The sequence below is a fragment of the Phoenix dactylifera genome, chromosome 16 (assembly GCF_051530095.1).
Source record: "Phoenix dactylifera cultivar Ajwa chromosome 16, Ajwa_hap1_PhDact_Kaust_v1.1, whole genome shotgun sequence".
NCBI lineage: Eukaryota > Viridiplantae > Streptophyta > Magnoliopsida > Arecales > Arecaceae > Phoenix > Phoenix dactylifera.
The window spans coordinates 21,694,409-21,810,544 of NC_143205.1; the positions used below are offsets into that span (position 1 = coordinate 21,694,409).

General features: G+C 38.5%; 8 protein-coding genes, 1 long non-coding RNA gene and 1 pseudogene across 22 annotated transcripts; 4 read left to right on the forward strand and 6 right to left on the reverse strand.

The window, feature by feature from the left end:
• Positions 1–3,613: 3,613 nt before the first annotated feature.
• Positions 3,614–10,258, reverse strand: LOC103705503 (protein SOSEKI 3-like). Of its 2 annotated transcripts, XM_008789235.5 has the most exons (6): positions 9,226–10,252; positions 9,047–9,116; positions 8,848–8,963; positions 7,827–8,754; positions 4,102–4,404; positions 3,614–3,992 (listed from the first exon to the last, which is right to left on the reverse strand). In XM_008789235.5, exons 1-6 carry the CDS (start codon positions 9,455–9,457, stop codon positions 3,914–3,916), a joined length of 1,728 nt encoding a protein of 575 aa, XP_008787457.2. In that variant the 5' UTR covers positions 9,458–10,252; the 3' UTR covers positions 3,614–3,913. The 2 variants fall into 2 exon arrangements, with proteins under 2 accessions (XP_008787457.2, XP_089783973.1); XM_089927847.1 differs by lacking the exon at positions 3,614–3,992 and having other exon boundaries at positions 4,294–4,433; positions 9,047–10,258.
• Positions 10,259–17,743: 7,485 nt separating this feature from the next.
• Positions 17,744–20,099, forward strand: LOC120104281 (uncharacterized; annotated as a pseudogene). The gene is made up of 2 exons (XR_015974127.2): positions 17,744–17,945; positions 18,431–20,099. The product of XR_015974127.2 is annotated as an uncharacterized LOC120104281 (transcript).
• Positions 20,100–23,052: 2,953 nt separating this feature from the next.
• LOC103705502 (ras-related protein RABE1c-like) lies at positions 23,053–38,655 on the reverse strand. Its single transcript, XM_008789233.6, has 8 exons — positions 38,494–38,655; positions 34,513–34,585; positions 34,317–34,417; positions 24,157–24,222; positions 23,948–24,045; positions 23,803–23,865; positions 23,620–23,712; positions 23,053–23,512 (listed from the first exon to the last, which is right to left on the reverse strand). The coding sequence occupies exons 1-8, from the start codon at positions 38,564–38,566 to the stop codon at positions 23,429–23,431; spliced, it is 651 nt and encodes a 216-aa protein (XP_008787455.2). The 5' UTR covers positions 38,567–38,655; the 3' UTR covers positions 23,053–23,428.
• On the reverse strand, positions 27,135–34,310 carry LOC149751172 (uncharacterized). The gene is made up of 2 exons (XR_016398616.1): positions 27,675–34,310; positions 27,135–27,419 (listed from the first exon to the last, which is right to left on the reverse strand). It is a non-coding gene; the product is annotated as an uncharacterized LOC149751172 (long non-coding RNA).
• A 5,825-nt stretch (positions 38,656–44,480) lies between the features above and the next one.
• Positions 44,481–45,985, reverse strand: LOC103705501 (zinc finger protein ZAT5). Its single transcript, XM_008789232.6, has one exon. The coding sequence runs from the start codon at positions 45,590–45,592 to the stop codon at positions 44,726–44,728; it is 867 nt and encodes a 288-aa protein (XP_008787454.2). The 5' UTR covers positions 45,593–45,985; the 3' UTR covers positions 44,481–44,725.
• Positions 45,986–49,096: 3,111 nt separating this feature from the next.
• Positions 49,097–62,403, reverse strand: LOC103705500 (uncharacterized). 10 transcript variants are annotated; one of them, XR_603793.6, is made up of 5 exons: positions 60,292–62,403; positions 57,891–57,926; positions 57,049–57,206; positions 55,132–55,300; positions 49,097–51,639 (listed from the first exon to the last, which is right to left on the reverse strand). XR_603793.6 is itself a non-coding variant. In XM_008789231.6 (2 exons), exon 1 carries the CDS (start codon positions 62,028–62,030, stop codon positions 60,312–60,314), a length of 1,719 nt encoding a protein of 572 aa, XP_008787453.3. In that variant the 5' UTR covers positions 62,031–62,403; the 3' UTR covers positions 54,928–55,300; positions 60,292–60,311. The 10 variants fall into 10 exon arrangements, 1 of the variants encoding a protein (XP_008787453.3); XR_015973926.2 differs by having other exon boundaries at positions 57,049–57,815; XR_003385350.4 differs by having other exon boundaries at positions 57,891–57,938.
• Positions 62,404–66,389: 3,986 nt separating this feature from the next.
• LOC103705499 (Galactose oxidase/kelch repeat superfamily protein) lies at positions 66,390–79,138 on the forward strand. 3 transcript variants are annotated; one of them, XM_008789226.6, is made up of 15 exons: positions 66,390–66,712; positions 67,912–68,036; positions 68,213–68,290; positions 68,362–68,481; positions 68,604–68,670; positions 68,871–68,932; positions 69,102–69,241; positions 69,320–69,446; positions 71,444–71,558; positions 71,682–71,770; positions 73,102–73,185; positions 73,630–73,944; positions 74,028–74,087; positions 74,212–74,391; positions 78,724–79,138. In XM_008789226.6, exons 1-14 carry the CDS (start codon positions 66,472–66,474, stop codon positions 74,386–74,388), a joined length of 1,800 nt encoding a protein of 599 aa, XP_008787448.2. In that variant the 5' UTR covers positions 66,390–66,471; the 3' UTR covers positions 74,389–74,391; positions 78,724–79,138. The 3 variants fall into 3 exon arrangements, with proteins under 3 accessions (XP_008787448.2, XP_008787449.2, XP_088568530.2); XM_008789227.6 differs by having other exon boundaries at positions 78,706–79,029; XM_088712404.2 differs by lacking the exon at positions 66,390–66,712 and adding an exon at positions 66,809–66,944.
• Positions 78,805–82,358, reverse strand: LOC103705573 (beta-phenylalanine coenzyme A ligase-like). The gene is made up of 4 exons (XM_008789336.6): positions 80,823–82,358; positions 79,780–79,847; positions 79,597–79,699; positions 78,805–78,930 (listed from the first exon to the last, which is right to left on the reverse strand). The coding sequence occupies exons 1-4, from the start codon at positions 82,242–82,244 to the stop codon at positions 78,805–78,807; spliced, it is 1,719 nt and encodes a 572-aa protein (XP_008787558.3). The 5' UTR covers positions 82,245–82,358.
• Positions 82,359–84,465: 2,107 nt separating this feature from the next.
• Positions 84,466–93,130, forward strand: LOC103705497 (lactate/malate dehydrogenase family protein). Its single transcript, XM_008789224.6, has 14 exons — positions 84,466–84,719; positions 84,814–84,910; positions 87,830–87,916; positions 90,277–90,361; positions 90,514–90,695; positions 90,805–90,875; positions 90,984–91,074; positions 91,185–91,259; positions 91,463–91,564; positions 91,693–91,815; positions 92,290–92,358; positions 92,442–92,510; positions 92,601–92,654; positions 92,741–93,130. The coding sequence occupies exons 1-14, from the start codon at positions 84,556–84,558 to the stop codon at positions 92,792–92,794; spliced, it is 1,323 nt and encodes a 440-aa protein (XP_008787446.2). The 5' UTR covers positions 84,466–84,555; the 3' UTR covers positions 92,795–93,130.
• Positions 93,131–101,064: 7,934 nt separating this feature from the next.
• Positions 101,065–115,722, forward strand: LOC103705496 (phosphatidylinositol 4-phosphate 5-kinase 9-like). The gene is made up of 9 exons (XM_008789223.6): positions 101,065–101,270; positions 102,688–103,984; positions 106,903–107,070; positions 108,631–108,796; positions 109,826–109,936; positions 110,119–110,306; positions 113,299–113,456; positions 114,884–115,049; positions 115,243–115,722. Exons 2-9 carry the CDS (start codon positions 102,744–102,746, stop codon positions 115,508–115,510), a joined length of 2,466 nt encoding a protein of 821 aa, XP_008787445.3. The 5' UTR covers positions 101,065–101,270; positions 102,688–102,743; the 3' UTR covers positions 115,511–115,722.
• Positions 115,723–116,136: the final 414 nt, after the last annotated feature.

Consider the following 116,136-nt stretch of genomic DNA (forward strand, 5'->3'; position numbering starts at 1 on the left):
TCGAGGAAGAGTTAGTACACTCAGATTCAGAGACCATGAGCAGCAGCGATGATAGTTATGATGGTCATGGATCTGCCGGCTAGGAAAAAAGTGGAGGACAGCAGACTACTGTTTATCAGACATAGCCACAGAGTGGTTTTCGATTCACCGGTGAGTCTCAATTTACGCATGCTACACAGGATAGGAACCACAATAAACGATCCAGTAGAGCCCACGAGAATACGATTGTATATAGGAGACGGGTTCCTCAAGATCATTTAGGAAGACATGATGCAGCTGCAGATGATTTCGCACGTGGAGTAGGATCCATAGAGTCGTATATTGGATCCTACTACTTGTAGCCACAAGTAGCCTATGACCCATACGGATATCGATATAGATATAGTACATCTGAGGCATCTTCCGATGGATACTACACTACGCAGCTCGAAGCATCTTACGTATTAGATTTTGCTGCCGGTATATTCTGATGGATCCCTCCACAACTGTATTATCAGCCAGAGGACATCTCTCAGAGTCAGAACTTCAACGAGAGATTCGAAAATACTTATAAGCTGACGCGTGTTCCTTATGCGATGAATATAGAATACTACAATATTGCTTGATTAGAGGGATGAGCTAATGTGCCTCCTGACTATGCTAATGATCTAAATATCTACGAGAGGCATCGCTACTCGATCCGATTTGAGATATCGATATATATGTTGGATTTTAAATGCATATAATTGATTGTATTATTTTTAAATTTTCACATCACTACTTGATTTAAAAATATTTTATGTTGTTTATTTTATGATTTGTATCATTTTAAAATAATAAGATACATCATCTAGGTTAAATCGAGATCATAGAAATATCAAACAAAATATTAAATTAAACTTAAAATCATTGAAAAAGTTCAAAACGAGTTATTACCAATTAAATATTCCTGAAAACTCCAAAAAAAATTAGGCATGCCGGTCCGTACTGGTTCAGTATGGTACCGAACCGTACTAGGCGTCAACCGGTACAGGTCTCGGTACCGGTTTCGTGGACCTTGGTAACATCTAACACATGGGATTAGAGAAGAAGATAATAATTTTTTGATAGTATAGCGAAGAGGATAATGACTTGATGACCTACCTAGAGCAATATGAGAAAGTTTCATGAGGCAACACCTGTAAAAAAAAATGACGGATCTGCATTATGTAAGAAAAAAAGTTCTAAGAGATTAATATGAATATGAATCTGTTGCAATATTCCTAAAAAAGAAAAGGGGACGTTTGTACACCCTCAAGAGGTCATATCATTATTCTGTTTTTTAGTTCTGGATAAGATGGTCGTACCACCAAACATTTTATTAATCAATGAAATGATACAAAAGAGATTACCCACATGGATGCTAGCAACAAAGAGATCTTATCATCCATCAAACTGGGGCAGCTATCAAGTTTTTTAATTTAAATTCAATCATGATTGAACCAATTAGCTTGGTCATATTCTGCACCAAATATACATTGTCTTGATGGAGTGCGAAGCAATCATCATTGGCCCCTGAAGTGGGTAAACATTTGGTTTGTACAGTCTATCCTCTTAGCAGGTTTGCCTATGAGACATCCTTTTTAAGACCATGTGTTTGAAAGAGACAAATATTATGAGGAAGACTGGTTTATGTAGTCCACACTAATTGCGGTTCATGGTGGTGCTGCCCTTATCCCAAGGGCAGACCCCTCATTTCATATGACAGCCACAGTGTCAGCAATAAAACATATTTTTCTACAAACTCCAGATGCAGGTGGCTTAACAATGAAAAATATCTGGTCTAATGTCTGAAAAGACAACTGTGACAGGAGCATAATGATAGAAGTATCACAAGATACGAACTCGACGAGGTCCGATGAGTGGTTGGTTATGTAATAGAGTCATATACCTCTAACCAGAATTTCTCGAGAATTGAAAAGAAAGAATTCATAAGAAACAGCTAAGAAAGAGCAACAAACATCCGGAAGTTAATGATGCTGTGAGACCATCTCAGATATCATGCCAGTCATAGAACCAATATTTGGATGCCACCGGTTGCTGAAATTTAACAGAATTCTAAATTTATGCAATCATCTGAATAGTAACTATACATTGAACTCTCAATTTTGAACCACCAATAAAGAGTTAGTTGTTTGTCTGTATTTACCCTAAACTAAAGGGAAGGGTCTTAAAAACCTGAACCCTGATGTGGACAGGATTTCGTTTCCAAGTCTCTGGTAGAACTACCAAAAGAGTTTTCCAACATGTCAAGTCCTTCATGCTAGGGCTTGTCGATGGTTGGATAATTTGGGTCAATTGTCAGGTTCAATGTTTGCCTGAATCTATGGGGGCATCTAGGTTCTTTAGCTTATTATAATGTGTTAACTAGGCTCATTTAAGACTGGAACCTAAGGAATTGTTGATCCTATCCAAATCCAACACAGAAACTGACTATAGAAATCAACTCAAAGGACCTTGACTTGGGCACACTCTGAAACCAAGGAACTTGTAATCTAATAACAAAGTTTGATTTGCATTTGTGGTGGGTAAAAGCTGAAATCAGAGCCAGTTAAAAATTCTTAAAAACTTTAACTCATACTAACTAATGAAATTAAAGTAAGGGGTTCTAGAAACTGGTGATTGTTCAAGTCGGTAATAAGTGAACACATGGACCAAATCAAGTGCTATAGGGATAAATTTGCCACTAAATTGTGGGGGAAGGGTTATCTCTAATAATTCTGCAGTCCATATGCTTTTAAAGTCCTTAATATATGCAATCTGTTTTGATGTTCCATAACACTTTTCTTTTTTCAGGGAGTTCCAACTCACGTTATTAGTAATCAGATCAATACAATGAAATGTCTAAATGCTCAAGCTGGCCTTCAATCAAACGCTTTTATGAGTTTAATCCTTAACATATTTCATTTTAAATCCCAATGTTTGGTAATTAATGAAATGCACATTTCTCAATAACTTGTAACAACCTGCAAATATATAAATCCCTGTATCCACAAGATTCCTACATAAAGCTCCTGTTACAGCAAAAATATGAGGAAAAGAAATACTACCATCCGAATGTCTACTTTGTTTGTCATTTCTAAGCAACAAGAAGAACCCAAAGAAACTTAACTTTCTCCAAGGATTAAAGGTAACATTTCATAATTAAATTAGAACCCAATTGGCATAACCCTAAATTTTCTCACAATTGGAAGCAGAGCAAAACATAATGTAGGGGGAAAAATAATGGACGCCAAGATGGCAAAAGAAATTGTTTACAGCTTATGATCATCCATCAAACACCAGAGCTAATAATCGTCAAGGTATATAAAAGCATACACTTATCATTTGTACCTCTCTTGGCAGCATGAGATCATTATCAAATGTTGTAGAACCAATTTGATAACCTTCCATGTTTTATAAGGTATTCCTTGGAAATGAAAACTTTGCTATCTCATGAAGTAGCATTTAGGTTTAATGTAATTTCCAATCAAATGCCTAAAGATGGCCTGACAAAGCACAAAATGTATCCTTTTCAAGAATGTTACCTATAGTTACAATGTGAACATACAGCTTGTGTAGGCCACTAAAACCAATAAAGAATCCAGCTTACCCATTAAACTGAACAGAAGTATATTGATTGCCAAATAAAGGACCTTTACACTTGGAAGGAATCTTAAAACCAATAAATGACTAATGAAACAATGCCATTGCCTTGTGGGCAGGTAATTGATGAGGTAGTAAAGGTTGTAGGAAGAAAACGACCCAAAACTACCAAAATAAGTCATAAATTGAATGAAACGACACTCACAGCTATTTCAGAAATTACAAACAAACCCCATTCCATGGTCAGTTGTGAAGATAGCAGCAGACAAAGAAATGAGAATTGTGATATATATATAAAAATACTGGCTCCTTATAGTGAACCAGAGCTATCTTCACTATCTTCACGTAGAGATCTAGATTGAATTATAACCCGAGCTCCAGAATTAAGCCTGCAGGAATAAAGAGAAAGAATTCTAAATCAAAACTAGAATATAAAAGGAAGAGCTAGCAACCATTGCATATATCTAGTGGTGAGCAAAGGAGGGCAATATAACTTAACTTTCTTCAATCTTGATCACCTTCTCCTTTTCATCTTTGAAAGATTCTAACCTCATAGACGATCCTTTAACTGGGGAAGTATCAGTGATCATTCTACTTCCAACTTTCGATGAGTTGAGAGGAGAGGGTTTGCTGCAGTCTGGCCCAGCTGAAGAATTGCTTGCATCTGAAATAGGCGATGCCATTGTTTCATTCCTGGACTGCTTGTAGGATGTGATTTTGATTGTCCGTGGGAGGCATTTTGAAAGTTTTGAATCCGCTATGTTTTCTTTGTCCCTCTCTGAATCAGGTGTCTTGCAGCTCCTGTATCTTTCAGATCTCCTTAGTTTACACTTTACATATACAATCGAAAATTTCCCAAAATGGAAAGAAGACACATCAACTCAGCAAAGTCTAAATGCTCAAATTAGGGGTAAGGGGAATAAAATATTCACATAAAAAAGGAGAAAAGAAAAGAACAGAAGAGGCTTAGGTGGTCCTACAATACAAACATAAAATAAAGCACGATAAACCTAACAATTGATGGGAAAAAGTTAAACTTATATATTCAGATTTTCAGGTGGCAAGCGAAACTACAGAAAACCCCTCAAAAGTATACATGCATAATCATGCACAGATATACCACAAACACACACAGACACATAAAAACACTCAGGCAGCTTTAAAGATTTGAAAGTAAGTAGGCGATTAATCGAGAACAAGACAGTACACTACTGTGCACTGCCAACCCCAAATCCTTCCTGAAAGGTGTGGATGATAATATGATTTAGCAAATTAAAGCTTGTCAACTATCAGAATATATGGTCTTCATGCCAAGTCATTCTGATTTCATGCAAACTACTCTGCTTATATCCACAACACCAACAAATTTCACCCCTAATATCCAATGGCTCTAGGCACCAAAAAGCACACAGGCAGTACACCTCTCTGAATTTACTTCCACAGCACCAAGCACAATCTCTATGATGAAATAAAAAGTATCGATTAGATTTGGCTTATTTCTATTAAGCATTGAGAATTTATCATTAAAGAAACAATGTTTTCAGCTGGGTGAGATTTTCTAACAATTCATCAATAACCATTCACGTGTGGAGTAGGGCGTTCTGCTAAGCTTTATAGATGGGTGTTTTAGAAGCTCATGCACATCCATCCATCTCCACTTCAAAATTGTGTGAATGGTGGAGGAGCTGTTTTCGTCCTTTGGGGAAAATATCCAATTTGAGACAAAACCTACAGATCCCTAATTGTTAATGTTGGCCATGAAATTGAATCTCAGTATAGAATTTGAAATAAAAGATCTGGAATGAGGAAAAGAAAATCTAGATATCAAATCCCAAGAGGAGACAAAAGGCAGATTGCATTTGTCCTAAGAGTACATCAACAATTCAAGTGTGATTTGAGAGGGCTACACAAAGCCGAAAGTATGATAGGTGAGAGTTTGTGTCCAACATATCCAATGCAAGCACATTTAAGCTTCTTGCTTGCAGGACAGAAATTAGAAAACATGCACAGCTTTGTCTTGAATACATATAAGGTAGATCTAGATATTTGGGAAGCATATCCAAAAAATGCTTTAAAGGATGCATTGGTATTTGACAAGATAGTCCAATTAAAATTTCTTTAGTTCGATTGTTGATGTGTATCACTGGCATTGAATATTGACAATAACAATCAACCATGGGTACAGATCTCGCCCTGGTTCAAGGACTCATAAACTAGAAGGCAGTGTTCCAGTAAACTATGATTTTGTTTGATATATAGATAGAGATCATAGCTGCAACAGGAGTTGTGAAGAATTTTCTAATATTAAGGTCTTATCAATTATTAGAAAACATGGCAATATTTGTAATCTATTATAACTAAGGTTTGCAATCTCGATACTGAACCTCGTATCGGTGCCCTATTGGTACACATGGTACAGGGGTCGATTCAGGGTACCGACATTCGGTATTCCCCCTATACCAACTATCAATTCAATATGCATAAAGTACATTACATCCATTACAAGACAATACACATCAAAACCGAGAACCTTGATTATAACCATAGCAGTGTTCAGATAACGATAAAGTTTGTCTACCATATACAAAGTAATCATGTTGGTTTTTGTTACAATACAGAGACCACAATCTATAAGTGAATACAGAGTTTAGTTAAAGAAGCTAACATGATAGACCTGCAAACATGTTAACAAAGTATCATTCCATTAGTAAGCTGGAGCCCTAGCTGGACTTGGTATAGCTTAAAGAACCTTTTCAAAGTCACAGTGGAGATTCTTTGTTGGATTTCAGAACCACCATCCAGGATGGAGAATGTAGACCAAATGTGGCTTGAATCTGTCATACTTGAATAGCATAACATCAAAGAACAAATATATTTTAAAACATGGTAGATGAGGATCTAAGGAACACAATGTATATTATTATTGTCCAAATCTTAATTGTTGTTCAGCTAGACCTGTTGGTTAGGATGTAAAGAATCCATGTTCATCACTTGATATCCACTTCGAAGTGGTATGATCAATAAATATTCTCACTTCTAGAGGGGTATGCACTGGAAAAAATGAAAAAGTTATCAGACAGAAAACCATTGAATACCTCTTTTTCCAAGCCAAACCCCATCAAGCCATTGTTTGTTTCTATCAGTCTCTACTTATCAAGGTTTCAAATACAAGTACCAAACCTGTGCCCCTTTTTTTTGCCAAAATGGTAGTACCTCGTACGGACACAGTTTGAGTTTGTGTCCCAAACTGACACACTGTGTACAGGTACCGGAAACCTGCCGGAACAGTACTGTTCGTACCACCCCGTTCCCATAGTATTTGAATTTTACTTGTTATCCTTCTTTGGGAGTGGTTTTCATTGACCTCTGCATAGATCTGAACCACTGGCATAACAAAAGGTAACAATACTAAGCTCCTTACCTGCTTCCATTGATATTTTATCTAATATAACAGGTAACTACATTCATCTAGAAATATTTAAAAGTGAAGAATGTAACTCCTGAACCCCATATAATAATAATCACCAATGTACAGCTTTTGCATTTTGAATTTGTGCATTTCGAATTTGTGGTTGCTTATGGGTTATTTGATCAACATTCTGTGACAGGTAACATGCAGAAGAACTATCAAAAGATTTTAATATGATTAGCATAAATAGATAAATCCGTTGAAGAAATGATGCAGGAATTGAAATGAACCGGTTCCTATGACAGAACTGTATTTACTCGACTGGCTAAGAAAGAAGGTCCAACTTTTGTTATATTTTACAGGAAAATCAGTCTTGGGGACCTCCAAAGGATCCAAAATATTCAAATGCCTTTAGCTTCATTACCAGCATCAAAGGCTTTTTTCCTCTTTTTTGACATGGACAAACAAACTAAACTATGAAGAAATATGCTTACATCACATAAGTAATCCCAAATTCAAGATCAATGCATTGATAACCGTACAACCAGAAAATTTCTTCAAGGAAAAAAAGGATCCAGATAATTATGTAACATTGTGTAACCAACCAATCTGTAAAGTGGCATTCAAGCAAATTCCAGAAGAAACCTATTTATTTGAGCAATTCTTAGGTTACCATGGATGCAGTTTATCGAGATAGCATTTCTGGACAGGACGACCTTTAAATTACAATCCATCACAGATTTAAAATGTCAGGTAACAAAGCATTCACAAACACAACATTGAGATAGAAAGGCCTGTTAGCATCAACAATTACCTGTCCTCATCAGAGGAAGAAGCTCCCATTTCCTCCTTGTGCTTCTTATCTTCAATCAAGGTCCTGCCAAAGTACTCCTTCTCTTCCAGCCGCAACCCCGGCGCCCTCGAATTGTCTGACCGGCAGTCGAGCTCTCCCAGCACCATTGGATTGGAAAACATCGGCAAGGTGAAGTTAGCTTGAGTGAACCTCGGCCGGTATGTCGGCACGAAACCGAAGCTGTGGTGGTGGCCCTTCACAGAGATCGACCCGCACGAGATCAGCTGCATCAACAAATTCGTCGCCTTGAGCTTCGCCCTCATGGGAGCAAGCACTTCCTCGTCTTCAATTATCCTAAAACTTTTCATCCTGGTAGCTGCTTCAGCCCTTATTAAATTCTCCAATGTATCCATCTTCCCGCCTAAAGAAGAAGCGACGGACGAGGTCAGCGGCGGTGAAATCTCATCTCTGCTGATCTCCAACCTCTCCTTAGACCGCGGGCTCCGGTTATGACGGTGGCCGCCAATCCCATCGAGTTCAGCACCAAATGAGACATCCTCAGTGGAGACGCCGGCGGTGCGGGTATTCGGTCGACGGGCCTTCCCTCCACCATTGTCATCGGTTTGGGTGGCAGCATCCTGAGCTCCAATTGGCTTGAAGATCCGGTACTCGGCGAGGCTCGGGGAGCCCATCTCCGACGAAGGGGTAATTCTGCCGCCGGGATCCGGGGAGAGGTTCCCGGAGGAGCCCGGCCTGGCAGGCGACAGCTCGCCTTCTTGTAGGGGCGGCGGCATCCGCGGGTACTGGGAAAGCTTCGCCTCCTTGACCACTGTGGGGGGAGAGGAGGAAGAGGAGGAGGCTTCGTGGGTTCTATAAGAGGTGGGGGATTCTTGCTGAGGGTGCTTCTGGTTCTGCACCTTCGGGTCGCCAATGCCGCGGTGGTGCCGATCTAAACAAACAATCGAACATGTAGTTATTCTTCCATTTTAACCACCTCATGCAATTCCAAAAGAAAAAAAAAATTGGGGAATTGTTTTGGTACCTGGAGGGGACTGATCCAGGAGCTCGGAGCCCTTGAGGACATACTCATTGTTCTGGCCCGGGAGTACCAGATCGTCCTCCGAGAGGTCGTGCCACACAAATCCATTCTTGTAACTCCTATTAGGTTATTCCACGCATCAATTTATAACCACAAGAACTCAAAGTTTCGGTTTTATATAATCCGGGTTTCACTGCGTTACCTCTTGCAAGACCATGAATACATGGAAGCCATTCGTTTTCCTCTTAGCACATTCAGCCTATTGATCACATCTACCCCCCAAAAAAAAAACAAACAATACAAAGAGAAACTCAGCATTATGAGAAACATAGATCCAAAACTGTCCGCAAATTTGGACTCTTTTGTGTCGAATACACTGACCTCTGAGGTAGAGACCTTCGAGAGAGGAGACAGGAACTTCAATGAAGTGGGGGTGCTCAAGGTGGCGGTTCCGGCAAAGATAATACACCACCGGGATCTTTCTACCCTGCTGCTGCTGCTGCTGCTGGTGTTGGTGTTGGTGCTGGTGGTGGTGTTTTGGTGGTGGCTCCACCCAAACTTTGGTTCTCTCTGGACTAGTTTGGTTTCCATATCTTCTAAGTCGTCCTTCCATTCTCTTTCTACCAAGTTCCTGCAAGAAGGGGATTGGAGTTCGAGGGAGAGGAGTCTCCTTCTTCTATTTGTCTACTATATTACTGAGGTTGATGGAGGTGGGAGGGAATTCTGCGCGGCTGTCGAGAGAGCAGAAGAGGAGGAAGACTGGTTCAAGGTTCAACGACCATAACGTGACAGCTAATAGAAGTACCACACTGTAAGCTCCTGTTGTTTCCCATCCGCGGGTTTGGACATATTAACCGATTCCAGATGATGATCAGATGGCAGAGCGAGATTTACGGAAAGCGTGCCATGTTAAACAATTAAACGAAAGGAAACCGGGAGGAGACAGCTGAAGTTGGGAGGGCGAGTGGGGAAAGAGAGGGGAAGATGGGCAAGTTGATGGAACCACACAGAGGGGGGTGGGGGTTTGAAGGAGCAGAAGAATCTAGCGAGTTAGCAATTGTATCTTTTGTAGTGGAGAAGATTCTGGACCTGGCATTCTGCTGCTTTGCCTCTGTCCTCCCCCTTTCTTTCGCAGACACATGCACACATTGATATGGATGGAAAGACTTCCACTATTGGGATCATTGGAAATAAATAGTTCATGGGACATGGCCCATGTAATTCCGCTATCTTTTTAACATTAATTCTCTCCTTGGCTTTCTCATTCTGTTTCTGCTTGTAGGGTGAATTTGATTCGTGACCGAATTTGGAAGGGATAAATATGAAAATCGGAATGGTCATATTTTTCGACGCATTTAGTTCGTAAGTAGATTCAGGATTGAAATGATATTGGAATATTAAGTGAGATTGGGATTAGATTTTAAGGAATTGAAGCATTCTCATTCATTTTTTGAATCGAAGTGGAACTCTCTCCAATCAAACAGCCGGAATGGAAGCCACTTATTCTCATTTCAAAACTCAACATCCTCCAACCGAACATGCCTTTTTTTTTTTTGTGGTACAGGTGCTCACCCTACTCTAGTATAGGATGCAGCCAAGTGAATCAAAAGTAAGAACCTAGCACAGCGGTGCAGGAGGAACCTCCTGGTGTGTCCAAAGGACCTATTTAGAGTGTTGTGTAGCATAGGAGGTGATGCCCTGCCATGCTTTCCTGAGCTCCACCCCTACAACTATCACCCCATCGGTACTTCGCCCTTTCGTAACAATCATCCGTAAGTCGTAACTCCTGATTACAAAACTCATACATGCTCTGTCTCCATCACCCATAACACTACCATCGAAGTTCACCTTGAAATGGCTAGAGGGTGGGAGCTCCCCCACATATGCCTTTAATGAAATTAGTTTGGAATTGAATTATGAAACATGTTTTTGCTTGTTAATAACTCTAAACTTGCGGTTGCTCCACGGACAGTCATAAGTTAGATTTGGTTGAGAAGCCCCACACCGAACATCATGATGCCCTGCATTGCATTCAAAAAAAATTTCAACCAACAAGTTGGATGGAGAATTGGACTGATGCTAACCCGGCTTGTGGTCCTAAATCTAGATCCCAAGCTGGCTCAGATGGGGAACCAGTTTTTCCTAATTACTGAAGATACATTCATCTGGGATTATGTTCCTGAAAGCTATAGTCCACCAAATATAATGGTTACAAATCCCGGCAATCTCGCTAAAAATCTTAAATTCAAGTTTTTGTCGGGCCACCCAATTAAGCTGTGGGTCCAATCCAATTTAACCGATTCATACTCGTAACGAATCAATCAATAATTTGGCCAATGTTTTCAAGTTGTCAGATTTTTAGATACTAGTGGGCCAATAAAACTGAATGGTTTCATCTCAAGGAAGACCCAAGTCTATTATGACCGTTCAGGAATACAGGTTGGTGATATCATACAATGGTTGTAGGGTACATCCTAAGTATAGAGTCTCACCTGCATGGTTCGAGGGTACAAATAAAGGTTGTTAACGGTCCCAATCTAACTTGATGGTCGTGTCATAAGTTGGTCGTTCTTTTAAAACAATACGTGATTCTCTTAACATCATTTTCACGTAGCATGGTGGATCCTATAAAATGTTACAAACCACTTGTTGAAAAGATCACAATGCGACAGGTCCCATTATCTTTTTAAATTAAAATTTGGCTCTTATTGTAGTAATTATCAATCATCTCGTTTTGTGTATGATGGCAATGCAACAGCGATAACCTTTCAAATATCAATGTATTTAAATATATTAAATGCTGAGAGCTGCAATTATGTCGCACAATGGCCATTAACAGGTCGTTATTATGCTCATAAACCATTTATAAAAGATATTGTTTAAATACAGCATCATACGTGTGGTGAGTAATTATAGCAGTAATTACCATTATAATCACTAGAACATCTTTAATATTAAAGTATGATACTTTCGAAGCACTACGAAGAGTTTCCATTCTATATTTCCTCCTTTTCCATGTTTAACTCGTAGGATAACTTGACCTCTTGTAACATAATGCAACCAATTCTTTTCACGTGATCTGATCTGATCCAATTAATAATTATGGGATCACAATGTGCTGGCGTGACACCATACCGCAATCTCTAATACAGTGAGTTTCAATATTTTCAAAAAAAAAAGCTTAAACTAAACTATTTAAATTTAAAATGACTGAAATACCTTTGTGAGGAGATATGGAAAAAAAACTTTATAAGGATATAAATATAAATAGCAACTTGCAAGAGTATTCATGCAATTTTATATATTTAAGAGGGTTACACTTAAAAATTTGAATAAAAATGATCAAAATCAAGCAAAGATACTTCAATTGATCGTAATTAAAGAAGGTGATAAAAAATAATTTATATTATTATGTCGCATGATCACATGTTAATATCAATTCATACACTATAAATCATGTTACTTTTATGAAATTCTCACCTTAATAAACAAACAACAACTCAATATTTATAAATCACTAAAAATATTTTACTGTTCTAAGCATCTAAAATTAATCTAAAATCACTATGCTTTAATCTTTTAAGAATAATAAAAAATATATAGATATCATAGACTCAATAATAATTATTATATCAAAATTAAATAAAAAAATATGATCAAAATGATCATCTAATATTTCAACTTGACCGTGTTAAGATATTAAAAAAAGAAAATTGACAGTATGACTTTTCCTTTTTTTCACTTGTCAATCCAACCGAATCATAAAGAACTTGACAAGTTCCAACCGATTTTTGATTATATTTTTAATAAATTTTTTGAATATATATTCTTATAAATATGAAAAAAAATTTGAATATGCTTGCAAAATTGTTATTTATATGTATATTCTTTTTTTTCTATATATCTATCTGTAAGGGTATTTCAGTCATCTTAATTTTAAATTATTTATTTTTTAAATACATTAGATGGTAGAGATGCGTATAAAAAAAAAAGAAAAAAAAAGGGTATACAGCACAACAAATATTCTATGAAGATATACATATAAATAGTAATTTTATAAAAAAAATAAATTTTAAAAAAATTGTATATTTTTGTAATTTTTATTTTATATATTTATATTTGCGGGTTATAGTACCATCAAAATTTCATTTGATCTGCTTCTTGTCGTCTCATGTTTAGCGTTTCGAAAATCCAAGCGTGTTCGCATCATTGTTGCTTTGCTGCCGGCGTGAATAAATCTCTGTTTCTATGGTGGCCCGGGGGAGAGCGCCCACTAGGCTGTAATTATTCGACCTGAATTATGAGAATAGATACCTCTCTTTCATGCAAGGACAGAGGCGGCCATTACCCTTTTGTTTTCTATCTGGATTCTGCTCAGCCTCGTTCTGAAACTGGTGAGCTGTGCCACAGTACTCGTCGTCCTCGTCTCATAATAATTTAGGGGGGGCCCAGGTGCAAGCTCTCGGGTCCTCCATGAGAACGTTGCCGCCAGGTATACTCACAGTGGGAAGATAAGATTTTTTATCGATAGTTTTGGTTGATTTGGTCCAAACCTTGTAAGATAACCCATCTATATCTACAAACTGCATCGATCCCTGAGTAACATATGGGATAGGAAATAGAACAGGAAGTTGGAGTAGGGATTGGCAGCCACAAAAAACGAGTAGTACATGATGTCACTTTTCTTTCCTCAAACATGAAATGCATGTTTCTTCGGTATTGTACTTTTTTTTTTTTTGTCATGGAAGAAGAGAGAATGTATTAAATGAAGTACCCAGCAATGGCATATGACTATGTAAATACGGTCAAAATAAAAAAATCAATTGATTTTCACTGCACGACCCCGTCAAAACATTGAAATATTTGGGTTAGGTTTCCAGATGCACGCACTCTCTGTCTCTCCCCTGCATCTATAAATCAGAGTTGGGGCACGCGCACTCTGTCTCTCCCCTGCATCTATAAATTAGAGTTGGGGCGTAAAAAGCATGCATGACTCGTTCGGTCCGTAGATCGGAAAAAAAGTTGATATCTAAACATGATTGGTTGAAAAATAACATATTTCACAATAGTTTATATTTGATTGAGTACCTATTTTTTTGAAAAAAATTTGTAAAATACATGCCATACTTTTAGGAGTGGCAATCGGGTCGGGTCGGATCATAAACGAGTCGGGTCACATGCAGGTCGGGTCAGAAAATCATAAACCTGAATCCGACCTGTTTATTAAACAGGTCAGAAATTACAACCTGAACCTGACCTGTTTATTAAACAGGTAACCCGACCCGACCCGTTTAACCTGTTTAATAAACAGGTAACCTGTTTATCCAACTTGACCCGACCTGTTTAACCTGTTTGCCCAACCTGACCCGTTTAACCTATTTATACCTGTTTAACCTGCCCAACCCGACCTGTTTAACCTGCCCAACCCGACCTGTTTAGACCCGTTTAACCTGTTTAGACCTGTTTAACCTATTTAACCCGTTTAACCTGTTTAAACTTGTTTAACCTGCCAACAGTTAAACGGGTTAAACGGTTTAAACGGGTCAGACATCTAAAACCCGTATCCAACCCAATTAATAAACAGGTTAAACGGGTCGACCTGTTTACGACCTGAACCTGTTTAGGCCAAACCCAAACCTGTTTATGGCGGGTCGAACACGGTCGGGTCATATTTTGCCACCCCTACATACTCTTACCATACTATCTAAAAGTTTAATGGCAATTTTGAAAAAAAAATATCCGAATTTTCAGCCGATGTACATGGATTTTTCTTTTCTATAAAAAATGAAAATTTTATTTTTTTTCTTTAAAACCTCCAACAAAAAATATGATGTATTCCTTTATTTTTCTGTTCACCCTACTTTCCTCCTCTTCCCACTGGTCGGAAATAAGCAAATAGTACCCATTAATTGATTGTAAAGAAAGGTCACACATTGTACACCTAGTTTGGATGTTAAATTCTCTAGCATCATTCTTTGGGATTCTTTGCTAGCCTTTAAATCAACGCAAAAAAATTTTATCCCTTGCAGCATCGTTCTTGGATGGAGTTTGTTCAATCCAAAATGAGTGATAAATTGCTGGACCAATTATTATTCATTTATTGGATCCAACTTTTCTCTCATGCTTTCAATGATGGAAGATAATTCAAGCACACATTGTATATGCTTACAACAAGTACATGAGCATTTGCTTGCCTCCTCTCATACAACTTCACAAGCTAATAGGTCAAGGCTCTTGAATGGAAATCTTGGATCATCTGGTTGATCTGATCAAGATATTGTTGACAACACAATCTTGTCTCGCGAGATTTACGGATCATTTTTAAATAACTAATAGAGATTGATGCGGGATTTGCACCCCGTCACCAGCAGAGTCCCCACTGATCCGAGCAGCGGAAGAAAAAGTGTCCCTCAGAAGGTATTGTCCGCTTTGGGTCCGATTCGGAGGTCGAGCGTACTCGGAGCCCTCCTCACGGCGCCTCACGGTTTTGCCCTACAAAAGGCATCTCCTAAGGGAAGGGTTATTGAGCCCCCCATTATATGGCACAGACCTTCCCGCTACACGGTCGATGTGGGACTAAATTCGGGGAACCCCCCGTAACACAGCCCCCCCAGCGGGGAGGTCCTGTGCCCGGGTCGGCTCCTTACTGGATAGGCGGAGGGCCGAGGCCCTCCTTCTAGCGCCATCTGATGCGAGATTTGTACCCCGTCACCAGCAGAGTCCCCACCGATCCGAGCAGCGGAAGAGAAAGTGTCCCTCAGAAGGTATTGTCCGCTTTGGGTCCGATTCGGGGGTCGAGCGTACCCGGAGCCCTCCTCACGGTGCCTCACGGTTTTGCCCCACAAAAGGCGTCTCCTAAGGGAAGGGTTATTGAGCCCCCCATTATATGGCACAGACCTTTCCGCTACACGGTCGATGTGGGACTAAATTCGGGGAACCCCCCGTAACACAGCCCCCCCAGCGGGGAGGTCCTGTGCCCGGGTCAGCTCCTTACTGGATAGGCGGAGGGCCGAGGCCCTCTTTCTAGCGCCATCTGATGCGGGATTTGCACCCCGTCACCAGCAGAGTCCCCACCGATCCGAGCAGCGGAAGAGAAAGTGTCCCTCAGAAGGTATTGTCCGCTTTGGGTCCGATTCGGAGGTCGAGCGTACCCGGAGCCCTCCTCACGGTGCCTCACGGTTTTGCCCCACAAAAGGCGTCTCCTAAGGGAAGGGTTATTGAGCCCCCCATTATATGGCACAGACCTTCCCGCTACACGGTCGATGTGGGACTAAATTCGGGGAACCCCCCGTAACACAGCCCCCCCAGCGGGGAGGTCCTGTGCCCGGGTCGGCTCCTTACTGGATAGGCGGAGGGCCGAGGCCCTCCTTCTAGCGTCATCTGATGCGGGATTTGCACCCCGTCACCAGTAGAGTCCCCACTGATCCGAGCAGCGGAAGAGAAAGTGTCCCTCAGAAGTTATTGTCCGCTTTGGGTCCGATTCGGGGGTCGAGCATACTCGGAGCCCTCCTCACGGCGCCTCACGGTTTTGCCCCACAAAAGGCGTCTCCTAAGGGAAGGGTTATTGAGCCCCCCATTATATGGCATAGACCTTCCCGCTACACGGTCGATGTGGGACTAAATTCGGGGAACCCCTCGTAACGCAGCTCCCCCAGCGGGGAGGTCCTGTGCCCGGGTCGGCTCCTTACTGGATAGGTGGAGGGCCGAGGCCCTCCTTCTAGCGCCATCTGATGCGGGATTTGCACCCCGTCACCAGCAGAGTCTCCACCGATCCGAGCAGCGGAAGAGAAAGTGTCCCTCAGAAGGTATTGTCCGCTTTGGGTCCGATTCGGGGGTCGAGCGTACCCGAAGCCCTCCTCACGGCGCCTCACGGTTTTGCCCCACAAAAGGCGCCTCCTAAGGGAAGGGTTATTGAGCCCCCCATTATATGGCACAGACCTTCCCGCTACACGGTCGATGTGAGACTAAATTCGGAAAACCCTCCGTAACAAAGATATTATTTGTTAGCTATTATGCTATATCTTATTCAAACAAAGATGACACTGCTCTGAACTGGAGCTTGTCCCAATGATTTTATACTCCTATGCCTAGCAACAAAAAATTTTGGAGGGATGAAAAGTTACAAATCTAACATAATAGTTTATCAGGCTCTAACTGCGGTCAAGTCATGCTGCTAGTTCTCTGGGCTCATGTCAAGCCTTGAGTTTGCTCTCCTTTTTAGCTCATACCATGGACTCACATGTACATGTGATTATCTATTTTTGGCCCCTACTTTGCCAAATTCTATCAAATAACCCATAGAACTCTAATTAGGGAACCATGAATAAGTTTTCTATCATGTTCTTTCCAGCAAACCTAGAATGGTTTCATAATCTTAGCATGGTTCTAGAAAATGAAAATAAGAAATCATAGCTAGATCCCTCACTAAATTATTGTTTCATTTACTTAACCTCAAATTGTGGGAAATGAAAAATATTCACGATATATGCATGAAATTGCAAAAAAAAAGTTTATCTTTCATGTCCTATACGCTAACCACAAGATGGTTCTCCAATTACTATATAAAATATTTTTTGAAAAAAAAAATTATACAAATTAACCTAGTTTGCAAAGCTTTGGATCGAAAAACTTTTAAGAAAATAATGCTTGCTGGTCGGTAAAAAATATTATAGGACTTTGATTTCTGCTTGATAATTAAACTGAGAAAACAGTTTTAGTATTAGAAAATAATAATAAAGGACATTACACAGTGCTATTGTATTATCAAAAATAAATATTATAAAATATTTTTAATTTATAAATTATTTATTTTGACATTTACTAGATAATATAATAAATAAAATTCTTTATATTTATTATAAAGCATAATAATATTTCTATAATATTATCAAATATAATATTACCGGTTCCGGCGTCGGAGGATCAGTTATTACCGGTAACCGGAAGCGGAGAAAGGGATGCCTTTTCTGCAGTTCTCTTCGTCTTTGTCGCCGCTATTGCTGCTGGCCTCGTCTCGAACAGATGGCGGGGGAGATGAGTCCGCGTCGGTTCTGGAGGAATGCGAAGCCGAGGATCTCCGTGGGATGCTCTTTATGTTCTCTGTGAGATGTTTCCTTTCGATCTTGTTGCTTTTCTGCTGCTGCGTTACGAGGTTCCTTGTGTTTGACTTGGTTTAGGTTCTGCCCTGTTTTCTTTGCTGAATTTGATTTGGTTCTTGATCAGATGAAGGTTTATAGTACAAAAGTTACGGATTTCGTCTCGTACTTCGTGCACTTTGCCTTCCATTCTTACAAGAAAAACTTCATGTTAGCAAACATCAATAACCAGTAAGACGTTTCCGATTTTGAAAACAATTTGAATTATGATATTGAAGCTAGTGATCGTGTCAGGTTTTGATTAGTTTCCTTTAGTAGATTCACTTAATTTTTGACTACATGAAGGACTTGCTATGAAACTTTTAGATCTTAGCCCCAATTCCTCAAAGAAAACCTTACGCTAACAAACATCAGGAACTGCAATAGACCTTTATTATTTTTGAAAACAATTTGGTTCCTCAGTCTGAAATTAGCAGCTGAATTTGAACCAGGTTATTCATGTCATTATATTTCTTCAGAGAATCTCTTCTGTTTCCCCACTAGACCGACGGGGTGGGACCACAAACTGCCATGGCCCGGCAGCTTTAATATCAGGCACGGGCTCTCGTCCGTTAGTGCTGCCAGGGCAGTGTATTCCTGTCATTCTCTTTGTTTTCAGTGATGAAATCTTAGATGGACCAAATCCAGCAAGCAACATGGAGGATTCTGCTGATGCTTCTTCCCTAAATCAGCCCTCCAGCGTGGGTGGATTGCCAAGGTTAAGCTTAAACTTCAAAGATATTGGTTCTGTGATCATGCTAGCTGGTTCTGCAAGTAATGCCAGTTTCAGGATGAAGCTGCATTCATCTTTAGAAACACAGGCCCGTTTTTTGATCAAGAAATGCCGCACGCTGGCCGGCATAGAGAGTCTACTCATCATAGTTCAAAAGGCATTGGTCGTGTGAGCTCCTTTCCCGTCTACCCTTGATGCATCAAGGGTTGTTGCACTGTTGGACAGGTCTGTGAACCCGAGGGGTGAATCTTTGGATTTTGTTGCTACAGATCTTTGGCAGAGGCTCTTAATTCGAAAACCATGTTGGATGAGTTTTCACTTGAAAACAATTGCCAGCCATTGAGTAATGAGGACATTCGACTTCATATTTTCACAGGCTGATACTCTAAGATGGAGAGGAGGCCTGCCAAGTGATGCTAACTGTGTCTCGGCTTCTGGCATTCATGGTAGCTGCAGCAGCAGCTGCAGCATCAGCATCGACTGCAGCAGGAAAACCAGTTAGTTCCCTTGAACTCCCAAGTTCGGAAAACTGGTTGTCTTTGAGTAATGTGATTGTTGATACTCTGCTATCTGTAAAAGATGGCTTTATGGAGGAAATTGGAAATGTGAGAACAATGCCTCATAAAAGAAGTGCAAATGAGATACAGGATGAGCAGATTTCTGCACGAGGTACCAGTGCTATTGAAGCTGCGATATCTTGTTTGGAAAGTATTAAGGGGCTTAACATGAAGTTTTGTATATCTGGATGCCAAAGAGCTCTTCCAGCTGCTAAAGAGTTTCACCTGAAAGAGTTGCCTGCTTGTTACCCTACTACTTTGCACAAGATACTGTTAGAGAAGGCTTTACAAGTGTTTCACTCAACGGTTAGGGGACCAGCTGTGCACTTATTATCAAAGAAGCTGGAAGATCAATGTACATCAATATGGGAATCTGGAAGGCAGCTATGTGATGCTGTTAGCCTGACAAGGAAACCATACAGACATCAGAGACATGATAATGACACCTAGTAATCACCGTCAGAAGCAGTTTAAAAGCAACACTTAAGTGGATATGTTTTTCCTCATGCCTGCGCTTGCAGTCACTCAAGGCGCCTTCAAGATCATTCTTTTGACTTTGATAGTGCTAATATCACATCCAGTTGTTTTCAGATTGCGAGAATCTCCTTCCAACTCTTGTACATCCTAGGGGAGGCAATGCAGGATATCTTCCACACAACTCCTGGTGTATGATGTGCCTTGGAGGTGCAATATATTATAAACCGTAAAAAGGCTTACTTCAGACTGGATTCTGCTCTACTGAAAAATTTTATTTAAGTGGGCAATGTCACTAGTTTTTTACCAAAAATACTTAAGATAGTATCAAAAATATCAACAAATATTTCATATTCAGTTTTTACCGTATAAAACAAGTTTTTTAGTTCATACTAATTTCTTAAGATAGTAATTAATCTCCAGGTTACTTAAGATGGATTTTGCTCTTCTTGAGAAGAGAAGTTATCTACCCATTACTTCCCCAAACTCAATAATGGGGCAACCAAATTGAAGATGGACACCATTGATCATGTTCTGTATCAGTGAAAATGCCCAGAAACAAAAAATATATTTTAAAAAACAATTGTAATGATATGAGATAATGTTTCTTAAGCAAAAAAAAGAACATGAGATAATGTTTTGCTATGCTCCAAGCATTAAAATCTATTAATTTTCGATCTATATATATGTTTTAACATATATAGATCATGATAATGTTAGCATGTTAACATAACGGAAGCCACCCCTTTTTGTGTCTATATGATGTCGAGGTTAGAGACTATTAAAATACATGATTTTTTATTTCTAGATATTTTTAGTGGTATAGATCATGAACAGTGATGTGGATCTTTGATTTGGATGCCCTATTATTGATTTAGAGTCAAGAGGAGAGAGGAACAAAGTCCATCTCAATTTACTTTATCTATTGAGATTTTGATATTAAGATTCCTGAAACATTAACTGAGATCGTGACATATCTTAACCTTGTCCTTTTTGCCACGGCGAGATAACCAAGATCTTGATCCATCTTGGAATCAAACACCCACAAATATGGCTAAGATCTGAGTCTCAAAGCCTTGATACCATGCTGATGTTGCGCGCCAATATGGCAATAGCACAATATACTCGATACCACACCGAGCATGCCGACTATCATGGAAGGTCTTTCAACTAAGCTGCTGGATTTATTCTCACAAGATTAGGCATCTGAATTTTATTATAAAGAAAGACTAATGGTTATGGTTGTTGCTTTAAAGTATAGATTTTCCATTTCTTGGATGAATATTTTGTTTAATGTTAACCCACTTTTCGTGGCATGTAGAGCTACCAGATGCATATGTAGAAGGATGAATTTGGGGAGCTGAATGAAGTTTTGGTGGTTTGTTGTGGTTCAGGAACTAACACAGTGTGATACCTGACTGAGCTGGAAATAAATTAGCCCAATGAACAGTCCTTCATAAGCTTATGAAGAGACATGATTTAAATTATCTCGATAAGATTGAAGTAAAAACTTCCATTCTCAGCTGGTAATATGCACATAAGAAATAAATGCATCCTGCAATGGCTATTTTGGGTTTCAATTTCTAATTTTATTTCTAATAATGTGCCTGGCACAATAAATGTCATTTTAATGCCAATAATTGTGAGATTGTAGGAAGTTTTGCATTGGCTCAAGCTGCTTCCAGATTTATTGTCTGCATTCAATATTTGTTGTTTTGGTTGACATTATAATCATTCAGACTTTATGTAGTTCATGTCAACCTTTCCTTTAATCACTCTACTGCACGCGCAGGTGTTGTCGGGTTGACCCCACTTCAGTGATGGATTCTTGTATTTCAGATGCATGATCAATCACCTGCATACACTGTTAGAGTTGAATGCAGAACTCTTGGGCTTGAGAAAATATCAAGATTTTGATACATTGTTTATGTCGTATGTTCATATGCCAGCTGATAACCTAGTCTTGTTCTTTGGTTCGAACAATAAACTTATTCTGTTGACGTTTCGAACAACCGAACACTGAACTTGTGCTGCAACTTTTCTGTTTACCTTGGGGCGGACCACATCTGCAGACTGCAGCCAATAGAGTATTTCTGGCTCCTTTGGGCTCAATGAGTTGGATTATGTGCGTGGTTGAAAAGAGCCTTGTGGTCTGTTGATTTCCGAAGAATTGTTAAGTTTTAACGTGAGCAATAAATGCCACATAGCTTCTCTGTCAAGCTTTCATCCTTTCCTGGTTTTAGAGGTCAAACAGGGGCTTAACTCGATCCTTTTCAGCATGATCTGAGAATATCACCTGGCATTCGGGGACATGCCTATTGGTAGATGTATTTCCAGGAAGCATGAAAGTAGAGCTCTCATATCCCTTTGAAATGTCTCATCTTTTTTTTAAGGTTAATGACAAAATATCAGATAATATTCATCTAAATTCGCTTCTACATCTGGATGCACAAATATTAACATCTGACTCATGTACATTTCTGTATTTATATTAAAAAAACAAAAAGCAAATGTAGTTTTGGGCATACAAATATCTGATTGTTGTTCATTTCCAAATTTCTTTCCAGGCCTTTTTAATTCCATATAACTCTTACAAATTCTGAAGAGTTGTGAATATCAAAGTGTTCAAATTTCTTTTCAAATGGCATCTTTAATTTGGTGATTTTACCCTTAATACTCAATCTTTTAACTGCATGTGTAACTAGAGTTGGTAGGATCAACTGAAAGTGTCATGTCAGATGCTGTAATTTCTTTATTATTCTTTGTGCAATTAATTAGTTGCAAAAAATAATAAAGATGGAAACATAAAATGGAAAAATTAATTACTTAACTCTATAATATCTGATCCATATCAGCAATTGATGTCGATTTCATATTCCTAGCCACATCATAACAACTACAGATGCAAATTTTAGCATCTAATACCTATATTCATATTCACTAAATAAAAAATGACACTTTATGGATGTATTGATATTCAGTCCACTCCACACTGATCTACTCTCAGATCAATTGAAGATTCAACAAAAACAATGTTCCATGCCTACTTAGTTGAAGTCTTCTAAAGAAATTTACTCCAAAAATTTGCTAGATTCTTTTGTAGTGGTTGCCTGATTTAGGAATTTTCTTTTGCCCCTGATGTAAAGAAACTTCATGGTCAACATAGAATTAATAAAGCTAAGGCAGCCAAAAGATTCGCACTTACACATTTTATCAAAAAAAAAAAAAAAAAAAACCAAACAGAGTTCCATCACTGCATCCAAGATATAGTATCTGACAAGAAAAGACATTAGACATGGGCGTCCAACCATTACAGTTAAACCAGCGGTATTTTATTTCTTCCTGGACATATATTTCACTTAGATAGAACCTTTTGCTCCTCAAAGTCAAAACCATACTTAAAGAGTGCTGCAAAAGAAGAGAGGGAAGAGGGAAAAAAATAGCAGTAATAAAAAGAGCACAGGGAAGGAACAGGTAGCAACACTAGATGCCAGCACGGTATGATCATTTGTGCAATCAAACTCAGTTAACTGATGTGAGCATACAACTCTCAGACTGGTTAAATGACAGTAGAAAAAGGTGCTGGCTATAATGCCTCCGTTGTACCGGACAGCTTGCCCCAACCACATGAGTAAGCACAGGTGCGCAAGAAACACCAAGCAATCTCACTTTGCTTGATAAATCATTCAGGAACCACAGCAACTTGATTTCTGCTCAGCAGCACTGGGGGCAGCGGTTGCATCTTGTTTACTGATTTTAATGGTTTGGGGCTGCAAAATGCAACAATATTTAAAATGGAAAAACAAATATAAAAATAGAAAGAGACAATGGTTCAAGATCTCAAATCTTCATTTTATATTGTAGAGGGCATGTATACCTCAGCTTTAGAGTCGCTCTCCACTAGTCTTTGCTTAATCTCCCTAGCAATTGAGAAGAAGACTTGCTCCACATTGAAGTTTGTTTTTGCACTCTGGATGTAATGGCATTGTTGAAACAAAAGGAATTAGTGCTACACTTCAAGATCTCTAAAGGAATTTATGTGAGACCTATATAAACTTACAGACTCAAAAAATTTGATGCCATACTCATCCGCTAGCATCTGGCCCTGTGATGTAGAGACAGCCTACAGGGGAAAACTAAATCACAACCATGAATGCATATATGAAGATGGAAGCAGGTCAATATTTGTCTTAAATTAATCATACCCGCTTGCTCTCATCCATGTCAGCCTTGTTGCCGACCAATATTTTGTTAACATTATCAGATGCATGCTGCTCAATTTGACGAATCCAGTTCCTAATGTCTAATGTCTGGATCAGGAGAAACAACCTAGAAAATATATTTTAATTATAAACCAGAAAATGTAGTTTAAAGAGATGAGGCCATGAACAGTGGTAAAACTTGATGTGGATACTGTTGAAGGAAGACTCATCAGTGACATCATAAACCAGTAAAATACCCATTGCTCCCCTGTAATAAGCTGCAGAAGAACCAAAAAATCAAATATAGCATGGGAAGGAGAAGATTAGGAGTTTAAGCAGATGCAATTTCAACATAAAAGCCATGTGAAATTTCAAAACAGATATACTCTATCAAAATAATTACATATTCGAGTTAGTCTATTATTTGATGCAAATTAGATATATAAATACTTTTGGAAAATTCAATATATTGGATAACTAAACAGGATGCTCATGTGTGTGCAAGAATGTTTCCATGTGCATGTGTACGAGATAAGCACACATTTTTGTTCAAAAATGTTTACATGCACGGACAGATTAGATACAACAGTTCAAAAAATTGTTCGCATGTTGCACATGCATGTTGCATTCGCACCAAAATTTTTGTTCTCTCTCTCTCTCTCTCCCTCCCTCCCTCCCTCCTTTCCCCCTCCTCTTCTCTCCTCAGACTATTCCCCTCCTCTTTCCGCTCACCACTAAAAACCTATACCTCTTTAACTTGTTCCATCAAATCTCCCATAATGAAAGTGAGGCGAAGATCAGAACAGCAAGTGGTGATAGTTGCAGAAGCAAGCCCAGTGGCTGAAAATGGTTGGAGAAAAGCAGCCAGAATGATGAAATACATGGGTGAAAGTGGTTGGAGATAAGCAAAAAGAATGATGCACAGGTGGAGAAAGTAAACAGCAAGGCTATGGGTTTTGGTTGAAGGCAATATTTTAAAAAGCAGTTGCAGTCTACGGAAAATCAAGGAATCGCACAATGCATATAGTGTATGATGGCCATATATTCTGGTGCATATACAATTATTGTTTTAAACTATTTAAAAAATATATATTAATTAAATATAATAAACATAGCAATAGTACTAGTAATTTTTTGGATAAATCATAGCAATAATAATAACAATAACAAGTAATGCTAATATCTAATATCAATAAATTATGAGATGGACTTTGCTCCTCTTAAGAGGTGAAGGTATGTACTACTCTCAAGTTCAAAATTAACAATGGGTAATCCAAATTAAAGATCCACACAACTGATTATGATTTACTAAAATGCTTAGAAACTAAAAGTCACGTCCTTTAGTAGTCTCAAACCTATACATCAAGCGGGTCCAAAAAATTAATGGTTAAATTGATGTGAGAACATGTTTTACCATGATCTAAGTATTAAAATCTATTGACTTTAAATCTATATATGTTTTAATATATGCGGATCATGATTAATTAAATGAATTCTCAATTTAAATACTTCACCAGTATTTTAGCTCACTAGCACGGTAAAAACTGTCCATTTTGTGTTTGTATGATGCATAGATTAGTGACCATCATAATATGCGATATTTGGTTTCTATGTATTTTTACTGATATAGATCATAATCAATGGTGTGGATCTTCGATTTGAATGCCTCATTATTGATTTTAGGCTTGAGAAAAGTAGATACTCTCCTATCAAGAGGGGCATAGTAGCATTATTAACAATAGTATTCATATATAATACAACCAACTATTAACATTTTAACATTATTAACATAAATTATAAAATAATCAACTATTAACATTATTAACAACGGTATCAAGCCCATCTAAAACCTAAATTAAATCTGAACATCAGCTTGTACTTACTTCATCCACCCTGGCCCACATAGAGGGGACTGCATGTGGCTCCAAAACACCTAGCAGATCGCATATGTAAGCCACACAATGATAAGCAAGCTGCATATATGGCTACAAAATGCTTAGTGTACCCTTCCATATACAGTATGACCGCATACTGTAGTTGTACATAGGCAAGTGGTGGGGACGAGGGATCACATCAGCATAGGCGGGTGCATGTGTGGTGCCATATTTTAAAACACTGGCTGGAGGGTGTCTGGAGGAGGTTGAAGGAGGAAAAGAATAGAAAGGTGGTAAGTTAAGCAACAATGGTTATGGCAACAGCAAGCAAATCTACCAGAAAAGTAGCAGAAGTTGTTCAAAAGAAGGTTGGAAATATTTTTTAATGCAAACTGTTTGTCGTGCCCGAACCCAAAACTCGAGCTGGGCACGTGACATGGTTGCATATTCTGCAGGCATAGCCTAGAGAATAAGCGAGGCCTTCAAAACAGTATGATATCTCAATAAGGTAGAATAATACATAAATCATGTTCATTACTTTAAAACAAAATAAATTATTTTCACTAATAACAAATAATAGAAATGTCCAACTACAAGTTCCAAATACTCGAGCGGTATCAGAAATGCTCTAATTGTTCCACCTCTCATCGTTATTCCAAACATAGCTAAGATCTAAGCATCCTGAGGCTTTAAAAAGAGAAATAAAAACATGTGATAAGTTAACAGCTCAATAAGAATTTCTCCCACATAGAGATATATATTAAATAATGGATAAAGAAATTGTCTGACAAGTATTAAATCAAGATAGAGATATCACCATTATGAAATACATATTCAAAACATCTAGTACTTAAATTTCTCTATTTTTCATTACAGAGGACTAAATAATAAAAATCAAGCAAGTAAATTAATAACACCATATATTAATAAACAGCTCATTCACATTTATAATTCTATGTCGGAGATCCAATTCTGCAAATATCAATCAACAAATGTAATTTAATTTAAATTCCGCTTCAGGCTAATCACGACCATGTTTCCAGCCAGTAATGGGGCAACAATAGTGCCACATTTCCAGTCTATGATGGGGCAGCGATAATATATTTTTTCTGACTTCTAACAAATCAATAATAATAGCATATATCTAGCCGGTGATGGGGCAATAATAATGCCACATTTCTAGACTGTGATGGGGCAATGATACTAGCATATTAGCCCATAGCCCTCAACCATCCATACACATCAGGAGTGCATATCAAGTTTTTAAGGTAGTTTTGGCTTTGGACTATCCGCAATCATATTTCCAGCCTGTGATGCAGCAAAAATAGTGCCACATTTCTAGCCTATGATGGGGCAATAATAGAAGTGGTTAGTTCATCACCACCAACAACCATCAAATTATGAAATTCTCATTTATATTAATTTCATATATCCATCATGCTTACAATAAAGCACACAAAAATATTATCAAGTTCATCTACCCTCTATAATAAATATAACTATTTTAAAATGTACACTCATGCAAGGAAGAATGTGAAAGGGAGATTACTACCTCTGAGAGGGACTCAAATCAAGGTGTGCCAATCAGCCCCAAAATATACCTAGCATATCCAATCAAGTTGATATTAATCTTCATCATAATTATATAAACTAATTTCCTCATAAAATAGGAGAACTAACTCATCAATAATCAGTCACTTCACAAACATAATCAAGTCAATTAAATTATCTACAAATTTTTAAATTACAATTTTTTATATTTCTATCTTTGAAATTGATTATAGTCCTATGTTTTTGTTAACCTAACCCTATTCAAAGCTAAGTATTGAAATTAATTATGAAAACTAGAGTTTTACCTCGAAGATGTGATTAGCGTAAAACCCTACATGCTAGGCTTCTTGCTTGGAAGGTTGCACCCCTACACAAAATTAAGCCACCCAAGGTTAGGGAAAGAATTGATGATGAAGATGATTATAAAGTAGGGGTGTTGTTAGGGATTAAGGGTTGAAGATTACTCTAACAAAAGAGGGTCTTAGAGAGAGAAAGTAGGGAGTTCGGAGAAGAGTAAGAAGCGATTGATGAGGATCCCCCAAAAGGGAAAGAGACAAGACCAGTAATTAAGTCATTTACGAGGAAAAAAAGCAATCAGTAATTAGATGAGGCACCGACATCACTGATACGACACACAATACGATGAAGATTAGGGTTGATGAGGTGTTGCAAGGCTCAACGAGATGGCAATGGGAAGCTTGGCAAAAAGAAAAGCTAACTGGATTCGGCGGCCACAAACAGTAAGGAGTGAAGATGATGGAGATGAATCAGAGGTTGCACATGGCGATGAGGACTTGAGGGTTGTCTCGATGTCCCATCTAACCTGCCTTGTATGCCCGAATAAAGAAAGCAGACAAGGATGAGCAGAGATCGGGAAAAGTGGCCAAAGGGCGGTGGTTGCTTGATGTCAGTTAGCTCGGTGATCCAGCAAGATCTGAGAGAGGCATAGAAGAGAGATGGCAGTGAGGCTGAGCGGTGACAAAGAAGTCAAGAGGTGGTGGTGGGCTATGAGATGGTATTAAGAAAACAAGGGAATAGGGTGAAGCTGGTACAACGATGAACCTATCATAGATATGGTGACTGGGAATGCCGAGAAACCGGAGGGAGGAGATCGGTTATAGTGGCGCTCATTGACCGAGAGATCCGGTAGTATAGTGACTCAAAACAAGGGAGGAAAAAAATGGAAAAATAAGTCAGGAAAAAGGTGTTTCAACGATCAATAGGCGGAGAATGGCGATGAGGCTGGTAGCAGGGAGATTATCAGGGCTAGAAATTGCAGCGGTGGTCGTGCATCGAGGGAGGAAGGAGAGAAATAGCTGAGCAGCAGTAGTGGTTGCGCCCACCCATTTTCATCGATAGAAACCTTATCTATGATGTGTATTGGTTGGTTCAAGCATGCCACCCTTATCTGGCCATTCCATGGTCATTCCGCGGTCTCGACGACGATTTTGTAGCTGTTGTTCCTTCTCGTTCGCGAGGGGCGCTCTATTTCGTGCAGCGCCATTGAGACCGGCCGACCATCAAGTTGGGTTGGTACAACCAGGCCGATACCAGTTCTCACGTTCTCCCCTCAAAAAAAAAATCATCCTTGTAATTTACAAACTTAGACCTTCAAAAGCTAACGGAATATACTTATTTCTCTTCTCGATCTCGAGTTCCAAGTCCATGGTAACCAATCCTCTATGAAGTTGCTAAGTGAACCAACAAATCCACCATCATTTTCACTATCACTGATGCTCAGGTATCATAACATACAAATGGGGTCTGCTAAGATTATACCTCCAATTGGAGTAGAGACATGGTTTGGCCTCCTAATGGTACAAGTACATTACACCACTTCTTTCAATAAAACAAGCAGATACAAGAAACAAGTAGCACTAGGATCAAATAAATATGACTAGCTTCAAAATGATTCAGCCCATCACACTTCAGCTGCGCAACCCTAATAACCTACCAAAATTCTCTAGGTTCACTAAATGATTGCTAACAAAAATATTAGTCATATGTCAAGAAGATAAGGACAAGATTTTTTTTTGAAAATTCAAAATGAACCAATAGTCCAAGGTGAAATGTAATGGGAATCACATTTAGTGTAAGGATCAAGTGATAGTGAGCATGCTCACACTCACAGTTGGCGGAACCGTCCCAAACCGCTCGGTTCGGGGCGTCCCGAGCCATACCGATAGCAGACAGGGACGGTTCCAACAATGAAACTGAGACCAGCGACGGAGGGAGAGAAGGAAAAAGAGAAAAAGAGAGAAAGAGGGGAGGGAGAGAAAGGAAAAGAGAGGCCAGCCGGAGTCGGCTAGCGGAAACTGAGGAGCCGCCGCACGGAGGAGGCGGAGGCCGGAGAGCCGCCGCGCAGAGGCAGAGGCCGAGGAGCCGCGGAGAGGGGCTCCGCCCGTGCAGCGACTCTCCATCCCTCTGCTAGCTCTCTGCCAGCCTCCCTCAACCTCCTCTCTCTCTTTTTCTCTCCTGTTCTCTCTCTCTCCCTCGCCTCTTCAACTATGTCGATACAGGGCCGGCATGGCACATGCGAGCCGCACTGACCCGTACCGCTGGGCAACTGGTCCGGGGGCTGATACCAGCACAGCATATGTTGCTCACACTTGTCCAAATGATCGAAATGATCGACTCAACTTTTAAAATCATAAAATGAACAGATAGTAAAATTTTAATAGTATTTGTTAAGGATCGAAATGAATGAAATTCAAGATGAAGTGGAATGACTCTAAAATCATATAATTGGTTGCAATTATATCTTACCAAACCATAATATGAGGACATTTTGGTCATGTCAAAAGAAAGATCATAGGTGCAATCAACAAGATCTTAACAACTTATGGGTATAAGATATCCACATGATATTAATGGTTAAATCAAGCAATCCTAAGAATATCCCATCGTACCCTAAATTCTATCCTACTGACACTACATAGTTTAAACCCTAAAAATCTAAAACTTATGCTCTGAAACTATTTTTGTCAAAACCTAAACCCAAAACTCGTGTTGGGCACATGACATGTCCGCATAATCCATAGGCATAGCACAGAGAATATGCAAGGCATTCCAAACAATATAATATATCAATAAGGTTGAGTAATACATAAATGTGAGAACTGGTACTCGGCCTGATTGGACTAGCCTAGCTGATCCCAACCCAACTTGATGGTTGGTCGGTCTTGATGGGCGCCGCTCAAAACAGGGGAGCATGTGCCTCCCAGCTAACGAGAAGGGGCAATGGTTGCAAGACTAGTGCCGAGACCTAGGAACGATTATGGAACGGCAAGATAAGGATGGCATGTGTGAACCACCCAGCATCCATTGTCGATTAAGTTTCCATCAACAAGGATGGGCATATACAACCACTGCTCCTGCTCAACTATTTCTCTCCTTCCTTGATTTGTGACCACCACTACCATCCCCAATCATCTTCCTACTGCTAGTCTCGTTGCCGTCTTTCGCCTATCGACCGCTAAAGCATTGTTTTCTTTCCTTATTTTTCTATTTTTTTCCTCCCCTGTTTTGAGTCACTATACTTTCGGATTTCTCGATCCTGAGCATCACCCTACTGGCCTCCTTCCTCTGGTTTCTCACCATCCTCGGTCACCATAGGTTTATCGTCATACCAAATCCTCCCTATTCTCCTATTTTCTCAACACTCCACTACCTCATAGCACACTGCCACCTCTCAACTTCATCACCTATCGGCCTCACCGTCATCTCTCTTCCCATCTCCCTCTCTTAGATCTTGCCGGATCACCCAACTAACTAGCATCAAGAAACCCCTCTGGCAACTTTTCCCATCTCTGCTCATCCTTGTTTGCTTTCTTTGGCTGACATACAAGCTAGGTTAGATGGGATGCTGAGATATCTCTCGGGCCCTCATTTTTCTTATCACCACGTGCGACCTCCGATGCACTGCCACCATCTTCACTTCTTGCTAGCCGTGGCCGCCCAATCCGATCAACTTTCCTTTTTGCCAGGCTTCGTCACTGCCACCTAGTCTAGCCTTGTAGCACCTTGCCAACCCTCATCTTGGAGATGCTGTGTGTTGCATCAGTGATGTTAGCACTCACCTGGTTGCTTGATGATTGCTTTCTTTCCTCCCTCTCAAATAACTTAGTTACCGGTCTTCTCTCCCCTCTTGGAAGATCCTCATCAGTTGCCTCTTTACTATATTATTCAAACTCCCTAAATTCTCTCTCTAAGATCCTCTTTTGCTAGAGTAATCTTCGACCCTTAATCCCTAAACAGCACCCCTACTTTATAATCATCATCGTTATGAATTTTTTCTCTAACCTTGGGTGGCCTAATTTTGTATAGGAATGTAACCTTCCGAGCAAGAAGACTAACATGTAGTGTTTTACGCTAATCACTTATTTGAGGTAAAACCCTAATCTTCTTATTTAATTTCAATAGTCAGCTTAGAGTAGGGTCATGCTAAGGAAAATATAGGATTATGATTAATTTTGAAGATAGAAATACTAAAAACTAGAATTTGAAAATTTGTAGGTAATTCAAATAACTTGATTATGCTTATGAAGCGATGGATTATTAATGAGTTAGTTCCCCTATGTTATGAAAAAATTAGTTTCTTTAATTATGATGAAAATTAATATTAAGTTGATTGGATATCCTAGGTGTATTTCGGGGCTGATCGGCACACCTGATTTGAGTTTTACTACCTATCAAAGGTAAGAATTTTCCTTTTACATGCTTCCTTATATGAATGTACATTTTGAAATATTTATGTTTATTATAGAGAGCAAATGAACTTGATAATATTTTTTATGCTTTATTGTAAGCATGATGGAAGCATGAAATTAAATAAATGAGACTTGCATAATTTGAAGGTTGGTGGTGGTGATGAACTAGCCATGTTTATGGTTGCCTCATCATAGGTTGGAAATTTGGCATTATCATTGCTCTGTCATCAATTGAAAATGTGGCACTATCATTGCCCCATCATAGGATGGAAACATGACTTTGGATAGTCGAAAGCCGAAACTTTAAGTACCTGATACACACTTGATATGTATGGAGGGTGTGAGCTACGGGCTAATCTCATTAATATTGTTTCCCCATTCCAGGATGGAAAAATGGCATTATCATTGCCCCATCATAGGCAAGAAATGTGGCATTATCGCTGCCTATCAGAGTGGAAATGTGGCATTGTCGTTGCCCCGTCTAGGTTGAAAATGTAGCACTATCCCTACCTCGTCATGAGCTAGAAACGTGGTCGTGATTAGCCCATAGCTAAATTGAAACTAAATTACATTTGTTAATTTATATCTGCTGAATTGGTTCACCGATGTAGGATTATAAATGTGAATTAACAATTTAATTAATGTATGGAGTTATTAATTGACTTGATTGTTATTATTCTATAATGAAAAATAGAAGAATTTGAGTACCACGTGTTTTGAATGTGTATTTCATAATGATGATATCACTATTTTGATTTAATACTTGTTAGATAATTTTTTTATCCATTATTTCATATATGTTTGTATGTGTGAGGAAATTTGCAACAACCCAGGACCTCATACAAAAAGGCTAGCCGGACGGTGTTATTTGGTAAGTACCTAAGATTTACTCAGTACATAGCCGATGTGTGACAAGATACATGTCTGCACGAGTCCTCACATACTCTTTCTATTTACACATTGGTGTCCTCGCCAGGCTAAGGGTCCAAATCCATTCACAAAAAACAAATCCAATCACAAACACCATAGTCAACCTGTGGTTAGCCCAAATGGGCTTGTGCTGCAATATTCCCTAGTCCACATGGGCCATGAACTAGGGTTGCTCAGATATCATTTGTAACAACTCGAAATTCCAGCCAAAAAGGCTAGCCATAAAGTATTGTTTGGATTCCTTGGCCCTTTATAGGACCCAAGATCTACCCAGTGCATAGCCATGTGGGACTAAACACATGCTCATATGAGTCCTCACACTACTTCTGATATATCCTTCTGATACTTGGATCATTGATTTGTGACCTCGGTGTGGATTTCTGTTAACATTTCTAATGGATGCAGCAACACTGATGAAGAAGGTTTGAATTTGGAGAGTTATTGGAATAGCTATGCATACCATGTTGGCTATTTTTTAACCAATCCATGGACCATTGATGTAGCAAGCTTTATGTGGTATCTTAAGATTCTTAACATTTCATAATGGGTGCAACAACACCCATGCAGAAAGAAGTATGGTTTCATGCGAGGTTGTCATATGCATCTGCCCAGGGATTTAAATGATCCAACAGCCTAGGCATTTGACACTTTGTAGGCCTTCAAACAGCATGGCCACATGCGTCTAGGTTGAATCCTACTGTGTGCCTGGTCATCTAGTGGTAGTTCGCCTTGGAAAGATGCTTTGTTTGTTCATTTATTGAGTGTTAAATTGTTTACCTTTAAGTAAAAAAAGAAATATCTACTAGAAAACACATTCCTTAAATAATTGATGCTTTAACATGATATATTTCTAAGAGGCTTTAAATATTTTAAATCATGCACTAGAAAATTATTTAAGATAAAGTGGCCAAATCATTTACTTTAATATTGAATAACATAAATATTTAACCTTACTGTTTATCAATATCATAGCATTTGATGATCTTTTTACAAATATATGATCCTATATATGATTCTATATACAAAGACATGCAGTTTTAAAAGATATACATCCACACATGCTGCCAGCAATTTGGTTACACGCAATGCAGTGCAGGCAAATTTATGTAAGGACTAAGGACAAACAGATATACATCAACACATGCTACTAGCACATTCCTACATTAAGATATTTGTCGTATTGGACATATAAGAAAATGAAAATAATTGGAAGACAGTGCTGAAATATAAGGGATAAATGTAACCAGACAAAAGAACCTATTCTTGTCTTCTCTTTTGGTGGAATGCTACATATTTTATATAATATACCTGTTGTAATTGTACGGAAACGTTCTTGACCAGCTGTATCCCATATCTGCAACTTAATACGTTTCCCATCAAGCTCAACTGTCCTGATCTTAAAGTCGATCCTAAGTAATATAGTACTCAATATAAGAATTACAGCATCAAATATAACCAGGCATAGCTGTGATGAAAAATAAAATAGGATTGCACAATTACACACCCTATTGTGGTAATAAAACTAGTGGTGAAAGAGTCATCAGTGAAGCGCAAAAGCAAACAACTCTTTCCAACCCCTGCAGAGAAGTTTCAGTAATTCATATAATCACAGGAACAAGATAACAACAAAGAATGTATGAGTCTTGCATACAGCATCTAACCCTATGTTGTTAGTTAAACATTTAGAGAGGTAAACAATACAAGGGACTAGATATTAAAAAATAAAGCCATATATGAGATATCATACATGACAAACCAATTTGTTAGAATCTCAAACTGTTACAGAAGTTTAGCCAAGAAATTTAGTTGATGAGCCAGAGAAATCAAATAAGTTTTAGATATAAAAGTTAGAAAAAAGTTCAAAGAATACAAGCATGCAGGTTAGGATCATATGCAAATGAAAACAAGCAAATAAGTTGTCTATAGATTGCTCCACTCAGACAAACAAAGAAGATAACAAGTCTATATTTTCTTTCCTGTTTTCTTTTAATGTAAGTGTTTATTTGATTATTAAATAAATTAATGGTCAAATAGTAAACACCCTCAAAAAAAGGAGCAAACCTAGTCTTAATAAAATAAATTCTGCTTTCTATGACAAAAAATAAAGGGAAATGCCTTTAAATTGATGCATTATCATTCCACACAATTCAATAAAAAAATATCCTGGGGACATGCTTCAAAAAGCTCTAAAACTAAATCGTACTGTTAGTACTGTACCAGCTTGGGATGCTGAAACCATCCATACTTGTCAGTATCGATAGTTCTTCATTCTTTTTCATATTGGTGGCACTGGTATGTGTCACCAGTACTAGTACTATACCAATACCATACCGTTTCGATGGAAAAACAGTACAGGGTTCGGTACCAGTTTTAAAGTCCTGTTAGGGGCTATAAACAATATGTCATATCCTAACAACTCAATCTGAATAACAAACATAATCAGGTCTCGATCCCCAGAAGTAGGACTGTGTGAACTTATTGGATTTGGATCCTACGAAGGATCTGATATTGCTGAATTGAAGTGGACTATTTTTGGATTAAAAAATAACTGATATTCACATAAGTTGTTGAGTTACTCAGCACTAGATAAAATAACACAAATATGATATGTTACAAATGATTCAAATTCCTAAAACTTGCTAAGCACATTAAACATTTTTTGTGGCAGGCCAATCATACTAATAACCAACAGCATAGCCAAACCTAGATATGAACCTTATAAGTAATTTAATTTTGATTTGGGTTTGGATCCTACACTATTAGATATTTAAATCTGGATTTGGATCTTAATTTCCTTCATCTATCTTGGACCATGACCTTACATGAATCCAACTCAAACCCAGCTGATTGACATATATCCAACCTGATACCAACCTAACTGAGCTCCAGGGTGTCCACAAAACCTTAACTTTGAAACCCATAATATTCTAAATACAATAATTGATATGTCCATCAACCATAATCTGCTAATTTAAGAATTATTAATTAAGATTGAGAACATTATCATCTAGACATTTAAAGAAACATTTAAAAAGATATATGAATGAGATATTTTGCCTCCAGCACGTTGAACATTGGACCTCATTGGGAGATATTTTTCGACGGGGCATCCCAAAGAGATCCTGGAGAGGGTAGAAGTGCACCAAAGAAACGAGGCAGGGCCAGTATTGTGTTCCTAACACAAAAAAATGGGACATTATACCATTCTTTCTTTTTCCCTTCTAGGTTGCCCTATCTCTTCCTCTTCGGTTGTACTTTCCCTTTTCTTCCATTCAACTTGCCCAACTCTCACAAATTGGTAGTGGTTTTTCAGCATTAATCAGTTGACTGCTTTTTATATGACCTTTGCTTTTAGCAGCTGATGTTTGACAACAATGATTGCCTCACCCGCCATTTTATTTATCAATTTTTTCTCTTTTTCGTTAAGAAAATACATCTTGTATGCTAGTAAAGAAAAAGAAAGACTCTTTCCAGAAAGACAAAGTCCGAAAGATTTTCAATGATGCTGTCAGCAGTGGTCTACAATTGCTGAAATGCAAGAGGCCTCACCAAGTGGACAAAATCGGTGTTCCCAATAACCAACTGCACTCAACTTGCATGCTTTACTCGCTCATCTAAAAAAAGTAGACACCTTGTTGCAGCCAGCCGACAAGAAAAAAGTGACGACCACGGGCCCTTTGGCTATGAATTCAATGATTTAAGGGCCCGAGGAGGAAATTTCGGAAAGAAACCCTACGGGTTGGTCTGGTTGTCTCCCCGATGGTGGCTGGGCAGGCTTCGGTTCAATCTTGCCGATTCCACCTAGACATGGCTCAATAGAAGGGGTAAAGTCAAGTGTTCTAAAAAGAAAACTCTTAGTGAACTTTGGAGCTTGTTAGAATGAAATCTGCGATTTGACTTGATCCACTAAGCCCAGAGGATTTTATGGCTCACCAAGGTTTTCCTTCATAACTAGACGGAGATTTCGTTTCACTTTATGTGGGGCATACTTTCTCTTTGATTGCTATTTGGGCACATCTCATTCTATGTGGCAATGGATTATGATAACTCAATCTGAATAACAATCAAAGACAACTTACTTCTCATGGAAAGAAGCAACGCTATACACTTAACAAGTTACTTTTCAAACCTCTCAACAGTTACATCCCATTCATGTTCTGTTTAGCTCCCAATTCCAGGGAAGTCATATTACTTGCGTGCTTCCCTACCCAAATCAAAGACAGCTTATCTATCTTCTACCACATAAGCCTCCAAACCTGGTCTTGAATGGTCCCTGTACTAAAAATAATGAGGAGACAAAGTCCATTTAAAACAGCTCTGCTACCACTTAATTCTCCATCACTAGTGCTACAAAGTCTGTTCTCATAAACTTAATAGGGAGTCATATATTCCACCAAAAGGAAAACGGAAGATAAATAATTTTACTATTATAGTATCTACAACTGTGCCATCTGTTGAAACCACTTTTTCCACTGAGGACAGTTCTCCTTACCAGATTGCAAAACACAAAGCCATTTTGGAAACGTGAATAGTCAAAATTGAGAAGCATGGATAAAGCAAAATTATAAATTTTATTCCCTTTATCTTCTCCCCGAATCTATAAATCCAAATCAAACAAGAGGCATCCCTAATCAACAAGAGGCAGCTCTACTCCTGCAGTATTGCATTCAAGAATTAAACCTCCTGGAAAAGATCTTAGCCTGACTTTTCTCCAGTCCTCCAAAGACCTGACTTTTCAGCAGTAAGCTTCTCCAACCACATTTTTCAAAAGAAAGCAGGGCATCCAAACAAACCCTTAATAGTCACATATTTCACGAGGTCAAATTTTATATCAAGTCACTGATGAAGTCGTGCTAAACCTTGGACAAAGATCACTCCTCAACCTCTAGTCAACCACATCCCTCAGCCTTCTGTTATTCCAAACGCCCCCCTCCAACATCTGCTACACTAAAATAATCCTCTGCTCTATCCTTCACTTTACCACTCAAACTCAAAGACTCTAACCCTCATCAACCATCCGATCAACCCAACCTTCATCCCCTAATCTTTAAGAATCCATTCAAAATATTTCAACAATCTTTAATGAATTGCGAAAAGAATCCCCGAATTCAACCCTTTTCCTCGTCGAGTTGAATCCAGAGCCATCAATCGTTCGTTATTCCTTTAACTTAAGACATTGTGGTTCCCAGTTCTTTGAGGAAAATAAATCAAATCAAACAAATTAAGGAGGCAACTAAGATTACGACTCAAAAAACATACGTTAAAAAAATATTCAAGAGACGGATTCAATTCAAAGCCGACCAAGCCCTCGTCCAAACCTCAAGAACTTTCGCAACAAGAACGATCAAAGATGAAAATATAATCAGGAAACAAGGAAACAATGATCGGATTGTAAAGAAATCGAAACAACTAAAACCTAATTCCCATCCGATCCAAGAAGAAAGAAGACAGACAAGATCGGAAAAAAAAACAAAAAAAAACTTGCCGCTATCGCCGATCAAGAGGAGTTTAATAAGGTAGTCATAGTCCGCGCGCGCCCTTGCCGGCGGTGCCGCCATCTCTTCTCCTCCGCCTCCTCACCCGCCCGGCACCAGCCCTTCCTCGCGTCCGCCCGTTCTCCGTTCTCCGCCCGGCTCCCGGCTATTTGAGTGGAAGAGATCCCAATTTATAGTTTTTGATTAAAACGAACCAATCCCCCCGATCAGCTACCAGCTGTCCCAGAGAATTCCATGTTATACCTCGCCACGTGTTGCATTTTGCTCACGCTACAAAATCGATCCGCATGCCACGTCAGTTAAATCATTTATAGGCCGACACGTCATTGATTAACGTGGAATGCTGTTCGGAGGAAACAGCCGTACTCGTACGAATATTATCGTACGGGCCCGAAATAATTTTAAGCCGGGACAATGGAAGTCTCGAGGAACACTTGTAATTCAGATGTCCTATGTTTACGTTATTCTTGGGGTGTTTTGCGCAAATGATGGTTTTCGTCGTTTTCAGAGGAGAGCTTTAACTAAATGGCACTTGTAAGATAAGTTACGCGCCTGTTTCGCCAGGTACAACGAACGTCGATGAGAGACGTCACAAGGGTGACCGCGTGATATGCTATCCTCCACGTGGATTTGATGGGTTTTGCCGTTTGGGTTCGAACATGGAGTCCCAAATGATGTCAGAAGAATCGCTCTCTGGCTCGCAAATCATCGAGTGTCGAGCTTTTGATCTATGCGGTCGTGGGTTTTGTAAGACATGGGCTGGTCAGGAATAAAGCCCAAATGTGTGGCCCATTGATGGTGTTTCAGAAAAGATTGGCTATGACTAAGAATATATTGCATGTATTCAACATGATCACATGTGTAATTATGCATGAGGTTTAGTCTTAGAGTTCCATTGGATTGTTGCAGCTAGACAAAGTTGTGATCGAATCCCTAAGTCTCATGGTACACCACCAAAGATGTTATTAGTGTCCTACTTGGCACCTTGTAGAATGAATTTCTGTTTTATAAGAAAATTAAAGATTGCAACGAATAGAGTCATTGATCAGTAAAGCAATCTTTTGATTTAATATTCAAGTTGATGGTAGAGTGAGAGGTGATGTTGAACGGTATAAGTTGATTTGAAAATGTTTTTATCCAATTGATTGATGCTTCTTAGAAGATCGCCCAAAAAAAAAAGGAATGGAAACAACAACATTGAGAGAAACCTTTTTTGACTAAATTTTTGGAAGTAAGGTTCATTGGAAAGCTTCGAATTCAAATGATTATGGTCTTTTTTGTGCATTTAAGACATGTTTGGGTAATCGAGTAGGATCGGATTGAATTTTCTACTAGATTCATGGAGTAGGCCATTTTTTTAAGTATGGCTTTATCAACCAAATACCTTCCAGTCTAGATCCCATGGAAGAGGAGAGAAAAAAAACCTTGAACCCACAAACTGAAATTTAGGCTAAGATTTGGACATGTCCTTAGAAGATGTGAGCTAGATAAGCCAACAAGCTTGATTCTTGCATAATTTTTAGATCAATCCTGCGGCAATATCCAAACAAACCCTCAATTATTAATAATGATCAAGAATGATAGCCTAACATAATTCAATCCGAAAACTATTTTCATCATTGCAATAATGTTCTGTAATGACTAATATATATTCAATGTTTTGTATTCTTACATCAAAAGATAAAAAGTTTTGTATTATATTGCTCCATTGACAAAGAATCCATCTCCTCTTTCTTCATACTAGCAAGTGATATATGGCCAAATTATAGATTGTTTTTGTCAAAGTTAGAGAATTTTCCATAGTGGTAACTTCTTCTTTTTTTCTTGAAAAAATAAAGAGGGACAAAATAAAATATATGACCCATCGGATAGAATATTGTTTACAGAAAAGTCTAGTTCATCTAATCAATATAATTGAAAGACCTGGTCCAATCAAAATGTCCTAATAGTAAAACCTTTCAAACTTATCAGGTTTCCTCAACATCAACTTTAATGTACAGTTGCTTCTTCTAGACGTGCAATACATTAATCATGTGACCCTGAATTTTCTAACCCAATCAAATGCGCTCAATATGAAGAGAATGTTGGATTGAAATTTTTTCCTTTTTTTTTTTGGGTGAAAAAAGTTGGATTGATTCTTTAAAAAGCATAAAAGTAAAGATAACCTTATATATGACACTGAATATTTCATTACTGGCACTTCAAGGAGTTAGTAGTAGAAAGTACTTCAGAAGGAGAGGATTTGCCAAAACTTATGCCATTGTATCATTCTTGAAACCAATTGGACGGGAATTCAAGTGTTTGCACAAGGATAAATGCATGGTGGAGTATTAAAGAACACACTCAAAGGAACTTATTCAGCAATTTGGAGAATCAATTTTAAAACACACAAGTCTTTATAATCCACGTGTTAACAAAAGCACCAAATACTGTGGCCATCTTGAAAAATAGGCACTCACTGTGAGCTCATGAAACATGTTCTTAACTTTGCAGGGATCTGTTTTCTCTGAAGAAAAAAAAGGGGGGGGGGTCAAAGTTAGATGTGGCTTACAAAAACTAACTGTGTTGCACCAGTTGTTTTCCATTCAATCAAGTTGAAACACATGCCACAGAAAAACCTTGGATGTGGCTTCCTATGTGGACAAAGTTAGAATGGGACCAGTTCCAAATATTCTCTTTCTAGTTTCCAATGTGCTTTATCCATGGACAGTGTCTCATCTCATATTCAGACAAAAAAGATGCTTAGCTTGTAAATTTAGTAGAAAATTCTGTACTAAAATTTGGTTGCTGAACTTTAGAGAAAAAGTCACAGAGTTTTTGTATGAACAAATAATACAATCGGAACCAGTCATTTTCTCAAAATATCAACAACAACAACAACAGTGAACTGCCCCGAGGTAGTTTGTGAATAAAATTATGCTTTAATAATTTTTTATTATTTTTAAATTAATTTGTTGTCAGTTTATTCCTATATGAAATTGCAGGTTAGTTTATCTGAGATACCAATTCATCCAATCTTTGGAACTCCAACCCAAATCATTTCTCATATTTCAAACAATAAGAGAGAATCCAAATAAATGAGTTCCCACTTGAACTCACCTTTCACTTTTCTTGGTCATATCGCATTCAAATTGGAAGGCGATTCCTTTGGATTTCTTCTAAATCTCACTGCAGAGGATAAGACTCTTCTTGAACAAAATGTTTTTGACGTGTGGAATAGTAGACCTTACTCGCGTGCCTTTCATGAATGCTTTTAGGAAAAAAAGAAAAAGAAAACAGCCAATAGAACTCGTCAAGGCGGCCCCTCCAGACCTAATACGAGAGCTTATCCAGAACAGAGCATCCAATTCCACGTGAGCTTAAACCAATAAAAGCTTTGTTATCGTGATGTCCTCATCGAACCTTCAGCGGTATTACCACGAACACTACGGGGACGGGTCAACCACTACCATTCTACCTGCCGCACTTACACCTAGATATTTCTTGGTCAGCAGCAAGCGGCCGTACTTTGGCTTCCAACTATTTAAATCTACGCATGTACCTGAGTTTGTTTCAGCATTTCACCGCCCACAGTTCAAAAGGCCTGCAATCAGTGGATGTCAGGTATATTAAGGTCTTCATAAGTACATCCCAGCTACATGGACAGGAATTACAAGCAATTCTAGGCCTAACTTCTTGTTGTTTTTGCAGTGCTTGATGAGCAGAGCTTGACAAGTAAAACCATGTAAGAAAGTGATTCTCCAGAGCACCATATACAATCAATATAATCCCTAGTCCAAGTTTATTCTCGAGATTTAGGAGAGGAGAATGGGTATAAGTTTAGCCGATTCATATATTTTTTTTCAACTCCTCTGGGCAGGGAAATGCTGATTCTCAAGGATACTGAATATCCATGAGAAGAGGTAAAACCATATATTAGGGAGGCTGGGTATCATTTACCCAAGTCCTATCCATATATTCAAATAAAAATAATTTTTTGTTTATAACGTCTACCAATATTAGAGCATATCTTATAATAATATACAATGTATTGAGAAATTGTAATATTGTCATAATGTTAATATCAGAATGTTATCTATTATGATATTACTTAGTATTAGAATGTTAATATAATTATTAAATAACATTATTATATTAATATTAATATGGATTATTGATGTATTATCTTTTGCGCTGCCAAGTTTGCTTCATTCCTTAGGTATTACTTGTAGTTATCCAAACGTGTGAATCGAGTTAACCATTTGCATGCCATGCTTTCAATCCGAAAGAAACATGCACCTAAGTAAGCTCATGTGGATGTTGGAGCAATCCGAATGTGGCTCATGTGACTTGCTTACGTGGTGCTTACGGATTCAATTATTTATCATCAGGAGATTTTTTTTAAAAAAAAATCCAGTGTTCATAGATTACAAAATTTTGACACAAATTTGGCTAGCTTGACACATGGCACGTGTCTGTTGCAAACATAGGTTTGTGGTTTGCAAGCCACACAACTAGATCAAGACAATAAAGTGATAGATTCACTTCACAGAGTGCATGGAGCGAGGAAAGCCGCTGTGAATTTTAACAAGAAGAACAAGTAGAAGATGGTATTAAATTTATCAAAGTATCAGGGTGGAGGTGGATAAATTATTAAGAGAGAAGGTAACCGCCCCCATGGGACAATGTCAAACGCTGAAACATTCACCCCTCCATGTTTATGGTCGTCTCACGCAAAGTCCGCACCTGCGTCTGCTTGTGCTTCACTGCCCAAAACGTGCACTTAATTGACATCCAAGCCTTTGATCAAGTCATTCAAAGAATTTACTTCCCTTCTCATACATACTATTAAAGTAGATGGAATGGAGTGACTTCAGTGACTTGCTCTCTCTCTCCCTCTGTCTCTCGCTCTCTCTTCCGTCAAGGAATCTTCTTCTCACAAACTTGTTACATAGCTTATACTTGGCATAGGCAGGCTGTTCTGGTATATATCCCATGGTGTACTGGTCTCGAGCAAGTGATTAAGACCAAAGGGACACGAAAGAGTAGGCTATCCTTCGTGTCTTCATCATACGGCTAAGATTGCAGAGCTGGTTGCTAATTGATGGTGACGTGCAAGTGCTAAGGCCCAGGGGATTGGCAGTTTCTCAACCCTCAACATGTAATGTTCCATGGCATTTATTGATCCTAGTGTGAACTGATGTGTTAGGCAAGATAAATTGGATCCCCTATTTAAAGGAGATAAGTTTCTGGTTACATATTTAGATACATAGGAGGATTTTTTGTATGAATACCCTCCTAAATATCGGATTTTGCATAAATACCCTTCTAAAATTAATATTTACATTTATACCCTCGTAAAATACTTATTTTGCTATTCTACTCTTTTTTTTTTATTTTTGTTTTTGCATATGTATCCATACTATGCAACAACGTTAAAAAATGGTTTTAAATTAAAAAGACTAAAATACCCTTAATAGGTAGATACGCAAATAGATCGTGAACCTGACAGAAGAAGAAAACAAGGACAATAACGTAATTTTAAAATTTTATTTTATTTTTAATTATTATAAATATGATTTTTTTTAATACCGTTAGAACAACTATTATATTGCGGACATTTGTATAATGGCAAATTTTATGAGGGTATACATGTAAATATTAATTTTGAAAGAATATTGATGAAGGTTATTTATGCAAAAAATCTAAAGAAGAAAGAGTTGTTCTGAGTATGTGCATGGGCAGTCAGCTACTTGCCTCCTTTCCATATCATCTTTTGCTCCTTTCTCGCATTTATGCGAAGAGAGTTAGTTGGCTTGCAGATGAAACAAACACATGAAGGGAGGGGAACCTGATCCAAGACCCCTTTCCTTGGTGGAGAAACAAAACCGACCCTATTCTAACCACCCTCGCCACCTCATTAATATTACTTTACACTACACCTTGCCTTCAATTAAACAAAGAAAACAGCAAATGATAACTAAAAAAAAAGGAAGAAGAAGGAAGAGCCTTGAACTCGCTAGCTCCCTTTTCATGAACACAAGGATAGCCTTTTTCTTCATTCTTGTTACATAGCATCATGAGCACCCATCTCCATAGGAGAACAACTAGAGTAAAGAATCCAAAGAATCAATGATAAATGGTAAAAGATATAATTCACATGACCCCCCATAATTCCCGATCTGGTTTGAGTTTTTGAAAGAAAAAAAAAATAACGAGGACAGTTTTGATTTCATTGCCTTCTTAATAATGGCAGTCCACCAAGGCCGACGCCGAGAAGACGAGCGGCTGTTTGCTTTCGAATGGGAAGGCTACGACGTCTGACGGCGATTTCGGGAATTCTCCACGGTCGTCATCAGATGGAGCGGGGAGGTTAAGATCCAAAGAGAGAACGTTCCGCTCCTTCTTCGTTTCCGAGGTCTCCGGGATGCTCAGCGGTCGGTGACGCCTCATGTGGCCTCCCAATGCTTGCCCTGAGGAGAATTCCGACCCACATATCGAGCACTCATGGACCTTCGGCTTGCTGTTGCTAGTGCTATTGCTATTGGCGTTGGTGGCGGCCATGATTGACTTCGAGAACGAATTCATGCTTATTTGGAGGCTATCTCCATCGATGACCACCGCCGCTTTCTTGTCTTCGGTTCCTGTCGTCGGGATCGCTAGCTTGGGCTTCTTGTGGCTTGCTCGATGCCCGCCGAGCGCTTGGAACGAAGGGAAGCATTTGCTGCACGTCTTGCACTCGTAGACATAGAATCCAGCCTTGCCGTTGGTCGTGGTGGTGGTCTCGGCGAACCTGCGGCTGGTGAACTTCTCGGTCGCACCGTTGCTGTTGGCCGGGTCAGCGGCACCTTCTTCTCTTGGTATTTGAGGCTTTGGGCCGGTATCGAGGGCTCTACCTTGGGCAAGGAGGATGAGGCAGTTGGCCATGTCCTCCTCCTCCTCGGTGGTGGTCCCGGAGAATTCAGCTGAGGAGGTCGAAGAGGCGGCGCCGGCGGCGGCTGGGGACGGCGGGAGGTGGAGCTTCTGGCGCTTGGTTCGCTTTCCTTTCACAACGGCATGGGTGCACTCGGTGTCGTTGTTGGAGAAAACGGCTTCCTCGGGAGTTTCCATTGCTCTCCCCTCCTCAGAAGGCTGCGGACGAGGAGATCGAGGTGGGGAGGAGGAAAGGGAGGTGGGGAGTTGGGAAACAAGAGAGGAAGCAAGAGAGAGTGGTGAGGAATGGAGGGGGTTTTTAGAGGCAGAGAGGGAAAGAGAGGGATGTGAATGTGGTGTTGAGAGGCGTTTATATTTATAGCGAATGAATTGGAATGGAGTTTTGGGAGTCAAAACTTAGGAAAGCCGCCCCTTTGGCTAACCGCGAATAAGTCGGCCAGCCTTCCGTTTCTAAGCTCTACACTTACTCACAGGATGGTGTTTAAATATAGGCAGCAAGAGAAACGCAAGAGGAGAGGGGAAGGAATAAGGACATGTGGAATTAGGAGGAAATTGAAGAGGCTTGGAGTAAAGAGAGGGGAGTGGGGAGCTATAGATGGAGAGAGAGCCCCTTATTTTTTGAGTAGTGTACACTTGACACCAGCCAAGGCTTTCGTCTTAACTAGGACGGGCTGGCCAATTGCAAAAGGAAATAAAAAAAGCTCATAGCTATTACACCAAAGTGGACCACGATAACAGGATGCTGCGTCCTTCACAAGTCCTCTCTCCAAAAAGAATATAAAAAGAGAGAAATGAGCGAGTAATAATGTGATGAGAGAGAGAGAGAGAGAGAGAGAGAGAGATTCGGTTGGCTTCGAAGCAAACCCGTTCCTTTTGGGCGACGATTCTTGCTGATAGGATTGGAGTGCAAGCCTGGAACCACGGAAAATGCGCTCCTCCGGCCCCTTTAAATTTCTCTCTCTTTATTAGCTTTTAGTTATATTAGATAGAGTCTTTTGAATGCTATTTTTAAAATCGAGGCCTTGCTTGTTCCCAACTACTAGAGAACGGGTTTCAGCTAATCCTCTCAAAACTACTGGAGCTAAAGATAGTGGGGGGACTTGAAGTAGTGGTGATGGTGTATGCAACGGCCACATATCTCGCCAACTGAAAACAGCTATTTTTGCCTCTAGAGAATGCACAACTTAGCCTACCATCCCTAATATTACTCACCAACTTTAACTTGTTTTTTTTTTTTTTTAATTGGTACTGTAAAGATTCGTACAGATAGATATTTATATAGGATCAAGTAACTTAAATAATACATTAGTTGTGATAGATATAGTAGATTTGGATTCGATAGATATAGTAGAAATATATTTAAGGTTGGATACTGGATTGAATGGCTCGAAGCGATTGACATGGAGGATGTGCAGATTTGTAGCCAAAGGAAGGAGAGTGCTGTAATTTGTGGGGGCCAAGTCAACGAGGGGGGTGGAGGATGAGTGGATTAAGAAGGGCAGATTCTTGGCGTAACGAATTGCTGCTTGGGTTGGTTGTGTGAGGCACGAAAGGGCAGAGCCAGCCAGGTCTCTTCCTAATGTCATTAGGTGGTGGTGCAAGCAAGGCATCGGTTGGTGGGAGTGGCTTCCTCTGTTCCATTCCCCACTCTTCTCTCCACCAGTCCAATTTATACTTCTCTCCCATTATACTTCAATTAATTGAACCACAGATACATCCCCTACCCCTCGCTGAACCCAGCTAATAGTAGAACAGTTGGGTGGTGTTTCATGTTCCTGCGGATAAGGCTTGCTTGATGTTACTCTACCGACTGCCAACTAGACCAAACTTAGCTGTGCAAGGAACAATTTAGGTAGAGACAGAGTTCCTGGAATTTAGAAATAACTGAAGAATTAGCTAAAACATTAAGAAAGAATTTTGAGTAAATTGAAAAGATTAGAATATAAAAAGTGATGACAATGATGGCAACACCACCACCACAAGTGACAACAGATGGCAACAACAATTTATAGTCCATGACTTCTTCTTAATTAATATGGTTTATGAATAAGTCATAAAATTTGTATAGAATTCAAGTCTAACGCGAGGAGGTTGTGTTTGAATTTCCAGAAGGTACTTCTCCAGCTTGACATAGACAATTCTTCCATCATTTTTATACAATATTAGCGACTTTCCTGCTACTTTTCTTACAATAAAACTTACGAGCATCAACATCTTCTATCCTGATTATCAGACACTTGGTTTTGGAACCATTTAATTTCTTTTTCTCGCATCTGTTCCTCTTCCCTCCTGACAATGCAACTCATCTCTGTTGTAAATATGAATAATCTTCAATAAAAGATGGGTGGCTCCTTTTTGCCTTCCTTTTACATCAAAAAAAAAAAAACTTATGGATGATAAATAACCATTTGTCAATTTGATTCTCTGAGAATAATTCAAAGAATCACTCAACTAGTGAAGTAGTTTAATATAGACCCTTCCACAGGGCAAGATAACCTTCACTTCAAAGGCCACATGAGTGGAAAGTGGGACACTCTACGAGAGTATGCCGGAGAAACGGCTATCTCCTGTAGAATATTCGGCACCACTTCCCACGTTTGATAGATAGATAGATAGAGAGAGAGAGAGAGAGAGACAGACTCATGCCAGCCTTCCACCGTTAGCAAGGACAGATTCGGCGATTAATCCGCTAAGAGGAGCAAAAAATAAGGAAGTTCCACCCAAACATTAGCTGCGAAGTTAGATAATGCATTGGGATCAAGAAAACCAGTACCAACCGGACTCCCAATCATTTAGAGAGTTCTTTGTTCGCGTTATTATCGCCTCTAAGTTAGTGGCGTGGAGTGGGGGGAGTCAATGCCTTCTTCTCTTCTTTAGCTATTTTTCTTTCTTTTTTGTTAAGAGGTTAGCTTTGTAGATGGGCAACCACTACGCCCCTTGAATCTTGATTGGAGGTTTACACCTTATTCCTTGGTCTAATGCCATGTGCCACTTAATATACTTCTCACCGGCACATACACCAGCTATGGTTTTCTACCATGCCGACGCATCAATGAGGCCCACATGAGCTAATTAAGTGTAACTAGTCATGTAAAGCCACCAAACACTCGTTACCTTTCTAGCTTGATCTCTGAACAACCGATCTCAATTCGATCTCCCTGTGGGATTAAATTCGTCAACTTTGAAAGTTGAATTTTGAATCAACCTTATGAAATTCTTCACTGGTTAATAAACTTAGAAATGTGAAGTCTTGCATACACCTTTAAGCATCTTGAAGTGTAGATGAGACAGTAGAGAGCTTCGCATTTGTTTGCTAAATTATCGTCCTCAAATTGCATGGAAGGAAGCCTATATTTCTACTCTTTGACATCAATCCTCCCAAAAGGCTGCTTGGATGCTGCTGGCTACCATATTTGTACAGTATCTTCTACATAGATCAGAAATATAACATGAAGCTCCCCGCTGTAGCTAAGAAGTGGAAATGTCAAAGATAAAATATATATATTCTCGATCACACTATCTTAAAGTTTCCAAGAACTATAGTTGACCTTTTAAATGGATTATTAATGCATCCTACCTTAATGGTCATGATGCATCCCAAATATTTGGGGTTTTAAACATAACAGACCCACTTCCACCCCACTCGACTGCTCTTTTTTTTTTTCCTTTTTTTTTGAGAGAGAGAGAGAGAGAGAGATTAAGCACTACCGCCAAAAGAATTGTTGATAATTCTGGAGTAATTGAATTTTGTTCAGAAGCCCAAGAATTTCCATAGACCAACTAAATGATTCTCTAAATTATTCTCATGTCATTCTGCAAGGTAATTAATCATTTACAAACTCAACCAACTATTCATGTAATTTAATTCGATTGTTCCTTGAGCATACCTACTGCAGTCCCCTGCAGTTGAACGCATTGGATGAAAACAGTTCATCCCAACACTCAACCTTTACTTCTGGGGTCCTGGTGTTGCCAAAGCTTGAGAGACCATGCCACCGTTGTGTGAAAAAGAGAGATATGTGAGAGCCACAAACTAGACAAAGCCTCTCACATGACCATTGTGTTTCTACTAGCGATGTTGGCGTAGGAATTCCGGTGTGGTTCAAGCTGTTGTGCCACTGGAGGTAGTGGCAACTAGCAGTAGCCGTAGTGATGTTGTTAAGCTCCACTTGGATCCTGGAAGTTGAAACTGAGACGTATTTTCTGTGACCTCCAAAGCCTTTAACGACAGTGACCTCATACCAACTCCACCCAACTTTAGGTCTGCTCTGCTCTCAGTCTCCACTCCCCACCTCACGCTGCTTCCGTGAGGTTTTACATCCTTTTTTTGGGAAAGCAGCTCTCTACTGTTTAAAGGTAACAGTCCGGTGTGTCTTGGAGTGCTTGTGGAAGTCATGGCAGTGGAGTGGCCGCAGGTCATTCATGGAGTTAAGCTCCATAGTTTGGACTGTTTGGGTGTCATGTTACATCCCGGAAAGCCATCTTTACCTAATTTTCAATTCGGAGGAAAGGATGATGATATTTGGCCTTCTGTTGAAAGAAAGCTGTGGGTTTAGCTTACCAGGGAAGTCGATCTCCTGGCAGTTGTACCAGAGGCTTGCGTTCATATCTCGAATTTATCAAGTTGGCGGGCCGATGACGAATGGTGGAGGATTTGATATGTAGCATGAGAAAGCGCACAAGTATATGTTTAATCCCACATGATAGATGTTGAATACTTATACAAAACCAAAAAAGCTCAAGCAATACCTTTCGGCTACGAACCTAACTACATAGTCTGAGTGATACTACAGCATGGGTTCATAGGGGCTGACTCCAGATCGATCGTAATATTTTTCAACTAGTCTTTTCGGGTAAGATCTTGAGTTGTGGCATGTAGCCTATGTCCAAATAGAATGGGTAAGTAAAGAATATCTTGGGAAAAGTTTGAATGCTAGAGCAATGAAGTTTCGACGCAACATGTATATTTTCTTCCTCTGCAAATTAATTAGGTGCCAGTTTTTCATTTAATTTAATATCGGCATTTTATTGGAGAAACCAGTGGACAAGAGATGATATATATGTTGACAACCATCAACTACCTAATTGGCAAACTTTCGTAGTTCTAATAGTCTAACCAACTATTCACCTCTCTCTCTCTCTCTCTAGTGGACCAATGTGTGTTTATAGTAGATATAGGGGCCAGCAAAGATGACAAATATCCACCTCATTTCTCTAAAACCTTGTGGACATAGTTGATGAGGCAAGTAAAATGGATCTTAATTCATTATGATTATGAGAACTCCTAAAAGTTCACCACTAGGGTCAAAAAGAAGGTGCCAGTGAGCTTGCTAATAAAGGTTGCACCAGAGATGGTCCCGATACCGATGGAGGACCGATGCTATTGTGTGTGGTTGAAATTCTACCACCATTTTGTAGCTCAAAATTGCTTATGGGTTTCTTCAGACCCCGAAATTTCTTTCAAAGAACAATTTTGGTTTGTTCTGAAAGATCATTCAGCTAATTTGATTGATATTTCTAGGATGAAGCTAATGGTGGTGCTAAAAAAATGTTGGATACTTCTTTGAAGGACATATACCAGATCATGTGAGCTTTTCGAAGCGTATTAGATTTTATATCAGACAAACGGAACACCATGCCATGTTTCTGGCTTTATCTATGCACAGAATTCAGCAGCACCCTTTAAATAGACATTTTCTTAGAAGTATTCACGGTTGTGGAGACGTGGATAGGTGGAGTAAGGGCAGGCAATGAGGTGGTGGAAGGGCGTCCAAGAAAGTGGGACAACGTTGCTGTTGATGGTCGACTACACAATCACGGCCATCCATGTAACATGGAATGGTCCATCAAGATATTTGAATTAAATGGAAACAGACAATAGTATAGTGACTGAAAATAACAATAATTAAAAATCGCAGCAAGTGACATGGAAACTTGTTAACTAGGTAATGAGGGTACTAAAAAGCAGGTAGATCACAATTACAATCAGCCATATTGTTCCACAAAACAGTAGGAAGCTAAGCTAAGACACTCACCTGCATGCATGCACTTGAAACTTTTAGAAGACATTTTCTGTTTATAGAATCTCACCAGTTAAGCCCATAATAGAAGACAACCTCCAAATCCAATTCGCCTAAGACCTTCGAACTTGCAAAACATATTCCGGCATATACCTCTCTTCAAAGTGAAGGGTATGCGTTGTTGTAGATGCTATGTACTCAAATCTGCAAGTATAGGAGTTTTTTGAGGCCGAATACTTTGGGTTCAGCATATGGAGGTGTGACTGAAAAATTCAGTGTGTGCAGAGTAATCAAGAAATGAATGGCATCGGAAGTATTAAACTCAGAAAATGTTTGTCTCGGCAGAAAACCTAGTTGTAAGCAACAAATGCGCGCAACCATTCTCCTTGGTTGCATGATCCAGAGGACAGTGCGTGAAGAAAAAGGTAAATTCTGAAACTCCTGCCCGGGCAATCAGCATAAAAAGAAAAAGGTTTATGATTTTGTTTGTCCTTGTAATTTAGAGTCATATTCTGATCTTAGAAATCAATCAGTGAATGCATGTATGTAGGCATGTAGAAGAAAAAACTGCAGGGTTTTGCTCAAAAAAGAAACAACTGGAGGGTTGCACAGGTAGGCACATAGAAGAAGGCCTTCTTGTCATGATAAAAACTGCAGAAGGGTATGCTTGACCTTCAACTAGATATTTTATAGTGCCAGATTAAATTATGCATTTCATGAACAAGAGCAAAATCATACATATTAGCAGAAACAAATTCTTTGTTTTCCGCAGCAATTAACGCTGCTAATAAGCCAGGCTCTACCGAGTTGGGCTGGCTTAGGGCTGGGCTGGGCAACTTAAAATGGGCCAAAGGGCTAGCCAATTAACCAAAATCACTCTCATCTATTTCTATTTGGGCATCGGGCTGAAGGGGTGATGGCCTGGGCCTTGGGTTTGGCCTGTATAAAATTTAAACTTGGGGTATATGCTGGATAGGGCCTGCCTATATCTGTTATAGCAATTTGGACTGACCATGCAGAGTCTTCAACAGAGCTTTATAAATGTAAGCAATATATTAACTATAGACCATTGAAAACAAAAACGCATAAAAACGGGAGACTAGAACAACATAAAAATGAACTGCTAATGATACAGCACTTGCTAAGCTTGCACAGCATGCTTGCTTGATTCTTTTTCAGATTTTTTAACTACCATGTTAAAGTACCAAAGTTTTTAGTACACTCTAATCAATAATGTCGCTGGACTAATCAGCAAATCAAATCACTGTTGAAGGACCTTTTATATCCGGTCTGGCTGCCATTTAATAATGAAGAATCTTGACCAAAACTTTTATTTTTGATGCCTTTTTATGATAGTCATTAAATTTTACTGCCTAAACTATGCTTAAAACAAGCCACAGATTTGTTTGAAATACAAACAAGGAATTAACAACCAAATTCAGATTTTTTCAATAGCAGTAAATTAAACCATTCCAGAACTTTCAAAATATGCTCATACTTTTTATAAGCAATATTAGGCAAACCATTTATAAGAGAAATCTCGTGGAATAGCTAAAGTTAGCTTCTATCAGTTAACATCATCTGGATTCACAGATAAATAAAAATTTAAATATCTTTCAGGAGTCTAGGTGCATGAGACATGAGCTATGCTACAGGATACATCCGAAAAATGATCCACAGAGCATTGCTTTATTTAATGTGACAGCAAAATTATTCTTACTCCGACTCACAATACGGTAACCTCTGGAATACTCTCCTTTTCCACCTTGGACAACCCTACCCTCTCCATTCTTTAAATTGCAATTCAGAGATCAAACTCCTATAAAATCCTCTCAATCAGCATACCAATCACAAGAAGCTCCTCCATAATGGATGTAAAAGACATGGTCATCTTCTTTGATTTCCTTGTTGGAGGTTAGAACCTTCAAATACTAGTCTCATAGCTAAAATTCTGTAACCTTATACTATTCTCTTTTGTCAGAACAACCTTATGCTAGTCAATCAACAGTTTGCATCATCAGCTACAAACACATCAATCCTAAATATAACCAGCAATTGCTTGTCCACGGCCGACCAGTGACCATAGACAGTCCGGACCATCCTCAGCTACCGAAGAACCTGACTGGATTCGAGCTCCAAAGCAGCATGCAGAGAACCTTGCTTATCAACCCGAGTGGTCTGGATTTATAAGGGCACGCACAAAGTGCACTGGCGATGGCAAAAGGCGGCCAACATGCCAAACAGCGAGCTGCAAGACCAGCAACCTATATTGCAAGTATCTGCCGCCGCTGTCACCCCATCACTTTGGTGGTATTCTTGAAAGGATTTGGCCGTGGCCAAGATAGATATGCATTGAATCTCGCTCTCAGCTTCAACATGCCAGATTCTGTCAAGCCACCGAGGACGTCGCAGTGTGGCATGGGGGCTTGCATGTGAATGCTATCTATCCACCGAAGCTAAGGGTCAAAGTTTGATGCCTCAAGACCGGATCCATACTGGTGCCACACTAGCACGGTATTGGTATAGTATAATACAGAATTTTTTTGGCATACCAAGCATGGATACGTCATCCATACCGAATACTGCTACTGAACTGGTACGGTACAGTATGCTTCGTACTACCTGATCCGAACCGGTATGGCATACCATGTTGAGATGTTGGAAAAGGGAGGGGAGGTGACCCAGCTAATTGCTATAGAGGGAAGTATGACAGGACAGACCAGTGTAAGCCCGCCAACTACAGTCGGCTTTTCAAAAACACACACCCTTCTACTATCAGAGTTTATGTATGATATAAAGCGCGATGTTCAACTGCAGCAGCGAGGTGTTTCATTATCTGATTACATTTTGTCCCACAAGCTGATGAAGTGCACGTACTATTTTTAGACAAATAATAACAGTATTGATTAGTAATAAAACTAGCAATTGCATCACATTTTTCTCTTAAGAATATCATTAGTTCACAACTTTCATTTGACGGCATCTCAACCATCTAACAAATGGCTATTGAATTATTGATACTTGTGTGCCAGTCTTCTTCTGTTGTTAGTAAGTCTCTGTCTTTGCTAAAATACTTATTTAAAAAAAGAAAAAAAAAAGAATATCTTATGGATGCTCGAATTCACACCTAAGAGCATCAAGCTCGCACTCCATGGATACCACAGATCGCTAGAAAACCAGCAGAGTGTAAACTAGTCTCATATGGCAGAATTCCTGTTGGCCAGCCCATTGATGCATCCTTTGCAAGGAGTGCACAAACAAAACCAGGCATCGAATTTTTCAGGTAATGCCAAAAGAACATTCAACCCTACCTGAGAAGATTTAAAAAAACCTAACATCTGTTTACTTGTTTGACGATCGTTTTGAGTTTAGCCCATATAAGCTCAATATCTCTGCAGTTAGGCTTGTTTACATGCAACTATTATTACTTTGTACACGCTTAAATATAAATCAGAAATTAAACATCAATTAACCATCAAATCAAGAATCAACTATAAAATCTATAACCAATAGAATGTAAAAGGGCAGTAAATCCAAGGCACAACCTCAATCAACTGAAATACAAGTTGCATGGAAGACAAACAGGACTGCATAAATTGCACGGCAGAGTCTAAAAGTCAACAAATTAAAACTATTGCTGCACTCAGACTGTTAAGTGTTAGTACAAGGGGAAAAAAACAAGATTTGCAAATGCACCTGAACTTTATGATTATCTTCATACGTAGCTATTGAATAATCTCAGCCACGACATCAAGGGGTAAAATGCTCCCATCCACTTTCCTGCATTTCTTTATTACAGTTCTTTCATTTGAGGAAGTTCTCTTCCCAGATCAGATCAGCAAGTCTATCTTTATGTGCTGAGATGCTGAGAGGAGAAAAAGAAGAATTAATATAAGACGAACTAAGTTGACAACATTACAATATTTGGTAACCACCACCAAAAAAAGCTAATTAAGTGAATCGCCTTCATCTGATTGTGCAGAGAAAAAGATAAAAGTTTCAGTAGTTAACATAAATACAGCATCCGAAATATAACTGCAACCATAGCAACAATCATGCATAACAGTACCCTAGAAGGCTAGAACAGTATCAACTTTGATTCAATCTACGAAACCCTCCTCTCTCTCCCCCTCCGCGCGCGTGTGTGTGTTAAAGAGAAAGTATATTTGATTTTCAAAGGCTGGGATTTCACAAATAAGGTGAATGGTGACTTGCTGCATGTCAAAAAAGTTCAGGTTTGTTGTAGTTATTTTTGGCAGGAATTTAAGCTCTTAACATCTGTGAATAACCTTAATCAGTTGCTTGCCAAACTAGATAACCAACATGTCTTGAGACATTGCATTTTTTTCCCTGAGGGAAGTAAAAGAGGCTCAAGGAAGCCTAAGAAAAACATTTCAAAGATGATTTTTTTTTTGAAAAGATTTATCAAAAGTTGAGTGATCCGACGAAGAGAAGAAATTGAACATTGGCTAGTGCACTTGTTTATTTATGTTAGAGGAGGATACCTTGCGAAGAGTTAGGGATGGGAGAACCATTGGTTGTATAATATGAATTTCAAAGTTACATTGATGGCTAGTGCCCACTAGATCATTATTTTCTTATTGACAATCTGCAATTTTCTCTCTCTCACACACACACTCTCAACCTAGTCATTCATTATCTCTGTGCCCACAATTAGTGAAATAACCTACACTTTGCGCAAACTAACGTCAAAGGCTCACAGCCTTCAAAAACATATGACACAGTTAGGAATGGAAAAGAGTGATCAATGATTTAGTGCCTTGATTAGATTGTAGTGAAGCAAAGATCAACTACATGTTTCCATGGATGGATGACCAGTTCACATGAACTGAAAAATTCCACCAACATCTTCACAACTCGTACCTTCCACAATCACTGATCCATCCAAAAGCAAAAGAACAACAAGAATTTGTCCTTCACATGCTGGAAGGGTTTACTTTTCTATTACTTCTATCCCTATACACCTGTAGACTCAGACCTTTAAGTAAAAATCTTATAATCCCTGCCAATCTTATTCACAGGACTGTTCAGCTGCAGGTGTGGGTGACAGCAAGCATAAACATCACTTGGCAAGAAATCTCCCAATCTGAAGAACTCCTTTGCTGATTAAGAGCCTTCAGAATCACAGCATGAGAGGTACTCTTAACAGACTGGGCATCTGTAACCCTTCCAATTGCCTTCCCCTTCTCATTTTTTTCTGCTTTCTTTGCTCTCTCTTCCCCTCCTTTCCCTATTTTTCTGTTTCCTTCTCCCGTTTTTTCCTTTTTCTCTCCCTAATTTCTCCATGATGGAACCAATAAAAACACTTAATGACATATGAAAGAGCTTTCACAAAAATATCATCAATAGTAAGAACCAGGAGGTAATAAAGTATTGACAACCAAATTATCACACAAAATGGAAAACTATGCTATGCTGTGATAAAGGTTAGATTTATTTCTGCAGAGACAGCACAGCGGTAGCCACTATAGATTATGTTGTCCATTCTTCTGATCACCCATAACTAAGTAACAGACCTAATATAATCTAATTTATGAAGAACAGAAAAATAAATGAAGAGAAGATATGTACAAAGTGCAAAACCTCACTCACCTACAGGAGAGAATGTTGTGATTCAAAAAGCATTGCAAGACTCTTCATGAGGCAAGAGGGCGCACACCTTAACACACGATTTATTGAAAGAGGAAGAAAGGTTCTAGGTTTTCAATGGCTCCTCTTTCTTCAAATCTGATTTATTGAAGAAAGATCCTCTGCAGATGAAACTCGATCATTATACAAGCTGGCAAAAAATCCAATCTTAAAAGATGTTGGTCTAATTATATCTTTGCCCTTTATATGGTGACAAAAGCTAGACACAACATCTAATAAAGCTAGCTCCATGCTTTGATCTTAGAGATAACCAATTTAGATATCAAGGCAGTTTCTATTCATGTTGATTTCAACAAAGAAAATCATATATGACAACCAGAAGAATCTTAGAGGTGAAGAATAAACAATATTTGGTTTGCAAATTTTGTGTGTCTATACAAGCCTTAGCTGCCTCATAACCTTCCCAACATGATGCCTTAGCCATCCAAACAGAGCAAGTTCTGCTGGGATAACTCGGAGTAACTGAACATCCTGCAGTGTTGCAGTGTCTCAGATCTTTCAGCATAGCTTTAAAGATCTTGTTGCGAGAAGGAATGCTGACCAAAGCATCAGCCTCCTGATCTCTTTTCCTTCACTGTAAAACAGATGGTGTTGGTGCTAAATGACATCCTGCCACAACATTGTCAACCCCAACATTTGTGGATGAGGGGAAAACAGTGTACCACCGCGCTACTTAGTTAATAAAGGACATCATCAACAATGATGAAAACCTGTGATTTTCCAGGAAACTTGTTTTAAAGTGTCTGTTTATGGCTTTACGATAACACACCAAGTCAGATGTTTACCTCTGCATATTTTTGCCAAACTGACATCCCACCTACCTGCAAAATTTTCTAAAACCATCGTCAATACTTCACATATTAATAGCTTGCATGAACTAATGATTTACCAAACAAACAAATGAAAAGAAATAAAAACTTAGACATGTTTTGTGATTATGAAATTCATTAGAGCTCGAGAAAAGATTAAAAATAACTTGTAAAACACTAAAATATGTATAAAGAGTGTCTTAGACACCAAATATTGGTTGTGAAAAACTCCATGCTAGGCAATTAGATCTAACACGTTGATACAACAGAAGGCTCCCTACTGAAGCATCGCTGAATCAACACTCATCAGCACCCCCACCTGTCTGCAAGAAATGCTTCTTGATGGCTTGCAATGAAGTCTAGCGGCCATGAATCTTGCACAGGATTTTAAACAAATCATAAAACCACCAAAAAATTGAATGTGGGGAAGAGAAATCATTTAATTTTTGACTTGTGCAAAAGCCAGAATAAGAGGAAGTTTTGGCCTTCACCAAGTTGCATAAATAGTTCTCCCATACTTAAAAAAATGACACAACAATAATAACCAAAATATATGTACAATTTAGATGAAATGGGTATCACATGTTTTTAATCAAAAAAGAAATTCATACTTTGATTAACTAGCTAATCACAAAGAAAAGGAAGCCTCATCTTGTGATTGCCATGATCAGAACGTCATTTTCCATTCAGAACAGATTCTTGTGCATTCTCTGATGGCGAATGTTTTGCCTTAAATTCCCATGCTATCTCAAATGGACAACAATTTGATTTAAAGCAAGCAGTGACATCTCCTTAATAATCTACGAGATTCCTCGCTTACAATCTCCGATGCAAATATTAAAAGATAGCTTATACAGCTCTTGAATTTGGCAGCATGTTGGCAATAAATGAATTGTTAATTTTTCCTTTTGTTGGTACATCAACATTAATGCACCAGTTAAATAAAATAGAATATATGGGAGTCCTATGACAGTCAGAATATATAAGAAATAATATAGAATTTGCACATATGACCAAAACTTGAGCACCATCCAGAAGAATAGCCAAACAGATGAAGACGTATTAAGATAGACCATGGTGGAAGATATGAAGGAAAAGTGTGTAAAAGGCAAATTTCATGACATTGTAGAGACGACAAAGTGATATCTATGACAAAAACAATCAATAAAGGGACAAGCACATAACAAGACTGCAATGTAGCCATAAAGCAGGTCAATCCACGTCCTAGCACCAGGCCAGATGACTTCTCAAGAAAGCACACAATGTCAAAGCAAAAATTAATTGCCCAAGAATGTCCGAAGGCAAAGTGGCCAGCATAATCATCCTCATGAGAACTAAAATTTATGGTGGATAATGCAATTGATTTAAGCGAAACAGAATTAACTAGACCCAAATTCAACAATTACTACGCTATGGGCAAAGGATGAGAAATACAAAAGTTTGATACTTAACCATGAGGGAAACCAGTCAAAGTACACAACAGCAGTAATACAGCAAGAAGGGTCCAAAGAGACAAAATTGCACACATATAACACTACTACCAACTATACACAGGAGTGCTCTGTTCATAGCTGCACTAAAAATCTATACCCAGGTGCAAAGCTAAATTAAATAAAAAAAATATCATGACATTTGAAAAAGAAATAGGCTTTGCCTAAAGAATTTTCAGATGCCCGACCAGGTGCTAATAATCCCAAACTCAGTGCAATTTTCCATTCCTTTACTTGGATACTCTAAATAAACAGGCAACATTAGATGCTCACTAAAGGAGTTAACCACAAATGTTAGATATTCACCAATTAGCATACGTGCATCCAACTCAGGTTGTTTATTATCAAAAACCCCAAAAATAGTTACAACTGTTTGCAATAAAGATATTACAATATTAGGCAATGATGATGTCGGCTTCTGATGGCTGACACCAAGCAGCCCCCCCCCCCAACCCACCACCACAAACAAAAAAAAAAAGGAAAAAGAAAACGAAAAACCTAGGGACCTGCTTTGGAAAGAAACTAAAGCTTCCAATATTCACTAAAGCGGCAGCTATCAAAAGAGATGATGTAAGAGTACCATGACCAACAACAAATTGCCATCAATGGCAATCAGCATAACAGAAACACATTAGCTGCTCCAACATTGAGGACAACAACAAGGCCATTGTATCCAAAGAACTCAACTAATATAGTCAACTCAAATTTCAAAAAGAAAATGGTAAGCTTGCTAGACAATAAATTCATCAGAATGCTACCAATCTGTAGGCAGAGCATAGCAGCCCCTATCACACCAAGAATTAAATTTTCTTACAAGGCCATAGGAATCTTCAGCAAATCTACTAAAGCAATTAACACAAGGAAAACTCTTCAAAATTTCTGCATACCGAGTGAATCCATCAGTAGTTCAGGAATCTGTGCGGCAAGCATTAATCCCATCTTTGCAATCACTTGTGAGATCATTGAATGTCTCAATCTGCTTCTTGCCCCTCAGGAACACTTCGGTGTCAACCTCCACCCTCATGTAGCCATCAAACTCCACCGGAATCCCAATGTTGAGCCTCTGGGTCTCTGTATACCACTCACTATTCTCATCCCACAAGTCCTTGAAATCGTCAAAGAAATGAACTATATACTTATCCTTCAATGGATCAAAGAAGGAGGTATCAGGCTCATTTGTAGCGATATAGAGGTGCCTCCGGTCATCAATCTTCTCCCCCAGTGTCGACAGTAGAGCCTCAGGGGATGTGTCCCTTGCCAAATTAGGCCAGAGCTCGGTGTTCCTGGCCTTCTCTCCTCTGACGACATGAACCGAATCAAAGTCCCAGTTCATCCTTGAGGCGATACCGGAGACTATATCCATCAAGCGGCGAGATTTCCAAATGAGGTGCCATGGCCTCTGGATCACCGACTCCGTTTCCCCCTCGCAGACCCTGTACCAGTAGTTGTCAGGCTCGACGGCGCCGAACTTCCTCATGATGAGGGCGTCCTTCACCTCGGCCAGCTTCATGGGCGTGACTTTGAAGTTCTCCACCAGGTGGAGCCCCAGCCGGTCCTTCTTCTGCCACAAGGCCCAGTCTTTCCAGAACTGGCGCTCATCAAGGACCGACGCCGAGTCCCTCAAGTGCTCGAAATCGAAGTAGAACCGGAAATCCTTGCCCTCTTCGTCTTGATTCGTGGAGGTGTACATGGAATTGAGGCAGATGCTGAGATCCATGATGAGGGTTCGGTTCAGGTACTGGGCTTCTCCCAGGGCACAAAGGAAGCTCCAGAGGTAGTGATTCATAGGCTTGCAGCGGTCGCCGCCGCCGGTGTAGATGAGGTACTTGCCGGCGCTGAACTTGCCTTCGGACTCCACCACAGGGAGGGTGTCGTTCACGGCCTCGCCGACGACCGGAACAACAAAGGGCTTCTCGCCATTCCTGGGATCCAAGCCGTCGGCGGAGGAGGAGGAGAGGGTGTCAGAGGAGGGGCCGCCCTTGAGCTTGTTCTTCTTCTTGCGGGCGTTGACGCCGGTATGGTAATCGCCAATCTTGACGACGGAGTAGGTGCAGTTGGGGCCGCGGGCGAGATCGAAGCGGCGGTAGTCCTTGTAGAAGGCGGCGCGCTTGGCGTCCTTGGGGCGGAAGCGCCAGGCCATGTCGCAGGTGCGGCCATCGCCGGCGCCGGGGGCGGGCTTGCCGAAGCGGTAGAAGTGGTTGTTGCGGTAGGTCTCGATGGAGGCTTGCATCATGACGTGGTAGACCTCCGGGTCCTTGCAGTCGATAGGGCCGCCCTTGTCGTCGCAATCGCCAGCGGCGGTGGGGGAGACATCGGCGAGGCGGATGGCGGGGGAGGGATCGTCGTCGGAGGCGGCGGAAGCGTTGAGGAAGTCCTCGCCGGTGCGGAGGACGGAGTCGTCGGAGCGGAAGGTGGCGGAGGAGGTGGCGGTGAGGAAGGAGGTGAGCTTGGAGGAGGGGTGGAGGAGGGGGTCGTCGGGGTGGTATGTGGCGGCGATGATGGTGAAGGCCAGGACGCCGAGGACGAAGAGGGCGAAGCCGAGGTTGCCCACGAGATGGAGCGCTCTCTGACCCAGGCTCTCCGCCCAGAAACTCGCCGTCCGGCTCGGCAGCGGCCGCCCTTGCATCGCTCCTTATTTCTTACTTTCTCGATCGTCGTCAAGAAATCAAGAAATCGAAGGGAACGGGATTGGATTGGATCTCGTTTGGCTCAGTGCTCGTTGTCGTCCATTTCTAGTGGTGTGGAGATCTGGATCCGGGCTTCTGGAGACTGGAGTGAGGCGTAGGGCGTCACCCGTCGGTGATAGTGGTGGTGCATTTTTTTACCTTTTTTTTCTTTTTGTTATTTTCTTCAGTTGAGAAGAAGGGTGACGTGCGTTCGGCGACGCCGGATGCGGAGGCACGAGGAGGAGCGCGCTTTTGAATTCGGGGGTTCACCTTGATGCTGGTTCGCCGTTTTGATGAGCGGGAGGTGGAGTATTCGGACGGCTGGTGATTCTCATAGATATGGAAGGTATGTTATTTGGACGGTAGACATTCTGGGAGCTGACGGTATTATTCCATTTCTGTGGTGACGATTCGGGCGGATGGGTTTTGACCGGCACTGCTGACTAACTGTTATTGTATCTGCACGTGTCACTAGAGAAATACAGGAAATCACTTGCTCTGCCACGTGTCTAAGTTGCACTAAGCGCCATTTGATACCGTTATTATCAAGGTTTTTTTTTTTACAGAAATACCACCAAATATCAAATTTTGCATAAATATCCATCCAAAATTGATATTTACATGTATACTTAGTAAAATACTTATTTTTGTTATTCTACTTTTTTTTATCCTTATTTTTGCATATGTGCCTACACCATTTAATACCGTTAAAAAATTAATCGTTTCAAATTAAAATGACTAAAATATTTTTTATGAGTAGATGTGAAAAAACTATTTATGAAAGACAAAAAAAATAATTTCAAAATTTTATTTTATTTTTAATTAAATATAGGCATTTGTGCAAAAACAGTATTTTATGAGGGTACAGAAATAAATATAAATTTTAAGAAGATATTCATGCAAATTTAAATTTGTAGAAAAATATTCATGCAAAAAAAACTCTATTTTTAAGCTAATAATAGTAAATGCATGATCTTTTAGCGTGCATATGTAAGGAATTCTTGTTAAATTTTAAGCTGCTAATTGGCCTTTCAATGTTTGTTTAGCACTGTTGCTGGAAATTGGACCCGGGGGCTACCGCGAAGCCGGGGAAGGAGGAGCTTCGCTGCAGGGACGGTGGTCGGCGGCGCGCCGACTGGTGACGTCCTTCTGGAGGGGTGTAAGTCCTGCAAAAAGCCGGTGGCCGGGCTCCCCGGCGCCGGCCCTCCGATGCTGGAGAAGACAGCAGGAATATTTGGATAAGATGAAGAAGATGAAGAGGGTGATATCCTCTATTGTGTCTGTGCTGTTTGTTTCTTTTCACCCGGTCCAGGAGGGTTCTGTCCGGGGGGCCCCCATCCTTTTCCCCCCAGGTTTCCTTTTATAGAAGGATTTTTGTTACCTGGGAGGTGACAGGAGGTTTGTCCTCTTTTGTAATAATTGGGCACGATTTGGCCCATTAATGGCGTAGTGGAGAACGGGACCGAATCGGACCGGAATCAGGGAGTTGTCACGGTCGATCGGACCTGTTGGAGTGGTTGAACCGCCGGCTGTGGTGGGCCTGGGGTCCGTGGACGGTAAGTGCATTTATTACCGAATGAACCGGCGGTCAGGAAGAGCCATACGCTCTGATGGTTCATTGATCCGGAGATCGTCTTGGGCCGTGCTCATTAAATGACTGGGTGCATCGGAGACTTGAGGGAGTCTCATGCATTAATGGCAGGTCGTGCCGAATACCTGCAGAGATCTTATGCCTTGATAGCTTGGAGATAGTGGCAGGCTGTAGTAGAGTCGCGTGTATAGCCGCCGGACCTTTCGAGAAAGCTTGGCGGGGAGGAGTATTAGTTAAGGCATCGGCTCGGCAAGGGTGCCGAGCCGAGCTGGTCGCCCAGAGGGGCGCCCTGTGGCGGGGTTGCTTCGAGTACTCCTGGTCGACGCCCTTTGGGCGAACACCTTCTAGCCGAGCGCCTCTATTTGGCGTTGTCTCTAGTCAGCGCTTTCTAGTTGAGCGCTTCTCTGGTCGGCGTTCGCTGGTCGGCTCTTCCTATCCGAGCATCTCTACTTGGTTATTTTGATTGGGCGCCTCTTGGCGCTCTCTCTGGTCGGCGCCCTTTAGTCGAGCGTCTTCCTGGTCGGCATTCTTTGGCCGAGCATCCTCCTGGTCGGCGCTCTTTGGCCGAGCGCCTTTCCGGTCAGCGCTCTCTAGCCGAGCGCCTCCGTGGCGGTATGACTTGGGGTTTTTCCCCCAACAAGCACTGTAATAGAGCATTGAATTTGCTTGGGCATCGTCATGCATTAGCAAATCACACGGGCTGCATCCCGATCATGTAAGAGCATTCATAGGTAATTTTGTCCAACAGAAAATTCCTCTATTGCTCTCTTGCGGATGCATGAATACAAAATTCTTCTGCAAAAATTGCTTTGCGTTCCAAATTAGTTTATACCTGTTTTATTGTACGGTTGTACCCTCATACAATTTGTCATAGACATAATTTTTTTTTTTACATGTGCAGTTACAGTGCATCGGCCTTCTACCATTGACGAGTCTAAAAAGTGTCGGATATATACCGCTTTATTTTTCAGAGTGGCTATTTTTGTATTTCAAATACATGACCTTAAAATTGCAATGTAGAAACCTCATTGTTATGCCAAAAATCGGTCTCATGTGTTACATTGGTATTTGATATGGCCCTAATTCGATGACCTTATTACCATTACAACTTGGTTACACCATCCAATGGCAAAGTGACAAATGGCACACACATTTAAAATATGGGTGGATCAACATGAGCACTTAAAGCTCCACATATTTTAAGAGGTGCAAATAAGGTTGGCATATCTCTATATAAATAGATTTTGGGGGCCAGGAAGGCAACTCATCTCATCTATTCTCATTCATAGCTCGTAATTTTAGGTTTCCTTTTCTACTTTGTTCTATCAAAGCTTTGCCTAATTTAGGCATCAGAGGATTCTTAAACTCTCCAAACTTCATCGGATCGGATTTTGGGGCACGATAGCATTCATTCTTACCAGCACTTGAGCAAAAAAAAAAAAAAAATTACTGTACATGTATAATATCAAACAGTAATTGCCATCACCAATACATGCAAAAATATTTCTTACAATGATTATGGCACCACGCAGAAGGCATGGTGTCAAAACGGACAGTAAGAGGACGTGTTCGAAGTAGTTATCCTGACAATATAATTGAAGAAAATTATAGATAGTCCTACAAACAATACTTACCTTTGTTTTCCTTTTCTTATAAACAATGATCATAATGCATTGCAACAAATATGATTGATGTTGGAAGAATAATGTACAATAAATATAAATTCTCCGATAGAATTTTAGGCAAAACGCTTGTATGGATTTAAAAAATTTTATTTAATGGGTGAGTGAATTACTGATCAACTTCCTGTATATTTCTACTGCATAGTGTACGAAAGTAATATATATTTAGAAGTTAAGCCAAAACAAGTATCGATTAAAATTTGAATCAGTTCCATTCACACCAAAATGTTGAAAATCATGTCAAGCAGGATTCTTTTTCCGATCATCCTCTTGACCTACAGAACAATGAAAAGATCAAGTAACAAATTGAAATTTCTTTAAAAAATAAGGCTAATGAATGGATTCCATATGATTAGGAACCAACCCAATTCAAGAGTCTTTTTTGAGTAAGACTTAGGCAAGCCCAATCATATGGATTATAGGATAGAGACCTAGTACATAAAAAAGTGAGCATAGGTTGGAAATGTTTAACTGTTTCACCTGTTATCTAGATTCGATTCAGATCGATATTTTTTTAATTTATCTTATATTTGATCAAATCCATATTTGGTCTAACCATGCCTAATTTTCACTCCTAGGAGAACCTCATCCGCGTAGCAACTTCTACTGGGCCTCCTTTCCGCTGGAGAATGTTCGATACTAGCAGACAAATTTTACTCATATCTTTTCCACTCGTAGGGGAACCCCACCAACGTGGCAACCCTTTCCACGTGTGAGTAAGTCACACTAGCACCTCCACCTGTGCAAACTAGACGAAAGGTATCCGGTCTCCGCATTTAATCGATGCCCGTGCGTTTCGAACCTAGGCCACTTCGGTGAAATGTTAGTCCCGTTTCAACCGTGCTACCACCTCGGTGGTTCTTTTTTTCTTTCTTTCTTTTTGTTTTGAAAAATACTCATGCGCCCATCTCAGGAAACCTTGGTCTACCGCGGTCCAATCCGACTCGCTTGCATCCCTAAACTTCATATATAAAGGAAGGTAACGGGAAGTCCTTTGCACGTTCTCGTATAAATTTGTACCCAGTCCCGGCCAAAAGACTTATTTCGGAGCACCTGCGCACTACTTTTGATGCAAGCCAGCCATTGTGTGCGGAAGCCGGCATCGAAGTCAAATTTTTTGCCGTTAAAATGCCCAAAGAGAGACCCCCCGTCTTCACGCTTCACCCTCGGTCTCGGTTTTGTCCGTTCCACAATTTTGCCCCTCCCCGGCGAGATCCGGGACACAAGAAAAGAGGACGGTGGGATCTCCGTCCTTCGATCCACCTTTGGTCTCCCTCTCGTCGGTGGATCGGTGGCGCTCGATTTCTCCAAGAATCCTCGCTCCCTTCTCACCTCACGATCATTCCGGCGATCCAGATCTATTCCCAAGGTAAAAATTTCGAGCTCGATCCAGATCGCGATGTTGCATTGTACTTGATTCCTGTTGTGATTTGATTCAGTTCCAAACTTAGCTATAGAATTAGCTTAATCTTCGTGCAGTCAAGAAAAGATGTGTATGAATTCAAGAACTGGAAGCGAGATTTAATGCATATGATTCCCGATCCGCAAACGTAAAGGGAGGCTGCAGATTAAGAAATCAAAGTAGAAGTAGTGTGATCCTGGTCTTTATTTCTTTTCCGCTTCCTTTCTTTTGTTTCTGCCCTTTTTGGTGCATCAAAATAAACGAATTTATTAGGATTATGCTTTATTGTCCTACTATTGCTGTTATTTTCTGAAGTGGTTCTTTCTTTCGCTAGAATACGATACTTCATCTTTAGGTCCCTGCGGATCACAGGGACCTTGCCTCTGAATAAATATTTAGATGCAAAGCCATATTCTTGTAAATAAGTTAAAGAAAAGTCATGGATGTCAGAATTTTGGTATTTAATGGTATATACTTAGTCTCAAGATCACCTTAGAGATGTTTGTTTCGGAGAGAATTACTTATCAACAAGTATTTGCGTGAGCTTATATTTTTTATTCCCCTAGTGAAAAGGTGTCGACCTACCTGGTTCATTTTATAAAAGACAAAAGAATCACCTAAACAACCAGCCCGAAGGTTATCGAGAGGATTATGTTGGAATGTTGATACAGTCAACCAAACTGTTCTGAAGTTAGTCTTACCAGGAGAACTTTGTGAATTTGCGTGATTTGGTTGACTTGCTAATTGGGCCATTGATGTAGTAGCTCCTAATTGTTTGACATTGTTGCAGAGCCACTTCTATTAATATGTGAGGAACCTTACCAGTTAGGGGATTGTTCATGTTATGCAACAATTCGCTCTGGCTTGTAGCATATGTTTTTCTTTCCGTCAGAATCACAATTTGATATTGTCTTGGACAACAATTTTTTCAAACTTTTTTCTTTATGTTTATTATCAGCTAGTAATAAGTAATTCAAATTTATACATTTTGCAGGCCTTCTTATCTGCTAGCCTGATGCAGTTTCAATGATTTATTTTACTAGAATAAATAAGTTATTGTCATGCATATTTGATATGCTATACTGTTGTTCCTTTGCTTTGACATTTCCTTCCGTCGTGAAGATTATCATAACTTGTAAAGCAAATGATTTTGTGTGTTACATTAGCTACTGGTATGGGAGACAAAGAAGTTACTGGTGAATCAAACATCACTGCTCTTTTATCTTCTGCACCTTATGATCAGTGGATTTTGATCCACTCTTCTGGTTGGTGCCCACCAGCTCGTTATAAGGTACAAGTCTCATTCTTGGATGGTCAACTTCACTTATCTTACATTATTGTCAGGATTTGCTTTACTTTTCATCTCTGTTGCAGAATAACTTTATTAGAATTTTTGTCTTCTTTTTCACAGGAAGTGAAGTCCTAATTTGTGTTTACTGCTCAACTTATTCTTCTTCAATTTTGTAGCATGCAGCAGAAGTGATCCAAGAAAAGCTCTATGTTATTGGAGGGAGTCGCAATGGCCGATATCTATCAGATATTCAGGTTATTTGACCATTTTGATTTTTATAATACAGAACTTTTCTTCAGACCATAATATATGGCGAATTTCACAGGTTTTTGATTTGAGTACTTTCAAATGGTCCACTCTAAGCCCAAAATTAGACCCCAAAAGTTCAAATTTGGAGAACAATACCTCAGAGGAAACATTCCCAGCATCTGCAGGCCATAGTTTGGTGAGATTTTTGATATCATGAAGCAGAACCCCATTTTCTGTTGCTGCCATTCCCCTTTTGTGTATGCTGGTGGTATTTACTGTAACAAGCTTAAATTTAGTTCATTTTGTTCATTTGCTCAGGTTAAGTGGGAAAACAAACTTCTGATTGTCGCTGGATATTCCAAGGAACCGTTGGATACTGTGACAGGTTTGTTCCTTTAAAGAAGTCCTACTATAATGTCACTTTTTCGACTATATACATCAACATCTGTGTTTGTATCTGCATACAAATTTATGGACTATGTAATTGTGTTTGGAGTTCTTGAAGTCATTTTCAGTCTATTGATCCAATTTCCCTGTCCTTAGACATATTTTTGATTCAACAAGACCATTATATTTGCATTGCAGTTTGGTCGATTGATCTAGAAACACACTACTACTCTGTTGTAACGACCAATGGGAAAATTCCAGTAAGATGCAAACTCTAAATCCTGATGCTAGAATATACTCCATTTGAACCTCTTAGTCTTATATGTATTCAAAGTATATTGAGGAGATGTAGTCTTGTCTTTGTATGAGAGTAGAAAACTCAATGATTTCTGGAATTTTTTGGATATATATCTCTTTCTTTTGTACCAGACTGCTCGAGGTGGTCAATCTGTAACTTTGGTTGGCTCCAAATTGATTATGTTTGGTGGAGAAGACCGTAGGAGGAGGCTACTGAATGACCTCCATATTCTTGATTTGAAGACTATGACATGGGATATAGTGGAGGCAAAGTAAGCATTTAATTCGTTATCTGTATTAAAAACAATTTATGAGGAAGATCACTGTATTTGTTTCCTTCTCTTGCATAGGAAAACATATCCAGCACCAAGATTTGATCACGTAGCTGCGGTGCATGATGACCAATATCTTCTGATCTTTGGTGGTTCTTCTCATTCAACCTGTTTCAATGATCTTTATCTACTTGACTTGCACAGTGTAAGTTACTGGCTTTTATTTTGGATCAATATGGTCATATCATTCTTAATGTCGAGCTTAGGTCACAGTATATAGAATGTACCTGTAACGAGTGTTAGCTATCTTAACATTAATCTCTGTGCCTCATATAATGCAGAAATGCATTGAGTTTTTGGGTCAAAGTATGATTCATTGAAGTTTTAGAGCTTTTTCTAGGCAACTTAGTCTGATGTCAAACCTTTATATGTTGGTGTGAAATCATGGCCAAGGCATCATTTTGCAGGATAGGGCCAGGCCACTAAACTTACTATATTGGTCAGCGAGTGGAGAAACCTATTATTATTGGTTAGGCACATTGAGCTTGTTTGACAGAGGAGCTACCTCTGAAATTACTTTAGACTTTCCGAGAAGGGAGAACATCAAGGTTGATATTGAGAATCATATTCATTTTTCGGGACAAAATTATAAATCGAAGAGGTAAATTGGTCACCAACCTAGAGTGATGGTGGCTAAGTAGCTTCCTAAATATATCAAGACTCATACATCTGTTTTAGGTGAATTCTTGTTCTTGAATACCTTGTTGGATCTGATGGAGCTTTAATTTAAATCTTGGATAATGTTTACATGTTAGTACCATTGAAGTGCTGTTTCTCTTCAATATTTTAAAACTAGTTAGTGTTATATGGAACTTATTATGATACAAAATTTTGAAGATGTAAAATGCTTTTTTTTCTTTCGAAAACCTGACATTGACTGAACTTTGTACAGCTTGAAACTTTCTTATAAAAGTAAAGAGTTTCTAGCCAAAAGAAAATGCAATAACTATTTTGTTAGTTGGAGGTGTGGATCATAATATTTGCGTTTTGGGTCACAATAAAAAGATTCATATTTTAGAAATTATTCTATCCTATGAATTAGTTGTTGAAAGTAAATGCAATTACTCTAAACTACGATAGTATAGGGCATGGTATGCCATACCAGTCAGTACCGATGGGTACCAGGAATATCATACTGTATCGATACTAAATCTGTATATGGTACGGGGGGTGTACCGAGTATTGGTATGCCGAACAGACCCCTATCTTAGATGTACTGATACTGCACCAAGATGGTATCAATACAGGATCCATTACCTAGATTGCAAACCTTGGTATAGGGACCTAAAAGGTAAGAAGGTCTGAAGATTGGTTTGGTTAAAAAAAAAAATACAATTGGAACTATGATTTAGTTGACAATTCAGGATATCAGGTAGCATTCTTCCATCTTGCCTCGTAAAGAAAGAGGAGAAGAAGAAAAATAGACATTGAAGATGTTTACTTGCTAGTAGTCCGTCAATCATGCTTGAGCTCTTTTATCAATTCTTACCCTTTCATTAGTAAAACTAACATATCCTACTACTTCTATGATTTAGATGAATATGCAGTTGGTGATAGACTTGCTGGACTAGTTTAACTAACCTGTTGACTAACAGATGCATGGTATAGTCATAAACTGCTTAAAACCTCATCCTTGAGTCAAGAATAAACTTTTTATACCCACTTCTTTACTCTCACAGTGCATCCTTCGTTATGTGTATTCTAGCATCAGAGAGTAGTTGAGTAAATATATAGATCAGTTGCTAAACAAAATACATGTGCAGATTCACTATTTGGTGTAAAATAGGGCTGAGGTTCGATGTATGTGCTAACATTATCATGTCATTTTTTCTGCAAAGCTTTTGCAGCTGAAGAATTCCTGATATATAGTATAGAAATATACTGTTATGGAATATTGTGCAGCATAACCTGTTAAGTTTTTTATGAGTGTATCCAATGCTTTCGCAGGTTTAAAGTAATAAATCTTCAAAAGGTTTAACACATTTGTATTGAACAAAATGAAACTAATTAGGCTAATGATAATTATCTATTTATTTTTCTTGGCTGCGGAGATGAGCTGAACTTATCTTCTGCACACTTAGAGGAAGTTTTTTTTCTTCTTATTTTGACTGCTCGTCATCAACTAGTAATCTCGCATTGCAGATGGAATGGTCTCAGCCAGAAACTCAGGGTACATATGTGACTCCTAGGGGAGGTCATGCTGGCACTACTGTTGATGAAAACTGGTATATAGTTGGCGGTGGAGATAATCAAAGTGGTAATTGAATCCCTAGTGACTAGTTTTTACTTTTTGCTAGGTATTGGATATATATAATTTCCTCTATTCTGCTCTTTCTTTCTATAGCTTGTTAATTTGACACCCAAAAAAAAATGTTTTCAGGTGCTACCGAAACCATTGTCTTGAACACATCGAAGTTTGTGTGGTCAGTGGCCACAAGTGTAAAGCAACGTGATCCACTTGCCAGTGAGGTGACAATGGTTCCTTTTGACCTGCTTTGTGTGATAGCTTTGTTACCATTTTAATGATCCTCTTGTTGACAGGCCTTTAGAAGCTAATATTGGAGTAAAATTTTATTACTTTAAGATTTTGAAGGCTTGAAACTTTGCAAATAGCAACATTCTATTTGTTTATCCCATCTTCCTATTTCTATGCCTTCTTTCTTTCCACATAAGGCACAATGTGATATTCCTCTTAATGTTTTATTATACAACTATCCAATAATTTGACAATGCCTTTGTTTGTCGGCATGATGTCTGGCTTTCAGTGTGGACTTTTTTCAAAGTTATTTATCCTGCAATGCTGATTTCCATACCCTGATTGGGAAGTAAAAAAGCATTACGAACTGGCTGGATATAGCATGAGTAATTGGCAGCATTTTCTTTTCCTACTTAAGATGGTAGAGTAGCATCATTTTCTCTAATGCATGCATTGATTGAGGTTAGCCGTTAGCCTGTCTAATGATATGCAAGGTGGTAGCTGATACCAACTCCTGATTTATCTAAATAAACTCTGCAATTAAAGTAACAATTATTGTATTCTATCAATATACAAAAATGTGAACATCAGCTCTGTTAATTATTTTGAACTTTCCATCCTTCAGCAGGAGAACATAACAGCTCATGAAGTGGATGTTTGCATAGCTAAACACTGCATGGAACCATTCACTGTCTGGTGCATGACTGCATCTAAAACATCATAACCTTATTGGTTTCTATCACTTAGCTGTGGAAGTACCATGAACACAGCCAAGAAAGTTCCATTGCTGAATGATAATGGTAGTAACAGTCAGAAGGCCTTACCATACAAGCAAAACTGCAAAAAAGCATGTCTGATGCACATAGGGGAAAAAGAGGGGAAAACCCAAAGAGGGGGGGGGGGGGGGGGGGGGAAGGAGGTGGTTAGCAAGATTGTGGGTTGAGAACTGAAACATGGGGATTTGAAAGAGGACTTTTGTTGGGAATCCCTAATTCTGTTCTATAATTTTGGTTATTTATTAAATTTAGATTTCTCCTTTCTCTTGCCTTAGTAATCTAGAAAGATTATCTGAATGAATTGGCGATTTATCTTATCATCTTCTACCTTTTCTTTTTCCTTACATGACTTTACACGGGCATATTTATGCATGATATGTGTATATCATATAAAGCATTTGATGTGTACTGCAACTTGGATCCATGTGAAAGAATAATCAATATATTTAAGATTTTAGTCATATGATAAGGCAACATCAAATTTTTCTAAAAAAACATGTTTTACAGCATCTCGAGGTCATAATTTCATGTCAACTGGTGCTTGACAGGGCCTTACTATTTGCTCAACAACAGTGGATGGTGAGAAGCTTTTAATTGCCTTTGGTGGTTACAATGGAAAGTACAACAATGAGGTATGCAATGAAAATCTCATGTACAAAGCATATATTGATGTTTAAAGCTAGCCTCAATATGATGAGAGGAGCAGGCTATGTCTATTTGCAAAATGAAACTCAAGATTTCCATTTGAAAATCGTTCTGTATTAGTTAGACTAAACAAGTCCTATTAATGTCATATACATGTAGTGATTTGCAATATATTAGTTTATCAATAAAAGAAACTTCTCGTTTCACAGTGACAGTGGTCTTTCTTTGGATGTCATTCTTGTCTCCAGGTTTGTTACATACGTGTCTATGTATATCTTCATATATCCACTTTTATTTTTCTTCATGTGTGAATGAGTCTATGAGTGTTAGAGGTTGTACCACAAACCTTTTTCCTCCTAGTTTCTGTAACCCTATTTTGAATGCGCGTCATCATGTGTACTTTTTTGAACTACAATTCTACACTTCTTCAGGTGTTTGTTTTGAAACACAAGTCAAGAGATTCAATACGTCCGAGGCTTCTTCAATCACCAGCTGCAGCTGCTGCTGCAGCTTCTGTCACTGCTGTTTATGCTGTGATAACTGCAACTGATGACAAGAACATATATGCCACTGGTATCAAGGGAGCCCAAGCTGAGAGGTCTGCTGAGGTTGTTGCTGTTGACACGCATGCAATTACTGCAGAAAAGAAGATGTTGGAGTCCAGGCTAGTGGAAGTAAGAGATGAAAACTCAAGACTACAAGCCAGTCTTGATGAGATGAACAATTCCCATACTGAATTATTAAAGGTAAATTTTAATTATGGGAGAACAATGAGTACTTTCAAGTATCTAATTACAAGCTTCTAATTTGATTATGACCCTTGGTTAAGGAACTAAAATCAGTCCAAGGTCAACTGGCGGCTGAGAGTGCAAGATGCACGAAATTAGAGGTGTTGATATTTTGTACCTTTTATTCTGTGCTTTTAAGATGATCTTTTGTTAGCATTTCTGGATTTGTTGGATACCAAAAGCTTTAGGCTTGATTTTTCTTTTTTTGCTCTTTTCCCATTGTAGGCACAAATTGCAGTGATGCAAAATAGGTTGGGAGCACTTCGTTCTGTAGAGCACGAGCTCGAAGTCCTACGGCATCAAAAATCTCAAATGGAACGAGATATGACCGCTGCTCAGAGGAAACAATTGGGGGGTGTTTGGCAGTGGATGACTAGCTCTGCTCAGAACTTTGAAGAATAAAAGGTAAATTCACTCTGCGCATCAGGCTAACTGTATCTCTGGGGTTGTGGGGTTGCAGTGCTGCAAGAAATGTTCTACAGCCACATCAATTTTGTGATGCTACTCTACTCTCTCTCTCTCTCTCTCTCTCTCTCTCAATTTGCTCTTTCTGACCTGTAGGCATGGTCCCACAGCAGAAACATAATTTCATGCCTATTATGTGATTTCTTGAGATCTCAATCTTCTGAGTTCTGAACTGTGTTCTGGTTCTTGGTTGCCCTGAACATTCTACATATAAAATGGTAGAATACTAGAAAAATTGAGCAGTATGTCTCTGTCAATTTTGTGATAAATGGTGTGCTCCTGTGTCTCCAGTGTTAGAGATGGACTGGTAAGCACCTTTTTCACGTTGTGTTTGCCCGGATGTTCCCCTAGCTTGCCTCCCCTAGGTATTCTTGGGTTTTAAAGGCTGAAGGCCTGTACATTTCCTACTCTGAGAACTGCATAGTGTTATTGCCATTAGGTGGCCTTGATGAAGGGAGAAGGGAGCGCATTTTCATGGCCCTTGTTCACAATATTACAATCGTGCCTGGAGTTGGCGAGCTAGTCTTCATCTTCATTTATTACTGCTCACCAGATAAGCTTAATCCTCTTCCATGTAATCATGTGCTTCAATAAGCCTAATAGGCTTAATTCTCATGCCTAGGGCATTCAATGGATGTGGTTTACCAAGACACTATAATACGTCAAAATACGTCATTGTAGACAAGCTTTTAGACTCATGCTAGTCCAAATCAAGAATATGCAAAGTGATGATCGTGGGGTACTGAAAAACAACAAAGGATTAGTGTGCATCATACTATTGTAAAAAGGTAAATAATATTCCATGCTTAATATTTAGTGAAGCATGAGTTTACTGACTATTTGAATGGCATTCTGGTTTTTACAGTAGAATTAAGTGGTCAATAGATGGTTTTAGAATAGGGTTGAAAGCGGGTCGGATTAGATCCGACCATATCCATTTCTGTATCCGATTCGGATCAAATCCGGATACGGATATGGATACACATGATTTTTTCGGATCTGGATATTCGTATAACAAGAGTAAGTAAAAACAAGAAGTTTAAGTTAAGTTAAAGCAGAAAACCAATTAAGGAGTAACCAAACCTAAACTAAATAAAACCTATATATTGAATGACCATCACTTAAGATAGTAACCCAAATACGGAATACTCGATTCGAATAAAATTCTTCGAATCACCCCGTATGCCTGAAAGGCTCAAATCTCTTGTTCATCCGTTTCGTCTTTTTCCTCTTCGTCATCTTCAAGCAACTAGGGTTTTGAAGGTTCCGTCCATTTTCTAGTTTCCACCCGGTGATTATAACTAGCTATAGCCATGAGATGCCTTAGAGGCGCTATAGATCCCATTTACTTCGGTAACAAGCAATCTTAAGCAGTATATCCTTTATGAAATTGTTTATTATTATTATTATTGATAAATATTTGTTAAAATTATATTTTTTTAATTGAATCTTTTATTTATAATCATGTCTTTATTGCTAATTTTCATCATTGAATTTTGTTCAAATTTGATTAATATCCGAAAAAGTATCTGATTTATATCCGTATTCGGATAAGAAAATATGGATATATTTAATATCCAATTCGCATCCGTATCCATTTATAATAAATATGGATATGCTTAATATCCGATTTATATCCGTATCCGTTTAGAACAAATATGGATATTAATTTTGACACCTGTTTAATATTTGTATCTATATCTGTATTCGTTGAAAAATATGAATATAAATATGGATATATCAATATCCGATGCATTTTTAGCCCTATTTTAGAATTTGTACATGACAAAACTAAACTAGTATGATGGCGTCAGAATGAGCAAGATCTTAAACTCTCAACTAGATTGCAATCTTTTTTTTATTTTAGAATCAAGAAAACAACAGAGTAAAACACAGAAGCCAACAGTGGACAATTGATTTAAAGGATCATTAGCCTTCATCGATGGAGCTTAATAAATGTTATCAAAGGCAAGTAGTGGAAGAGAGAATGTTTGATAAGAAGGACAAAGTGGACAATAATTGGAGTTATCATTTGCTGAATCAACAATGTGAATTACAAAATAATATTATAATGAGCTGCTGATGAGCTACTTCAGTCCTCCAAGCTAGTACTAGAAAATGGAAAAAGAAGGTTTTGCATGATTAGACCAAGCTTCCCATGAAGGTTCTCAGACATGTTAGAAATTTTGAATGTTCATGATTTAAATTTTATCATCCTCTTCTTCTCTCTGTCTTTGTTATGAAACTGAATCTTTTTGGTCATGCAGGGAAATTCCAACCTAAGGAATAACTAAGCCCACACCCCAAGTATTCAACAATAAAATTACACTACTTTTGGTTCTCAAGAATGAAAATGAATTGGAATGGAAATGAAAGGAATGCATAGCAAAGGAACAACAAGTCAGTTCGAATATATGTATGTTATTTTTCTGTATATCATTAATCTAGGAATAAAACTAATTTTATATAATGATTTCTATAATTCTTTGGGGGACCCTTTTGTTATATTGTATAGATATATGATGATCTTTTAAGTAACAACCATTATAATGTTATAATGGCCATTATATTACATTTTTATATTTCATTTTTTAGTTAATAATTCCTTATTCTTATTTATATTATTAGTTTTTCACTTCATTTTTAATTAATATTTTTATTTTTTTGATATTTTATTTGATTATTATGACTTATATTTTATATACTCTTTATCTTTCTACTTTATATTTTATTATTTTTTTTGGTTTATATTCACTATTATTCATTCACGATATTGCACATTGATTTTTAAATTTTAAACTTATTTATTTAATTTTTAATCAATCGTTTAATATATATATATATATATTAAATTTATTCTAAGTATTACTTTATCTGTTTTTAACATTTTCTTTTTTATCTAATATTATCTAATAATTTTTATTTATATTTTAATGTTTTCCTTTTATATATCTTGCAAAGTGCTCATCTTTAGTATATTATTCATTTTCATTATGTTCTTATAAAATGATATTTCTAATTAAATATTAATTAAATTGTTTATTTTTATTTTGTATCATAATTATCGATAATTAACTCATCAAATATATTATTTGTTGCTGCTTTATACCATAAATATTGCCAATTAGTTAATTTCCAAAAATATCCTTCATTCCCATTTTCATGGAAATAACCATTCCTCTCGTGTAAGACTGGAATCACCATTCTGAATCATGATTCCATCATTTATTGCTATGCCAAATATTGGAATACAGCCAAAGTTGGAATCCCCATTTCATTCCAGCCTGTCATTTCAGTGAATCAAACATAGCATTATTATTTTATAGCTTTCGTGACTCATATTGTATTGTAGAAAGATCTTTTTTGGATAAGTACAAGAAATATTCTTTATTTATGAACTAAAGGCATGAGAGTTCTCCTGAATTGTAATAGTAGAGATTAGCATTGCATGGAAGTCCAAATCAATCATCAGGAGCCAAATGATGAACTTATAGAGCTCCACAGAGGTGACAACATCATTTGATGTACGAGAGACACGATTGCATTTTTGCAAACCTTCTTGAGAAAAAGACTATTTTAGCAAACAGGTTATTTACTTTCATCTGGTATAAACCTTGTCAGCAGCGATTACAACAGGCAGAGCGAATGCATATGCTTGTCATCACTGTCAGCTGGAAAATGTTGTTATAATCTCATACATTTTTCATGAAGGTTTCAGAAGAGACTTGCTTCTGGATGACAGATGGGAGGAGGCATTTCTAGTTACAGCAATAGAGTGAGATACATCTGCATTTCTCAGATACATCATTCCTCACATATATTCAATTTAGTGTGAGGGACGTATTTCATTGTAGTTCTCTAATTGATAAGAACCTTCACAAAAGTAAACCTTCCCATACCTCACATGTTGCTATCTGTTGAATTTTAATTAATATGTCAGTGTGATGATTCATGCTACTTTATCTCTATGAGAGGATGACCTCAAATTTCAGCAAGCTCTCAGGTGGTATGGGTAATTACATCATTAGCTGCTTTTGTTTCCATCTCATGCTAATATTTTTTTTAATGTTTACATAATGATGAACTTTTCTAATTATATGCTTATTCCTTGTACTATACATTATTAGTCAGTTCTGGATGTTTTCATGCTGATTATCTGGATGCCTGTCAATGTACACATCACGCAATTCAAAATATCCCAATATCCTATAAAGTTTTGATTTATTAGCAAAGCACCTTCTTATCATATGTCAGCAATTGGATAATTCTCAGGGGTCCCATGAGACAACAATTCCTCATCAAGCACATGGTTGTACTCAGTCTCAGGAGATTCATAATAGAAGAGGAGAGCTGCTACATCTTGGAGGAAATAGCCCGATGATTTTGAGCCACCAACTGCTTTCTCAAGATTTTGCCTGCAGTCGATCTTGGGATGGCATCTATGAAAGCAACTCGTTTAACCTTCTTGTAAGGAGCAACCTGATAATGTTTCCACAGGATGGTGCTTGAAAGTTCAGTTGTCTACTAGAAACATTACACTAAATCAAATGCATACAGGTGAGCCATTTGTGTAGTTTAGTTGGAGGGTGCGCATTCCATGATAAAACCCAGATCATTATGATTATTTAAATTGTTTAATAGGACTATCAAAGAAAGAAATACAAAATCCAAGATCTTTCATTCATCATGTCTTATTGGTTCTTCAATATGATCTGTGTTGTGAAGGTCAGTTTGACTGGGAAATTTGTTGCAAAACTAACGGAAACTCTACTGTTTAAAATTTGTTGAGTGTCTGTATCAAAAAAAAAAAAAAAAAACGATGGGTGTATGTTATATATCTGAATGAACAACTTTTATGTAATTCAAACCAAGAATGATTCAAGCCTTGGATATGATGAGTGGGAATTGTAAAATGCCAAGCAGGTAACCCACAAGGTTGGCGTAGAAAAGGTGAAGAAATCTGAATGTCATTTACTGGAAGAGTAAAACAAGGAATGTGGGGAGGCAGAGAAGAGGGGTCCGGGGTTGAATCAGAGTATCATGTGAACAGGCAGTGACTGCGTTATGAATATTTGGCAGAGAAATTTCCTGCCGCATGTACACTAGGGAAAGAAAATTGTAATATGGATACGAACAGATTTATACCTGAGTCGCAACAAACTGGATGACCTCTTCACTTGTTAGTTTACTGTTAGGGGATCTCACCACATAAGAGATAGGTACTTGCCCCGCTTCTTCATCCTGAAGCCTGAAATGTATTCAACAGTATTAATGGATATCATAGTGTTACAATCATGATGCCGATTTTGCTGATGTTGATATACTCACGGTATTACTGCAGCATCAAGTATCTGAGGATGGGTGAGAAGCAAGGCTTCCAACTCAGCTGGTGCAACCTGTATTTCCATATGAACATTCAGTCATCGACTTCTTTTAAACCTTGTCTGTCAAAAATACTACACTCGATCTTATTAGCTAAAAGGCCGAGAAAGGTATAACTTGGCTCTCAAAAGTATGCTGTTTATCTTGACGAAACCTACAAATAAAGATGCAGACGAGTCTGTATATTCTCCAGCTTGCGTTTGAGCCTCGAGAGATCCAGTGCAAATCGCCAGCCATCCTTCCATAGAGGAAAGCTAGCGACTGGACTGCCCAGGGCAGTGCATGTGCATTCCACCCCATCCAATCACCATCTGGTGGCTTCCACGGTTCCACCATACATTGATGGTTGGTGTACTACTCCGGCTATCTTAGATTAAAGTTTATTTAAATTAATATTTTATTTTAGACTATTATTAGAATTGTGAGATATTATAAGTTATGTTAGTTAAAAAAAATAAGGTTTACGTATTATTAATTAATTGTTTCGCTATATATTTATGATATCATATTGAGATGCCTTGCATGCTTGTGAGGAGGATTTTTGATAAATATGCGGTGGTTGAGATGATTCCCAGCTTGCAATCTTAGGTCGGAGGTATAACAGTTAGTCATTGCAATGAAATTTCTAGTGACCACAGATCCACCAAGCGTAGAGTGGACCCTGCAATCTCCTTAGTTAAGCTGCTAAATTTAGCATGAAAGTTCAGCAATGAAGCATCCTTGCAGGATTTTGGGCCTCGATGCTTGCGGTTTAGGATTACTGTGCAGTGAAAACAAAAATCTCTGCCAGAGTTTCTTGTAATTTCTGATTGGACTTTCTGGTTTTTAAAACTACTATCGTATCCCTAATGTGAGTCTTAACGTCTGCCTTGAAATGTGAATGCACCTGCACCAGAAGTGAAAGAATCTGCTGCTTCCCGGACCCAACCCATGCCCAACCTGCTATACGTAGACGTAGTTTAATAAATTTTAAATAAGCAACTATGTACCTGAAAGCCTTTAACCTTGATGAGCTCCTTGATTCGGTCCACGACGTACAGGTATCCGTCCTGGTCGAAGTACACCAGATCGCCGGTCCTGAGCCACCCGTCCCCGACCAGCGCATCCGCCGTGGCCTCGTCGTTCCCGAGATACCCCGGCATCACGGTGGGCCCCCTCAGCCAGAGCTCCCCAACCTCGCCGGGTTCCACTCCTCTCCCTGTCCCCACCTCCACCACCCTCCCCTCGAACCCCGGCAGCAGCTGCCCCACCGCCCCCGGCCTCCTCTTCGCCTCCTCCGCCGCCACTGAGAACGTCGCCGCCCCCGCGCTCTCCGTCAGCCCGTACCCCTCCCTCAGCTCCACCCACGGGTACCTCCGCCGGAATTCCTTCCCCACCTCCGCCCCCAGCGGCGCCGCCCCCGTCCCCACCCTCCTAAGCGCGGACAAATCCCGTCCGCCGCCGTTCCCGGCCTTGGCCATCGCCAGCACCACCGACGGCACCGCCGGGATGTTGCTGACCCCGTGCTTCTCCACCGCCTCCAGCATCGCGTGGAAATCGAAGCGGGGCATCACCACGGTGGTGGCCCCCGCCGCCGGCAGCCCCAGCGAGAAGAAACCCAGGCCGTACACGTGGAACATTGGGATGAATCCCAGGTACACGTCCTCCACCGCGCCGCTCGCCTCCGCCGTCCACTTCACCAGCGCCACCATCGCGATCAGGTTCGCGTGGGTTAGCACCACCCCCTTGCTCGCTCCCGTCGTCCCCGACGAGTACAGCAACGCCGCCACGTCCGACTGGGCCACTCCCTCCAGCGACGGCATCGCTTCCGGGTCGCCGCCCTCCATCAGCTCCTCCACAGACACCGGCCCACCCACGCCGGACTCGTCCGGTGCCGAGCGCGTGGTGAGGATGGTGGGGACGCCGGCGGCGGCGGTCTTATGTGCCTCCTCAGGGGCGGCGATGGCGAGCTTGGCGCCGGAGTCGCGGGCCTGCTTGGCTACTTCGGCAGCCGTATTGAGGGGGTTGGCGGTGGTGACGACCGCGCCTGCGGAGAGGACGCCGAGGACGATGGCGGGGTAGAGTATGGAGTTCGGGGAAAGGAGGAGGACGACGTCGCCTTTCTGGATGCCGAGGCCGTGGCGGAGGGTGGCGGCGAGGGCGAGGGCGGAGCGGCGGAGGTCGGAGAAGGTTAGGCGGCGGCCAGTGGCGGAATCGACGAGGGCGGTCTTAATCTCGGCGAGGTGGGGCGGGGGGAACTGGGAGAGGACGAAGGAGGCGGCGTCGAGGGCGGGGATTTGGTGGCAGACGCGGTGAGGCGATCGGTAGACTCCGGTGCGGGGGCAGTAGTAGCCGCTTTGAGATTCGGGATTGGGCTTGACGCCAGCCGGGTAGTAGTGTTGTTTGGCTTCCTCTTCCAACGTTGCCATCATTAGTTAGTATTACAGAGTTGATTAGAGAAGAGATTGGAAAATTAAAGGAGGATTAGGAGTGAGAGAATTTGGAGTTCCGTGGGAATGTGAGTGGGGTTTTAAATGGGCGGAGGTCTCGGAGGAGGTCTTGTAGGCTTAGTTGGCTTTCTTCAGGTCGCCTGAGTTTTTGGAGCGTGGTTACAGTGTTGTGGGCCATGCCAGCATTGTGATTGCGAACTCGGAATCGTCCGTTTAAGCCGTCCGAACTCTCGTATGATTAGGATTCTTGTACGTAGTCCTTGAAAACATGATTCCGTACATATATTACGAAGGCCTGTCATGAAAATTTCCGGGAATATACTCTAAATGTCGTGCTTTACCCGTTTTCTATGTCAATTACAAGAATGTGGAGCCGCAGAAGATTGTCTTCAACTTCCCCTGAGGAGTCCGGCCTGACATGCATGCTGTTGTCGTCTCCATAATTTTTTTTAGTTTCTATCTTTTTGTCGCACAAAAGCTAAAATATGGCTGAATTTGGGTAAGCGCTTAGAAAATACAAGATAGATGACCAACAAATCCGTCCAATCATATAGAAATATCTAAATAAATTCTTAATTATTCTATTAATGTGTGCAACACTTACTATACATCCTGTCTTAGTATTGGAAATTTAAGTGCTAGAAACTAAAATGCAGGTATGCAAATACCAGCAAACAACGTTTCTCCAGCTGGCTAAGAAGTCAGACCAAGCTCCAAAAGACCGAGATTTTTAGAGCTGCTTCCAACTTACACTATGGTGGTGGAGGTGCCGCCGTGAAGATCTAGGAGTGTAAGCAGTACAAACTAAAAGGCTCTCATACTGTTTGGAGGGTAGGGGAGATAGATGCCAAACCTGACCTCCATCTATCATCGTAGGAAGTTAGGTACGATCCGTGCCAACAGCTCACCTTCTTGATATAATTATAAAAATCAAATTTATCTTTCACACATTATGAAAAGAGAAACATTTGGCTATCCCTATAAACCAAGCGCAAGCTAGCTCAAAGTTTGCTCCACTGCTCTTCCCCATAACCCTTCTTGCATGGGAGTTGGTCAGAGTTATAACAAGCGACCATCGCAAGTCGACCTCTTGGCACATCACCCCAAAAGAATGGATCCCATTTGTGTAAATGTTCGTATTTATTATTCCATGCAGGTTTACTTTTACATAGAAATTTATGCATTATATGATTTTTGAATTGATCCGTAAATATCTTTAGGACCCGTTTGGCTGAAATTAATCTGGTATAGAGGAATAAATTTTATTATAATATTGGGTATAAAAATTAGATAAGAGATGGTAAAATATATAGGAGATTCTATGTTTATTGTTCTAAGAGATAATATAAAGCAAATACTATCACGTTGGTGGTATTTATTTTTCATGCTGGATTATAGAATGAAGGTAATATGACATTATTATTTCTTAATAAAAATACCCTCACTTATATTACACTAATTTTATATTATTTATATTAATACTATATTAATATATTATAAATATATTAATATATTGATTAATAATATTCATAAATAATAATACATTTAATATATATTGATATATTTATAAATAATATTAAATAATTAATAAATAATTAACAAATGTTTATTATTTTTAATAAATCCTACATGAGATTTATTGATAATTAATATATTTATTTATATATATCAAAATATACTAAAGTTTATTTATAAAAAATCTTTTCTAATATGCGTATAATTAATTTTAAAAAATATTTATTAACTCATGTAAATGAATTTTAATATTTGAAAATAGACAATATCAATAGCATATATGTAAGTAGATGATAAAAAACCAAACAATAGATTGAGAAAAAAGTATTAGTACTTGAATTATTTACTCAAAAATATTGTTAAAAATTTGAAAATATTTCTAGATAAAATTACCTCTAACCCAATATAGTAATTTTTCTGAATATAGTATTTCCGGAAATTCTCAAATTATTCCATAATCTGGCATATACCCAACCAAATGAATCCTGTAAATAATAAATTATTAACAGAGAGCCCATCACAGTTAGCAACAATATATGAAATCTAAAGTAGATTTTAGAAGTCTCTGGTGAGGTCCTACTGTGGCCCGGATGATCTTCCATGGAACAGTCCACTGGGGGTTTGGATCATGCTGTCGTGCCACGTGTGTTTTTAGTGGCCTTATATCCATTATATTTTTCAAAACAAAATCCATTCCCCTCCGTCCCTCCCTCATCTCTCTTCTAAGTTCTCACCTTTTACCTCACTTGTTCCTCCACTCCTCCTCTCCGACGCTTCCATGGCCTTAGCCGATATTTCTCCTTTCCATACGAGAGCCCAAACCCTCCCGTCCAACCTTGCTTCCAAGTTCGCAAACCCTCTTCACGCTTACAAGAATTGCCGGTGCTCTGTTTTGCCTCCACCTCGCCGGCCGCCGGGAATCCTCTGCTCCGTAGCACCAAAGTGATACTTTTTTTCTCTTTCCTTTCTCTCAAAGTTTGTTTCTTTCTGTGCTTATCTGGCATGTGGTTTATACTTTTTGGTCGTTGTTTGGCAGCCAAGTCCAGGCTCCGGTCGTCCCCGCCGCCCCGGCTGGCGCTGAGAACAAGAGAGAATGCTTCGGTGTGTTCTGTACTACATATGACCTCAAGAAGGTAATTTCCTTTTTCTTTCTGTTTATCTTGTTGTTTGGGGAGACCAATCTTGAGGTTTGATTGTCAATAAATGCTCAAATGACAGGAATTTGGTGGTTTTTTCATCACTTAGATGAGTAAAGTTTGTACCTTTTGGGTTTTTCTGAAAAGAATATATGGGAAGGTTTATTACTTCCAAAGCATCGGTTATTAAATTGTGGAAAATGTGTTGCTGAATTGATGTTGTACATACCCCTTGAGAGTTGGTTTAGGTTGTATAATACTGCTGCATTATGTAATTTGTTTAAATCAGTAGAATCATGAAGGTATCATGCTTTTTATCAAGGTTGGAGGAGGAGGAGGTTGGGCAGAAAGGTTGTTTGCTGAAATTACTGATAAGAAGAATACGGACAAGGGAAAGGAGGAGAAGAAAAAAAGGTTTAGACTGTGATTCTTAGGTGTTATAGATATCCGGCCTATTATCTGAAAGGAGAAAAATAAACACAGTGGGCAAAAGCATATACATGACCTTAGGATTGGTTATCCATGGGTCAGGGTGATTGAGATTATCTACCTATAGTAATAAAGTGATGCAAGTTTTGGCTGTTTTATCAACTCTTCACTTTGGTGACACACTTTTCTCACATAGGGACAGCGAGCTCTAAAAATACTTGTCCCTGTGTGTAGCAAACATCAAAACTTTGTCACCTTGAGCCTAAGTTCCATGTCATTTTCCAATGCACTTTATTATGTGGCTTGTGCTCTGCACTCAAAGTGCACTACAGCTGCACATGCAACACACAATTGAGTCTTTCAGTTTGTGTTGGGAATTCCAAGCCCCTTGATCGATCTGGCATTTCTTGGTACACCAAAACAGAGACTTGTCTCATGTGCTTGTGCCTTAGCACGATTGGTGCGCCTAAACTTGCATGTATTTTTATTTAGTTTGTTCACACAATCAACTCCCATACCATATGTATGTTATATGTGCCTGTAAAATGCACAAATTGGCCCCTCATACCATCCATGATTCAGCAAAAGGTGCAGCCAATATATATTATGACCAATTAGACCATGTCAAACATCGAAGGAGCTAGCAGATTTGCAGGCGGAAACTGCAGGAAGCAAAATTTTGATTCAAAGGCTTTCGATAGATTTTCTTATAGATTTTTCATTAGGGATAGTATCAAATTTTAGTTACGCTTGCATATTTGTAATAAATAATTTTAGTATGTTTTCTTATTGTCGAGTCTTATTTTGAGTATGATTCTGCATCAGGTTTAATGTCTGAATTAGAGTTAGGATATCATGGCCTATAAATATGCATATAATATATTGTAAGGACAGTCTTTGAGCTATTAATAATTTTTTTTGAGAGAATTTATTTCACCAAGTGAAGAATTCTTTAATTTAGTTTTCTTCTATTTGCATGTTGATCTTCGAAACGTAACCTAGTCGATCAAATCACCCCTTCTTCCTTTTTCCGCTGCGTCAATGATTTTTGGTTGCCGCTTCGCTCCCGCATGATTTTCAGTTGGTGCCACCATGCAGCTGCCTTGCCTCACAGTCGTGTTGCCACTAGCGACACTTTTTTGTCTTTTGGAACCTCCTTGAACTCAAGAATCTACTTGACCATATAGAGCCAATCTAGGAACTCCTGCACGGTCAAGCTCCTTGAGAACTCAGGCAAGTCCATTTTGAGGCCATGTTCCATCGTCTTGGATCCCCACCAAAGTTCGGCCTCCCCTTTGATGCCCTTGGTGCGATCACATGGAAAGAGTTGAACAAACGGTTCTTAAGGAGGCCGACCTTCGGAGGTTATCCAAGACGATGGGAGTAGGGCCTCAAAATTGACATGCCCGAGTTTTCAGGAGCTTGATCACAAAGAAGTTTCGGGATTGACTTTATACGATCAAGGAGATCCTTGAGTTCAAGAAGGTTCCATATGACAAGAAAGTGTCGTTGGTGGTAACATGGCTGCGAGGCAAGGCAGTTGCATGGTGGCGCCAATTGAAAATTATGCAGGAGCATTGCAGTAAGCCAAAAATCACTGACGCAACGAGAAAAGAAAGAAGGGGTGATTTGATCGATGAGGTTATGCTTCGAAGAACAATATATAAATAGAAGAAAACTAGATTGAAGAATTCTTCACTTGGTGAAAGAAATTCTCTCGAATCCGGTGGCTCCGTTGATGGTGGCATGGTCTAGTTGGTCATAGTATCTGTTGGCTGCATCTTGTGCTGCATCAACACATCCGCCATAACTTTGCTAAAAGAGAAGTGGCATGCTTAAAGTGTAGCTAAGAAAGCTATATGAAGGTTGAATGCAGCAACTGCATTATTTTCTTCTTAACTCTTCCTTTTGTTCATATTCTTTCCCTTCATCTTATTCATTGCCATTGGTGCCGAAGTGAAAGATGATTCAAACTAAGAGAGCAAAGTCTCTCTTATTTTCATGTCCTAGAGAGGTGCCAAGAAGAGTACTTAATTATGGTTCACTTGCTTTCCTATCTTGAAGCAAGAGTCTCTCTTGGATTCTTCTTTGTCCCGTCAAATTAGCAAAAAACCACCTATTTCAATATAAAGTGGAAAATCATCAAGAAGAAAAATTATTAATTTGAATGATCCTTCTTTGTTCTTGATGTTGGTCTTACTCTTACAAGTCCAGGTTACGAACTTTGATTATTTGCTTGTGGTTCTCAACCTGACCTTAATGGCTTGAGGGATAAATAAGTTATTTCAAATAAAGCACACTTGACCTTCACAAGATAAAGTAAATATAAGTGATCTTGATTCAGGTATGAATCAGAAAAATGATATGTACTCTCATTCCCTAGTACCAAACCTCTCATGAGATGGACAGTGCAACTATGAGTTGGATCTGGCCTTTTAAATCATATTAATTCTCATTTTGATACTTTTTTTTCCTGATGTTCTGCAGGATGAGAAGACAAAGTCGTGGAAAAGTTTAATTAATATTGCAGTTTCAGGTGCAGCTGGGATGATATCTAACCATCTACTTTTCAAGGTAAGGAGTTCGCACCCTTTAGTTCCCCCTTTTAATATTGCCTAGGTTTCCAAGTTACAATGCAATGCATTAGGTTTTCTTATTTCTTATCATATGTTATAAGCAAATCCTTGTATTAATAGTATCATCTATATTATTGTAATCTATCCTTCAATAGGGCCTCAATTTTCATTGATCTTACTTCTTAAATTAGAAAACATATTAGCTAATAACATATAAGCTTAATATGTTACTGTGTTATTGGTTGCTTAAAACAGCCAAAGTGGATATGGAGAAAAAGAATTTCTTATTTCTATGATATTGTCAATTTTAAACTGTTAATTGATTTTTCCGGGACATGTAATATATGTACTCTACATTAATGAGTTGGCTCTGTTTATGATAGTTCTATTAGTATTTCATAAAAACTCGTGGACTGTTGAAATAACCCACGAAGTTTTATATGTTGACCTCAATGGCGCAGTAATATATATTTATTTTAGCATAAAACTTACCTGGACAAAAAGATGAGGAACATACATCAATTCCTTTTGTATCTGTATATACAACTGTCTTAAGAAGTGAAATCGTAGATATAACAATACATTAATAGTTGGCATCCCCATAATTCCAATTACAAGCTACATTTTTTAATGTTATATCAGTATTAGGTCCTATGTGCTGGCCTTCATGCCCTAGTCCAAGCCATGCTTAATAGTTGCATCTAAGAGGGTTAAATTAAAGCAAACTAATTTAAAGGCATTATCATGTCGATGAATTTCAGGGCTCATTAAGATAGGGGCTTTGCTTTAAGTAAAATGTTTAACAGGATGAGAAAAAACAGTATAAAAATCTCAATGGAGCAAAAAGATAGATACATGGAAAGCTCAGTTTACTTATGAATGAGATCAGTAAAGCTGGTTGCGAATAAGTTTGAGAAAGACAGGTTGGCTATGGTCATGGTCCTTGGAGCAACAGTGTCATACCCAATAATCTGAATGCTACTGCTATGTACAAGTGCTATATCTACATATCAACTTGGCTTTCTAGCAGCCTGTCTATAGCTAATAAATGGTAAATTTAGATTCAATGAAAAACAATATTGTACCATATAGGATTTTTTTGCATGTATACCCTCCAAAAAATGCAAAATTGTATGAATACCCTCATAAAATTGCTATTGGTATGTATACCCTCATAAAATATATATTTTGCATGTATACCCTTCTTATATATATATATATATATATATATATATATATATATATATATATATATATATATATATATATATATATATATATATATATATATCCATACCATTTGACACCGTTAAAAAATAAATGATGTAAATTTGTGATGACTAAAATACCCTTACAAGTAGCCGTGCAAAGAGAAAACCTTATAAGGATACACATGCAAATAGCAACTTTACAAGGATAATCATGCTATTAATCATAGTTAGGAGGGTATACACTTTAAAAAAATCTAATAAAAATAATCAAAATTCAATAAAGATAATTCAATTGTTCTTAATAAAAAAAGATGGCAAAAAGGGATTAATATTATCATGTCATATGATCTCATGCTAATATTAACTCTTATAGAATGAATCATGTTGCTTTTATGAAATTTTCGCCTCACAAACAAACAACAACTTAACATTTACAAATCACTAAAAAATATTTTACTAATCTGAGCATTTATAATTAATTTAAATTTGATATGCTTTAATCTTTTAAAATTCAAATAATGATAATTATTTGAAGTATATATAGATGTCATAGATTCAATAATGATAATTATATCAAATTCAAATGGAGAATAACATTACCAAAATGATCATCTAATATTCCAATTTGACTGAGTCATGATCTTAAAAAAAAAAATTGACGACGTGGCTCATTTTTTTTTTAACTTGTCGATCCAACTGAATCATAAAAAAACTCAGCAAGTGCCAGACGAGTTTTATTTTTTTTAAATAAATTTTTTAAATGTATATCCTTCTAAATATGAGAAATTGCATGAATACCCTCGTAAAGTTGCTATTTGCATGTATACCCTTATAACTTTTTTTTTGCATATCTACCCATAAGGGTATTTCAGTCAATTTAGTTTTAAGCCATTTATTTTTTAACGATGTTAGATAGTACGGGTACATATGCCAAAAAAAAAAAGAATATATATGCAAATAGTAATTTTACAAGGTTATTCATATAATTTTACAAATTTAGGAGGGTATACATGCAAAAAACCCTACCATATAATGAATTTTCATATGATTGTCTAATGTTTTTGTGTTTATGTTTTGCATATGTTTTGTTATGCATACCTGATGTCAAAGTTGAAGAGTATCCTGATGAACTTATTTGAAATTTCAGCTTGCATCTGGTGAAGTTTTTGGGCCGGATCAACCTATTACTCTGAAATTGTTGGGATCTGAAAGATCATTTCAAGCTCTTGAAGGTAAGATTTATTTGACTGCAGTAATTTGTCAAACAGATAACCCAGTTTCGTGTAGAATTTCTGTTGAATAGCCACTAATTATCCTATGACATTAGTTCTCCCATTCTTGCTTTTCTTTTTCTTTTTCCTTAATTTTGCCTTTACAAATGTAGGAGTGGCCATGGAGTTGGAGGACTCTCTGTATCCTCTGTTGAGGGAGGTAAGCATAGGCATAGATCCTTACAAGGTGTTTCAAGATGCAGAATGGGCACTCCTGATTGGGGCAAAGCCCCGTGGTCCTGGAATGGAACGGGCTGGATTACTAGATATTAATGGGCAAATTTTTGCAGAACAGGTGCTGCTTCAACTAACTATTGTACCTATACAAAAATGATATGAATCAAGGTTGATCACTGCTATATTTTTCTTGCAAATCTTGATTCTTGGAATTAAATGAATTTCAGGGAAAAGCACTCAATGCAGTAGCATCCCGCAATGTCAAAGTGATGGTCGTTGGAAATCCATGCAATACAAAGTGCAAGACATATTCTTTATTCATTATAACTTCTATCTTTACAGATACGTGCCTTACTTAGTGCTATGCACATTGTTACCGCTAATCTACTAAATACCTTCTGTGCAGTGCACTTATTTGTTTAAAGAATGCACCAAACATTCCTGCAAAAAATTTCCATGCCTTGACAAGATTGGACGAAAATAGAGCCAAATGCCAGGTGAACAGTTGTGCACAATCTCTGTATTGGGTTTTTAAGCTGCAAGTTGTAACTGCCTCTATACATTCATCAGACGATGATAAATCAAAAATTTACTCCAATTTCTGCAGCTAGCCCTCAAAGCAGGTGTATTTTACGATCAAGTGTCAAACATGACCATATGGGGAAACCACTCAACCACTCAGGTCAAGGAATATCCTTAATTATTGGGATGAATTTAAATTATCATATTCTTGGAATCTCTTACAACTTTTGAAATAAACCAACTTTGACTTTTTTTATTTAGGGGTGATAGAGAACTTTGAAATTTTATTAAAGCAAACTGAAAGGTTATTATAGAAAAAAGAACAGCTTTATGAATTAACAAATACATATTTTATTCTAGCAGGTTCCTGATTTTTTAAATGCTAAAATCAATGGCATTCCTGTAAAGGAAGTTATCACCGATACCAAGTGGTTACAGGAAGAGTTCACTGAAAGAGTTCAGAAGGTACATACTGACCACAAAATCATAGGATGGTGTACTATCGTTATTTCAATATTTATGCAAAGATGAGTATAGTAGTTCTAGAATTATTTGTTTAGTTTACTAGTCAAAGCATGTTACTTGATTTGCAGCGTGGAGGTGTGCTTATCCAAAAATGGGGAAGGTCTTCTGCTGCATCAACTGCCGTCTCAATTGTGGATGCCATGAGGTCCCTTATCACACCCACTCCCCCAGGGGATTGGTTCTCTTCAGGGGTAAATTTGCAGCCAACTCATCTCCATTGGAATTGATTTCTCCAGTACAAGTTGCATTAAGAAAGGATTAGTTTTTACACCTGCCATTTGTTTTATTTTTACAGTAATCAACTTTTAGCATTTTAGACTCAAGAATTGTCAAGATGCACTTGTTGTGTAACTTCATCTTTTTAAAGAAAATACATCTTAATTTTTTTCCGTATCTTACTGTCAGATGTCAAGTATGAAATCAGAGTAGTGATGCACCTAATTAGATATGTTCAATAAAACCAAGCTGGCATTCTTGGTTTCTTGTATTATCAGAATGTATCCAGAAACAGTCCTGGCATAAATCAGGATGTCAAGATTCAAATTTCCCTAGATCATTAATTTATATATATATATATATATATATATATATATATATATATATATATGTCTTTATCTTTTTTGCTGAAAATATTCCAAGTCTCACATTTTACATGGCATCCATAGGTTTATACTAATGGCAATCCTTATGGCATCGTGGAGGACATTGTATTCAGCATGCCGTGTAGATCAGAGGTTCCTGGTTCTCAAAATTTAGTTCTTATACTGCCTAGCTTTCACTGAGAAATTTCTTTGACAAACCTGCCATTATTTATCAGGGAAATGGTGATTATGAACTAGTCAAGGAGGTAAATTTTGATGATTACCTCTGGAAACGTATAAAAAAGGTATGGTTTACTCTAAAGTTTAAACTCCTGCAAGACAATTAATCTATTGGAGCTTTATACCTTGTGTATCTAAGCTCGCAATCTGTACAGACTGAAGCTGAGTTGCTTGCCGAGAAAAGATGTGTAGCCCATCTTACTGGAGAGGTATGCAATATTATTTGTGCTGCATCTCAGATGATAATAATCATAGTAGGCATCTAAGACAGGTATTGTTGTGTGCTGTTTCCCAGGGTAATGCATTCTGCGATCTTCCGGAGGACACTATGCTCCCAGGAGAGCAGTAAGATTAGTGAGAGATGGCATTTAATAATATGGTGAAGAAAACTATTAGCAGGAGTACAAGGCCATCGAGAGCTGCTTATTGCTATGATTTGTGTATGTATAAGTGGCCATGTGGCTTCATTCAAATTGCAGATGTTGTACCACAAAATTAAGAGTCTTCTGCTACTATTTGCTTCCTGGGATGCACATGAAAGGAAATAAGGATGGCTGTGATTTCCCAGAAAGATATTTTCTATTATTTATGTAATTTATACAAATGCAATACAGCTTTTGGGAGGAATGCTTCTCTTGTCCCTCTCATATTAAAATATAAATTAATAAATGTTTGTATTTATAAAGGATGAGAGTAGCTATAGATGTGGAAAGAGCAGTGGCCAGTGAATGTGTTGGGAAGATATTTGGTTTCAAAATAATATGTACAAAAAGGCAAGAGAAGCTACAGTCAAAAGCCTTTTATACTGTATGGTTGTATAACTGTATGATGATGGTGGTTTAATTTGTCAAACCTACTACGTTTGTATGTGGTTGTTCATCCAAAGTGAGATTGCTCGGGCTCTAATCCCGTGTGATATAAGTTATATATGAGAGTTGTTTGGATGGTCTGTTTTGCATGGACAGGGTATATGTACAGCGTTAAAGTTTGTTTGGATGATTGGGCTGAAAATCTTATCGAATTTATTGATTGGTCCAGTATAACTAGCAAAATTATGGAATTACAAGATAGGTTAAGTCTGTATTCGCAAATACTCAAAGGTAGCTTATGAATAAAGGTCTAATCTAATATGTAATTCTATAATTTTGCTAGTTGTACTGGCTTAGTCTACAAATTTAATAGAATTTTCAGCCCTTTCATCCTTCAGATTCACCACTATGATTTAGAGTCCTGCAACATCTTGGAGGGCCGCATCAATGGCGGCATGCTCATAGGTTGTGACCATTCCAGAGCTGTGAAACCGGTGACTGCATTGCCAAGCTTAACTCACGCCCAGAAGTCACTGCTTAAAGTGAGATTCAATGTCTTTGCTAATTAAGTCAACCATCCTTCAAAATCCTTCCCTCTTGGCAGTGCCAGGAGTCCATGTAAGCAAGCTGGTTGAAATAAATTAGTCGTTTCCAACATTCCATTTCTTTTCTGGAGACATATAACTGGGTCATCAGCTTTGTAAGCCAAGTGCAATTGAAAGGTAGATTTGGGGGTTTTGTTACGGACTGCATCATAGCTAACAGCCTCGACATGATAGTTTATTTAAATATACAACTTCTGCAGGAGAAATGTTACTCTGGCTAAATATAATGAATTTTTTTTCTTGCAATAGTTCAGTCAAAAGCATACGCTGGTGCCTGCTTGGACATGAAGGGCTAAATTCCAGCACAGCGATGTAAAGGCATGTTTGTCCTTTTAACTTTCCTGCTTTTTTAATGGTATCATGTAATGTCTTCTTCCACTGTTTGTGTACATGTTCTTTTTGCCCTCATCCTCTCAAGTGGTTGTTTTGATTATCTGTGGTAGGATAACTACCTCTCTAAGAGGCGCTATCTTGCTACTTTTGCGTTAACACTTGATTGGATGTTGTGCTTTGTATTTTTCTATCCTCGATAGGGTTTTTGGAGATGAACAAATTAAAGAGTTAGGGATGTAGCTCTATTAGTACTCCTTAGACTTGCATGCTATAACAATTCAAAATCTTATCCAAAAATAGACTGGCCAAGAAATGTATAAATATCTAAGTTCTTCCAACCTACAAACGATATGAAATTAAACTCCATACATCCTTATTTAAGTTTGGGAAGATTAAATGTCCAAATCCAATTAAATCTCTTGCCAAATGGATCAAGTCGGACTCATGCTCGACTCTGGCCCTGCGCTACCAAACTCATCTGCAGGCATTCCTTCTTGGTCAGGTCAATGAAGTTGGACACATGCTCAACTAGTTTGCAAGCTAGTATGCTCATTTGAATCCAGAATGCCATTTAGCATGTAAACATTGCTTCGATGCAAATAAAGTGGCTAATATTCCGATCCGTGCTCGGCATTATGCACCCTATTCCTCAGATGCTAGACTAGATGTCTAAGCTCAATATTAAGAAGATTTCTTATCTCAAGGCACCATCTGTGAAATCATGATACCTCCACCATCATGCTAATTTTAGGTAGCAAAATTCATACAGCAAGCTCACAGAGCCAGCTTTTGCCAATGTGGCATACATTGCATATTTGCATGTTAGTTGCAAATATGTCTGACCTTCTGAGTTTCTTCCCTTTGCTTTTCCCATCTTCCTCCACCTATCTTCATATTTCATGTTTAAATGATAAAATCAAAGATTCGAATCGTTCATCTCGCATTTATTTATTATTTATTTATATAATTTTATATTTATTAAAAATAAAATAAAAAAGATCAAAGATTTTAGCAGTCTAGGGTTCAGGTCTAAGTTCCAATATACCAAATCAATTCCACTTAGCAAAAGTGTTCCTTCCAACCATCAAATTCTCCACCTTTTCTTCCAAATCTATAGGTGGACACTTGGCCTTCTTGTCATAGGCATTTTACAGTGGCAACACCTTACATCTCCATCACCCCTTTCATGATTTTGTCACCAGCTTTTAATCAGCCAAAAAAGGATTTAACGCTAGGCTAGAGCTCCATAGTCCGAGCCTGGATAAAATCATGCTCAAATGGTTCAACTGACGTGAAAATCAATACTAGAACCAACTAATCTAGAAGTTTGCATCATATCTCAACCCCAATATCTTGTGCGTAAAGATAGTAATGCTTAAATGTTTAATCCATTTTAATTTGTTTCAACTAATTGTAGATCAAGCTAGATTATGTGTTTAATAAACAGTCTAATCTGGATAGATAAATTTTTATTTTATTATGTATCCAACCTGTATCTTGTTTTATCCGATCCGATTGCCACCCCACCAAAAAATTTTCTCAGGTCAAGTTTTTCTGCATAGATTTGTGCTTAGATTTGAATCCTCATTTAGGGACATATGGTCCAAACTAACGCTCGAGTTATCAACCAATGTGGAAAGACGCAATCCTGATCCGAAAAGGAGCTTGGGCGGTGATAGCGACTAGAATGCCTATGCTTTTTAACTACAGAAATGGAGACAATATATGACCTTGGATCCTCTGAGTATAATTCTCAGATTTGGTGAGATGGCTGGTCTACTATGGACAAACGGACCGGTCGGCATCCGCCGGCAGGTGGCTGAGGTCAAGATTTCGGCCGTGTACGGCCCCCCGCCAACCCCACCAAATAAAAACCAAAGCATTAGAAGTGTGACGATAAGACTACCCTTTGGATTCTCTGTGAAGAGCAGTAGAAAATGACCGCGAGGACTGGCTTCTGGTGATGGGGAAGGAAATGAGATGATGGTGCTTAAAAAAGCCATTTGGCGACCTACCCTTGCCGACGTTGCCTTCTTTGTTTCTTGCTCCAGGTACAAAGGTGACATTGTTTATTTAACAGAGCAACCAAGCAAAAACTAGCAAGAGCTGTAATTGTCCAACCTCACTTGCTTTGTGCCTTTGTCCGAGTTTTAATGTCAAAATGTTGACAAATATGCTGATATTTGTCATTGTTCCCGGTCTTTACGGTGCATATTTCAACCATCTCCTCCTTTTTTTCTTGACAGGAAATGGAGGAAGCAGAACGAACGCTTCCTCCAGATTTATTGGTGAGAAATTGTATACAAGAATACAGAGTTGAATAATATACACCAGAGTGTGAATTTTCCACATGGCATGCCAAATTTCCACCAATTACATTTGATATCCTCTGCCGTATTGGAATAAAATGAGAGAGTTTATGGCTTCTAGTTCCACAGCAAAGGATCCAGAGTTCTGAGAAACTTTTCATGGGACTCTTTGGCTTTTCTGCTGCAGGGATTCCCCCAAAGCACAAAGAAATTCAAAGCTTTGTAAAATGTCAAATGGATTGAGCCAATCTTCCTCTTATATAAGAAAAATGTAAAAGACCGCTCATTTACCTTTCCCAACATGATGCAAGGGTGCGTTAGGTTGTTGACTGTTGGGATGGGAGAACACTTAAGATCCAACATTCCTGTTACTACACCATTCTCAAGATTATTGGATCTTATCAAACACTCTCTCCATCCAATCTTCCGACTTACGTAGTGATTGAGGTAAATTGAGCTCCTGGAGTACAGAACATCCGCCGGTGACATGTTATTTTCTTCGAGAAATTCGGTGTTTATCTACCGCTACTAGCTTTGAGACCTTTTTTTACAGGGAAAAAAGGTTCCAACCAGCTGAACTATTCGTTACCAGTGACATGATGCTATTTTCAAATGATGTTTATGAAGCCTTTCCATTTCCAATCTTATCGACATCATGCTTCAGGTAGAAATCAGTTTGTTGTGCATGGCAGCAGGAAAAGTTTACGCTCTGGTGCTGACCCAATTTGCACCTCTTATCCTGAGAGCCCCCAGATGTTTGAGGAGAATAATAGCTTGCAAGATGTAAGAAGGTCATTATAGTTTGTCAAGGTATAACTATAATAATGAGTTTGAATATGAGCTAGAAAAACAGTGGCTGAAACTTTCTTGTTTGGAAGAAATGGCTCAAACTTGTTAAGTATTTCAACAGTAGTACTAGTTAGGTGTTCTTGATCGCTCATAAACTCCATTGTTTTTCCTTTGGCACCAAAATATAGCAGTCTGGCAATGTCAAGATTTTTTTTTTTTTTTTTTTTTTTGTGAGAGAGAGGGGGGATTGCAAGTGTAGCTTTAACGAGTGGGACCTAACATCCTAGAATTAGACATATGACATCTTCTATATCTGATGCTCTCTGCTGCTCCGTGAAATATATGCTTTTCTGTCTCAAACCACCCAGGCAACGAAAAAAGTGTAAACTAGCAAAGAATCATATGGAACAGCCGCCATTGCCAGCTCAAGAAGGAATATGAATCCCACCAAACAAGGATGATATCGCAGATAGATGCAATTATCTGGTGGCTTCGACAACAAAGGCGCGATTCTTGGGCAGTCTAGCAAAAAATTGTGGCCAAGAAATAATAGTGAGGGTGATCTCCAACTAGCATGATTGCAGAATAATTGTCACCAAATCACTGAAAAAAAAAAACATTCTTTTTTGTGAGGAAATCTGTCGGAGTTGGCCCACTACTTTATCAAACACGGCAGTTCTTTTCAAGCTATAGTATCTCGGTACTAAGCTCCATACCGGTGCCACTTTATTATTATGCCAGTATATATGGTATAGAGACCGGTTTGATATTACCGAATGTTGGTATGCCCCGTACTGTATATTGGTACCAAATTGAAATGGTACGGTCTACTATGTACCATCCAATTCAGTATGGTATAGTATATTCTGGCCTTTTTTTTTTCGTGTTTGTGCGTGCCTGTGGGCATGCATGTGTTTTCAAACATAACAGTCTTTGCCGTGGTGGCAAGATAGAAAAAACTAGAAGCTTCGGTAGGATTTTTAATGTTTATTTGGATTTTCATATTCAAATTTTATAATGTGTGTTAACATCCTCCACCGTGGTGGCAAGATAGGAAAATAAAGAAGCTTGGATTAGATTTTGTAAGGTTGATTCAAATTTTCATATTTGGATTTTATAATGTGTGTTAGATGACTTAGGGCCAATCTGACATAAATTTCACATAAAAGAGTTAAAATGATGGTATAAAACTTGCTAGGCGGCTAACCTAACAAAGGTTTCACATAAAAGAGTTAAATAATTGATATTGCAAATTTTGAGATATGTGTGGCATTGTGGTATGTGAAGTTTTAGACTCTTCTATTATTCCATAAAATGAATGGTACCTTTGGCTGCATGGTTGACGTGGTGAGAAGGTTGCTTTTGCTGCTGCTGCTGCTGCTCGGAGAGTACGCGACGAGGTGGTGCTCATCGCCGAGTTGCTCTTGGAGATGGCCAAGTCCTCCTTTTTTTTTACTTTTGGAATACAATGTGAATTTATGGCATGATCGTTAGGGAATGATTTGGTGTGCTTCTGCCACATCTTTCACTGTATGTGAGAGATATCCATGAATCTACTCTGCAGCAGATTCAATCCAGTGGAAGAAGCGCACACAGTTAATTCCAGTATTTGCAGTTTTTAATACAATACAATATCTAATTTGATGGGTGATTTGTGCTCTATGCTTGCAATTAGGAAGGAGGTAGAGAGGATTGAGCCGTGAAATGTGGCCATGTTCTATTTGATGGGTTATTTTATATTCTTTCCTTGTAATTATGGAGACGATGGAGCCCTGAAATGGGGTGATCTTTTATACACGTGTGCCGGCACTGGAGATATGATCAGAGTCACACAAGCGCTGTATTCTAGCTATGCTTTGTCGGATCTCTCCTTGACATTTTTTTGCAGGTCAAGCGTTCTGCACATGCTTCATGTCAGCATCTCTGACATTGCCATGAAAGTGAGAAATCGAGAGTATAATCTCTAGGATCAAAAACATAAGATTTTTTTTCAGAAATGTGGTGGTTGGAAAAACAAATCCCATAGGAAGAGAACATGACGGTGAAATCATAAAATTTGGCTTTAAACTAGTTTCGTTATTTGAGACAAAAACAGCAGTGTGACAGACGAGACTTGGGAAAAATATGGAGGAGGGCGCAAGAAAGTGTCGGCAAGGTCTTAATTATCGGCAATTTTTTCTTATGAGCATCAACAATTTATGTCCTCATTATTAGACACCTGGTATGGAGCCATTTAGCTTCTTTTTCTCACATCTATTTCTCTCATCTCTTGACAATGTAACTCATCTGTGTTGTAAATATGATTAATCTTCAATAAAAATCGGGTAGCTCCTTTTGCCTCTTTTTACATCAAAAAAAAGAAAAACCCAAGAATGCAACTATTGGAAATGGTTGCGAACAAGAAATATGCACGAGGAGAGTACTCTATTAGTAAAATATCCTATATGTATCTTATACTTCAAAAAGTAAATTCTTGCATGCATAGCTTCATTCGGGTCCGGTCATTCCCCATTGCAAAGCCTTTTAGATCCCGTCTTAATAGTTTCAAAATATCTATATACAGCAGCTTTCCAAGATTTCTTAGAAGGCTCGCCATCAAAAATTTTTCTTCACTTTTGGCTAACCACATGCTTTATGGATATTGATGCAACAATTCACGAGATTGCTTGGTTCACAAGTGGAGGGTGGTGTTAAGGCACAAAACTTCTCATGTCATGCAGCAGCAGCAGCAGCCAGAAATGTGACAGAAATATCATGAAGCCATTTATTCCTCAAAACGTTCTTCTTTACAGGACAGGATACTGATAAGATAAATTACAAATTAATCATAACTTTAGATGGATACGAACAACTAAAGGAAAAGCCGTGCAGCATTTTAATTACCAAGTTGTTCAATAAATTTTCATTGCACCCTTTTTAGATGTGTATGATAGTTAGTCTTATTAGGTGCATTAATAAACTCCATATGGCATTGCCATAAGTTTAAATATTGCTTACATGGATCGGATCGATGCTAGATCTTTCTAAGAGATAAGGCGATGCGTCTTCTCTATCAAGAAAATAATTAGTTTCCTACAATGTGATCTCTCTACCCTAACCATCTATCTCACCTAAAACTATGCGTATGGCATGCATTATTTATCTATATATTACACATCAATTGGAAACAGCTGATAATTGAGCATGTAAATTATAGGATGGACTTGTACGGCCAGTTGAATCATTGTATTAAAAAAAATAAAGCTAATTTTATTAGTTAAATTATATTCAATTTAAACATTTAATAATGTCAAGGCCGTCCAAGGTTTTTTTAGAATTTATATTGCTAACTCCATGCACCAAGATCACTCCTCTCAAACAATATTAAACAAAAAATTCATTGCTAAGCCATAAATACATGTGATTAAACAAACAAAGGAAGTTAAAATAGATATCAAGAGATGAGTTCAAGAGCTAGTAACCATATATATATATATATATATATATATATATATATATATATATATATATATATATATATATATATATATATATATTAACAAGGTCCCTTAAGCTCAAACCAGCAAGGTTCACATCAAATCTTTTAGCAATTTGTCACTTGTAGGCACAAGAATAACTCATTCTCTTTACCTCTAAAAATAGAAATTATTTGAGAGAGTAGGGGGTGATGCATAAGTTCCTTTTTTAAGTAGTTTCGAACCTTTGGACTACGTAGGGAGGTGGGCCCTCCCATATGGAGCGAAACAAAATCTGAAAAGTCCACCACCACCGCTTGAAATAACAACGATCCCTCTCCTGTCCCCCAACCCAAACCACGGTGGCCACGGCTTCTTTCCCCAACTCTCCCAAGACTCTACCCCAAAATCACCGCAAGAATCACTTCTCTTTCCTCGTGAGGACGAAGCGGAAGCCCTCGTAATCGCCGTCGCTCTTCGGATCTCCTTCGAGATCCATCGCATCGAGAGTCGCCGATCGAAACCGTAATCGCTTTCTTTCTCTATAACAATCTGCAATTGTTAAAATAGTGATTTCTGTAGCAGATGCTACGGCTGTAGTTCGGAAATCTTGAGGACAGGAGGGTAAAGGAACTGTTACTTCGATTCCATTGTTTTCTTGGTACTTTTTTAACCGAGGGAGCATGGGGAAACGAGTCATACTTGATTCTTGAGAGGTTTAGACTGTTGTTTGACCAATCCCCGGGGTAGAGATGGGATCGGGAGGACGTCTTTTAATTGTTTTGATGGTTCTGAAGTTATTCTTGCGATTCTTTTTTTTTTTTCAATAAAAAATTCCTGGGAGATTTTAGAAACGGGTTAGGTTTAGAGGTTAAAGTAGAAAGGTATCTTGGTCATAGATGAACTTGACTAAAATTATTTACAGAAGGGTTCTTGGTTCAATACTCGTTGGGAAATTGTTGGAAATTGTTTACTTGAAGAGTAGAGTTTTCTTTCCCCAATCTTAGCTATGCATTGGTTCGTTATTGGAGGCACTGATCATTGGTCGAGTTTCATTTGCCGTTTGAAACGAACTTAAAATGACATATGACAGATTCATTACTAATCCCCTGTTGGTTGTTTTTGACGTTTCATTTTTTCATTTTATATGGTTTTTATAATTATATCCGTATTGCTGTTGAATGAGCGCCAAATGGATGCTGAATTCGATCAATTTAGGGTTCTTTTATTAGTAGATGACAAGAATTGTGAGTACGAGGATACAATGTAGTGGTATATTATGAGCACTCACTCTTTGTAAGTAGTGTGCTCAGAAAAGGCAAATAGGCAGTTTATCTGATTTTTTTTTGTTAAAAAAAAAAGTGTTTCAAAATGATGTATGCTTGTATCATGTCATTAAGAAAGCAAGAAAGTAGGGTTGGTAAAGGAGGGTTTGGTGCAAGCATTCTTAAAGATCTATATGTATATAAGATACTGTAATAGCATAGGTTTGTTGTTGGTTCAGCTTGATTCCAATGCCAACCTGTTGGTACTTGGTAGATGGTCAATATCTTTGTAACAGAACAGTTGTTATTTCCAAGAAAGTATTATACCTATCTGCAAGAAACCAGAATTTGAAGGTGCGATCTGTTTTGAAATAAACTTTTGTACCTGGACAAATAACATTATTTCCTATAACCAAACAACAACAGAAATTCTGAACCAAAAAAGTGCACTTGTGTGTTGTTTGACCATGATAGGAATAAGAAAAATTAGACTTGTAAAGTGGATGGTGCTAAATACTTATTGCACCATAGTTTCTTTGACTGCACAGAGATTAACTGAGAAATCATTTTGAGAATGCAATTTTAATTTCGGATACCTTGCACCATTGCTTCATTTTCTTTTAGCTGGTGTAATGTGATGCAGAATTTTTGATGTCATCTTTTCTTTCCTAATCTAGTGTGGTTGTTCGAAGATTGTAATCTGCCAAGGACCAAATTCTTTTAGACTTTATGCATGTCAGCCCTGGGGACCTTTGCTGATGATGTGGAAGTACCCTCTTGTTCCGGAAGTGCTGGAGACAAAGAGTACTTGCTTAGTTTTGCCAGTGGACAGGATGCTCTTTCTTCCAGCGCACACATTGGTTCTACGGTTGGCGAGCTTATACTTCCAGATGGGGATACGTATTGTGGAACACTGTTGGGCAACATGCCAGAGGGTTCAGGAAAATACATTTGGTCAGATGGTTGCATATATGAGGGTGAATGGAGAAGAGGGATGAGGCATGGGCATGGGAAGATCACATGCCCTTCAGGAGCTGTTTACGTGGGAGAATTTTCTGGTGGTTACATGCATGGTAGTGGCACATATATTGGTCCAGATAATTTGACCTACAAGGGACGGTGGAAGTTAAATCTCAAACATGGGCTGGGATATCAAACATATCCAAATGGAGATGTCTTTGAAGGTTCCTGGATTCAGGGAGTAGTAGAAGGGCCTGGTAAGTATGTTTGGGCTAATGAAAACATCTACATCGGCAACATGAAAGGAGGAAAAATGTCAGGGAAGGGAACTCTTACTTGGAAAAATGGGGACACATATGAAGGAAATTGGCTGGATGGCATGATGCATGGATTTGGAGTCTACACCTGGAACGATGGTAGCAGCTATGTTGGAACATGGACTAGGGGTTTGAAGGATGGACAAGGGGCATTTTATCCAAAAGGATGCAAAATTCCAGCTGCGCAGGAGCTTTACATCAGTGCTTTAAGAAAGCGAGCATTGTTGTCGGATTTGAAAAGGCAAAACCATGGGTCACGTATCCTTCATTCTTCTTCTGTTGACATGGGAAACATGAAGGTTAGTCAGACTAAGGGGTCGGGTTGTGGTTTGTCTGATAATCTTCCCAAAGGAAGCCTAATAAGTTTTCAGCAATCTCGCTCCCAAAATGTGTCTCTGGAAAGGCGTTGGAGTCTTGAGGTTGCTATTGAAAAAGTTATCGGACATGATATATCAGGAGAATCTGTTCTAGAAAATGATGAAAAGGTGGCGGATACAAATGTCCCAATCGTGGAACGGGAATACATGCAAGGTGTACTAATCAGTGAAATAGTAATCAACAATAGCTTTCCAATGTCTTCTAAAAAAGCAAAAAGACGTCAAAAGAAACTGGCAAGAGACATAAAGAAGCCTGGGGAGACAATAATAAAGGGTCACAGAAGCTATGATCTGATGCTCAGTTTGCAGCTTGGAATCAGGCAATAGTTGCTCCTCTGACCTTGCCTGTTTTCAATACTACATTTAAAAAAAAAAATCACTTTACATTCATTCTGCATTTCTTTGTATTTTTTCTCTCTTGGACGTGCCATTTTTTTTTTTTTTGCTAAAGGACGTGCCATTTGTTCTATATGGAATATATGCTGCACTATTGATTAAAATTCCTCTTGGCCTGACTTACAAGTGATTGCTGCATAGCTTTCTGCTTGTTGTATGAGCATGTTATATTATATTTTGCACATTTGACTCTCTATGTTTGCTTAATAGTCCTTCAGCTTTTGATGCCTTTTTTGTTTGCAAATCATGACAAAGTTAAGCTATTCCAGATAATAGGTAAACATGAACCAATTCTTAGCTGTTCCTTTCTCTGCCAGTTTACTTATTGTACATCTCTTTTTGCCAGCAGAGAAGAAAGAAGCATGCTCGGAAAAAAAAAATGATCCTTGAGCAAGGGATGTTCTATAGACTCTGGAGAAAGCACAACAGCTTTCAATGTGTAAATTTTGATAATTGAATAAGATGTCCATTTTATGGATCAACAATATGTAATATAATGGATTTTGTTTCAAAAAAAAACAAAATAATGAGTGGTGTATGCATTATTTAAAGGCATGCTGATTGTTATGAACATTTTACTTAAAGTCACTATGGTAAACACAATTTGAAGACTCATTGTCTTATTGCCACTTTGATGGACAGTTAGTGATGGCATGCTTTTATATGTATTACAGTCATGTTCTGTTCATTTCCTTAATGAAACTATGATTGTATCATGTACAAAATGAGTTGAAGCAGTCTCTCTCTCTCTCTCTCTCTCGTTCGATGAACAACAAATAGGAGCTGGAAATCCTGTATTCGAGATTAATTCCTTTTATTAACATGCATCATAATCTAGGCATCAAAGCAAATAAACAAAACCTTGAAGAAAAGTTACCGAAAGCTTTTTAACTAACATAAGTGGAGACCATTCTCAATTTTTTGTTTAAATTTGTCATTGTGATTTGTGTCTTGAGAAAACTGGACAGCAAAAGATTCAATAAGTAGGTTTCACTAGGGGTTCAATTGTCACATTATCACCATTGGAATGTTCATTTTGAATGATATAGCCTCCATATTTTCAGATAAGAAAATTTTCGTCGTGGCATGAACTAAATTCTGCGTTTCCCCACCCCCACTACTGCCCGAAATCCTGCTTTGGTGGGCTTCCCCCAAGGTGACACCGAAGGTCTACCTCCTTTCGTGAGCCCCTCAATTGTAATAGCGTCATATTGTCTTGTTATGAAGTGGATGTTGACGATGGATGACAATGATGTTTATTGGACAATGAATTAAATGTCACTCTAACATAAAATAAACAAAAGGACATGAATACAACAGAGAATCATATTTAAAATGCTGTAAGAAAGTGATACAGATATAGGAGTGAACAAATAAGAGGTGCTGGTTCACAGTACTGGTCAAATCAATTCAATGTTGGATCAGTTGTGTGTGCCAAGAGGATAGGTGACTGGGAAAAGGAACTGAAGACACCATAGGACTTCTAGAGACATGGAAAAGAGAGTGAAACAATCTCTTATCTTGAGTTTGGAGTCAAATCAAACAAAAAAGGTTATCCCTGGATTTGTGATTAAGGAGTTATTGCGCCGTTAACTAGTAGTAAGTCTAGACCTATTGAAGTTGGTTTTAGGTGCTCTTGACATCTGGTGGTGAACTTTGGAGGAGAGTACTATTTTTGCCAACTATTCTTCTAAACTTTGTTCTATCTACAGTTGACTACACTAGTCCCAAGGATGTCTCTCAAAGTTCATGAGGTGTTGGGTTGCAGTTGTCCTGTGATGGATGATAGCGGCAGCTAGTATTCAGTTAGTGAAACTTGATGTGGATGATTGCATTAATTTTAGTTGAGATTTACATTTAACGATGAGTGGGTGAAGCACTCTTATATCACAAGTTGAAGAAGATGCTTCGTGGCTATGATGCAGTTATCCTTGTAAATTTGGGACCAAATGCCATGGTGATATTGTTCTGAAGCAGTTCACTAATGGAAGAAAACATGGTATACATAGAAACATCAAATGATGAGCCATGGATTGGAAATACTGTCACTAAAGGGATGTATGAAAATAAATAAAACATGTAATAATATATAACTGATTATTCAGCATTTCCAACAAATGAAAAAAAGTTATGATGGTGTGATTTATTCACTTGCAGAAAGCAGCTTGAATAAATTAATTCTACCAATAAAGGCATTAACTGGACTTTCTCATTTAAGGCAATATATTGCTTGCTGGAGATGATTAAAAGATACTCGTGATTATTATTTTGTCCTGTTTCGCTGTGATCTCATCTTCAGCATTGCCATGAGTACCATTAATATCATTATAATTATCATCAGCTTTATCATCATAACTTTAATTGTTATTGGTAATGAAATGAAGATTATGGAGACATGAATGTGAAAAGTTACGAAGATTAGAGCATTAAATATCATACTATCTTTAGCAGGTTTCCTTGACTAAATGGGCCTGTAAGCTTTCAAAAGCCATTAGCTGTTTTTATTGCTGCTCATGTTGCTATTTTTTGTTGGAAATATCACTTTTATGAGGTATGAATGCCAGCTCATCTATATTGATGCTATCCTTGAATTGGTTGTTTGACTTGATGGACTAGCATGCTTTTCAAGTGTTTGCTTTACAAACATAACTATTTATACAGTCCCAACATTATATTTGAAAATGTGCATAATTTTACTAGTTGTAATTTTCATTAAGAAATCCAAAAATATATATTGATAATTTTGTTTGGTTAACAGCACACATATCCTCAAGATATTTTGGCTATGTTGTTGGAAATTTCCATAAGACTGAAACTCAATATTTCTTATTTTAATACCTAGGTATACTGTAGGAAAAATTACCCCAATACAAAGGCGTGAAGTTCGTGCATCAGATTTTGGCCCCAAAGCTAGCTTTTGGATGAGTTTTCCTAAAGCAGGCTCACAGCTGACACCACCTCATCATGCAGAAGATTTTAAATGGAAAGACTACTGTCCCTTGGTTTTCAGGTTTGTAAGGAAGTGCAGTTGACACTTTTCATTTGCTTTTTTATTCTGTTAGGTTATTTATTATTAACTAGATTTAAGGGGCTACCACCATTTTGTTGGCTAGTTGTACTTATTAACATCTACATTTTTTTGGTGATTTCTTATACAATCTGCATTGTTGTTCTGTAGCTATGCTAATTGCTTGGTATCTAAGTCGACATCTGTTCTTTAGGAGTTGTGGTTGTTTTCAACATTCCATTCTTTTTATTGCATTAATTTCTTTACCTCCTATAAAGGATAATTTGTTTTTAGTTTGCCTATTGAAATCTTAGCCAATCACTTCATAAAAGAGAATTTTTAAGTTGCAAATGTCCCCATGTGGTACATTCAAGACTCTGCTCCATCGGATAGCATAAAAAAAAAACAACTAAATGACAAATAACTCTCACAGGCAGCCATAAAGAATCAGTTTTAGGCTGAAGGACTACATGCCTGATGGTTCCCTAGACATTTCAAGGATGCTCATACTGATGTTCGGGTGTTGTTTGTGAGGGGTGATCGCTAGTTGAGAATTGATCTATCGAAGATACCCTTCACCTTGAAAGGGGTTTTGACATTCTTTTTGCAGATGTTTCCTGCCCTTATGTAAATTCCAGACCATATGTAAGTTGTCTCTACATGGCCTTTTATGGCTTTTATTGCATATGATGAACCCATGTTAGTTTGTTGGTCCTTTATCACAAACATTCTGATTAATATATTGGCAATCATATATCTATAGAATTTTATGTGGTCTTTATTATTTGTCATAAACACATTATGTGAGGAAATTTCCATTTTATGATGCAAGTGGATGGGCCTGATCTGCCTCTCTGCTTTTCCCTCGTGTCTTGACAGCCAGATGCCAATGCATAAGCAGAGGGCAGTCATAGACAGAGTAGAAAGGGGACTGGTGAATTGTGAGTAAGCCTGTCTGAAGAATAGCAATCTCTGCACCATAAAGCATGTCGCTGGAATTAGGCCAGATGATGAATTAAAAAGTTGTTTTTTTCTGATGAACTTGTCCAGACAACCGGTCCTGAATGAGATTGCGTCAGTGTACAGCTACATTTTATATTTTTATGTTATCTATGGTGGTTCTATTTGACAAAAAAGCTAATAAGGTGGTGGTTGGTTTGCTTGTTCAGATATAAAATATTTTAGTCAGCATCCCATTTGCATATATGCCAGTCTTCATATTACTTTTTTCATCTAGAAAAAGGCCACAAGATCCATGCAGATCTGACCTGGCTGACTCACTTGAGATTGGCTAGTCCATGCGGTTCAACTGGTTTTGGAAACAGAGTTGCTCTCATCAAGCATATTTCTAGCTGGTCAAAATCTATATAGTTCTGGATCATTCAGCAGGCTGGTTTGGTCGAGCTTTTCTTGCACTGCTTCGAAACAGCTTATGGCATTTTCTCATCTAATTATGTTTGGTGCATCTCCATTGCAGGAGGCATATATTGGTATATCTTTGCATATGCAAACCTGTGCTATCATAAGGTCTATTGTCACATATTCATTTTATCTTGATTGCAGAAATTTGCGGGAGATGTTTAAGATAGATGCTGCAGATTACATGATGTCCATCTGTGGAAATGCTGCACTTAGAGAACTTTCTTCTCCTGGGAAGAGTGGTAGTGTCTTTTTTCTTTCTCAAGATGATCGGTTCATGATTAAGACGCTCCGCAAATCTGAAGTAAAGGTGTTTGTCTCCTCAAATATCTGATAGATCTACATGTAGCAGGGAATAGTAGTTAAAAGCAGAAATTATTTTGAAGGAAAATCAGATTTGCTTGACATTATAAAATCCAAAAGCATCAATAATTCATGTATAAATCTACCTTTTTTTCGTCATGATGAATTTGCTATTGGAAAAGCATATTTGACTTGATGCATGATAATCAAAGTTTGCTGTCTTGGTACAGACCCTCTACCTGTACCATGTTGGTACAGTGTCGGTACGCTTGATGAAGGGGTCAGTTTGGCGTACCAAGACTTGATACACCCTCTGTACCAAGTCTTGATTTGGTACAAATATGGTACAGCATAGTATGCCCATATAGGACAATACACTCGTACGTGATAACTATATTTCTGAATCTATGTATTCAGAGTTAGCTTTTCTGTTCCAGCCAGCTAAAAGCAGACCTAGTCAACCTTTTAGCTATCAAATAAGTAATGCTCATGCTATCGTAAGCATATTATCCTGGTGATGGCAGTTTTTTCTGAGATATGATCATTACTTTGGAGGATCGTGAACATATGCTGGGATAACAGTGCTTTAAACTTCTGCCGCAATTAAGACTGGAATCCCAAAATTTTGATTTCCCCAAGTTTACCATTTCTTCTGGATTTCCATGATTCTGTTCAGTCCAGCTCAATCTTGTTGTTTGACATAATATATAGCAAATTAACTAGTTTTATTTGTTCCTAATGCTTGTCGAATTGAAAAGAAGTTCGTGTGCTTGATTTTGTGCAACAGTAATTCTCTTGTAATGATGCATAAACTAGAATTTAGTTTTACAAATATTATTAGTAAGCTATAATATCCATTTCTATATATGTATGCTTGTCCTATAAATTATTTTCTTCCTGGAGTTCGATATTCTGTTCTTTGGTCAATTTGTCAGTTATCAACTCTTCTAGCACATCAGCATGTGTGATATTTGCACGATTACATTATTGAAAATCATGAATAATTTGAAGTTACTAATGGTTTATAATTATGTAGGTTTTATTGCGGATGCTTCCAAATTATTATGATCACGTGCATAGATATGAGAACACGCTCATAACAAAATTTTTTGGTCTCCACAGAGTGAAACCTTCTAGTGGGCAAAAGGTAATACCTATTCTTAGTTAGACATGCCTTGGGTTTGGTAGGTGGGTTTGAAAGGAAGTTTTAGCACATAGTTGCTGCATCTTTATAGGTTTCCCTTACATATCTTTGTAGCAATACCATTTTTTTTTCGGAATCAATGTTGCATTCAGAGTTAAAACAGCTTTTCATTCTCTAAATGGCAGTTCCGGTTCGTAGTAATGGGAAACATGTTTTGCACAGAATTGAGAATTCATCGAAGATTTGATTTGAAAGGGTCATCCCTGGGACGCTCTACGGACAAAGTTGAAATTGATGAGAACACAACACTTAAAGATTTGGATCTAAACTACTGCTTCTATTTGGAACCTTCTTGGCGTGATGCTTTACTGAAGTAAGAAATGTTCTTAGAAGAATTTTTATACTTTCAGACACAATCATTCGTGCCTGTATATTAATCTCTTTTCTTGGAATGCTAAAACTGTGTTACAATGGCTCCAAGAAAGAAAAGATACTATGTTTTATGCTCAATTCTTGCTCTAGTTTAATGCTATGGTTCACATGTACCATTATTGGAATCCTTTTTAAGATGTAGTCAAAGTATAGTAGCTTTTTACTTGGATTATTAGTTGCCATGTGTTTCCTTTGTTATCATAATATGTAGTTATTATTATCTATAGAGTGAACTTAAGTGGATATAAGATTTAAAATGAAAGATGCTTTATTAAAATATGGCTAAGAACATCTGAACCACCTCCCCACCTCATTGATGATTGAAAAGTAGAAATTTTTAAAGAAGGAATAGGATAAAGGATTCTTCTTTCAGGGGGGGAGGGGTGGTTGGTAGGGGATTGACCCATAAGAAAAATGTATTATTAATTTTATTTTTTTATGTGTAGTATCAAATTTGAATCTGATTCATAGTTTTCGACATATTTTTACAATTGTTTGTCAACTTGTCGTCAAACCTCCATCTTTCTCATCTGAGCTTGCAATCGGCAACGACTGTGTGAGGGGATAAGGACTTTAAAATTAGTAGAACAAATACATGGTATATGGAATATAGATTTAGAAAGAATGGAAATGAAGATCTAATATCAATTAAGATAAAGAGATACCCCATGTGACTTTCATTATTTTAGATCTATTATACAAGGAGCTGGTTGGATGAAGCAGAGAGGTGCATCTGGAAAATTATGTAATAGATGCATATTTGGGAGACCTGCAATTTTGTATGGTTCAGAGTGCCGCAAAATAAAAAAATTACAAGAAACCAAATTGAATGTTGTAGAAATAAGAATGTTATGATGGATATATGGTAGAACTAGGAAGGATAGGTTAAGAAATGAATATACTAGAGGAGCTGTAAGAGTTGTAAAAAGTATAAAGTGATGAAAAATTGATTAAGATGATAGGAACATGTACGGCGAAGATCTGAGGAGACTCCTATAAGGAGAGAGATTTTAGTTTGTCTTGAAGGTTGTAAAAAAAAAGAGAGGAAGATCTAAATTAACATGGATGAAAGTTCGGAAAGGATATGGAGAAATTTAGAATAACATCATAGGTGATCCTAGATATAGGGATGCACATTGGGCAAATTGGTCTGGGCTATAGGTGGTCTCAAACTGAACTGAGGTTACTAGACACCTAGCCCTAGCTCAGCCCAAGCCCCTAATTAACCAAACATGCATGGGCCTAAGCTCAGCTCAACAAGTTACAAGTGAGTGCAGATAGAAATCGGACCAATCCAAATTAGTAATAAATGAAAATTTGAAAATTATCCCTCTTATTCTCCTTCTATAGTCATTTATAACTCTAAATCTATATCAAAAAATCATATACAATTCTTGATTAGAAAAATGACTCCTTAAAGAACTAATGTCTTATATGATAGACAATTTTTTCAGTCTTATATTTTTCCTATGTTTGTATAATATATATGCCAAATATTTATGTACATGCTATATAATTATGGGGCCAGACTAGGTTGGCCTATTGGGCTTACAAATCACCGGCTAAACTTGGCATGATTTTAAATTGGGCCAAAAGTTTGTGACCTGAGCTCAGGCCATCCTATAAAAATATTGGCCCAACCTTCTTATAATGCAGGCTAGGTTGAGCGGGCCATGGGTTGTGGCTCGGCCCAATGTACATCCCTACCTAGGTCGAAATACTTGGCAGATGAGGATATATAAAGCTGACCCCAAATAGTTAAAGTTAGGTGATTATGATTATGACTTTTTTATGTGTTACAGTCTATCATGTGTTATTGAACAATTAAAGTGTTTCCTCAGATGTTGAACCCTTGCAGAGAAGATATTTGATTTTCAGATATGAAATAGCAAAACTGCATCACAAAGTGACTTTTTTTTGAGTGTTCAATGGTGTCCCACTTTTTTTCTTTTTTTTTTTTTGAGAAGGATGTGGCATCTGGAATGCATTGAGATAGGAAAATTCTTAGTGTGTATAGACCGTGGCCTGACAAAGTGATACTTAAAGCAAATGTACTTTCTATGCTCATGGAAGACTACATCACGAGCTAGTTGAATGACATTCTTGTTATTACAACTTAAGGGTGTAAAATTGGAAATTAGATATTCTCAGATTCAAAGGAGCCAATGGATCCATAAGACATTTGGAGCCAGTGCCTGCAAGGACTTGATAGTCAAACTGTGTTTAAACAGGCAGGCATTGTTTGTATTTTTAATTTGCCATGTGACGATAGAATCAGCTTCTTCCAAATAGCTTTAATAATTGCAAGTAATAGAATACATAAACTGACTAATCGAAAATTATGATTTTACCAGAAGAACTATTAATAAGGGCAACCTGATAGATTTACGTCCAGATTTATGTAAAGTATTCACAATTCACGAACACCTAGTGCTTCATGGTTTGAACGTTATTTGAAGTTTAAACAGCAACTTTCTGGTACCTGTTCTCGACTTTCTGGATATGCAACATCCTGTGGATGTAGATGTGTGTGTGTGTGTGTGTCTATATATATATATATATATATATATATATATATTATTCACAATTCACGAACACATTGTTCTTCATGGTTTGAACATTATTTGAAGTTTGAGCAGCAACTTTCTAGTACCTGTTCTGGACTTTTCAAACCTGGATATGTAACATCCTGTGCTTGTAGATGTCTGCTCATATATATATATTTGTATGCATGTATGCATGCATGCATGTATAGTGCCAATACCATTAATTGTATGTATATTTTGGCATTCCGTTATTGAATGCAAGATTTTAGCATCTCATTATGGTGGTATTCCTTTGCCTTTGTATGTGGTTTTGAATATTTTATTTGAATTTTTAGTTTCTATACAACCTTTAGATGTTTGCCATACTCTTATCAATTTCTCCTGCAGGCAGATTGAGATTGATAGCAAATTTTTAGAAACGCAAAGTATAATGGATTACAGCCTATTGTTAGGTGTCCATTATCGAGCTCCCCAGCATTGGCGATCGCATCTATCCTATTGTCAAAGTGTGATGGCAGACAGATTAACTGTCCTTTCAGAGGAAGGTGATGGCACTCATAATAATATTTAGGATTAGTTTATCTGCTTTTATTTAACTTGTTCCTATTTGTGAAAGAAAAGCTACTAAAACTACCAGGAAAATAAAGTTCTTGCTTTTGAGTTGGGGTGAAGCATTTCTGCTATTTTCTAGGATGAAAAACTTTGCAGAAGGAAGGTGAAGAAAAGCTGGTCTTATCATTGAGAGAATTGATAGTAGACACTGAAAATTGAGTTTGTTCTCTTCTCCATATTGTTGCTAATTTTTCCAATTGAAAGACTTAAAATCTCAAGTTAACAAGGAGAGTTCCCAAAAGAAGTCCAATATATTATGCTTGAATAACAGGGCAAACAATTATTTGCGCTAGTGCTTAATGAGACTCACCTATGCTATTTACCTGGATTTTTTTTTCTGATATATGCACAGTTCGCTTGATAATACATTTTCATACTTGACAATCTGTTTAACAAGTCTTATCAGCATGCATGCTTTGTTGGAACTGAGAAGATAAGGATATCAAATTGCTGAACATTACAAGAGATGCTTCTATCTAGGGAACCGAAGAATTTGTATTGCGAAATCTTCATTGAGTGAAAAACACCAAACTTTAAACCATTTACTCAAATGATGATGTCTCTCTAAGATCATTTCAGACATTACTTTCTAAATTGCTTGCATCCAGAATATCAAAAACTGGCTCAATATAAAATCTAAATGCTGGAAACTAGTGCATGTTATATTAGATTCTAATAAGTAGAGAGGTTAACACTTTTTCTATACTACCAGATTGCTGTAACTTAATGTGTAGTATCCACACTGTATATTATTGTTTTCCAATTTTCTGCTTTCATTGCACCATGATGATGGCAAAATATTTCTCTTATATATATTAGTCTTCACTTAATGTAGTGTGCTCTTCTAATCTTCTTTAATCTAGTTACTATGCCACTCCCAATTGCTGGACATGTTTGAGATTGAAAGTTCAGGTGAGGGGTGCTGTCCTGGTTCTAAGATCATCATAAATCTATTTTTGGTTCTTGAATCAGTGTATTTGCTAGAAAACCAAAGGAGTTTTGTAGTGATCCTTTTAGCACAAGAGACTAGTGATCCTTTTAGTCATGTGCCACATTGTGTGACTTGTTGATAGTATTGAAATCCTTTCAGTGCTGCTGCTTGTAGCTTTTACTTGCTGAGAAACCTGAAACTAGTGTACTTACCATGGAATGCTTGAAGTGTTATTTCTTAGGGTCTAAAATGAATTGTTGGATTTGGAATGCGATAGCTATGTCATCATGTAAAATGTCAAATTTAATGTTATTAGAGCTTTTTAGCATCTACTTCTTGTGTGCATATTTATAGGTCCCTTCCTAAAGGCCTTAAACCACAATGCATAGTAAATGATTATAATTTGCTTCAATAATTTTCCCATTTCAGATGTTCAAGAGGACGAGATTTTTAACTACCCACAGGGCCTTGTTTTGATTCCACGTGGGAATGATGAAAATAGTGTTGTTGTGGGTCCTCATATCAGAGGCAGCCGCTTAAGAGCCCCAGCTGCCGGGTTTGAGGAAGTGGATCTGCTACTTCCAGGCACAGCAAGGTGAGCTGTTTTATTCACGCTGTTATAGCGACTCCCTTAAGAAGCTTGGTACATCCATACCATGCAATTCTTTCTCTGAGGAGTATAACCCAAAGGGTACGGGCCTTGTGTGTGCTAGGGTTAGTTTGTAATATGATGGTTGTCCTGAATATTTGAAATTTGGCAATCTTATTTTAAATGTTACTTTAACCAGGCTACAGATCCAGCTTGGGGTCAACATGCCTGCAAGGGCAGAGCATATTCCACCAGAAGACAAAACCCAGTTATTCCATGAGGTGTATGATGTGGTTCTCTACCTGGGGATCATTGACATTTTGCAGGAATACAACATGACTAAGAAGATTGAACATGCTTACAAATCTCTTCAATTTGATTCCCTTTCCATTTCAGCAGTGGACCCTGTATTCTACTCAAAGCGCTTCTTGAGATTTATTCGAACTGTCTTCCCCGAAAGCCCCTAGCATGTCCAAAGTTGCATCAATTTTCCATAATTTCTTATAATGAAACAGTCCGCAATATTACTACAACTGGTGCAGTTTTTTTTTTTTTTTTTATTTTTATGCAAAGAATCAAGTCATAATGTATCTTAATCATTTTTCATGCAAGAAATCTGGGGATGAGAGCTGCCTTATTTTCTAATATTTATATGTAATAATCTCCGTATTTTAGTGCATGCTGTTAAAAGTTGGTCATCTGAGTTGCAAAGTAGTTTGGGCGACAGGATCAGTATTTTAAAACATATGGCTAGGATATTCTTTTCTTGTGCATAAGATAACTGATTATCAGCGTCGGTCAACACATTGAAGGAGCATATTTATGTACCCCAGATCTAATGTTTGATTATAAGATTGTTCATGCATCGTGCCTCCTACGAGCTTCAGCTTTATTGGTCGGTCCATTTCATCACCTTTGTTTTTGTTTTATCCAGTCTATAGTCTATAGCCTTTCGACTGTTCTTGATGAGGCAATGGAGAAAGAGGATCGCATCTGAGTAGCTATGCAAAATCCAGCAAAGATTTGGAGCTGGAGAAAATTAGATGTTGTTGACTGAAGTGGTCAATATCTGTAGGCTTAAAAATCTATCATC

What these genes read in the sequence shown, in the direction of transcription:
- LOC103705503 (XM_008789235.5), bottom strand. Translation starts at nt 9,457, where the DNA reads ATGGAAGGACGACTTAGAAGATATGGAAACCAAACTAGTCCAGAGAGA. An exon ending in CGAAGGTCTCTACCTCAGAG is followed by an intron (nt 9,117 to 9,225) that starts GTCAGTGTATTC and finishes TTTGGGGGGTAG; the next exon opens with ATGTGATCAATAGGCTGAAT. An exon ending in TCTTCCTCTGATGAGGACAG is followed by an intron (nt 4,405 to 7,826) that starts GTAATTGTTGAT and finishes TGAAAGATACAG; the next exon opens with GAGCTGCAAGACACCTGATT.
- LOC103705502 (XM_008789233.6), bottom strand. Translation starts at nt 38,566, where the DNA reads ATGGCGGCACCGCCGGCAAGGGCGCGCGCGGACTATGACTACCTTATT. An exon ending in AGTTTTATTACCACAATAGG is followed by an intron (nt 34,418 to 34,512) that starts GTGTGTAATTGT and finishes TATATTACTTAG; the next exon opens with GATCGACTTTAAGATCAGGA. An exon ending in TTTCCGTACAATTACAACAG is followed by an intron (nt 24,223 to 34,316) that starts GTATATTATATA and finishes GTTCTTCTGCAG; the next exon opens with CTTATTACAGGGGAGCAATG.
- LOC103705501 (XM_008789232.6), bottom strand. Translation starts at nt 45,592, where the DNA reads ATGGAAACTCCCGAGGAAGCCGTTTTCTCCAACAACGACACCGAGTGC.
- LOC103705500 (XM_008789231.6), bottom strand. Translation starts at nt 62,030, where the DNA reads ATGCAAGGGCGGCCGCTGCCGAGCCGGACGGCGAGTTTCTGGGCGGAG.
- LOC103705499 (XM_008789226.6), top strand. Translation starts at nt 66,472, where the DNA reads ATGCCCAAAGAGAGACCCCCCGTCTTCACGCTTCACCCTCGGTCTCGG. An exon ending in GCCCACCAGCTCGTTATAAG is followed by an intron (nt 68,037 to 68,212) that starts GTACAAGTCTCA and finishes TCAATTTTGTAG; the next exon opens with CATGCAGCAGAAGTGATCCA. An exon ending in TGGGATATAGTGGAGGCAAA is followed by an intron (nt 69,242 to 69,319) that starts GTAAGCATTTAA and finishes TCTCTTGCATAG; the next exon opens with GAAAACATATCCAGCACCAA.
- LOC103705573 (XM_008789336.6), bottom strand. Translation starts at nt 82,244, where the DNA reads ATGATGGCAACGTTGGAAGAGGAAGCCAAACAACACTACTACCCGGCT. An exon ending in TCAAGGTTAAAGGCTTTCAG is followed by an intron (nt 79,848 to 80,822) that starts GTACATAGTTGC and finishes ATGGAAATACAG; the next exon opens with GTTGCACCAGCTGAGTTGGA. An exon ending in CTTGATGCTGCAGTAATACC is followed by an intron (nt 79,700 to 79,779) that starts GTGAGTATATCA and finishes AATACATTTCAG; the next exon opens with GCTTCAGGATGAAGAAGCGG.
- LOC103705497 (XM_008789224.6), top strand. Translation starts at nt 84,556, where the DNA reads ATGGCCTTAGCCGATATTTCTCCTTTCCATACGAGAGCCCAAACCCTC. An exon ending in GGAAATCCATGCAATACAAA is followed by an intron (nt 90,876 to 90,983) that starts GTGCAAGACATA and finishes CCTTCTGTGCAG; the next exon opens with TGCACTTATTTGTTTAAAGA. An exon ending in TAGCCCATCTTACTGGAGAG is followed by an intron (nt 92,655 to 92,740) that starts GTATGCAATATT and finishes GCTGTTTCCCAG; the next exon opens with GGTAATGCATTCTGCGATCT.
- LOC103705496 (XM_008789223.6), top strand. Translation starts at nt 102,744, where the DNA reads ATGTCAGCCCTGGGGACCTTTGCTGATGATGTGGAAGTACCCTCTTGT. An exon ending in AGTTTGCAGCTTGGAATCAG is followed by an intron (nt 103,985 to 106,902) that starts GCAATAGTTGCT and finishes TTTAATACCTAG; the next exon opens with GTATACTGTAGGAAAAATTA. An exon ending in AACCTTCTAGTGGGCAAAAG is followed by an intron (nt 109,937 to 110,118) that starts GTAATACCTATT and finishes TCTAAATGGCAG; the next exon opens with TTCCGGTTCGTAGTAATGGG.